The following is a 144179-nucleotide window of genomic DNA, read 5'->3' on the forward strand; positions in this document are numbered from 1 at the left end:
TTATAAACTGGCGAAGTAGGCGTGTATCAAGTTACTCGTGTCTTTTGTCCACCATGTGCGCATGTATCGATCTACGCTTGGTTTTTTTTCGTGTAACGGTAACGACGAAACGATCGAGAAAAGTAAATGCTAAAATAATGCAATGGTATTCGGGTATCGGTTCGCGTGGTGATCGGTGATGAAAATGTATTTGCCCATCGCTTCGTGTACTTCATGTGCTCGTGTGCTCTTTACGCTCGCGGGCTCCTTTCGCTCGCGGGCTCCTTGCGCTCGCGGGCTCCTTTCGCTAGCGCGATATTTGAAGAGCGAATCGGTCGCTGCGGAGCAGCCTGATTTTAAGTAAGGAGCGCGCTCAGTAAGGTGAGCGATGCGATTAAGGTAGCTCTTTCGCTCGCGACCCAACACTAGTTAGAATTTGTCAGATGGGCTTCAAATCTGTAGAATCCGTCAATTCGAATCTTTAGAATCCGTCTAGGGATCGAATCTTCGGGTCTTCCGAGTCCCGATTCTGCCAACACTAGTTTTATGTCAAACGGCAACGCAACTACTCGAGTTCTTCGTCGATAGAGGCGTTGTGCGAAAGGAACCGTTCGTCTTCGAGAGGTAGAGAAGAAAAATACCAAAATCCCTCAAAGTAATCCAGTGGAGGTCGAATTGAAACTGAATCTTTGTCCCGTAGACCACACCGTTCACGCAGTGCAGGGTAGGAAACTACGGCAAACCGTACGTCGACGTCATCTGCGCGTAAGAAAAGTGCCCCACACGAAGAAAAGGTGCTGCACGGGAAGGTGGTTGTCATTCGGCAGGAATTTTAGATCTTCCCGTAGTTCCTTCAGCCCCCGACGGGCGTTGTTGTTTTTTTTTAATTGTTTGTGTGCAGAGCTAGAAAAAGGAATCACCGTGCGGGGTGTGTTGTTGGCAGTAGCCGGAGTCGAAGCAATGTGCCACCGTGTGCAATAAATGCTGCATTACACCCCACGAGCCGAAGGGCGGGGGATTTTTGCTGGAATTATGCTCGTGAATCATAGCAGTGGCGTAGTGTAGGTGCCGCACAGTTTGCGGTTTCGCTGGCGCGTTGCGACCGACGGGTGCCTCAGACAAGCGTTGCAGCAGAAGTAGCATTTTTACAGGTGAAGAAAGCACTAAGGGAACCTCCGCACCGTTTCACCCCATGGGCTTTGCTTGGTGTGTGGTTGTGTGTGGGGTGCGACGGAGGATGAGAAAACAAAAGTGCTGAGGGGCTTTTATGGCCGGAGAGGATGATCGGTCAAGATACAACCTACAGCTTCCGGTTTTCTGATTCACTTTGCCCTGCTGCCCTAGGTGCGGATTTGTCATCGAAAACGTCAGCAGCAGGACGTCGGTGCAGTAGAATAAAAAAGAGGGAGAAAAGTAGCGGCTTGAGCGAGGGTGCGAGAAGAGGTAGAAGCTGTTGCGCACGCAAGTGTGTGGCACGAGGGCAACGGCGCAGACAAAAGAGGGATAGTATTGCCTGCCCAAACACGGTGACAGTCCTTTCCCGTAGCGACGCAACAATGATAACAACAACGCCAGTCATCAAGTGTGCTCTGCGTTTATCAATGCTTGTAGATTCGTTCGGTTTTCGGTAGCCTATAGCTACATCATCTTTGATTGTCCCTTCTAAACATTTTACTTATTATCATAGCTCCTTCGTGGCATTCGCCTAAAGTGAGTGCTCAAACATCCATCATCTTCATCCGTGTTAAAAAGCACGTCTTTCCTACAAACAGGCATCTCCGATACGTCACAAGCGGCAGTGTTGTGTATGTGCATGAGTGTTCGTGTGAAAATCGTAATGAAAATCGAAATCGGCATCGATACTACGGCGCCGTAGCCAAGGAAACGCCAAGGGCTGGTGGGGGGTTTCGTTCGGAGTTTGAAATCGGGCCTCGCGGGGAAGCAAGAGAAGTGAATCTGTATTTTAATGGTGCAGCGCGTGGCAAACCGGAAATCAGCATCCAACCGTACGCTCGTTTCCACAGTTTGAGAAAGCAGCGAAACAAAGCAAAGGCGAAGAAACGCCTCTAAAACACCCTAAGGAGTTTGCAAAGATTGTGTATGCAAAGGAAGAAAAAAAAACGCCCGGCCTACTTTTCTGGCACAAACGTCAGACGGTATCAGTGCGCGGTTTGACAGGTGCGACCGTCAAAACGCAGCCACAAAACTAGTGAAGAAATCGGAAACCAGTTTTCAGGTTTTTTAAAGAAGCCTCGTTCCCGTAAAGTGCTCTAGCGGCTCCGAAGACAAACGGAAATTGTACAAATCACATCTCTCTCGACATTCGAAGCAATCTAAGCCCCAGCCAGAATACGCCCAGCAACAACGATGAAAAAATGTAAGTATCTTCGTAAATGGCGTAACTACATTCGAGCGACAAATCCACCCTCCTGCACCTCCGTCCACGTACACACACGAGGAAGCGCGCGCGCGCGCGCGTCCGAACACTGTACTTGCCTCTACCGGCTTTTTTTATCAGGTTGGCCACTTCCGGCTGCCGAGGGCCATGTACCCGAGCTATTCTCGGTGTGCTATGCACGGTGAGAATAATAATGTGCCGCAACTGCGGATGGACACGAAAACAAACGATACTCCCAGGAACATTCCAAAGACCCTTACTCACTGTGGGGTATTTGGTTGATATAGCACACTTTAAAATGTTTATCACGGCGTACAGTACAAGGTATAGAAGAAAAATATGGGGTGCTGTGTAGAAGTATGGGGAAGAATTTGGAAGTACCATAAATATACCAAGTAAATTAAATCAAAGCTTAATATTTAGATACAATCTCTGATATGATAATTTTGAATAAAACATAGAATCAACTAAATTTTTAAATTACCAAGTGTTGAATGACCTTTAATGGAGTAATCATAGCTCGAGATGGGAAGAACAACTCTTGCCAGCAGGAGTCGATGTACATCTGAATCTCGTGAAACCTAATGCAGTGTGGTAGAGGCTTTTGTCCATCTCGTCGCATAAGTTACGCGACGGCCACGTTAGCCAGCTTTGGATCCACAAAGGCGTATTGACACGGAGAAACGTAAGATGTATCTCTTCCCATCCGATGCCCCGACGACGACTTGAGAAACATTCAGTGGGCGATTTAATAACAGTTGTTCGTTCCAAAAGCAGGCTATCGGTTTTAAAAAGTCTCCAAAAATATCGTAGCCGTCGCCGAGAAAGCAATAGCCTTTTTAGGAATGGATGCCCCCTCATTACGCCCCCATGTGGCCGATTGCACAGAAAACGAGACCAAATTAGTTTCGCAATCATTTCCCGGGCATCATGGATCCACTAACGGTTGGCCTAAGTGACCGTATTGGATGTTTTTTTTCGACTTGTTAACTGTTGTATGTCGCCGGATGGAAATGCTTTAAGGTGGGTTATCAAATTTTGCAAAAATATTATACTTCAAGTGCGAGTACGGTCTGAGCCATCTTTGCTACTCGTAGCCTAAGTCATCAATTACTCTCAATTGGCTTGACATTGATGCACCCGGACATGTGTGAAGATGCGAACAATTGGAAATCAAGGCATAATGCTTATCATATGACCTCCAATTAGAGCGACACACATTCTAGGATGCGGGATACGAATACCAGCATAAAAGTTGCGGAGGTAATATCGATGACCAAAGCAAGGTTCTGCTTTGTGAGTTCTTTCAGCACTAGCGTTTCAGTTATGTTATGTGTTTTACAAAAGATTACATATCATTACTATTTGTAACCATGTAAAAATGTACCGTTTGTCAGAATACGTATCTACCACATAATGTCTGCCCTTTTAACTTCATCTCTCTGGATGATCGGTATTGTTTTTCCCCCGGTTCCCTTGCTCAGGCATACGTTTGCCAATATGACGCGCGGTTCCTTAACAAACTGTGGGTGCATAATCAGCGCATTTTCTTCTTTTCCCCTGGGGAGAAAATATTCCTGCTGCTATTGCCGCTCTACCGACCAGCATGGTTCCCTTTTTCTGCACCCCAAAAGGGGGAAAACTTCAGGGAAGATAGCAGAGTCGCACCAATACACATGTGAAAATGCCTTTCGTGCGCCCGTTATCTTGCGTTAAGAATGCGAATAGTTGTGTGTCTGTTGGGTTTTCTTACGGTCTGCTGATAACGAGCCCTCCTCGTCCATATCACTGGACTCGAGTCGGTTATTCTTAGCACTGAAGGTCTTATAGGAAGCAAGGGAAAAGGGGCTCTTTTAGCGTATTTCACGTTGATAATTGTGTGTGCTTGTTAAAATTAAGCTACATGTGCGGTTTGCTGCTAACTGCGCTTCGAAGTTTAGTCGACTGGCCATATTTTGTTCGAATAATATGTTTTTCCCAGTCAAATGGCATAGAACACTCAGGACAGAAACCAGAAGACAAAGATGATTTCAGTATAATTTCTCTTGAACGATCTTGAATGTTTGCAGCAGATGTTAGCTCACGCTCTGCGTCGTGATCAACTCGAACCGTTCAACCGTCTTGTGGCGTCGTCAGCTTCTTGAGTTTTTCATCACCATTCCCAAAGCCCGGGAAAGAAATTGCGAGAAAAATTAAACGACAAGTGTGGTGTGGCTCACAGCTTGGCGTTTTCAAATGTTTTCGCATGTCCCATTTTGATGGAAACGACGACAACGGTGGAGTGTTTATTATTTTAAGCAATCCGCAAGAAGGGAACCCCTTTTCCGGACGTCTAATCGTCGTTAGAAACGTGAGTTTTTGTGTTTTTTTTTCTTCCTTTTTTTCGCGACCAAACTCATTCACGCGCTTCACGCAATCTTCAATTCGACCATGCAAAGATCATTATTTCGGTCTTGCTCCACACACGTCCCCAAAAAGAAGTAGCCCAGGAACGGGAAGAAAAAACTTTGCGACATTTGTGTTCCTTCGCTGGTGTTTTTCTTCTTCCGTCCGTTTTCCGAGATCGTTTCCTCAGTCACGGAATTTCGTGGCGTGGAAAAAGAATAACAATAAAAACTGAGCTGAGCTTAATCTCGCATCCAACGTAACGGTTCGTTTTTCATCACATGAGCCAAAGAGGGCACAGGGAGACGACCCCCCCTCCCCGCCAAAGGGAGATGAGAGTTATTTTGGACAACAAAAATGGGAGGGAAAAAATGCTGGCTTTCCTCTCGCGCACACTTCAACCAAAGGTGGTGGAACATTTTTTGGAACAGGAATCTCAATTCAAAACACATTCCGCGTGGCGCGCAGCGAAGGGAATTTACCCCCCAAAACTTCAATTGTTCCATCAACGCGGGAACGTAATGAGGGAAAACCGTACTTTGAAGGGTGGGTGCCCCCTTATTGAACATGGGGGAGGAAAACGCCCGGAACCACCCGAAAACTCTGGCACTCGACAAATGTGCGTCACTTTGGAGCGGTTGAGAAAACTTTTTCTCATGCACAAGCGCATTTTTCCGCCACCCAGACCGAAAGGAAATTATTGCTGCAGCGGTAATGACGATTTGCTGGGTTTCTGGTTGAAGTTCAAGCGCACAGATGGAACCGCTTTCGGCTTCGTACCATTGTGTTTCTGTCGATTGGTGGACTGTGGGAAACTGTGCTCTCATTTAGGGTGTGTTGGAAAGTCTTCTATCCAACTATTAGATTGTCTATTACCAAATTGCAGCACGCTTTAAACAGAGCATTGCTGGGAGATCGTGATAAATGTAACATTTCAGTAGCTCATATTTACTCAAATCTTCTGCTTCCTTCCGCCCCAATAGTCTGCCTTCAAGTTGTGTACGTATTGTTTACCTTTCAAAAGCAAGTTAAGTTTATCGATTAGCGACAGAATGTTAATTTCCATCCACACACTAAACAGGTAATTGGCCCGACAAACAGCAATTAAGCAAACATGGCTCGATTTTTATCACTTGCGTCCGTGTATCGTGTTGTTGAGATAAACGGCGAAGCAGCCATGTTTGATTTGCTGTTTTTTAATCAAAATCTCCTCTACCAACCATTTTACACCGAGAAACTCTTATCTCAAGCAAACGTATCGACAATTTTGTTGACGTTGCGTTGAGTCATCAAGGCGTTGTTTCTAATAGATGACTTTTTTTTTCGAAGGAGGAACCTGCAAACCTACACCAAGGAATGAATCGATCCTATTCAGTTTGAAATACGATCGCGATAGGCAAAAGCTAGCCACGGGCAGCAGATTATTGGGCGGCTCCAAAAGTAAACAAAAACTGCATCCACAAATAAATAATGCCGATCGTTCAATATCGAACGAGGCGGAAAATGAAGCATCGTGATGAATCATAAAACAAAAACTACACAGTCAAGAGTGTGCTGCTTGTTGTTTGGGCAGAGGAGGAAGGAACCAGAAGATGATGGCGGACATGGCGCAACATTTGACATGATTAAACTCATCTGGTCCCCAGACGGTTGGGCGTGTTTATTTAGATTTCCCGCGATGGTGTATGCGCTTTTCGTGTTTATGTTTTATTCTCCGGGGCGCAAGCATGATACAGACTGCTAATGTCTTAATGCCCATTCGGTAGTCCTCCGCGATGGGTGCATGATAACCGATTTTCATGTATAATTTATGGGGGTTTTCCAAATGGGTGCATGTTTTGTTTTGCCACACACGAAGCTGCATCCATTTTTAAAATTGTGGTTCGTTTTTTTTTAGAACTTGATTCATTTATAACGGAATAGCATAGATTTCGGGATCCTTATGTTTATATTAAATAATCAATATTTACAGGATAATATTTAATTTATTAACTTTTGAATATTCTTCTTAAGAAAACTGTTATATATTGTTTATTTTGATCAAACTGCAAGTACCTTTTGAGAACTATTACCCCGATGTTTAACCTAATGAATTGTATCATCAACTTGTTACATGAGCTAGCGATACCGATGTTTGTCGATAAGCAAACAGGTGTAATACTGTTCACCCCATGCGGAGTAACACGAACAACATGGAAACTGTGCTAACTGCACCGTCACAACTTCTCGAAGACCTTCGACGATACCTGCGCACCCTTTCGCTCGTTCTTGGTAACTTTTTCGAATCGGGCTGTAAAATCTCGCTTCTCTCCACGGCATTACGACCAGCTTCCCCCCTTCCACTTTATTGCCGTACACTTGACGTGTTTCAACTGTGTCACCAAGGTCTCGAGGAGCGACAGAAGGGTGGGTTATTATGTTGAAATCGGGTGGGGAATGTGAAGTGAACTGGAACGTAAACTACAATTCACAACCTTTCGTCGTTCGTGCTCCGCACTCGCCTTCCCTTTTTGCCGAAGTCAAGAACACTGCGGGCAACCTGAACGCAAGGCAAAAGGAACCCAACTTAATTCGATTGATTTAACGAATTATGCACACCGACCGAAAAAGTGGTACGGCAGCTAAAGGGCGCGGTGCATAACACGGGAACATTGGAGGTGTAAACTGCACCGGCAAAACTCCATGGCGCTGAAAGATTGTTGTTAAGTTCTTCCCACCACCATCACCACCATAATCTCTTACCAGTCAGTGCGCGTTAGCTGATAGTGTGGCTGTTCTATCTCGTCCTTCTTCCGTTCGCTTTGTGTTGGCTACCCCACTCTCGGCGGCACACGAGATCATAATTTGCGCCATCATCTGCCGCGATAATTCCGTCGTAATTTACACTCAAACCCGCCCGACACACCCGTCACCCTCGGGTCGCTTGCGCAGTTTGTTCGCTTTCGAACCCAAAGTACACATCTAAAAGCAACATTTGCATTTTAATCTCGGCGCGATCCTTGGGACGCAACGCGGCTGTGTGTTTTCTGTGTTCGCCAACAAAATGATTCCAGTTGGTTTCTTAGTGGCGCTTGTTGTAAGGTTTTTGTTTTTTTTTTTGCGACATTTTTGCCTTCGCGAGTGTGGCCGAACGTTCACTGGAAAGCGAAATAAATCCCATATTTAAGAGTTGCAGCTGAAACGCCGCAGCTAGTACGCCATTTAAGAGGCAGATTTTACGACACGGTACAAAAATAGCACACTATTGCGCGCGGAAGCCGTTTAGGGAAGAAAGCGTTGGAAATTTAAATTTCACAACTCACAAAACCGCAATGCCATCAATTGAAACAGCGTGGGATGCCAATGCCTTTCTCCGTGGGCTTTCTTCTTTCTCAGTTCAGTCTCTAATTATCCCACTTCGGGCCTGAGAAGATGCGATCCGTGGAAAGCGAATGCTCCAGTTTCGCTGCAAAACGCGGAAGCAGTTGCGAAACAATAGCCATTTAAATTCCCTTCATTTGAGCCGCGGGTTGCTTCCGTCGTCGGTCATGAAATTGTGGAAAACTGAGCGGAACGTGTGCCTTCCAAATTGAATTTCGATAGTCTCGTCTGGAGGTGTTTTTTTGTTTGTCGTGGGATCCCAAAGTGCCTTATGGGTGGATTAGTTGTTGCACACGATGTATCTTAGCGATGGAGCAATGGTTTTAAAGAAGGGGATTATTTTGTGTATTTTGCTTAGTTTGGAATCCTTACAAAATTAGTTAACACTAGAGTGAGTACATTGCTTTGGAATCTTGGTCGAATGATTTTTCATGGGTCATTTTGACCCCTTATTTTCAAAACGATATAACTTCACTGTTTTTGAAGATTATTCAAATCTGTAAACTGTTACTTTTTAGTACATTTGTTGACTATCTTTTGCTGTTTTTAAGGTTTTGATTGATGTACCACTTCATCATTCCGTCAGCTCGGTTTAAAATAAAAAAAGAGAGATGTGAATCGAATTTGAATCCTTTTCAACTTTTATTTTTTTCAAAATGTATCATGTAAATTTAGAAAAAAAGTGTGTGCTAGAAATATAATGAATAGTATAACAAATATACTAAAAAGTAACAGTTTACGGATATGAAAAACTTAAAAATAGTGAAGTTATAGAGTTTTACAAATAGGAGTTAAAATGACACTTTAAAGGTATTCTAGGGCTAGTTAAGCATTTTTGTTTTAGATTTTAAGAAAAGCCTTTTTAAAAATATTTAGCCGTTTTCGAGATATTAAAATAAAACATTGCGTTGGGGTCAAAATGACCTCAATTTTTTATTCTAGTGTTAAAATAAAAGTCCCACTAGTTGTGTCAAGCAAATAATGCGACAACATTATACGGAAAGTTACCTTCGTCAATTGTGCCGGATGCACTTTACCTTGGATTAGGTGTCCTTTACAGTACCTCACACCGGTTTTAATCTGCTCAACGAAAAGAAAACCCGTGAAGAAAAATGCCAACGCACCGCCATGTAACCTACTTAGCCAACATTATGCTGCACCTTGCTCGTACTTCGATGTTGCGTGAAAATGGGCCGTCTAGAGGTTGTGCTGACATTATCCATTGTGTTTTTTTACTCGTCTAGCGCAAACCACTCCACCTGTGTACCCGGTCTAGAACAAGCCGAAGTCGACAGCAAAACACGACGCGGTGCCCCTCTGCTTAATGGAGCATGAAATTATGTTGACAGTTTGTGTGGCCAGCGTGTTTTCCAACCTGGATCGAACGTAACGGAACGTAACCGAAAGAGCACAACGGGACGGTAAGGCGGCTAAAGATAGGGAAGAATAATAATTGATAGAACGCCACTCCATATGCAAACGAGGGCTGAACGAAAAAACACACTCTAGTAGAGAAAATCCGGCCCGGGAAACAACTATAGACCGAAATATTCGTCTTCCGGACGCAACATAATCTTGCAAAAGGTCAACTGGTGGCACACAACCACCGACCGTGCGCACTATCGTATCACATTCATTCCGTTGCCCTTAAAGATAGCGACCTGACCAGATCCTAGTACGGCACAAGCAGACACACACACACACACATACACTCACGCTAACGGTGAAGACTCCGAGCGCCGACTGCATTAGGCCGTCTGCACGAGGTCAGCTCGTAATGTGAAAAGTTTATCAAACCAAAAGCATTAACCGATGCATTAACAATGTTCCGTGTCTTTGTCCGTTCCGGGCCGTGGTTGCTCATCCATGTTGCTTTCCGCCGGCTGTAAGAAAGATTTCGACGAAAGATGCGTCAGCGATGATGTGACGATCGACGAGCAATGGAAATGAATGGAGAAATGTTGTGGAAGGAACAGACAGACAAGTGATAAAGTTGTCGATCAGTGCGCGCGCCCTCCGACCATGAAGTTGCGCCATGTGTGTTCAGTTCGGATTGGTACAGTGCTGGGCTAAAATCAGGCGCATCTTGTTTATTTCTGGGAATGAATACTATTACATATTTATACTGCAAATATTTAAAATATACACTTTTATGCGTTTGCCGATTAATTATTTTATTTGTTTCTGATTTTATATGAGCTAAATGTATCTTTTCGAAAATAAAAACAAGTGAATAATTTGTCAATTTATTTATACCTATCGCGACGAAACTGAGAGTTAAAAGAAAACTTCCCTAAAGGTGCAGGTAGCGGATAGCAACTTTCATTCATGGGAAACTTTTATTCGTCTTCATTTCAATTGACTGAAAGTTTCAGAGCTTATCACACGTATACACGACTCACCACAAATTAACGCTAACTGTCAACCAGCAACGATGAGACGGTTAACAAACTATTCAAAATTGTAAATGAGCTATATTATGGCCTGATAGGCCTGAAATTCGTTTTAATTGTGTATGCATTTTTTCCAAATTTTTGATCAAATTCATAATTACATATTCATAATTTTAAATTTAAGGTGTTCAGATGTCCGTTTAATTATCGCTTTTAAGTATCAACGATGTGTAACTAAAAGCCAAATGGTATCGACATATTGCAGTAGATATAAACTATCTTTACACTTTTATTTCATATATTTTACAAAAAAAAATTAAATGCGTGACAGTACGATAATGGTTTAAATCTTCGACGCAATGTGTTCGCGTCCAAATCTTTTGCTCACCACTGTACCCGCACCAACGGTCCAGAGCAAGACTCGTAGTGAGAAAATAGATACTTGCATGCGTCATTTAGCCCACGGTCGACATCGATGATGTGTCCATTGGTCCGTGCGATGTGTTACGCGGGGGAAGGAACTACCACTAAAACTGGTCAAGGTGTGGGTTATGGGGGAGAAGATCGTGCGTGATGCATTTTAACATTGAAAACCATTAGGCCGTTCACTCTAGATTCACTTTTAAGCCGCGTGAACTAACACACTGCCGCATTATTGGGATGGTTATGGGCGGGGTTGCGATGCGTTAAGTTGCGCCAAACATACTTTGAAATGGATGGATGGGGGAAAAATGAAAAATGGAGCACATTTTTTAAACTGAAACACATTTTGTAAGAAAGCTGGAACACATACAAAACGTTAAAACTTATCGATGCAGTTTACTTCACTCTCGATATTCTCCACACCCATGCATGGTCCTTGGAGGGTGTTACCTTTTTTTCTTTGCTATTTGGCCATCCAATTCTCAGTGGCTGTTTAAATGGACATCGAACACGCCTTCACGCTGCGAGTAACACGCGAATGAATTTTAAAAAAAAGCGGCCCTGCGATCGATAAGCTCCAGTTACCGTCAGTTACGAGTTGGCCCAATGTGCAAATTACTACAAACAAAAATGCTTTTGTGAGATAAAACGTTTACGCTACTAGAAGGAGGAAATTTATGTTCATATTTATATGCTCCAAGTTGGATTTTGTTTTCTTCTTTCCATTTAAAGTGTGAAACTAACATTTTGATAATTTTTAAACCTTTTTCATACAACTTCTCAACAAGTTTCGTTTTGAGAAGCGAAAACTGTTGCACATGATTATTGTTTCTAATTATTTTTCTCGTACATCATTGTTTTGAATCTTTAATAATTAGATTCAATAGTTATTTTTTCTCCTTATATACAGTGCAACATTTTGCACACGTTTGCACACATGAAAGCAACTGCAAAGTTATTTTTGATGGAGGAGTCAAACAGTTTAACAGCAAAATGGAGCAGATTAATAGACGCAGCAAGCCATTCAACGAACTGTTTATGTTTGTGATTCATAAATCACATGAATTGGGTGTAGATTATTTCTGTTATTAGTTATGTTATATTTGTATAAATTTTCTTGGTTTTTGTATTGGGCAAATCTCTAATAATATACCACTCTGGTAAAGTCTTCAATTAAGGATGAAATTTGCCTCGTAAAATAACTGAAGAAACGATACTTTTGTATATTTTTACATACATTCCCCATTCCTTGGTGGTCTTGGTAAGTAAACCTAATCGGTCAACAAGTGCTCCGAGGTACCATACGTTCATAGGGAGACGCACGAGCCGACGATTTGTTTACATTTATGAGGTTAGGTTATAGACCCCCCCCCCCCCCCCCCTTCCCTCTCCCGACTGCGGACTTCGTCCGTCCACGGTTTAGTGTTACAACCGTCGCGTTCGCGTATGGCGTTGCACTCCGGTGGGCTCCCGACGAACAAAGTTGCGCGACGGCGAGTTTAGGAGCAACAATTTCCATACAAAACGCCCGGGCGATGAAAGTGCTACCCCAGTGCTCCTCTCCGCGAGTCTATACTTGCAAGCGGTAGCACAACATCGCGAACAAAACACCGCGACGAAGCGATGCATCAGGAAGAATTTCCTCAGCCCACCCCTGTTCGACCCATACTTGCAGATAGAACTGCAACACGGAAAGGTTCGGACCAAGGCGCATTAAACAGGGTAGGTTTGGTAAATGTCGTTGAACTTTTCAAACCATAAAAACCCTGAAGTTGAATCGGAAAATTGATTCATATCAAAACTTAACCATGACTACGATGAAGGCACTTAAAAAATGAGTTATATTAAATACCAATGAAATCAGTTTTCTTAACTACCAGTATTTTCTTTGTATTGCTGCGTTAAACGCAGTAAAGGACTTTCTTTCGCGCTTCTCAGGCGAAATCAAACTTCGCAGGAAGTTCTTGAACTTCTTGCTTCAGCGTATATACTCGATCAATAGGTTGAAAATTAGCACTGCACTTGTTTTATCTTGAGCAGTTGAGATAACGTAACGCTATGATGTTCTTTGTGTACGGCTGGTCAACATTATTGTTTATTGATTACAGCGAATGCGAAAAACCAAGACAATCGCTATACATTTCTCATATCATGATTCATAATGTAAAGAAACAAAATATTATGTCAAAAACATGGATCTTCTATCGAGCTATTACTTTCAGTCGTAAAAGTGTAGTGGAGAATTAAAAAACACTTTTTTAAGTGACTGAAAGCGAAATAAGTGAACCAGATCCAAATATTGCGCAAAATAGAATCAATGTGTTCAGTTTTATATCAATCATCACTTCAAACACTGCTCATAATTACCAAGCAATGAAGAAAAAATTAAATATTATTTTGGCAATTAATTATGAATTAATCCAAATGTCAACAAAACAACGTAAACCAACCTACAGCTCTATAAGCCTTGGGCAGTTTTGCCTGCTGTCAGCAGAGTTGTTTTGATCTTGCCACCGCTCGCAGAGTGAACTTGCCGTTCACCAAAAATGTGAAGAAAAGAGTAATAAAGCGGCAGTTTCCGTTAATATTCGGTAAGTAAACGTTATTGAGATAGATAATAATCAGAAAGAATCCAAAACTGTGTTAATTTTTGTTCATTTTCTCTTCCAAAGTTCAACGCGAGCAGCAGCGGCGCCAGAAGCTCAAACGCGGCGTCATCGGTGGAATAAAAGTTTGGTGCAAGGAGAAGGCTGATTTTTGCGGTCCCAAGCCTGCGGCTCCAAGTGAACAAACGGTTTGTAAAGTGCTCAAATATATTTGAATAAAAAATGTTCTTTTAATATAAAATTACGTCTCGGGAATTTTTCTTTGTACATGATGACAAAATATTGAAAACATCGCCTCCATTAAAACACCGCGCATTGTATAAAAAACATCGCGTCACGCCGTTTTTGTCACGCGACCTACATATTTCGCGGGTTCCATCAGTACTCTGATGATACCATGAAAAATACTCTTTTGATAGTGCAACATGCGTATTTTTGTTACTCGGGCTGCATTGTGTGAGGTGCATCGTGTGGACATGGCTTTATTTACCGGTATGTGGTGAGAATCCCATCCCCAACATCCTTCCGCCAGAACGCTGCCTGTTCCAGCCCCAAAAAGGTTACAACGTTCCCGTGGCAGAGGATTAGATTGCAGCGATTTGTACGTTTAATTTAATACTACACGGTTCCTGCTTTCACCCTTTTCCAACTCCGGGACGAAAAGCTAGCTCCTCTGTGCCGGGTTGGAGAGTTTATTTATTGACGGGAAGGAAAAATGACAACCGATCTTCCAATTGGCTCCATTGCCTTCGCCGAGTCTGGTGTTAATTGAGTGACATTTGTGTACTCGCGCGGGCCCCACAGCGGAGGTCACCATTCCGAGGTTGATACCCCACTGGAGCACTCCGGATGTCTGGTGTTTATTTTTCGTCCAGGCCAACAACCATTTGCGGTCGAACCACACGCACTGTGTGTGTGTGTTGCAAAGAATGTGCTGAGACGTTTGGTTTCTGAAGGTGATTCGGTCGGGATTTGATAAATGGTACTTCTTTTTAAAATGACTGTACAGTTTAATTTTTTTTTGCGAATTTATGTTCCTAACCCAACACAATGTCACAATGTTTGATAAATCTCATACGATTTACATACCATGATCCTTTCTAATGGGCTATTAGCAGCGATATTTTCCTATAACTAACTAACTTCCATGGAAAAAGCCTCATGTTTGGGAGTACGCAAAGAAACGCAACACAAAACATTTTTCCGACGGATTATACGATGTTTGCCGACGCACGTCATAAATTCTTTCTCCAATTCGGCTAAAACAAATAACCATTTGTCGTGCGGTCGGTCCGATTTTACCGGTCGGATCGTAGAAAGGGCTCATTTCATAAACGTCCAACGGTGGTTGCCTGTTTACACAAGTGTGTAAATCTAAACTAATCTCTGCTCCAAGTTTTCCAGCTGAAAAGGAAACAGAAACGGGTCATGATTCATGGAATCTTTGAACACCGGAGTGGTCTTTCCTTCCAAAACCCCCTGACATTGCCTTTTCTAACGCATTACAGAAATCCCGCGCTCACTACAGATGAGTTATGTTTAGGTTCGTTTTCGCGGTACAACATGAAAGCAGGTCGCCTTTTTCCTCATTTAGCTCCGGTAGGGTGATTTCTAGCCAGGCGATGAAAAAAGAGCGCGTTACAATTTAAAATGCTTTGATCTGCTGTAGTTATGGCCGGGGAAGCACGGGAACCCCTTTTCTTCTAGCCCTGCACGGTCCTGGTTCCATACCTTGGCCAACGTTGAGCTCGTGATCGACATACATTTTTCAAAACTCAATACGGTAATATTAGATTGAGATAGCATAATGATGATGGTGCCGACAGTTATCCAATGTTGGGATCCGAACTTTGGGCCTAAAAATTGTCTTGTGAACTCAATAAGTGTAGTCCGTAGTTTGCCATAATTTTTTTTCGGCTATTTCAAATCAGTCTCAGTCCTCTCATCCTTCGATAAAAAGTGCCAAGAGTGTGCGTTATAATCCCAAAAGCACATAAATAATACAAATCGATTGAAAGTTAGGCCCAAACCCTAGCACCAAATGGAAAAAAACGTAGCAGAACCCCTCTTTAGCGAAATGCTCTGAAAGGCAAACATAATAAAGACTGGAATCAAATCATAAGACGCCGCTGGATAAATGCAGAACCCCCACTTTTAGCTTCCTTCGAGACCTCCGACCGTATCTGCCCGGTTGGCTTTTTAAAAAAAGTTGTGAAGTGAAAGGGAGGAAACCTTTCTCTTCAGACGACCCCGGCAAAAGACTGTCTTTCGGGACACACATGTACCTTCCTATCACGATCGCCCAGCTCTACGCTGGATTCTGAGTGTTTCCAGCCTCAGTGGTCGAATTGGAATTGATTTAATTTATAGGCAGCGAGTAGAGAACTGCACACGACCGACGGTACACGGTTAGGGTTACCCTTCGGCCGTCTCGAGGAGGAGGACTCTCCTTAGCGGCGCTTTAAGTTTTGCCCTTCGGCGAAGGGAGCATCGATCGCAAAAAGCAATAATCGTCTAATGTGAAAGTGGAGAAAAATGTGCAAGCTGCTTACACAACCATTTTTCCCCTCGATGAAAGGAGGGAAAAATGGATAGGAATTCTGGCGATGGAAAGAAAAATGGCATATCCATTCACGCGACGCATTCGTCCATTAATATTACCAGTATCGGATCATGCGGAAAGATAAGCATTTAAAATATATATCTAACACATTATAATATTACATGTTAGATTGTTGCCAATATCCATATTTTGTACAATAATAATACTTCCAAAAATACTGTGCGCATCTCCAGTTTGGTTGCAGTCAGCGAATATAAAAAAAGTTGCTAATCAGAACAAACAAGATACTAAAAATGATGTTAAACCTTCACTAGAGGACCCCTACAAATCGTGTTCTGGAGCTTCCTGGTGATCAGTTGACCACCCCAAATATCTCAGCAAGAGCTAAATGTTGTTATTAATACATGAATGAATTGTTTCGTAATATAGATAATTAATCACATGAACTAGTAAGTTTAACAAGTTGACTGCCAAGCGTTTTTAGCACACTTTTTTAGAACAATATTTTTTAATTTAATTTGTTTAAAACATTAATTAAACCAACCATTTTTGAAGGCTAAGCTAAAACTTAGCTTCCCAAAGAATTGATATAAAATATTAATATATTTTTTATGCTGCATTTTCATTTATTCATGGGTCAAAACTTTTTAGAACTGAGCTTTGCTGTCACCCACTTTTGGGTGACATGGCAGTCAACGTGTTGATAGTTATGAGTAGCAATAAATCGATATGTAACGTGTTAAAAAACAACAACAACCAAACCATTACTCAATCTTTGTTCATCACCTTTAAGAGATGTAAGTTATTTTCTTAGCAACGGTTATCCTGTTATGGAAAATCTCTACGCCTGTAAATATTGTAATAGAAATAAAGTTTCAATATCCTTTTTAAAAAATTGACAATTTCTCTTAACACGTTGAGTACTCACGTCACCCAAAAGTGGGGGACACAGCAGCAAATAGTTCTAAAAAGTTTGTGACCCATAAATAAATGAAAATGCAGCATAAAAACTATAGTAATATTAAAAATACGTTATCTGGGAGGCTAAGTCTTTGCTTGGCCTTCGAAAACCATCGGTTTAACAAATGTAAGAAACAAAATGTATTAAAAAATATTCCACTAAAAAAGTGTGCTAAAAACCCTTGGTACTCTACGTGAATATAAAATTTGAAAGTATGTTATCGACATTATTTACCGAAGGAATTGTTAATGGAAATAAACAAAATCAATACGATTTTCTATTGAGTAAAAAATGACTTAATGCCTCATTTAATGGAGTTGCATGATGTAGACATAAATACTTTTAAAAAAGTACATGTATTAAAAGTCGTACTTTTGTTTAATGGACAGTTTTTTTGCGGATGTTGAATATAGTTGACATTTGCTGACGCATTAATGAAATAACCAACAAGCTGTGGCGTTTCAAGTGATCAGCCAAATACGCCATAGGCCTGTAAAGTTATCTGTCGAATCTCACGCATGCATTAGAAACTACCGGTTTTTGTAAATGTTTACGACCCTTATCAGAGTTTCAGTATAATTTGCGTTTCCTAAGGGGATCAAAAGTATCCGAAGTGAGACATTACGATCCCAGCACATCTAACGACGGGTCGCGGGTTCCCTTTCATTTCCCTTTGGAGTTTCGAATCTCGGGGCGGAGTGTCTAACAGAGTAGATAAGATAAGTGGGTTCTCCGTATCTTCCAGCAGCTAGCCAACCAATGCACCACCTCACCGGCGTCTAAGCTTCTGCGAACAGGCGGATCTTATGGTAGTCGTTATGGATGCAGTCGTAAAGCTACGGTCAGCGCGCGCAGAAGCGAATCTGTTTGAGTGGATTAGCGGCACTGGCTCCACTCGATAGGGGAGTGACGAGAAAAGGCACATTTCAAAGCAAACCGACCGAGTGTCCGTGCTTGAAAGGAAAGTGGCATCAGTGGAGGAAGAAAGGGGCTTGGGTGCAGTTTCCATTGATTTACGCGGCGCAGATCGCGCAGCTGAAGGGTTCCAGTGAAGTGGCTTTTACTCCGCACTACAGAAATCATCCATTTCTTGAAAGGAGAACAAAGCACTCACGCGAAAGTAAAGATTTTTGCAGCGATGATATGATGTATTTTTACTATTCAGTAATTTTGATCAAAAATGAAAACAAGCGTAATAAATTCCTGCAGTTAGTTAAAGCTGCACTCCGGTAAAGCTAATTAAATAAATTAAGAATCCAACAGTGCGTTGGTGTAAACATTTCACATCACATTTCACATATCAAATGAACGAACTTCCTGCCGATATTGCTGCGAACGAATACTGTTCGCTGGAGAAGATCATTTTAATGACTTTCCTAGGAGTCATTAATTTCCTCGCAACCGTTGGACAGGGCGGAAGCTCAAAGAGATACTTAAGCTCGCTCGACGAGTGCGCAAAATGGCGCAGAAATGCACTTCCGTAGATTCCGATCCACTCGCGAGCGTGTGTCGGCTTCTGAAAGGGCATCCGCCAGGTCGACCCTCCGAGCGCGATCGTACGATCAGTAAGCTGCAAATATGCAAACAATTAAACATCTTTATGACATCATCGCTGGAGCAAGGGCAATCCGGACGAGTTGGATTGCGGGATGCTGATGATCGTTCGGCTGCTGCAAAACGCACATAGGAAAACACCAACACTTAACACCGTTGCACAAATAGTGACGAACCCATCCCTCCAGACTGTAACTGTTTAATGTTGTTTATTGCAAGGTGTTAAAGATGTATGTGGTAAGATGGCCGTGGAGCTATGATGAGGTAATCTTTATGATCGACTGCGAACGGAAAAGATCCCTCGCTGCTGATGCCATCGTGCTTCGTTCATGCCATTGTACCAGAGTTTCTTGCAATGTGAACACTTTAAATTTGTTCATAAACTTCACCTTTATCTTTTTATGGGATTTTATTTTATAGTGCATTTCATTGAAGATTAGTCATGGATCCGTTGTGGTCGGTATGATCGTTAACAGGCAATAAAACCCAATGGAAAACGCATTACTTATCACCGTACATTTTTGAAAATGGTCTAAATAAACACTACATAATATGTGGATTTAGAGATGTTTTTGAAGAAAATGTTATCCAGGCTATTTAGAGTTATTTAGAGGCTATTTAGAGTTATTGCGATTTATTCATGAACATTCCGAGATTCAAAGATTATTGAAGCAAATTGAACCCATGTTCTTTAGAGTTATACTTATAATTCTTTCGATTGGATTAATTTCGATTTATTCATGAACCCTCCGAGATTCAAAATTCTAGGCTCTGGACTTCTAGACATTGAATATGAATCTGTTTTACTTCGGAGCTTAGGACCTTCATTTTGCTTTGGACATTAAGGCTCTAATTGTGAAACGTTAAAAATAATTTTGGATATAGCCTTCTTCTTCTCTGCTTAAAGATCTTCCTTGCAATCCAGTACTTTCTTGTGGCATACGTAAACAGTCCGTCCTCTTGTGCAGTTTAAATTTAATTTTATATGCGGCATGCTACCCACGATTTATGCTAAAGCACACGGCTATCCCTGCTATGTTTTCTAGCCATAGCCAGAACTAGGAGTTGAGAAAGAGTCATCAACTACGGATTTTTCCACTACCAATCTTATCACCACAGATTGAATTGACTTGTCTCCCTAGATTTCTCAAAGTCCAGGGCACACGAGAAACACTTCTTTCCCCGCATCGCTCATTATTACCGAAGTATGTGGTGCTCAAAGGTGCACGATAAAACGAGATCAACTGTGTCCGAAGTCTTACCGTTCCAAACGCACGTCCGAGAGCAGAGCACCGGGGACTATGTTGCGCTGCCCGCTGGGTTCAGCAGCAGAAAGCCGGCATCACACACCACCTGGCCAATTATGTGTGGACACGAAACCCGCCCGGCGGGCATTTTCTCTAATCACGTGCATTTCCCGTGCCGTGCCATTCTATATCCAACCACTGCGCGCCTTCGCCCTTCTAATGGCTATAGCCAGCACGGGCCGCCGAGGCACGATCGATCTCTCGCCGGCTTGTTTTGCGAGCACGCCCGATTCTACCGCTCGATTCGCCCAGTCATCAGTCAGGTAACCTACTTTTGCGGATCGCATTTTCTTCGCGCAACGCATTCCGCGATATCGTCGAGCGAGAAAGATTAAAGCCACGAACGGCGGAGATAGTGGAAACGATTAATGCTACACTGCCACCGGCCCCGTTCCGTCTGATGGATGGCAGAAACCGAAGGGACTGTGCTCCGGTGGTTCGTTGGCACCGCTAGCTCGTTTGCTTCGGTCGTTAATGACACATCGGAGCAGTTAGGTTCCAGCCCGGGCCCGATTGGTCAAGTGTTAGAGGATTTGCCTCTATTTCAATTGGACAACGTCGAGAAACTTGTCTTTGTTGCGTTTAACATTTCACCACAGCGAACAACTTGGTTCATACACGTAGACGAAGTAATTAATTTCCTATTGAAATGAAAGTTTTGCCACGCCGCTGACATGGAACTGTCTCTTATCATAGCATCTGCGTGTTTAAGCCACCGGTAGCACGGAACAGGAAGTCGTCTCATCGACAGACTTATTAAATCTAAAAGGGCCTACGTTCGCGTGTGATCCATTTTCTCCACCCAATTACCGGGCGGTTGGGAGGGGGTTGGATGGTGATGATTTTACTTTATCTCCCTTGCGCTTCCGTCGCATCGATCTAGGTTGTAACTTCCTTTCCGGGCAATTTTCTACTCATCCCCATCCCTTGGGCTTTCTAATCAACACGCGCGCGGACGACGACTGTCGGCTGGCTGCCGATCGATAAGTTTGACACTGATTGACTTACCTGAGGACACGCGTTTATTTGTATGCCACATTTGTATGGACCACCTAGGAAACAACGGTGCGTATTTCTTGTGCCGTTTGTTTTCCTTTACACCATCATTCTCCCTTTTTCATTCTACAAATCTCACAAACATGAAACCATGTGTGCGCCTTCGGGTTATGGTTTTCTGTGCGATACACTTATTTTTAGAGGTAATCTTTTCTTTTTTTAAAACCCGGTGCACCCCACAAGTAGCGCTTCAAAGCGAACCCGGGTCGCGTTTAATTATGCCAAATCGCTTTGACAATTTTCGTGCTCACTCTAAAATGGTTAAATTCTTAACCAACACCACTACCAGCACAGTGGCTCAGAGTCTGGTCGTTTGGTTTGACATTTTGTAAAAACTCTCTCTAATCAGGCAAATTTATAAAAAAATAAATATTATGGAAATATTCAGAATTTTTTTTTTAAATAAATGAATTTTTTTACATAAACCACTACATAGTTTTTTTTAACTAAACGGAACTCGTTGGAACCTTATCAAAATGGCATAAATATAACATCTTGAGAAAGTATGCAGATAAAATTGACTGCGTGAACTTGGACTTTAGGAGTTATCTTTTATATATTTTAGTTTTTTTATGTAAGGAGTTTTGTGTACATTGAAAACTCGACCAATACTGAACCGTCGTTTTAGAAACTTTCCACACATTAAGTTTGAGCACTGCAGATGTTGTTGAAGGTTGATCAGTATTTTTTAATAAAGTTATCTAAATTTTACAATTGAAGCTTCCTAATATACATACAATAAGCATGTACACATAAGTCAAGGTGTATCTACCAAATTTATACAACACGGGGAACTCGATGAATAATCAACCATTTCAAATATGCCGTTATTGTGACAATTAAATTCAAAGATAACTTTCAAGTAAAGAGTTATAACCATGACTCTTTTTTCGATGCCTTCTACTCATTGTAAGCTTGTAAGCCCTGGGGTTCCTGGGTTCAACCAAAAGTTGAATCTTCATCTCTGTTTACGCCTGCAAACTAGGCGTGATACTGTACGCTAAGGAACGGTTTGTAGGCTCAGGATATTGCATGGAAATTCAAGGAAAAGTAAAAATGGTAACATATTTTATAAATATCTTCTTCTTCTTCTTGGCGTAACGACCTCTTGGTCATGCCTGCCCGTTAAGGGCTTACGAGACTTGTTTCCCTGTTGTACGTGGATAGTCAGTCCTCTCGTAAAGGGGAGGGTCCGGTCTCGGTTAGGATTCGAACCCACGCCGTCGAGGTGATGAGCCCCGGCGCTACCGCTCGGCTGTCGCGGACCTCCTTTTAGATTTTATAAATATACAATTGGTTTTAATGCATTCGACAACCAATAATCTCTTATTTTAATCGAACACAACGACACCACGAAATATTCGGACGACCGGTCCGCTCCTTTGGTTTAACCACTGTGCACGGGCCACCCGGGGGCTATAGACGTGTCAAGCGTTGGTCCAATTAACACCAACGTGTACGGCACTGCAGGCAAATTGGGATGAATGGGGTTCTAATAGAAGGTGACAATTCAAAGGACTTCGTTTCGGTAACATGTTTTTTATTTTTGGTTTTACATCTTTAATGTTCAAAATGTTTTCACATGGTTTCAATTCGAAATGTTGTGTACATGGAAACGTATCTCATCAATCTCAGACATGTTTCATATTGAACATCACAGACAACAGCTCCCGCAGCGATTTCAGCCCGTTGATCTGAACGAAGTTAATTCCCCCACTGCAAACAACCGTTCATCATCTACATATTTGTAATGCAATTTTCAAATAAACGCCCCAAGAAATGGGATGCAACCACGATGGGGCAAGGTAGGTGGGTGGGGTGCTGTGTACGACTGGTATTGTGATTTGCATGCACATTCCGTCATCGCGCAACATAAAAACGAACGGGCGGTTAGATGTTACGCTGAGCGAAACTAGACAATCGAGAAAAAAAGGGTATAACTGCCTCATGACGCCTGTATGTGTTGGTGGACGGACGTGCGGGGGGACGGATCTCGCGGATGATTGGGTTAGCTGATGGGCGAAAGGAGGATAACATTCAATTAACATAATCACCCACTTCCTCCGGGTGAGGGTGGGGTGGCATGATTTCATCCCGTTTGTGCCAACGGGTTACTGCAAACGATTGCAGAATGAGGATGTCGCCCTAAAGTGGGGAGGGAGGGACGGTGCGAGAGGAAAGGAGGTCAGCTTGGCGCGCACCTATATGATGGTACTCATTTATGTACGCCTATTTTAATCACCGAAATACATCTAAGACGCACGGACGCACTTTCCGCGATCGTTCGTGTGCCGGCTTTGATCGACGATAATCACGATCGGTACAACATCCGGAGCGATATGGAGTGTAACAATGAATTAATCGTAATAATTTAGACAGAAACCGATTTAATGAGATATGTTTAGCGCCAGTGAGATTAATGTTCCCTTTTTCTATTTTTTTCTTTCAGGTTTAAAATGTAGTTGCGTCCAACGGTGCAGGGACATGTAGAGAGTGAATCGCTAGTAGAGATCATCATCATCATCATCTTCTTCTTGTTTGCTGGTGGATTAAAGCATACTGGAAAATAGCAAAAACGTAAGCCATCGTACAGATTGCGCTTTAAAATTGCGTTTGGAGAAAGCTTCTTCCCTCCCCGGGTAACGAGCGCCCGCGCGCGCGCGTGTGTGTGTGTGGAGGCTCCATTAGGGCTCCAAGGCGCGGTGGTACACGCACGCACGCACGTCCGTTAAGTTGGGAGAAATTTATTAATTAGTTTCGCAGCGAATAGTAAAGAAACTGCAACATGCCGCTACCGAAGCGCCTGGTGCAACCGGTCTTCGTCGCACGGTCGGTGTACGTGCGCGAGGAGCTTCCGGCCGAGCTGGAGACGGTCACCAACACCACGCTGACCAATATCGTCCGTCAACTGTCGTCGCTGTCGAAACATGCGGAGGATTTGTTCGGCGAGTTGGCACGGGACGCGGGAGGGCTGGCTGAGCGGGCCAATTCGCTGCAGGCCCGTATCGACCGGCTCGCGATTAAGGTAACGCAGCTCGATAGCACCGTCGAGGAGGTGTCCCTGCAGGACATTCAGCTGAAGAAGGCGTTCAAAAGTGCCACCATGTTCGACCAGCAGATCTTCTCCCGAGCAACGATGCCGTCGGCGATGCTGGAGGTTTATAAGGTAAAGTCGATCGAAGTGGGTGATTCGAATTCAATTCCGATGCTAATGAATGTTTTTTTCCCGTTTGTAGGCTTGCGATAAACCACCTCCATTGGATAAACTGAACTGTTACCGGGACGATGGAAAGGATGGACTGAAGTTCTACACGGATCCGAACTACTTCTTCGAGCTGTGGCGGCAGGAGATGCTGAAGGACACCGAGCGTGTGATGCACGATCGTGGAAAGAAGGTGCACAAACCGCGCGCCGACGGTGGTGCGGATGGTGGTGGCGGCCGGCAGAAAAAGCGCCCTCGAGCACCGCATAATACGCGCGAAAAGCAGCGTCAGCGTGCGATCGGCCACGGCGAGACGTTGATGCCAAATAACGTTATCTATCGCACACCGAATGCGATCCCCGGCTCGAACGAGGAAGCCATCTACAACAGTGCGATGGCGGCCGCCGGTGGCAGCATGATCTACGATTCACGGTCCTCGTCGGCCATGGGAGGCAGCAGCGGCGCGGCACGGCCAAACTCGATCGAGCTGCGACGAAGCTACCAGCAACCGAACAGTGGAGAAATGGTCGATGGAAGTGGCGTCGGTTATGCGCCTCCCTCGCCGGGCGGCGGTGGCTACCATCAACAGCAGATGCCCCCTCACCTGCAAAACCAAATGGTATCGAATCAGCATCCGAACAGCATCTACCAACAGCAGCAACAACCGATCTATACCGACCAGTATGGCAACCCATCGCTGTACGGTTCCAGCTTGAACCAGAATTCGCAGGAAAGTCTCTACGCGCCGGGCACTCCGTCACGATCGAAATCGCGCCCTTCGCAACCACCACCCGCTCCGCCTTCGTCCGGTAGTGGTGGAGGTACGCCGAACGCTTCGAACGCTAACACACCCACGCGCAGCCGTAGCCTCTCGACCGGACGGGACAACTTGCCACCACCGCCACCGATCCCCGAGGGTCTTCAGTCACCCCCGCACACGATGGCCAACGGGGGCACCAGTGTGGCCGCCAAGCTGCTCCTCAACCGGTCCGGCTCGCGATCGGGCTCTCCGCAGCTGGGCATGACTGGCGGACCGGGACAAGCGCAGCAACATCAGCAACATCAGCAGCAGCAAGTGGTCGTACAGTCGATGATGGACCAGAATCAACTGGCGCTCGCCCAGCTCAACCAGCAGATCAACAATCTGAACAATCTCAACATGCAGCTGAACCAGATGTCGATGAACGACCTGCCACCACCGCCGCCAATCCCGGAACAGGTAAGTTGTATAACTGCTGTGTGCCTCACTTGCAATGCCTCGTTGCAAATTGATTGGTCGTGAGACTCGTTGCTTTTCTCTTCTAATGAGAAAGCGTCGCATGATCGTTGCAGTCCAAGGGAAACTACCACAGTTCAATTTTTCTACAACTGGTTCCCTTTTCGTCAATTGATTGAGATGGAGAACACCGAAAGCGGTCCTCCAAAATATTCAATGTCCGGTGAGTCGAATTTGTTTCAGTGTCCGTTTACTTGCACGGATCCTGTTGTCTTTTCGTTTCACATTTATGTGTTTCGCTCTGCGGAATAAAAGAAAAGTGTCTGATGAAAGTTTGTAACCTCCCAAATGAAGTGTATCATTAGGAGCTTAACGATATGTGTGTGTGTGTATTTGGGTACCGGTTTCCTTCGACATAAACTCGGCAACAAAACATTGTTCGGGTCAATAACAATGCTGTCCTTTCCTATGGGAATTCACCCAGAGATCAGACAAGTCAACCCAATTAGGTTAAGAGATAATTATCCACAACGGGTCGATATATTTTGGGAGTGTTAATATGTCTGTTTCTGCGATATTAATTGTGGGTTTAACATTTACAAACAATTAGATTCACATTTCGTTGCTTACCTGTTATTAATGGTTTGAATGATTGAAAGATCAATTCACAACTTACCGTACTTTTCCACTAAACCGAATCATTTACACTAGAGTTCAAATAGTGGTTTTTAGATCGCTACACATTTTTCGTTTTTCTTAATCTCTAAAACGGTTGAATATATTTTTAGATATTTATATTTATTTCTAAAACGTATCCGTTTACGGATTCGAATTTCTATAAAAATTACGAACATGTCATATTTTTAAAAGAGCGGCCAAAAATACCGCTATAAAGCATTCGGGCAAGATTCCAAAGCAATATACTCTAGTGTTACACGTGAAGCAAAAAGGCAAATGTTTTATTGTTTTATTCTTTTAGTGCATCATCCAACATGGATGCACGTTTCATGCACTCATAAAGCTGACAAATTTGTGATTCTAATTTATTGTTTATCATTTCTCTTCGGCATAAAAAAAACAATATTAATATTGTACTTCTTCTATGCACTCGCAGCTGTCGCCCAAACAATCGCCACCAAATGTTGCACCGCCGCCACCTCCGCCACCTCCGCCAATGCTGGATGGTCCATTGAGCCCATCGAAGCCACCGCTGGCCAACGGTGATCTGTACAACATGCCGAAGATGCATCAGCTGAAGAAAATTCCACCTCAGGAGAAGATCACATACGACGATCCACGCAGTGATCTTATGAAAGCCATCCGTGACGGTAAGTGTGTGTGCCACGCACGGTGGCCAGCGAACGTCTCCACTTTACTAATTCAATTGATTGAATTGATTTTGTTGTGTTGTAGGTATCAAACTGCGCAAGGTGGAAAAACAGAACCACGAGGCGAAAGAGAACGATCGCAACAAGGGTCTGCACGATGTCGCCTCGATCCTGGCACGGCGCGTCGCCATCGAGCTGTCCGAATCGGAGTCATCCGAGAGCGACGACGACAGCGAGGGCTGGCAGGAAACGAACGAAACGTCCGCATGACATCCGGAGAGCGTGACCGCCGGCGGTGGTGGTAAGAAGAAATGAAAACACCTGTAGCTTCCCTTTCGCTAGGAAGGGAGCACGCCCCTCTTCCCAACCGGCAGAATTCCGCCGGCCACAATATTCATCGAGGTAAGGCAGAAGAAGAGGAAGATGAAGAAGTGTGTTTTGTTTTCTCGTCAAAAGAGTAGACCACAGCCAAACGAGCAACTTTTGATAAGGAACGCGAGGAGATATAGTGTACGTTATATGCATGTATGCATTTATGTCTATGAGCTCATGGGGGGTGTGTGTATCTGTGTTGTGGAAAACAACTCTCGTCTTCTTTTTCTTCTTCTTCTTGTTTCCCAGCCAGGAGCGTTCTACAAAAAAACGGGTTTTTCTTTTGCGTTCTATAGTTGGATATATTTATTTCGTGACGCTAAGTTAGATCCGGACAGCGTGGGGAAAAAATGGATGCGAACAAATCGCATTACGCTTTGGTAATGGGGTGATGTAGCCGGAATGACGAATCGAGATTATTATTAGTTGTGTATAAAACATGCTCAACGAAAAATAAAGCATAATGTTCAGTTTTGTTAGTTTCGTTTTCGTTTTGTACAAAGATTATTTTCACTATTTATAGGCAGAGAAAAATGAAGGAAGGGGGGGGGAATGATCATCCAACGTTACCGTCGAGACAGGATCATGATGATCGTACAGTAAAAGAGGTTCACTTGTTAAGACATTCTGTATAGATTACTTGTAATTCCTTTTATCTTTCCTATTTTGTAACGACTTATATAAAACACAGATATATTTTTTACCTTGTAGGAAAAGAAAGACGAAAAGTGCGGGTACAATGGCACTTCAAACGGCTGGCGTGTTGGCAAGCCAAATGTTGGCAGCATTTGCCTAAAGTCAAAAAGGTTCTTACGGAAATCAAAAATACACTGGAACATGAAACAAAACAAGTTGCATTAGCAAAACAAACAAAAAATCTTAACCACAAGCGTAGCACAGTACTAGTTGGAGTTGCAGTTTATATGAAAACTAGTAAAACCACTCACTCACAAATAAAATTTATATTCATAGCGTTACACCAATTATGTAGCCGTATATATGAGATATATAGTGCGAAACACGAATGCCAAAAGGACGAAAAAGGAAACACGTAGGAAGCGTTTTTGAAAATGTAGCGAACAAAATAACCACAGCAAATACATGATGAAAAGTGTGTGTATGCATCACACTCTCAAATGCAACATCCATTTTCAGATAAGGGTTCGTAGAATTTTCATACAGCGAAGCAACTTTAACATGTGTATTGCAATGCATTTAAATTCATTGGTCAACTTTCGATGCCTAAAACAGCGGCTAGTGATTTTGAAGATATTTTGATAGATTGTTGCTTTCAAAAAAAAAAAATAATAATAATAAATACGCAAGGCAAACTATTCGTATCATTTACGTAAAGATGTTTTTCGTACCATGATCTGTTTAGTGGCTGTAAACAAGTACGTCATATTTTCAAGCTATTTCGAATCACACAAAATAGCTATTGATTTACCCTGAAAATATGGGTCGATTGAATCCTATCTATTCTCAACACACAACGATGCTACGCTTGTTTAGATTGAAACATACTATTTTGTTTGCGATAAAACAGTTAAGAGAAAATTTAGGCACACACATAATGGTTTGAAAGTGAGAACAAAAAAAGACATTAATAATTAGAATAACCAATGGAATGAAACATTTAAAAAAGCATGAAGCAAATAAGCATACTCGAGCCCAGCCCTTGGTAGACGTTGAAGTAACAGATGAGATAGTAACGAAATGAAAAAAAAACTGTTGCAAAAATTATATCGCTCAAAATTGCGCCAATTAGATTATTCAAAGATGAAAAACAAACAATTTGGTATGGTGTAGTGCTTTACGTAGTCTTATCGCCCTTCTGCGTGCTCTACGTCGCAAATAACTCTCTTACTCTCACCCGGTGGGAAAAGTTTGGCTTTAATAAATTTGACAAATATTTCGCTCTTTCGCAGGCTTTTTAAAATTCTATTTTGTTTGCTACAACATTGCTTACCTTTTGCTATTTATCGACCGACTTTTTAACCTATCACAAGCTTGCTCTTCTTGTACCAGTGTCTAGGATAAACTACTTTACAATGTACAACTTTTGTTTCTATGTCCCCCCTAGCTAAGCTGATAAGCATTTTTAAGCTTATCATAAACGATAGCAAATATCATGTAGTGATTACTGTCGAACCCCTTTCTTCATCCAACAGCACTAGCAAATTTAAATTAGTATGGCAAAATTTTGTTGCATTCCATGTGAAATGTGCATTCGTTGCCATGGTGATTTGAGTTCATAAGTGCTAGTTTGAGCAGCAGAAAGCATTTGACTGTGTGCGTGAAACCTGCTATCGTTTAAAATGGGCTTTTCTCTGGCAAAACTAATGCTCATGTCAACACGTTGGGAGGAAAAGGTGAAAAGACATATTACGGCAAATGAAAATAAGAAATAGTAAACCAGTCTGTATTTTTCGCGATCATTTCCATGTCGAGCACGATATAACACGAAACGCATCAAGCTGAGCCGTTGTAGGGATGCATTTAAAAAATGCTAGACCTATGGCGGTTGATAATATAAAAAAGAGAAGAAACTAACATTACTAGGAACTTATAACTGTAACCACTTCTATTGCTGTCAATAAACAGAAACAACAACAACAAACCTATAGCCAAACAGTAAAACTATGGAACAGTCAACTGTAATAGTATAACATAAATATTAAACGATAATTAAATATAGATAGTTAACCAAGTAAGAGAAACAAACCAATTTCTTCCCTTGCTGAAGCTGAAATCAGCAGAAAAAGCACACAAACACACACACACACACACACACACACATTTGATAATATTCTACCGACGTGAAATATAAACAGCAAGCAAACCAACTAGGTAAGAGAATGTAAGAAACCACGGGCACACTTTTTGGGGGTGTTGAGGCGAGGAAAGGAACTAGGATTCGTTTTCGTGTTGTTTTGGTCAGGAGGATGGGTAGCTGTCGCGCATTTTGTACAGTTTGAACTGTAGCAAACAAGCCTTTGATATTAGGGAAACGACCGTAAGGGATATGATGGATTCTATTCTGGTCAAACGAAGTAACCAAAACATGGCCGTTCGGGCGGATTAAGAAACCACAAACTTGTTGAAGGATCGGAGGAAACAGTAGGTTGTTGTAGATATTCCACGCGTAATGCGATCCCGCAGTGATGGATGGGACTTCTCCGGGAAGCTTACAAAATTCCACTAATGGAGATTTTCATGAAAACGAAGAAATGCAAGTAAGCAGCGTTTGTAGAAGAATGGCTGAACGGCTAGTCGGAAGATTTTTCTTTTACTTCCGAATGGAGCAAATTTATTTCTCTTCACCTATTCATATGCGTTAGTTTACTTTCCTCACAACATAGGAGAAAGGTATGATTATTTTATAATAATGCTATGTAAAGAAGTAAAGATCAAAAAGAGCTCGTTTTTGTGTATAATTGCCGTCAGATTTTTTCCGTTGTAACATTTAAATATTCCCTATCTATCCCCGTGCTTTCCTCAGATCCAAACTGTACATTTGCACTATGTTAAGTTCTTTAAGCGTTACGTAAAACGACTTTAAGTAAAACCCGATCCGGGACGAATGGAGAATGGAATAGGTTACATTTAATAGAAGAAAAAGAAGAAAAAACCCAATGGTGATCATATAGGAAATCACTTTGAGGTGGAAAAACAATGAACCGAAGTCGATGTGACAGTGGAAATTGCAAATAAATAACATTAATAGTTGGTCAAACAGAATAACAAAAATAAAAACCACACAACTGATCATGATTATTAGACTACTAATATCGAGGAAATAAAGTGAAACTTGCAGAAAAAAATACTTCCCATCAAGGTCTTTATCATTTTGCTTCAGACAGAAAAAGCGGTCGGAAGTTTTGATATCTTTTTGTGTGTAATTTTTACAGGCTGTCTCGAGAAAATAGACACATCGCGTCGTCGTGTGTTGGTCCTTGAGAACCTCAATTATCACACCTATCGGTATAATAGATCAAAACCCGAGTTGCAGATGAAAGACAATTGTAGTCTTAAAAAACTTGAACTTCTAGTATGCTGTTCCTTCACTTGAATACTTATTCTTTCGGTTCTTTACTAGTTCTTATGTTATGCTACAACCGCTTAGCGAAATTCCTTCTAAATTCTGTGTATCTTCAATACACTCCTAACATACAATTTAACCCATTTATTTACAATTTTCTTGTTTCTTTGTTTCCCAAATTTTGCATCTTGGATGTTTTTCTTGAAATGTTTTTTTTTAACCTCGTTTGAAATGAAGCCTTTGTTTTCCCACTCCACATTTCTCTTGTTATGTGACGTTTGGTTTTGTCAAATCGAAGGTGATGTACCCAAAATCATTGTCCTTATTCTATGTATGCAACTGAGAGGAGAGGGATGATCATATACGCCATCAATTTGCCTAAACTGCGAAAAGATGTTTTCCAGCTTATCCAGAGTTAACTGTTTTGGGCCCCTAGCTTTTTTCTTTTTTCCATAAGTGGAAACACATTCTCTTGGAATGTTATTGATGGTTTTACATGGCTCGCAAATCAGGCTTTTGACTATTAAAATTTTTCGATTAAATTCAAAATGTATTGTTTGAGCTAAATTTAAATTTTAAATATTTTGAAATAAAAAATTTAACGATGAATGCATTGCATGTTTTTGGCGCTTTGAACCTATATCTGCTTGGGGCCCCTAGAACATTTGATCCGCCTCTGCATGTACGTTTCGTTCCCGATAAGATGGACCTCGCACCCATTGAAGGGTTAAAAGGGCCAATTGGTGTGCACGCGCGGACAATGTTATATAGCGAATCTGGTGCAGCATCGGGAACGGAAGTGAAATTCCGCCGGACACGGAACGCAGCGCGTATGCATTGAGTAGGTCAGTGCATGGAACTACCGGGGGCGGGGGGAAGCTGGATGAAGGAGGAAGTAAGTGTGCTAAATATGATTTCTTATCAGTTCCGGCAGAATCTCGCGTGTGGCAGGAGCCGAGAACAACACGAAGGAGTAACCTCGCGATCTTGACACATGGAGCGGCGATTTCTGTCGTAAGCGTCATAGGGGGAAGAGATTAGCCTGTTTTGACGGGGACTAGACGGAACAAACAACGGCTAGCCCAGTTCGGTTCGTGCATACATTCACGGCCGAGCAACAAAACTGCGCAGCTTTCTGCAGAAACATCTCGAGATCGTGGTTCTCGTTTATGTTTTCGTTGCGCAGCACCAGTGGCCTAAGAAGAAAGTAAGCAAATCAACGGCTGAGGTGGTTGATTCCGTTGTTCCCCGCGAGTTACGCATTTGCACAATTATTGTTTACGTCGACGAAGTTGGTTTCCGGTTGTTTCTGCGTTTTATTCCGACCTATAATTGTTGACCAGGCATGACGACTTTGTGTGAGGGAATTTCCTACGGGTTGGGGGAATTCCATCTCTTATCCATCAAGCCCTCATTAATCCTTGACATCTTCGAACTATAACACAAGAAAATAATACACCAAACTGGTAAAACAAACTTTATTAATTATAAATAAAAAAAGATAATTTACTTGGCTCCAGAGAGGATCGAACTCACGACCTTCGCGTTATTAGCACGACGCTCTAACCAGCTGAGCTATGGAGCCGGTTGGGGTGGCCAGTGAAATAAAGCAATCGGTTGGGGTCAGATTTTTTTTTCCCTTTGTAGGGATTCTACATCACGAAATGCATGCGCAATTTTTTTTGTATTTTAGTACAGCTTATCTCTGCTATAAGCTTACTAACGTAAACCGTTCGATCGTTCGTGTTCGTCATGGTTGGGTTTTACCATGAAGATTGTTGGAGTTGTTAGTTATTTGTTACAGTTTGGTGCTTTACACGGTAAAGAGATTTGATAATTCTAGAAAGCAAACAAAACTAGGCTACATTAACCTTTGTGACTAACGGCTGGTAATGATTTTGTTTGCTTATCTCAAAGTTTTTTCAAAGTTGTTGTTAACATTTATTTAAGATAGTAAAATAAGATAAGAGATATAATTTAAGAGAGATAATTTAAGAGAATACAAATCTTCTTATTTACTCATTAAATTTTCCTGTATGCTACAAGTTCAAAAGGTTTTCTAGCTCTTATTCCCAGTGCATTTTCGCGCCATCGCCATCATCGATCACAAGTGGAGATCGTTCACGGTGGCGCACATGTATCGATTTCTAGGTGCAATACCTAGTCCCCATTAGTCCCGCTACCATGTGTGTATGATTTCAGCTTAAAGGGTTCGTCGTGCAATTGTTATCTTGGGTTCACCTCCCGGTCCATAATTATCGTCCCTCTCCGGTGGCCTTCGAAACGGGCCATTCTATGAAATTGCTACCGACTTAATTACATCTTCCCTCGTCCGGTCCAATCTCCTCACCGATCACTGGACGATCGATTACTTTTCACTTGTCGTCGTAGACCAGCACCTTACAAGGCACTCGTTCCTGTAGTTGACGTTCTAGACCGCGTAGATCGGAGATCGACGGGAGTAAAAGGAATTATCGTTCGGGGTGTCGTAAGTTTTCCGAAGGTTTTTGCTGAAAAGTTCAACCAGATGCATTATTTTTCTAGACAAAGTTCGTTAATCAGAGCTACAAAATGTATTGCGCATGCGTTGGATGACTCGCTATCTGTAAAAGGAATCCGCTGGAACTTCCCAGAAGACCGCTAATGGTGTTTCCAACATAAAAGTACGTCCCTATAAGCTTCCAGTGTCTTCCGGCAGTGTTTCTTTCCTCGAGCAAATACGCCATTGCATCGCAAGCGTCATTTTCGCCCTCCCGATTACCATAGAGGCTGCGAATGGTTGAAAAATGATGCTGCAAAACCGGCCTCGGCCAAGCACTATCAAACGAAGCATAATGATGATTTTATCTGCGATGCAAGTTGCATCATCATGATCGCCAGCGCCGGCCAACGAAGTCCACCACCCGGTTGTGAGTGCAATTTAGTTTCGCGGCGCATTGCTTAGCTATGCATGTTGGTCGCCGAGAGAATGGGCAAAGACCGATTCGGTCCAGTTCTGTCCGCGATCGTGGGCTCCGGGAAGATTGAGGCTTCAGCTGTCGCGGGGTGGTTGACAGGTTTTCGAGGAAGTATTTCATCAGCTACGGACAGAACCAGTTCAATCCGGTTGGGAAAGATTTAATTTTATGCTAGCAATTTGATTGATCTGTCGATGGAAGAGATCTTAAGCATAATTTATCGTCACATTTTTTCAAAGAACTTTGTCTTAAAATATGGTGTTCTTACTTATGTGAAGCTCATAAATACAGAAAAAGTGTTTGAGAAAAACCATTCAATAATCAATTAATTCTAAAAAAAATAATATGAATAGTTCATCCATAAAATGCCAACATTACTGGAAAATCTCATACACCAGCATGTTTAATACAAAATGAGTGTTAACCTTTTAAAAACGTTGAAGTTGAAAAACATTTTTTAAGCAAAATTTATGCTTTTAGTTTTTTTTAATATTTTGTGACATTAGGGTTAAAACTTTCTTTCCATCATCTATTCCATGCTCTTATCATTCAACGTAACGCATTATCACATCACGCAGCGCGTTGAACGAACTTACAGCTTGAGCTGATAATGCCGGGGTTGAAAACCGACGGCCTTGGCCACGCCAACAACCGCAAGAAGAAGAAGCGGAGAAAGAAAAATACGTTGCAGGGCGGCATACCTTTCCCTACCGCCGAATTGGAAAGGGTTGGTGAAGGGGACACAAAGTGATCTTTGACCGAAGGCTGCACCCGCCAACGGAGTGCACTTTTGCGCTGCACTTCGATCGGTCGTCAGTGCGTTCGGTGCAATTATGATTCCTTCCTTTCTTCCCGTTTTTTTTTTGTTTGCGATCGCTTATGCGCCGGACTTTGCTCTCCAGACGGTACGCTCCATCAGTAAAAGGGGGTTGGATTGATGGATGCGGCTTTCCACACAGCGGGTGGCGCCAACAGTTAGCGAAGAAGAAAAAGAAATGAACCGATCTCATCAGCAACCTAATCCACATTCGCATGGACCAATTGACGCTCCGCCTTTTCTAAGTAGGTAAAAGGAAACGAGGGAAAAAAGTCCCACTAACCAAGGGTTTGATTATGTCGTTAATGTGGTGTGTATTTTTTCCCCCTCGCACGCTCGTTTTTATTTCTATCATGCCATTGCGTCATCTAATGCGGAAACCGTATCACAAGGGGACGTAAGCCAATGGCGCCAGAAGTGGGGAAACGGGCAAAGAAAGTAAAAAAAAAACAAATACAAACACGCTCCCAAACCGGTGGAAAACTAACGAGCCGGGTATGAAAACTGCATGAAAATTCGCACGCACCCTCTCTTCTGGGGCTTCCTGCATTGGGGCTGCAGTTGGTGCAAATGTGCGAATGTTAAGTGCCATCTAATGGCACTTTCGAATGACCGGTGTATTTTTCCTTTCTCCTAATTCATGATGCCGTATTACCATCTCTCGAGATTGTTTAAGTTCCCCCTCATATAATTAACTTTATGAATGTTTGTTCTTAAATTAATGCTAGCATTTCTTCATTCAAAACTTTTATTTCAATACGTTGTTGATATGGTTGTCTGTAACGGACCAAAAATAATGTACAAATGAAATTATGTAAAACGTAAATAAAGTTGATTATTTATAATAATTTTTACCTACCTAAACATGAAGCTACTTTTTCTTCTTCTTCTTCTTGGCGTAACGACCTCTTGGTCATGCCTGCCCGTTAAGGGCTTACGAGACTTGTTTCCCTGTTGTACGTGGATAGTCAGTCCTCTCGTACAGGGGAGGGTCCGGTCTCGGTTGGGATTCGAACCCACGCCGTCGAGGTGGTGAGCCCCGGCGCTCATGGGCCGATGTTCTAACCGGCGCTACCGCTCGGCTGTCGCGGACCCTCTTCGCGAAAGCTACTTTTTATGAACAGCAAATAATAGAACAACTACCTATTTGCTATACCCAAAATGGTAAAAAAATATCGTCTAAGCAAAACATTAAAAAGGGAGTACTTTAAATAATTCATAGAAATAGCTCAATCTAATATTATCTAATCCTTGCTTTACTGATGTGCTTTACACATATTGATGAATCTGAGATCATTTTTAAAACACATTCAAACAAAGCTCCATCCCGTATTTATAAAGTTCACATTTGGTTCCAAATCATAGGCCACCATTAAAAGCAAAGAACACCAACTGACCGCTAATTTTTGGGCATGATCGATCGATCTGCAACAACATAACGACTTTCTCTGTGTCGATAGAAACAAATCAAACGCAAAACATAAACAAACTACAGTAAACAAACCAAACACTCTCACGCAAGCGGAGTGTCGCTGATAACATTGAAACACACATCATAACATAGAATTGCAATCACCAAGGAAGCAGGATAAGATGAACGGAAGGGCAGTGGGGAACAGTTGCGGGGCGTATGTTCCACAAATCCGCGGGTCGCCCGCAAAAGGAAACGAGTCCGGATAGGAAAGACAGCTTCTCCTCAGCTCCACCATTTCGATAACGAACACACGCTGAGACTGGGCGCGTGAGAAGATGGACAGGAGCGCGAGTGAGATGAATATCGCGAACAGTGGTGAGTACGCGGAAGCAGATCACTATAAGGCGAGAAGTTCGCGATTTTTCCACCACATTGCCCACCCAGGGCCGGGCTGGGGAGGGAAAAGTCCACCCAAGAGAGGCGGAGGAAAAAAGAAAGAGAGAGACTGTAGTGTGGTCGATTCGTGGGCACAAGAAAATCTCACCGCCAGCTCGCGATCCGTCATTGCATGATCGTTCGTCAGCGCGAAGGGACGTGTCCGTCCGATGGTCCGATGTGCTTAAGGCTTCAAACAGTGTGTTCAAACTAAAATACAACGGAAAACAATATACCGCTAAAGCTGAATCGTGAGTGTGTTTGAGTGTGTCCGATCAATTCCGTTCAGAGGACGGGTTAATTGTTTCCAACTCGCGTGCCGTGCGTGCGTTCCTTTCGTTTTCCTTTCGGTAGCTGAACGGCGAATTACGCCGGTCAGTGACGCTTCTCGTGACGGGAAAAACCGCACGGGTGTGTTTGGCTATTTCCTGCCAGTCGAGCTGTTTGTTGATTGGAGCATTTACAAACGCTTCCTTCATTGTAGATCATCGTTGACCTTGGGGAAAAATTCAAAGTCCACCGCACACACCAGTGTAGTTCGCGTCAATCGCCGCAAGTCGTGAATCAAGACTATCATTCGAATGAAAAATGATAGAGAAACGGTTAGCGATAAACGCTTTTCGTCCCCCGGGGGAAGTGCATCCTGCCCAATGACATTCAGTTATTTCCCACGTCTCGAGGCAACACGTGTCACTTGCATGTAACGCTGTTCTATTTCCGTTTAGAAGGGCTCGGAAAACACAAAAACCTTTCAGTTACTGGTGATTGGGATAGTGGAACGTGCAGTGAGGTGTCTTTTCGTATTGAAACTTTTAAAAAAATGTGTCAGCTTTGAAAACACAAACCACTCTCGGTGAACTACCGTTTTGGGAAGCCAAGGACAACGAACCCCCGCCTCGATCGACGTCAGAGGGAAAGAAAATGGCAGCACATAAAGAGATAAAACAGTTCCAATTAATGTAATCCATAAATTAAAAGTGAAACCTCCCGACCTAGTACACCCGTCGTTTAGGTGCGCCCATGTGTCTGTCTGCCGTGTATGGTTGTGTATTTGTGCACATTTGGATCCTCATCCCCGCTAAAGGGATCGATCGATGTCCACAGTTGTGTGCATTTTTTTTTCTTGCCCCATTTGCCCCACAAGTGCGTCCGTGTGCAACAGGTTTTGACGAAGGAATCATTGTTGCGTATCGAAACAATAGTCCGCGCTGTAAAGTCGTCGAGAGTGAAGTGAGAAAAGTACCGAGCGGTGCGCGGAGACGCGACGGCTCTCCTGCCAATAGAGTTTTCCGAATTTTCTCACTTTTCATCTCCCGATCGATCGCGAATGTGGACCTTGGAAAAGCGCGTTGAATCGATCATCTTCGCGGCACGCGTTTGAACGAGTGAATAATCGATAGACGTTAATTTTATGGGTGATTTTTCATTGCATGCCATTTCCAGCCGAAGTGTGTTCTTTTTCTTGTGTGTCTCGTGTCTCCTTCGTCCTTCACAGCCGTCACACAGCGCACAAACCGATCGTCGATCATGGCCTTTTTCAAGAGCATCTGGAAAAATAGCTCCAAGCACAAGAGTAAGTATTGTGGTCGCTCTGGCCAATCGTTGCTGGTTGGTTTCTATGCGGTACAGTGTTGAGCAAAAACTAATTATTTCTCGATCGATTAAACGAATTGCAAAACTAGGAGGTGAAGTGAAAACCCCACTTTTTTAAATTAATCAATCAATTAGGTTTAATCGAAATACGATAGAAAAATGAAACACTTAAGAAAATCCCCGCACATTCTCTTCGGGTTGGAAAATTATATCTAATAAAAGACCACTCAAACCGTGGCACCTAACGAGTGGCAACGGAGTTTCGAAACGCTGGAATGGTTCACTATTTGGTAACCATGCACGTATATAACCATTCTCTTTCGTAAACTGGATTCTTGTTGTTTTTTGCTTTGGTAATCGTAGGCAGAATTGTGAAACAAGGATTTTCAATGTTCTTTGGGCTGTTAAACATTAGCTCCGGTGATTCGCGATTCACAACTTAAAACAAAGTAGATCGCGCAGCCAAATTGCCGATAAATGTAATAAATGCATTAACAAGGCTATGGACGACCATTCGTTTGTTTTTTGAAGGGTGGGATTTTAAGCAACCATCATTTGTTTCGGGCGCCTTGAGATGCATAATTTTTAAAATGGTTTTTTCGGTCACATAAATCCATTTGGTTGTTTTTTTTTTGGGCAGCTTTGTCTTTTGCAAATACCTGGCGCGTAAGTGTCGCATGGAGCACGCAAATGCCGATAGTGATACATCATATTGCGATCGTCTCGATCGATCGACTCCGTTGTTTTGGGAGGAGAAATGCGATTGCATTACCACCACCCTCATCCGCAGCGCAGGTGTGCGGCGCTTTTCTCGCGAACGTAACCGCATGGCGGAACGATCGGAATGGATTTCGGGGCTTCGTAAAGCGATTATGTGCGCGATGACTGCGATATAAAGATTTCCACGAAAAGCGAAAACATCACCTCACACACGCGCGTTCGATCATTTGATCGACGTAATCGATCGTAATTTAATTGCGTTAAAGGCGGCCGAACAAAAAGCCACCAACAACGACGGGGATCGCATCCGAGATCTCGAACTAAGACGGCTGAAGTTTTCGTTCGCTTGTTGGTTTGAACTGTTGGTGCACCGACTGCCGCCGGCCATCACTCATACTCATCACGTGATGCATTAGAGAAGCGATATCCTTCAGCGAGAGAGAAAATTTATAGATGAATTATCCACCATCAAATTGGACCTCCAATTGCTGCCGGAACCGGTGGACCGCAATCCACCAGCGAAGGTCAGCGACGTGTACCGTCAAAAAAAAAAAACAACCAAAAAGCTATGGATAGGGAAGCATCAGGCGCCTCCGATGCACTTTTGGGGCGTCCATCCGTTGCACAATGACCTGCGCCGATTGCAGACCGTGTTGTCAGGGAAGTGTTCGAGAGCCGTCCCGATTACCGTTCGGGTCATAGGCTCCCGGAGCGCAACGGTGATTAAATAATCTCGCCGCTCCAGATGGAGCTCCGTGCCGCCATTCATCTCATCCCGCCCATCGTTCGATTGTGGGCGCATCAATGTGCCAATACCTGTCGCTGATGACCTTTTGTACGTGATATGTTGAAATTTAAATTTATGATGTTTTGTGAATTTTATGATGTTTTATCAATTCTATCAATAATTCTCTAATCTCAAATGTAATCTTCGGAAAAACACACATTGCAAAAAGACAAACGCCAATTAAAATCGTTAAATGTTGTCGTAAAACAAACAACTTACTTTGCTCAAATTTGAAAATTGAACGAAAAAACAAAAGTGTATAATGTTCGCTACACAATTCAAACAACTGTTCAAAAATTAACATTTAAGTCAGGGGTCGACAAAGTCCGGCCCGTGGGTCAAATTCAGCCCGCCAACTGATTTCAACCAGCCCATTTCTTCCCATGAAGATGAAACATGAAGCTTAGAATTGTTGAACGAGGTGTTCTTTTTATACCTTAAAAACAAATCAAAATTGAGCAAAAATAAGTATGAAAATGTTTTAAAAAGTGTAACGATAAAATTTCAAATATATTATCTTTTGCCACTCTATTCAAAATGGTACTACTTTGAAAACATTAAAACATCGTTTAAGGTATTCGGCCCGCGCTTTCGGATTCCTGATTTAATTGTATCTTAAAACTATACTTTTTTATTTAAAAATATACAGCTAACTCAGACACATACATAACTTCAGCTACATTAAACTTATTTTTATTGCAGTTTGTTATAAAATATACATATAAAATATTTTTGTGAAAGAGTATCGGATTTTTGGATTATTGTGGAGCTTTAAAAAGTATTTGATGATATGTTCGGTTATGTTCTCTTTGGCCATTTATATATTGGAAACAAGAATTTGTTTCAAAGTTGTTGTGCATAGAAACAACTTTATTGTATTCAACAATGATCACTAGCTAAATTACTTTTAATAAATTTAAAATTTTGAAATGAAATCACGTTTCAGTTTTCCTCTACTCTATCAAGCAATAAATTGCTCACAAATAAAATCTGTAAGCTTCTAGAAGGGCCTTCACAAGGGCAATTCACAATCCGATGGAGCAAATAAATATTCGAACAACGCTCAGCGTGTTTTAAAAAGCAATAGTATGTTTTCAAAATGAGAAATCCTATCAACGGACCAAACCATTGAAGCGAAAAAAGCTCAAACGATAGACAATTTATCTCTGTTCAACGACATGGTTTTAAAGGTGGAAATAATATTTTTTTACAAAAATCTTGAAATTATTTTTATTTTGCAAGTTATATCATTATTCAATTTACTTGTTATACTTAACAGAACTTAACAGAAACTTATACTTAACAGAACAGAAAAGGCTGTGCAACAAAGATATAAACACTGAAAACTTGTAGTGCATCAGGCTGCATCTTCATCACCTGCAACAATGTTGCTTAGTATGGAGAAGATGTTAAGTGAGAAAGAACCTCTCCAACTTGATAAATCGATCTTACCCGGCTAAGGTAGCATAATTATGCTCTCGCCAACTAGCCACCGACCACAAATTACGCAACGAAGAGTGCAAATGCGACATCCGTCACCGATTAGCCGGACTCCAAGGCAACCGAGCGGGAAAAATGACTTGAAGGAAAAGGCTCATTATGATCCCGACTAGCTTTCCCTATCCTTTCACATCGGTGCCAAGTTTGAGGTGCTATGGGCATTTAAATTTGTCCGCTTATCGATTTTCTTTGTGTTTTCATTTTCCGTCAGCCCATGCAAACCTGTCAATCAGACAGCAATTGCTCGTGATATCAGAACACGAGCCTACTGAACCTGAACTGGAGGTGCCGTGATGCAGTGAAAATGATAGGCAAAAAAAAAATTGCAACCGGACGTGATTTGCATGACCTGTTCAAACGCACGACCTGTCTGTTTAATATACAAATTATGGCCGGTGATCTACATCGGGCAGGTAGGGCACAGAAAATATGCTATTTGCAATTTATTTAGCATAAACACCTATGCGTAATGATGCAAGTGAAACGAGAGGATTTTTGCTAACTGAGAGCATAATTGCACTTAGAGTAAAAGAGATTGATGGCTTGGTATAGAGGGCAAGATAATTTTATAACTTTAAGCAAGATTGTTATAAAATTTAAAAGGACGAATATAAATAAAATATTCTTTGAGCTCTTTCTGAATGTGTATCTATTGCATTGTCCTTTATAGAATTGTGCGAGGAGCTCGCTCTGGCCAACAGCATCCGGGATTTCTCCGAGAACCACGACGAACTGGAAGATGGTTCGAACGAGGCCATCAACTACAGCGTGAAGTACCTGGGCAACACCCCTGTGCAAACGCCGAGGTCGGAAAATGCCACGGCTGAGGCGGTGAAGGCCATTATCACGGCAGCTAAAGGTAAAGGATGATCTTAGGCCAAGAGAGAACCCACTCATGGAGCTTTTTTCTTTCTGTCATCAAAAGGTAACAAAAAACTTCAACGCGTTTCGCTGGCAATTTCACCGAAAGGGATCGAAATGGTCGACACCACGACGGGCGAAACGTTGCTGCAAGTGTCCATCTACCAGATCTCGTACTGTTCCGCCGACGCCAACCACGATCACGTGTTCGCTTTCGTGGGCTGCACGCTCGGCTCCGAGGCGGAGGTGAAGGAGATGTGCTTCCGGCGCACGGCGGAAGAGATCAACCTCGAGGGGCCACTCGTGTGCCACGCGTTCCTGTGTCAGAAGCGCAAGATGGCCCAGACGGTCACGCTGACTGTAGCCCGAAGCTTCGAGCGCGCGTTCCAGATCTGGCAGAACAAGCAGTTCCACGCCGAGCGCAAGCGGAAAGACCTCGAGCAGCGTATGGAGCGCGAGCTGGGCGGCGGAAGTGGCGAGTTGGCCCAGAAGACGGCAGGATCCACGGGGTCATCGTCGAGCGCTAGCGGTGGGGAAGAGGAAGCCAGCAACACCGGCGAACCCCGAAGCTTGCTGATCGACTTCAATTCCGATCTGACGGAAATCTGCGCCAACGCGCATCATCATCGTGAACTCTTGCAAAACACTTGGGTAAGTGGTTTTGCCCTTGGAAAGCGTCGTGTAAAATAGTCTCAAAATCGCTTCTTCTCTGCTTTTTAGGTGTCATTTGAAGATGATCAAAAACCACAAGAGTTTCTCGCGGTGCCAAAATTGACCTCCAATTCCGGTTGGAGTGGGATGGCCATCTGTTCAAACTAAGTTCTCGAAGACGATACAACTAGCAACGGAATAGAATTAGAACCCATGCCAGGCTAAGCTTCATGTGGCGTTTGACGAAGTGGCGTTTGCGCACGTTTTTTGTCTAATAGGAAGTCATCCCTCGAGGGGGTTTCATTTTGTAAGGTTCTACATAAACATGGGGTTAGTCAGCCGGGTTAAATATATTTTCTTCCATTTTTAACTTCGTACCAGCATCCCTTTTTAAATGTCCCCTATTTCCCAGATAGCAGTATGTATGTGATAAAATGTTTTTATTTTAAATAAATGTTCGAATGGAATAAAGAAAAGGAGTGTTATTTTGTAAACGACGTACACGTATAGCGTGGCATTCTGTAGCTGTTGTAATACGAAACATGATGATAGTTGTTTGATACAGAATCTAAAACCACAGATAAAATGCAAATGCAATAAAATATGCGCTATTGAGAAAGAAATGTTACGATTTGACTAGTAATTAAGTAGTAGTATATATGGCTCATACAGGCTTTGGACCGTGTAGCTTCTTTCGCCTCTTAAAAGTCCAAAGTAGAATTTGGATTTTGATTAGCAGTTTTTTTAAATGCACAAATCCAAATGGTTCCACCATTGCTTGGAACTGAGCGAACCTACCGATTCCATTGTTAGGAACTAGCTGAACCTATGCTAGGTTCTCAAACTCGTTGCATCTCTAACCGCACTGGTTTACCAAACAAACTGTACAGTCGCAAAATGGATGGTAAGTGGTTCGGGCTTATGTTTTCTGTCCATCTTCCATTCACACGTTTTCCTCCGTTTTTACAGAGAATAAAGACGCCAGCCTGCTGGTCATTGTGCTGGACACCAACCCGTCCCAGCGAATAATTCGCCAGAAGCCGCACAATCTCACACAATGTCTCGACTCGATCGTGGCCTTTGCAAATGCCCATCTGATGCAGAAGGCTCAAAATAAGTTGGCCGTCTTGGCCTGCCATCATCACGCGACGTAAGTTTTCACCACCTTCCAACGTGTCTTCTAGCTTTTGCTCATCCTTCTTTCACGTTAAACTGCAGGGAATTCCTTTACCCTACACCCGGAAAACCTTTGGACATCCGGCAGGTTGATGGACAGTACGAAGTGTTTACATTGGTGGAGAAAACTATCAAGCAGAAGTTGGCCAATCTGATCAATAATGCACCGCGGCTAACGACGCCTACGGAGTCTCTGCTCGCCGGAAGCATGTCGATGGCGCTGTGCTACATTGCAAGGGTATGAATCGTAAGAATCCTTAACTTACGGTAACCACAAAGTTATGTTCTATAATGTTTGTAGATAAACCGTAACAAAGCCCCCGGTGCCAAGATCAACTCCCGTGTGCTGGTCGTTACTGGAAGTAACGAGTGTGCGTCGCAGTACATGACCTACATGAACGTGTTTTTCACTGCACAAAAGCAAGGCGTGGTCATAGACGTATGCGCCCTGGATAAAGCTCTCAGCTTGCTGCAGCAAGGATGCGATATTACCGGCGGGCAGTACCTCCGGCTGGAGCAATTGGATGGGTTTTTACAGTATCTTTTGGTATGACAAAACGTTCAACTGGTTTTAATCATATTCAACTAACCGGAAACACATGTTTTTAGTGGGTATTTCTTCCAGATCCTCAAATGCGTTGCAAACTAGTACTACCGCCACCGGTTAAGGTGGACTACCGTGCCGCATGTTTCTGCCACCGAGAACTCATCGACATTGGTTACGTGTGTTCGGTTTGTCTTTCGATTTTCTGCAAATTCAGTCCAATTTGCACCACCTGCCAGTAAGCTATGAGAAAAAAAAATCGTTGCTCACCTTAGCTTCAGCCTAATGCCTATCGTTTTGTTATTTCAGCACTGTCTTCAAGGCTCCCGCTCCGATAGCAGCTAAACCGAAGAAGAAGAAAATGAAAACCTAATCCATGGTGATATCGTTTGTTTTTCTTTATCCCTCAAATAACATGTATTTCATACTAACGTGCCGGTTTTATTACTCGTTCCGAACCATTTTGCAAATATACATCGGTCCGAAGTTGGCCGGTAAAAACGGTAACACAAGCTGCCCATACTTTAACGTAGCCGGGTTGGCAAATTTGAAGATATCGGCTAGTGGTTGCACCATTAAGCTGAGGTCCCTGCGGAAAAAACGGGGTACATGATTGGGTTATCACATGTTTTTGAAATTAAGATGATCATCTTACTTGATTGTTACCGTTAGCCCAATATCGTTGAACACATTGCTCAGTGCCATGTGGACAACTCCATCGTTCTGCACCGGACTTAAACTACACGTGGAGTAAACGAGCGTGCCACCTGGACGCAAAAGCTTTAAACAGTTGCTCAAAATCGCTGCCTGTAGCTCCGGCAGGCGTAGCCTTTCCTTCACTCGGGATGGCTTAAAAATGTTGTTATCGTTCTCCATCAGCGAGTGACGATCGTTCGTGCATGGGACGTCGACCAGCACTCTATCGTACATGGAGTACTCCTGAAGATTGCGCGCGTCCGTCTGCGTGATAAAGCAGCGCTTTTGTTTCCCCTTATCGTCGAAATCGTACAGATATTGGCGCATCAGTCGGCGGATACGATTGCAGCGGCTTTCCTGCAGATCGTTCATAACCATCGTACCGGGAAGAAGGGTTTGAAGGAGCAATAACGATTTTCCACCTGGCGCAGCACAAGCGTCCAGCACTCTGTCACCTGGTTGGACATCGAGTGCCAGCGGAGGTAAACAGGAGGCTCCATCAAAGAGAAAATGCGACAGCACACCCGTGGTACACTTCCGAGGGCTGCGAAATGTGGATACATTTGCCCGCTCGTAGGTATAAAGGTGTAGCGTCTCGGGGATACGGAACGAATCTTCCATCTCTATGTTGAGCGGAAAATCAGTGCTGTTGCTGTAATACTTGTAGTGTTCGGATTCGAATACATAATCTTCCATCCCTTTCAGTTTGGTCGCAGGAACGAACTCGTGAAGTGCCGCGGTACCTACGGCCGGATCAACCAGCCGCTGGTAGTCAATCTCAGAATCATCTTTAAGTGTTTTGTCAAGTGATTTTTTGTAATCTACAGCTTGTTCCGTTTCGTCCACCGGCGACGCCGACGAGGAGTTGCTTGACGATGCCAGAGTGTCCGGAGCCGAACCGGGATCCGCTCGGTAAATTGTGTCTGCTTCCGATTGCTGTTGAGACGCTCGGAAAGCTTCGACGGTGTCACCCATTTTGAAAACCTTTCCTCCGGTAAACAGTTGCTGGTTTTCGTTTGCCAAAGCATCCTTTCGAGCTAGGTAGATATCACGCAGATTGATCGCCCCATCCGACTGGAGTAGTTCGATAGTTTTCTCCGTATCACCGAATTGGTTTACAAGCGCCACGTATTTGTGCTCACACTGAAGGGCGATTCGGACACTTTTCCATCGGGCGCCGAACACGGAACCGTAGAAGTCGTCAAAGTTGGCAAGCGCTCGATCTTTGGGAAACTGTTTCTTTTGTTTTTCAGACTGCAGGATGGAAAGTGAACATAACCAGGGTAAGCCCTTGAATGGTGTAAATCAGTTTGGTAGCACTTTTATAATTACCCAGTGAGATTTACTATGTCGAAATCGCCGTAATACGAGCGGACACCTATTCGTGGTTCGTAGCATTTTGAACTGACAGTCTTATTATGTAAAAAGCCGGCATGTAAACAAAAACATTATGCCATCAGCACGTGCCAAACAGTGTTGCCAAGAAAAACAATATTCCAGGGCTTTCTTTATTGGTTATTTTGAAATTTTGCTCTTGGTTTTGACGCCTTATACTTATTATATACGTATACTTATTTCAGCCAGATAAAATATGAAATGAGAATTTATTCAAGTTCTAGAGAAAACAATCCGAAACTGATTCGAGGAAAATCTGGTTTGAGGCGAACTTGGTTTGGAATTCAAATTCAAGCTAAGTATTGAACGAAGCGCTTAACACGGTCTAGCGTATTCTTTCGTTAAAGTCAAATCGTTCAAAATCAATCAAAAAGATCGTTAAAGTATCGAAATACCTCGTGGCATGCGGAATGTGATAATGGCAACAGTGAAATTGCAATATGACGTCCTTTCTTCTTCTTCTTTCGGTATGCGAGTCGGGGTATATCTTCCTACGCTAAGTCGAACAATTTGTTCCCTTACTCGTAATCAGAGGCGTACCGACTTTGTCCGAACTCCTATGAAGGGTCTCGTCCTTTAGGACCGGCTATAATAGCCATATGTCCACCCGCCGTCCACGGCAGGGATAATTCCTTCCGTTCGCCAGGACACAAAACTCGTAGTCCGCTTGATTGACTCAAACACTGACTTGAGCTCCAGCTCGGCGTCACCACGAGCCCGTGCCGTAAGATAACCTTACTTTTCCGCTAACTGTTTCAGCAACCTCATGCACTGCTAACGTCCGCTCTGATGCACTGCCGAACTGGAACTTCAAATATTACGTCGAATGAGACATTCAGGTTTTCAAAACCAGAAGAATCAGAAAAAGTCCACAAATGTTACTGGAACTGTTATGAAACTCCGTGAAATTGAAATAGAAGCAAATAACAAAATCATCATAATATTTCCGCTCTATAGGTTCTCGATCTTTGGAATCGTAATGCTGTGCAGTGTTATTGAAGGATAAAAACTGCATAGAAAACGTGCGTCATTTTCAAGCTCTTTTTTCTCGTTAATCGCTGGCTGTAAACCTTGTTTTCCACCGATGGAAACTGATGGATTTTTTAATCGAGATTGGGCTTTCCAGTTATACAACATTAGACCAAACGTAAATAAAAATTTCCTAAATTAGGATAGAACAAAAGAGTTGATATGCAGGACACCATTTCGAGAAGTAGACATAACAACGACAAATCGTTGCGTCCTAGCACCGCGCAGTCGATGGTGTTGCCATGTCATTGTTTGGAATCAAAGCTCTCGTTGTAGAATCTCGCGTTACGTCTGTACGTGCAATTTGTCGACCCGTTCTTGGAAAGAACAATGGATTCGAAAGGAAATGCGTGATGGCTGCTTTGCTGTGGCTGCAGTCGACGTCGGAGTTGTCTTTCCTGCACACATATCGCCACTCGACGGACTCCTTTATTGAATTGACAAACCTACATGTTATAACGTTGTTATTCTAGTTAACGAGTACTGACCAAACTCTAAAACTCCTGTTTATTTTGGAAAATACTGCACCATTTCAAGTCTAGATTAATCGAAGACTTGGTCATTAATAGCGTCTTGTACCGTAGAAACAGCAACTCAAACCTTTCGGTGAGGTTCATGACCCCCCAAAACGGCCTTGCTAGATTTAAGTGGAACTCGAATCTAGTCAGACTCACGACTATTTTTGACCAAAGTTTCAATGGTTGAATGTCCCTTGAGCCACCATTTCCTGGTCCATCCCGATCCATACTAAAGGGGCAACCTCAGCAAAACGACCCAACTTCCAGACACGGCTTTCGGCGATCTTTCTGGACTTCAAAACTAAGTATTCAACCGCATTCTGGGAGCAAGAGTGAAAAGAGCAATGCACGGTGCCAGTGGGATGCTGCGGTAGCCTTTCTCCGGAGGAGCTTTTGATTCAGGAATCGGAGTTTGATGGTTTCCACTATGTACATTAAAATGAAATGTCTCGATGCGGTTAGAGCAGCGATGGCGACAAATATATCGTCTGAGTGAGCTGATATACTGGAATGAAGATTGCCAAGGTTTACTGCCTCACTTTTTTGCGGCAGAGGATGCTGCATGTGCTCAATCCAAAGTGTGAGAGGTTGAAAGATCCTTTATCCAGCCAGAAAAATCAAATCCTTTATCCAGCCAGATAAATTCGATACAAATGCAATCTGGTTGACGACAAACTTTACGGAATGTAATTTAAAGTTTCCCTTCTTTCGGTCAGTAATTAAATGGGAAAGACATTTTTACGAACACCAAAATCTTTGCCTTTGCTTCCAAGGAAAAACTACATCGTATTTTATTATAAGATTCTATCAGTGTGAAACTCGAAACGATATTTCACGAACATTACCAAACATTCGTCAATAAACCTCTGTAACTTCGTGGGCTTATATATCAAAATTATGGAAGCTGTTTCAACAATTTATGTGCACACCGTTAGAGTTATAATTTTATGCTGGAGCTGTTTTTTTCAGCCCAAAGGCATTTGGGAACGATTTATATCATGACTATAGCCTTTTCTTGCGTTGCTCATTTATCAATTTAATACCGACGATTTGTTGGTAGAACAGTTTTTAAAACTTTAATCTTTTAACTTTAATGAACTTTTGTTCAAATAAAAAGTTTGAACTCCAAACCTTCTGGCTACGATGCAACTCATTGTTTTCGTTAAACATGTTCTTCTCACCACCGAGTGAATTTTATCCGCTTTGCAGCCAACTCTACTTTGAAAACACATGTTGGCAGGTCTGTTGTTGGCACAAGTGCAAAAACACATTACTGAAGGTCAAGTGTACAGACACGTTACTGAATCAACAAGGTTGCCGTAAGGCAAACAACAGAGAATCCTTATTTCGTGTTATCAAACACATCGAGGACGTCTTTCGTACGGGGTGAGAACGTTTATCAGAATTATCATGGAACAAAGGATGCCATCAAAAATTGGATTGAAACAGATTGGGGTAAGCGAGATCAGAACAATATCCTCTGGTGGAACTGGTGAGAATTTTTCATTTTATTCAAGCTGTTATTTGGGCTTTTAAATTTTGTTCGATCTACGTAGAAAGTGGTAATTTAGTGAAGAAAACCAAGAAAAAAAAAAAAGAAGAAAGTAAAATTGTGGTTCAAGAAGTAAGAACGAAAGAATCGTGTGTCTTTATGGGAATGGAAGAGGTTTGCGTTTTCGTAGTTAAGTCACCTGAACTGTATCACCGGCACGTATTTACATTTCTCTGTCGAACACTTTTCATAAGATTTGACGACATCTGTAGGTGATAAAGAGATTTTGTTACAACAATTTTCTGTATTTTGTTTTCTTATTTGTGATTGAAAAGCATGTAACAATTTCACCTCTTGACATTGATCTCTCATCCTTACCCAATTGACTGTATTAATAAATTGATTCTATTAGCATCCCTTGTACATGCTTGGTTTTGCGTGCAACAATTTTCATTTCCTTCTATTTGAAAAATCAATAAATTTCGTGATTTAATTTTCTTTCTTAGTTGATGGTTCGCTTCGACATTAAAAATTTGTCGAGCATTCGTCAATGCCAATTCCACTAACTGTGCCTTCCCCTCCACAGAAGACGAAGATGTTGACGTTGAGGAATAAAAACGAAGAGATAGATGGTTGCTTCTTGAATAATTTTATTACTACACAGCGACAAGGCACAAGTACTCACTCATATAAACGCTCAAAATGAGGCCAAATAAACAAATTCCCTTCGAGCAGCACTTGTATGGGTTTTCTGTTGATCTGGAAGGATAATTGACACCAGCCTCCTTCTAGTAGCGCATTACGTTACGGAACGTTGGAATTCAACACCCCGTATCGACTGACGTTTTTGTGATAAAGTAAGACAAGGCTGTAAGTTTGAGTAGGATTTTCATCAGATACGAAGAGAAGAGGGGCGTAGTGAAAGGCTGTACATATTGTTGGGTGCACAGTTTCTCGTACAAAAGTTTTCCGTTCGGGCAAGCGGATGGTTTCATTGATAGATTGTTATCTTCCTGCCACTAAAAAGAATGAAAGCCCGGTATGAAAGAGAAACGGCTCCTAATCCCCGCAAAACTGCGCTTTTGTTTTTCTCGTCATTGGATTTGAAGGAAGTCGAACGATGCCGCAAAGCGCGTCGGCGAAAACTGATAAAGAAAAACCAACTATGAAACAGATCTATCCTCGGATACGTTCCAATGGCTTCTTGGTCCGGGAGCCCTCGTCACGGTCAGGTTAATTAAATTACACTCCAACCAGTTGGTAAACCAGACGGAGAACAGAAGCACGGTAGGGTGAAACCATTTCGTAGAGGGTTTTTTTTTTCATCTTGATAACTGGAGAATCGAGCATGTGCATTGAATATTCTGAATTGGAACTCACACATGCGTCGCATAAACTAACTTTTAAATTATGTTTTTAACTGAAAATTGTTTCACCCAGTTATGGACAGATTTCGAATTTTACCAATTGATTCTTTCCTCTCGGTAAGTAAAATACGAGCAGCTGCAATTTTATGTAAATTTGTGCAGTTCCACTGAGCACTAGAATGTTATGCGCAAATTCCTCCTCTGCGGGAAGTATGGTTTTGGATTATTTCCATCTCGAATTTCTTTTTCTTCAGCGTTTTTCTATTGTTCTTCATGTTCTCCAAACGCAACTATGTGAATTTTCACCAAATGCATTCCCGAGCGTCTATTATTCTTCGTCACCACTCCGTTGACACGAGACACTCTCGAATTGGCTTTGTACGTGTCGATCCTATTCTAAATTCCCAATTTCCATTCAACGAGCGGATGAACCCCTTGAATCAAGCTGTCGGTATTCCCGGGTTATTTGTTCAATGCATTCTCTACTCCAATGTCCTCCCAATCACGTCCATTTCATGTATTGCCATTGTGTGAATATATTGTTTTTCGCTTTAGAAAGGCACTATAAATAACGAAAGTCGCACTCAGAACTTTGAATGTGGAAAAGCATTAAAAGCCCGTTCGAAACGGAAAGGCGATTCATTTTGTTCGGTCCTCTATCGTACATTATTGTGTGCTTGGAAAATTGAACAAACTTTTTCGTACTAAATATCTCTCCGCACCAATCCAGAAACCTGATGATTTTTTTTCCCCTTTCCTGGTTTACGCTCAGTTGTTTTCCATCAAATATTTCTTTTTCGGGTATGTTAGACGGTTGTGTTTCCGCTTGGAATAGAAATCCGCTTTATTTCAGTTCAACGAGTGTTATTCTCAAGTTTAATTTTCCATCCATCAATATTAATTTTAGATTGATCAAGGTAAGCAAATTTCGCCTGAATCCAACGAGCAATTAAAAAATTTCTTTGGAAGAAAATTCAACAAAGTTTTTATTTTTATTAATTTCCCCGCGAACAGACTGAGGGATTTGATTTTTCTATGCTTAGCTATTTTACTCCGACCAGAGCCACGTCATCTGTTTCCAAATGGGTTTTAAGGTTTCGCGTGAAAATCCATTTTCCATTCTGGCTTGGTCGGCTGGCGTGATTTGTGCTCCACAGTCTGGTCCGCTTATGACTGACCTGGTTTGGAATGGGAGTTGGGTGAAGACGATAATGTTGTCGCAAACTTATCCTTCGTGTCCTCGTGTTCCTTTACTCTGGGATGATGGAGTAAAATTCAAAGTCAAGAGCACGTGCAAATTCTTGGTCTCAGTCTCGACTGGGAGATTTTAACATGAGTTTGTTTTGAAGTGGACTATAATATTCCATCCGTGGCGTTAATGTATTTGTGGCCGACGGGGATAAGTGATGCTGTCGCTCGGTTTGGTGCTCAGATTCTACGTTCTCGAAAGTGAAAACTAACTTTTTAACGATGGTAGGCAGCGACTAACACGACGTGGAAAGCGCTGCTTCCGCAGAAATCGCAGGATGTCTCGTCGTTGGCGTTAGCTAAAATGAGCTAATTTCGTGGTTCGTTATTATTTTCTGATGAGTTTTTGATGCGATTCAATTACATAATAAGTCTTATTTGGTAATCATAACATTATATATTTTGAAGTATTTTCAAGTTACCTCATTAGCTGGAAATGAATTCGTGTAGTTAAAAACTGCGTGTAGTTAAAATCTTACTTTAAAATTTTGCTTGCGTGCTATTTATTTAGGAATACTTATCACCTTTCGTGATATTCCTGGTAGTCTTCTTCTTCTGGTAGTCTCTATTATCCCAATGTTTCGAGGATTACGCTTTTTGGCGATTTCGTATGTCAGCTAGAGCTTTGTTTCTTCCGCTCGTCAACAAATTTTTTTTACGAGTCGTTCCTCCTTTTTTCGTTCATTCTTTCGCGATATTTCGTTCCTCCTTTCAGCTTTCACCGGATCCTTTCGTTGATAAGTATCCATTGCCAGCTGTTTTTTTCCTTCTTCAAATCACGACTTGCAGGTTAGTGAATGGCTTATGCTTTTGACTGTTTTTATAGTTTTGCTCTCCGGGGCGCTTGGTCGCCCTTCATGTTGGGATCAATTTTTTTTCATTTTACTATCAACTAAACATATCAATCCTGCTGGTGTGTGTGTGTGTGTGTGTGTGACTTGACAAGAAATCTTCCGGTATTCACTCTTCGCTTGCATGTTTAAGAGTCTACTCTGGTAATTCATAAGGGAAAATATGAAAGAATGCTGTGCTGGCGCACACGACGACCTTTCGTGCCCCTATAATTTTTTGATCGTACCTACCGTGAACAGATTTTGTTTAGTGCTTCCTTGTGTATTTCTGGAGCTAAAGCAGCTCGATGAAAGAGAACGAGAACGAGAACAAGGTGATTGGACATGGAAATGCACGGTGTTAACAGTATCCTGGGCAGAGAAACAAGCCAAACTAGAGACTTAGGTAGAATTGTTTCAACGGACATTGTAAAGGAAAGAAGATCTTGTCTTGTAGTATTCCATATAAATTGTGGTATATCTATTTGGTTTCTGATATGGAATGTACAGCATACCTTAAAATTGACATAAAAAATAATAGATCTGTGCATTGCACAAGAAACCATTAAATTATTTCATCTGCATATAAACTTTTTTTACAGTCGTTTCTTTTTACTTATCCACCAAGAATGTCCACTGTGCGCGTGAGCTGCCTGCTAAGGACGACAAGGACGATAAATGCTGGCGTGTCGTATGTGTCGAAACCGCATTTTACGCCAATCAAGAGATCATGTCTTATGGTAGCCGTAGCTCCTTATACGCTTCTTTTTTCCAGCCTTTATCGTTTTGTCACGATGTTATGCTTTTTTCGTTTTCGATTTTGTCTGCAAAAGTAAAAAAAAAACAAAACCGTAGCAAAAAGCCATCAGTCTGTTCTTGACTGGCTTTGGGAGGATTTTGTTATGAAATCCTTCAGCTTTATAGGTTATTGGTGAAATGTATGTATTTTATTTCTTAACTTTCATATCGTAGTAAAAAAAATGATCCCTAGAGAGCATGAATGTGTGGGTTGGTATGTCATTCAGATTTTTAGACAATTTTCTTCGAAAACTGGCAAATAAAACATGCTGCGTGTTTTATGGTTAATCGATCAGAGAAATCGGTGTCCCGCGTTGAATCGAATGAAAGTTTCTTCCACTAATGTTATTTGGAGAGTCCTTCTTTTAACTCCTGGCAATTTTTACGATACCGGAAAAGGCCACTTAAAGTGGGCTAATGTTATTTGGAGTATGTATAAAAAACAATCCGTTCGTAATAGTTTGTACCCTCTAATATATTGTCGTATGGAAAACAGAACTCAAGGTGTCAACTGTCAACAATCCCAAGAGTTATTTTTGATTGATGAAAGTTATTATTGTGGCGTACTACAGGGCTCCTGGAAAATATTTCATTTCATAAAAAAATAAATACTTTTTAAAAGCCTCATGTTCTTTTTTCCACTAACCGGCTGTGCAAATGTTTTCTATCAATGTTTAGTTGAACTTTTTTGGCTCTATATTAGTTTTGAACAACACATGTGAGCGGAGAGCGAGAAATAGAAATAAAACCAAGAGAAAGAAATAATTCGGAGAGACACGCGCTATATAAGCGAGTCGCGCTTGTCCGGCGGGGAGTCAAGTTCAGAACGTAGAGCTGATAATAAAGTTTTCTTTTATGAGCGACATATCGCGTTTTTTGTCATGACTTCACATGGGGGCTCAACCGGGATAGTTTCCCAATTGTGAGGTAATTGTGACGTTTGGAGCCAGTCCGTAAGGACAAACAACTGTGAGTCTGGGATAGTTTCCCAATTGTGAGGTAATTGTGACGTTTGGAGCCAGTCCGTAAGGACAAACAACTGTGAGTCTGGGATAGTTTCCCAATTGTGGGGTAATTGTGACGTTTGGAGCCAGTCCGTAGGGACAAAAAACTGTGCGTGTGTGACTTGTGAGCAAACCGCGTGTGCGCGAAAATTCTGCGAAGGTTGTGCGGAAACAACGTTAAAATGGCGACGGCAGTGGAACTTTGTGAGGCATTCACAAAGCTAGGATTGATCCGCGAATGCGAGCGGCTTGGCCTGGCGACTACGGGAGGAAAGGCCGAGATGGCTAACCGAATCGTTCAATACCGTGGGTTGACCACGGCGGGGGGCACCGACGGTAGCGCACAAAGTGTAATCGTGCGTGATCTAGGAAATATTGAGGACGTCAATGAAGCTTCCATGGAGGACAACGATGAGGAAGAGCCAGATGAGTGCGATGACGAGGAAGAAGACGATGGGGAGAACGAAGGGTTATTCGAAACAGCGATGCTGAACTCTACCCCAAAAAAGGAGAAAATAGCAAAGTCGGTAGTATACTCGTTCCGAGACATGGAGGAAAGTCTCGACACTTTTGGTGCGGAAGACGGCGAAGACGTGAACACGTGGATCGAGCAATTGGAGTCGGTGGCTCGGTCAGCTGGATGGAATAACGAACAAACGTTGATAATGTGCCGGAAGAAGACAACAGGAACAGCGAGACGCTTCCTATTCACCCTCCAAAGTGCAAACAATTATAGCGTTGTTAAAAAGGCACTAATACAGGAATTCGCTCCTCATGTGCGGGCGAATGATGTGCATCGAGCGCTGACCAATCGGAGAAAAAGATCTGACGAAAAGATGTTTGACTATGTGTACGAGATGCAGCGGATCGCTCGACAGATCAGACTAGATGAGCCTAGTTTGTGTGAGTACATTGTGGACGGCGTCACCGATAACGAATACCATCGTTCCACATTGTACGAGGCAACCACGATAGGGAGACTTAAAGAAAAACTGCTAGTGTTCGAAAAACTGCAAACGGCAAAGAAAAGAAGAACATCAGAGAGCCACCCAAAAGTTCACGAAAGAGCGAAGGTGGAAATACCGGAAAGGCCGAAAACATCCAGGTGTTTCAATTGCGGAGGCAAGGGGCACCTAGCGCGTGCGTGTACAAAAGCGCAAGGTGGGCCGAAGTGTTTCGTGTGCCAAGAATACGGACACAAGGCAAACGAATGTGCGCAAAGCCTAACCGCGTCTTCGTCGAAAATCCACGTCATCGAGGAATCCGCAAGCGTGATCGAAATTGGGCTGAACAACGAAACCGTGAAGGCTTTGTTTGATAGCGGCAGTCAGCGGAACCTGATGACAAAGGCGTGCCACGCGAAGGCTGGAGGAGGCAACCTAAGTAACACGCCGATGTGTTTCCGTGGTTTCGGTGGAACAAGAACAAAGGCTCTGGGAACTTGTTCAACAGACATTATCGTCGACGGGAATGTGTTCCAAGGGGTTCAGTTTTTCGTAGTACCAAATGAAAGCATGTCGTACGAAGCGGTGTTGGGAAGGGATTCACTAAGCCACTTCGAAGTAAAAATAACAACGACGGGCGTCGAATTCTACCCAGTAAGTCCAGCGAATGAAGTGTTGTCCATCATGTGCGAAAAGGAAGAAGAACTTGATGTACCTCCAAAATTTGCCAGCGAGGTGAAGAAGTTGGTTTCGGAGTACAAACCAACCGTGAATGTGAAGAGTCGTGTCGAGACGAGAATTATTTTGCACGACGAGACACCAGTGCGTTCAACACCAAGGCGTTTTGCACCGGCTGAAAAGAAAGTGCTAGACAAAACGATCGACGAGTGGTTGGCCGCAGGCATTATTAGAGAGAGTGAGAGTGAGTTTGCGAGTCCGGTAGCGTTAGCTAAAAAAAAGGACGGTACGTTGCGCGTGTGTATCGACTATCGCGAGCTTAACCGGAAGATGGTGAAAGACTGTTTCCCTATGAGAAACATTGAGGATCAGATTGATCGGTTGCAGTGCGCTCGAATTTTCACCACGCTAGACTTAAAGAACTCGTTCTTTCATGTGCCGGTCGAGAAATCAAGCCAACGATATACAGGTTTTGTGACGCATGCGGGACAATACGAGTTTCTCCGAACTCCATTTGGATTAGCGAACAGTCCCGCGAGCTTCAGTCGATTTGTGGCGGACGTTTTTCGCGAGTTAATAAAGAGTGGTCGTGTTCTCGTATACGTGGACGATTTGATCATTCCTTCGTGTGACGAGGAATCAAACTTTAAAACATTAAAGGATCTATTGGAAGTTGCGAGTGCAAACGGTATAGAATTTAGCTGGATAAAATCTCAGTTCTTAAAAAGAGAGGTAGAGTACCTCGGGTATGTGATACGTGACGGGTGTTATCGCATATCACAGAACAAATTGCGATCGGTGCAGCATTTTCCACAACCGAAAAATGTTAACCAGCTGCAAAGGTTTTTAGGCCTTACAGGCTACTTCCGCAAGTTTATCGCTGGGTACGCGACGATTTCGAAGCCTTTAACGAGATTGCTTCAGAAAGAGGCCGAATTCGTGTTTGGTGAAGAGCAGCGCTCAAGTTTCGAAGCTTTGAAACTCAGACTGGTGAGCGGTCCTGTTCTGAGAATTTACGACGAAAAGGCCGAAACGGAGCTTCATACGGACGCGTCGAAATACGGGTACGGAGCCGCACTGCTGCAGAAGGGCGATGATGAACAGTTTCATCCAATCGCGTACATGAGTCAACAAACATCGGGTGCCGAAAGGAATTACAGTGCATTCCATTTGGAAACGTTGGCCGTGATTCGTGCTGTGGAGAAGTTCAGGGTATACCTTCTGGGAATCAAGTTTAGAATCGTAACAGACTGTTCTGCTTTTAAGCAAACCCTGAGGTCGAAGGAATTGTCGGCAAGAATCGCCAGGTGGGCTCTTTTACTAGAGGAGTACGAGTATGAGGTGGTTCATCGGGCAGGAGCGGCGATGAAGCATGTGGACGCGTTAAGCAGAGCGCCTGTTATGATAGTGACGAGTGACCCAATGATTGAAGCGCTTAAAAGATCGCAATTAAGTGACGAACGAGTGAAAGCAATTGTGGAACTTTTGAAAGTTCAACCGTTCGAAGAATATACCATCAGCGACGGGTTACTAATGAAAGTGGTGAAAGGTAGAGAAGTGATAGTCGTACCATCCGAGATGCAAAATGAACTAATACGTAGAACACACGAGAAAGGTCATCTCGGAGCACGGAAGCTAGAAGACATTATTCAAAGAGAGTTTTATATACCAAACGCTGGCGAGAAGATAAAACAGACAATTGAGTGTTGTGTTAAGTGTATCCTATCGGAACGCAAGAGAGGAAAAACCGATGGACTACTAAACCCCATTCCGAAAGGTGATGTTCCGTTAGATACGTACCATGTGGACCACTTGGGTCCTATGGATACAACAGAGAAGAAATACAAGTTCTTGTTCGTGGTAGTGGACGCGTTTAGTAAATATACTTGGATTTACCCTACAAAGACGACAAATTCGTTCGAAGTGATTCAACGGTTGACAACACAAAGCGAGTTGTTTGGAAACCCGAAGCGCATCGTCAGTGACAAAGGAACGGCTTTTACCTCCAATGATTTCAAAGACTATTGTGAAAAACGGAAAATTGAGCGTGTGGAAGTTACGACGGGAGTTCCGCGTGGGAACGGACAGGTGGAGAGAGTCAATCAAGTGATTCTTGGTATGCTGCGGAAGGCGAGTGTCAATGACCCAGCAAAATGGTACAAACACGTGGCCGACATCCAGCGTTGGATTAACTCCAGTCCACACCGGAGTATCGGTGTTACCCCGTTCGAAGCGATGTTTGGTATCCCGATGCGACATGAAGAAGACCTTCGATTGGGTGAGCTGATGGAGGAAATCAGAGTTGCCCAATTCCACGATCAACGTGACCAGCTACGGGTAGGCGTCAGGGCTGCGATTGAAAAGGCGCAAGCAGTGCAACGAGATTCCTACAATCTTCGAGCGCGGTCGGCGACTGTCTACAAGAAAGGAGATCTGGTGGCGATCAAACGAACACAGTTTGTTTCAGGACGGAAGTATGCGGCAGAATACTTGGGGCCGTACAAGGTCACAGGTGTGCGAGCACCGGACCGTTACGACGTGGTGAAGATCGGCGGCGAAGGTCCAAAGGTGACAACGACGGCTGCATCGCACATGAAACCCTACCGGGTGTAGTCCTGTAATAGAGATCCTCCGGGGCGGATGGATCTGTCCAGGAAAAGCCGTGTGAGCGGAGAGCGAGAAATAGAAATAAAACCAAGAGAAAGAAATAATTCGGAGAGACACGCGCTATATAAGCGAGTCGCGCTTGTCCGGCGGGGAGTCAAGTTCAGAACGTAGAGCTGATAATAAAGTTTTCTTTTATGAGCGACATATCGCGTTTTTTGTCTTGACTTCACACACATGTTGGTTAAATTTTGACATTCAATCGTTTGTCCTTCGTCTCCACTTTTTTAATGGTGCGTATTTCTCTCTTTTCATTATATAGGTTTGTTTTTAATAATTTATTTTACCAGCATATTGTTCCGGCGTTTTTGCTTCTAGAGGTGACGGTTTAGTGTCCATTACAAAAATTCAGCAGTAATTTGCAATTCTTTTCATGAGGTATGCAGTATTTTTTCATGTATTAGCAACAAAATAGTATTTTTTCAAAGTTTCTCGTAGGCACGACCTGTTCTAATTAAATTTCGTTTAGAGATTTGAATAGGATCGTAACTAATTGTATTGTTTATTCTTGTACTGAGAAAGTTTCTGTAAGAAAGCAATAATTTTAACAGTGGTACAATTAAACTCGGCACATTTTCTAAGGACCGATTATAACCCATCACGATTTGCTTATAATGGAAAGTTTAATATCCAGGCAACATTTGATTTGATGAACGGGAATGCAGAACTTTAAATTCCAATCATAGGGTGAAATCGAAATGGAAATATGCGTGTAGGTACAGATATTTATTGTTGCTTATTGTTTTTCCGAAAAAAAAGCACAAGTTGAAGCTGTTTGTTTTCAATAGAGAAAAATCGCAGGTTGTGCGAAACACACACACCCGTTTCGTATACACGTTTTAAAACACCTGTATATCGAAAGCTCTTAAAATATCGGAAGCAATAATTCAAATGACCTTTGCTGATATGTATGTTAATGAGGCGAGGTCGTGGGAATTATTGTTTTATCTTCCGATTTTCGATTAAAATGAAATGATCATCAGCGTGGCAGAGCTTGGTTGCCGCATAAGTTTCTTTTTACTCTCCCCGGTTTAAATATAATTTAGTCCTCATTAAAATGGTTCAGGGCGTGGTAGCGCTGTGGATTGGATTTTGTTCGATGGAATATTGTTTTGGTATGGAATGAGAGCTACATCTGTTGTCATTTCAAAGCTGATAACAATCTTCCATTTTTAATTTATGCTCTCTTTTTTTTACATACCAATCGCTCCTTTAATCATCCTTAGTCGCTCCTGAGTTGTCCAAATCGGCTGAATGCACCGACTGAAATAAATGAAAAATCTTACCGGAATATGCCTCTACATTGGAATTCCGAGAAAGCAACGGCCTAATTAATTTTCTTCCTTCTTCTTGTCGAGTTCTTGTGCATCTGAATGGGATTCGAGATCCACCTGGGTATTGTATTTTTTGCCAAAACCCCAAAATTGTATTTTCTACCAAAACTACCAATTCTTACCCTCACAGTCTATTCTAAGACGGATAAGTTTTCAGCAAAATGCAAGTTAAGTTCGGATACCCTTGGGGAAGTCTTTAAGACAAGTTTCGACCTTTCTCACTTGGTGGTTCTATCAAGACTGATTGATTATTCTTATGCCTAATGCTCTCGATCTCGGCATCGCGTTTCACTGCGCATTATGTTACCGGTGGCTTACGGGCTGCCGCACGTGTAGTTGTGGTCATCGTTAGCGTGCGAGCGATGCTGATGATGCGTTTCGCAGCGCATCATGCTATTGTGCTGTGGCTTATGGGTTGCCGGTCGCGTTGTCGTCGTTGGCGTACGGTAACTTGCACTATGGTGGTGATTGTTTTCAAAAACATTTAAATCATCCTCTTTGGTGTATGCTTTTTGTTGTTCCTGGTTCCTAGTTGAAGATGTGTAGAATGACATTTTTTGGAACCTCAAATCATTATGCCTAATGAATTTTTAAAAATATAAAAATTATACAATATTTTAGAAAACATCCTCAAAAATCTTCACTGTAAATTTCAAATCGATCCGACATACAGATAAAAAGATATTTGGTCTGAGGTACAGAAAAACGGAATCTCCCGTGCAAAATATATGGGCTACCCGGGTAGGCCGGTTGTAGATTTAAAGGGTATAAATCGATAAAATGGTGTAAAAAAATAGGGTAACGGTACCAATAGTTTAGTAATTTAGTAATTAGTAATGTAACTAACAATGTGTTGTAATTTTTAACATATTGTTAAGAACATAATATTTTACATATTTGTACCAATTATGATCGAAACACGGCTTTTCTTCTGGAAAACATTTATTTTCACCATAAATCATTAAACATAGACGAAAAAATCGTATATTTCTTCCGAGTTGGTGCTCCTCTAATGATGGTATGGTTCCTATAGTTGTGGTATCGTGTTTCTAAAGTGGCGATAGTACTTGGAAATGACTGAATATACTTTAACTGTAACTTATTTTTGAGGCATATTCCAAACAGAACGACTAAATTACTTATAAACCAATGCATTGTCTTGGTTATAGACCAATGCATTGGCCACCCACAAAGGCCTCTCATAAACCAATGCATTTTGCAACCATTTATAGCCTTTAAGGAAATCATGGCATACCTGACAAATTCTTCAGAAATTCAACATATTAGTACAACGAGTTTAGAAAATATTAATTTTAGTGCCTTAATTTATTACGGAATGAGAAGATTTATCTTTTAAACTCTCCGCAGAAGATCAAATAATATTTTGTGGTGGATATACGGTATCCATAACTCGTGGTCACCATGTATCTACGAATACTGCGTGAAACCACTCGCGGTCGCGGACTTATCGAAGCGGAGGGTTTGTCATCGTGTACAACTTGAACTTACATGAAAACTCAGAAATTTTTAGTTTACTGTGCCTTTGACTATTCGGCATCGATTTATTTATACTGTTTAAGGCTACTTTACAGGTAGTTGGATAAGTGTTGGGTTTGAGGCTAACCTAGTTTACAAAATTTGTTTGACGGTTCTATGAATGCTGGTTGGATATTTTGGTGTTTTTAATTATGGTTAAGTTATTGACGTCGATCGCGCAAACGTTTTTTGCGCGCATCTTTCCCTGCTTGTTTCATAATATCCGGCCCGAAGTGGGTCATGTTTACTTGGCTCAAATGCCCGAAAATTGATTATGAAACGGAGAGTTCATTGTGCTTTCCACGCTCAGCAAAAACACGGTACTTCTGTGGTGGTGGATTTTAAGCCGTATAGCATAGGCATGCTACAATTTCATAGAAGAAAAAATATCCCCATTTTATTGATTTCGTCGTAGAGCTAGAATTTTATTACGCTACATCCACTATTGGTACTAGCACCACTATAGGAGCACTTACCTTACTTAGAATAAAAAAACTCGGTTTTCGGCAGAACGATAGCAAACATGTTGCTTGAGGCATTCCAGGAATTTCGAGTCGATACAACTGTTTAATTGCAAGTAATTGCAAAAAGGGCAAAACTTACCCAGGTAGGCGGTTGTAGATCTGAGGGTTAATGAGTAATTAGCAGTCAAAAAAAAAAAAGAAAAAGTAAAAAGCAGCCCGTACTCTGCATTCCGATTTTGAAACCAAAATCCGAATGAAAATGTTAACAAAGATCGTTAGGCTATCAACATGTCTGTCAAATCGCTTTAGTAGCATTAATGTTTTCCCTCCCCGAGCTTCGCCAGTTCTTCGAGCAAGTGTATTTATAAAAAAAAGAAATGGATTGCTAAAATGCACTACATGAGTAGCCATGCGTCTCCACTGCTTAATACTGGTTGATACATTAGGCTGTAATCGTTCCTATAACTTCCTAATGCCTATTGGCCTCAACCAGTCTCCCGCCGGAGCGGGGCACGTTTTCTAGCTTGCTTTTGTTTGGTATCCGGCATATGACCCATCCCCTTAGAGGTGGCTGTCGCATGGTAGGCCCCATGGCGAGATTACCATACAGGATGTGTCTTTCACACAAATGCTATCTCTCGGTGGTGGGGTGAATTTTGCCAATCTGATTAACATCGGTGTTGGTTCGGTTGAATACCTCGGTTTCAAGCTAATCCCCCCCCCCCCCCCCCCCACATTTCTTCCTATTATACTTGATTGGGGGAACGATCTCAGCTATTTCGTCTTAATTTTATTCATGGTGCATTCCATCTTCTATCTTATATATTAGCATTCTTTCATTCACCCTAGACGAACCTCTGCAGTATGGGTCTTCAGCCAAAAACTCGCTCAATTCAATTCTGGAAATTCCACTTGTTCCGCAATGTATTTCTGGTGCCACTTGGACCATGTTGTTTCGGGCAGTTGCGGAGAATGATCAATTGGTATTATATTATCAGCTCGCAAGTGGCTACGAGTGGCTACGAGCTCAGTGGTTCGTTGCTCAGTTGTTCTGTTCAGTCTTCTTTTCGCACTGGAAGTGTTAATATCTATGACATAGCTTGGTGGTGAAGTAAGCAGTCGAAAGTAAAAAAAGGTTTCTTATTTGAAAAGAGATTTCAATCGTTCTTATCGGTTGCTGGGAAGCAAAATGCCAGAAGGTAAATGTCATGTAACAAACCGCCGTTAGTATGTTTCTGCTAACGTTAACTTCTTGTTGTGGCACTAGGACCTTCTTCATCTGCAACGGGCGACGTGGAGAGCGGGATCACTCCGTTAATTACTCCAAATAAGAAAATAAACCTATCTAACAAAGAAATAGAGGTTGGTATAAAGCATTCAATTAATGGAATGTGAAACCACGTCATGATGATTGAGTGATGTGATAAAGATGAAAAAACAACATAATTATTTGTCGTTTAACATTTTGTAGGAGGTTCAAAAGTGCTTTAATGACGTTATCGATACCATAACGGTAGATAATAGACCCGCAAAGTTGGAAGAATTCAAGGGAATATTGGCTGACGGAAAAATAGAGATAATGGAGGCATACTATAAGCAAAACGAGAAGAATTTGCAAAACGTGATGCCCCACGTTCCTGATCAGAAAAGTTTTTTAAACCGTTTTAACCTTCAGGAAGTATTGCTGAGAATGCTCAAAGACATCGCTAAATATGCTGAATTTTTGAAATTGTTCATCAAACGTTTCAAAGCGCACAAAGAGGTAGGAATATGTTGTGATGAACAGAGCATTGTAATGCAAAATATACTTGTTTCAGCGCATCGAAGGTAAGCTCCTACTAAAGAATGACACCGAGATGAACAAGTCCAAGGAACAAAAGGACAAGACCAAGAAACAACCACGACCAAAAACCAACAACGACCCAAGAACGATGCGAGAACTGGACACACCTCTGCATTGTGCGGTAAGGCAGTTGAATGAGGATTTCATTAAATGGCTCTTGGAGGAACCTGAGACCGAGGTTAACCTACGCAATAAGCGTAGGGAAACGCCTCTGGCAATTCTATGCGTGATGTATGGCTGGAGTAAGAAGCGCGAAACAGAAATGAACGCACCAACCCATATAATGAAGCTTATAAAAAGATTGCTGGTAAAAGGAGCCGATTTTAACATCTACATGAACGAAAGCGCACTGCCCTTTGATTTCCTGCGAAAGTATGATACAGAAGCAGATGTAGTCGAGATAATCAAACTTAATGCTAAATCGAATGTTGCAATAACTGAAAATCCGCCAAAGCAGTTACATGGCGAAGGCAAGGATGTGTCCAGAAAACGAATCGTGAAGTTTTATAAGAAAACTGAAGACATGGACGTGTGTGTCACGCTAGAACTAGTTGAAATATTCATCTACTTTAAAGATTTGGAAAAGTTTAAACATTATTGGACAGATTTCCAGGTTACCAGTGCCAATGTTAAAAAAGTTATAACGCTGCTTTTACATGTGGCTGTCGAACGAAATTATACGCCTTTCGTGGGTCATATCATTAAGAAGGCATCAAAAGAAATCTTTAAGCTAGAGGAGAACAAAGCGACGCAGGAGAACAAACAAGAAGAAATCCAAATGGTTCATCGTAATGAGTTGAAAGGTCTGCTAAAAACGGTATGTCTTAATGGAAACAAGGCCTTGTTAAACATGTTTTTACAGAAGATGAACGATAGGCTGTTGGTGAATCAGAATCCTCTGTTGATTAACACGCTGAATGGAGCGTACACGATGAAACAGAAAAAGGATTCGATCTTCTTGCTGGATTGTATGGAAATCTTGATCAACAACCACAGGAAAGTTGACATGTACCGTGTGAACGTGAATGGAAACACGGCTTTGCATCTGGCACTCAGTTATGGATATGAAAACTTGGCCTTGCTCATGCTAAAACGAAGCCATGGATTAATAGGACTCATGAATAATCAATGTTTAACACCCATCGAGTACGGGAGAAGGCAGTTTTGGAATGATTATCTGGACAAATGTATCAGAGTTCAATATCGGACTGAATTAAAATTCGACGTGAATTTCCTCCAGCCGCCACCGAAAAAGGAATCAACTGAATCCAAAGCGAAGGTATCGTGCTGTGGAAACTGGTTGAGTTGTTTACCATGGTTCAAGCCAATGAACGAGTTATACAATTCCAAATACCGTTTCACTCGCACTGTGAACGACATGACCGCTTTGCGTTTGATTTCCCAGTCTAAGGATCGCAAGGAGTTCCTCATGCATCCAGTCATCATTGCGTTCATAACAATGAAGTGGGAGCGTCTTTGCCACTGAAATATCCTGAATTTTTTGCTCACGTCGATAACAATGTCCACATTTGCAATTTATACACTTTTAGAACCGGGAAGCTGCAAAAATTGGTCTATGGCGGGTACGATAATCGGAGCATTGATATTATTGGTTCGGGAAATTACGCAGTGGCGGTTGCGGCGACGGTTTTACATCACGCTAGCGAACCTAGTCGATATCATCAATCTAGTGTTGATAAGCGCAGTCTTAGGATGTGAATACGAACGTGGTGGAGTGTGTAAAGCTGTGCCAATTGTTTCTTCGTTTGTGGTAGTCAGTTTGTCCCTTCAAGCAACATTTCTACTCGGTGCATCATGGAACAAGCTGTCCATTACGCTTTACATGTTCAAAACGGTTGCGATCAGTTTTTTCAAGAGTTTTCTCTCTTTCACTCCAGTGATCGGTGCGTTCATCTATTCATTTTATCGGACGAACAACGAGCCAGCAGATTACTCCGCCACTTACTATTCCAAAAAGGACTCTCAGAACAAAAGTGCCGAAAAGAACTTCAACAATTTTCCAACGTTCTGGAATGCCATCATTAAAACATTGGTTATGACTACCGGCGAGTTTGAGGCGGCCAACATTGATTTCGATGGCGGAAAGTGGTTGCTATTCGTTGCGTTCGTATTCGTTGCGCCAATCGTTATTCTGAATCTTATGAACGGTCTTGCGGTCAGCGATATTGCTGCTATTCGTCAACAGTCGGAGTTTATTAGCATTTACAGGAAGGTTAAGTTGCTTGAACGATTCGAAAGTGCCGTGATCAACTATGGCTGTACAACATCAGGATGTCTACAACGGTTTTTCCGTGACCCGTGGTTTCCTGGTCCGTTTTTCGAGAATCATGAGAGCATTATTTACATCAAAACGAGGGAGTTGAACCAATTGAAAATTCAAAAAAAGAAAGGAATGTCTAGCGAAAAACCTAGGCCCCGCTTAATTCCTGGCTTTTTTGCTTGGCTGTTCAAGTGGAACAAAAATCGTTATTTTGGTTCAGTTGCACGTTGACAAGGCGATGGCCATTGTGAATAAACGTTTCACGATCAATTCGGAAGAAACAACTAGTCCATTTACAGCTGATACATGAAACCGAGGGAATACTTCATCTTGGCGTACGTGGATAGTCAGTGCCTTCGTACAGGTAAGGGTCCGGACTCGGTTGGGATTCGAACCCACTTCGTCGAGCTGGTGAGCCCCGGCGCTCATGGGCCAATTTTTTAATCTACGCTACCGCTTGGTTGTCGCATAGCCGCAACACACAGGGAATTATACTTTGTAAAAACTAATTTATAACAATAGTGAACTACCAGGCAGAAAAGTAATACTATCTGTTAGCACTGCGGAAGATCTACGTTACTAGACTTTTTTATGTTTTAGCTTTTGATGTGTTTGGTACATTCTTGGATTCAAATATTTTAGGTCATTTTGAGATAACGATTGCTTTGAAATAAAACTAAATAGGTTAAAACATCCTGAAGGATTGACGTTTTACAGTAGATATAATAAGACCAACATTATTATAACTTTAACTGGATGATTTCGAATAAATAATAACGTATGATTTCAATACAACCAGGCACTATGTTCCAGATTTAATTCTTAATCATCATTAAATTAATTGAAACATCTTAATCTAATGGAAACATGAGAAAAATAAAATGTTGTGCTTGTAACTCGATTTAGGCTCCACCCTGACTAAGGAAATTGATGACACTGAACCATTCTTAGTAATTCAGAAGTCTCAGTTACTTATAGTCGTTTGGTTTTTAATCAAGAATTAAGTTGCTAGATCGGTGACATGAACACTTGATTTTAAGTTCCAACACGAGTTTAAAGGCAACTTAGAAAAGAAACCCTGGAAATACGCTTCCATTCTTTCTATTAACAATTCTCATTCAATCATATCAGTCAGGAAACTATTCGGCTCCGCTGCTATTCGGCTCCCTTTCTGCACCAAGGCCTAAACCCAAGAAGCAAACGATAAAGGAAGTCAGCCTGCCGGAGGCGTATATCTTTGCGATTAATTCAGTCGTGTCGTCTTTGAAGTATGCTATTCTTGAGCCGTTGTCCACCGAAATGCGAACAATGGTGGCCCCGTGGACAGAGGCCTTTACTACTCTTTCGAACCCAGGTGGTCAAGCCAAGAGATCTACATGGCGTTATGGGCTTTCTTCCGAAGCAGTGCTCAGTTCGGCCATTCCGATCAACCAGCGGGCTCAACCGCTGGGGCCTTTCGAGGCTGTCGTAGCGAGGCCCCATGATTATGCTCGCGAAGTGGTCACCGGCTCCAGCGTGTATTCGCCGAACTTTGTTGCTTCCCACCATGCCTAGGCCTCTGTGTTTTTGGTTTCATCTTATGGTCATGTGTTGAAAAATTCTCTGTGATATCATTTGCTAGTCTAAAAAAGCCTGTTCATGCTGACTATAGAATAAGGCAAGCAATTATAACGCACACCGACCGAATTAGTGATCTAGGAGCCCTTTTAGATAATAAGTTATCCTTTTTACCAAACTATGACAGTATTTTAAAGAAAAGCAATAGGACGTTAGGGCTAGTGAGAAAAATGACGTCTGATTTTAGGGACCATCAGTGTTTAAAAACTATTTACTGCAGCGTTGTAAGATCAACATTAGAATTCGGTTCTGTAGTGTGGAGCCCAAGTGTCGCGTTCTGGACAAACCGACTTGAGGCTATCCGAAAAAGAATGACTAGGTAAGCTATAAACCTTTTACTTTAGTCCAATAGCAATGAGATCCATATTCTACACGCTGTCTGCACCTACACCCTATTGATGACACCACGGCACAACAAACAGTATGCCAGCAATGGGCCTATTTCCTCCATGGTAGTTTAAGGATCCAATTCTTTTCTGCGTTCATCGCAGCTAGTTTACCTTCATGTTTGGGCCATCTTACTGATCATAATCTGGGCATAAGCCCATCTGATACCAAGAAGTTTAAGTACGTTGCTTCTGATTAAAATTTGAGTATTTTTGTTTCATAATTTTGTTGTCTACCTTGCAACTACAAAGAACAATAGTGGCTAACCCATAAATGCGGTGCTAGAACGACATGCGGCCACTTAAAGTGCACCAAATGGCAAAGAAACCTACCTGGCCGATTTTACTTGCGTGCCCGCTTTTCGGGTCTTCGCCCACATTTTGGGCTATATCTCAGAGAAACAATAGATTTAGATTCTGTTTTCAATTTACTAACATAGTGGAAGAGTTAATGAAAAGAAATTTATACGTTGAAGGTCAATATTCGGTTCCGGGAATGCTGCAGGCTTGTGGAAAGACAGCAGACCGTCTCATTTTTCGAGCGTCCGATTTTACTTGCAGCGGACTGTATACAGTCTGACAAGAAAGTATTCGTACAGTCATCAATTTCAACTTTAAGCATAATTATCTCAGCGACTACGTGACCTAGGACAACCGTTTGAACGACATATCGTAGATAAACTTCTATTCTATCCAATGAGGTCTTAACATTTCAAAAAAGTTACTTGTAGGTCACTTTGTTCTAACGAAACCCCAAAAAAGGCTCAAAATCGATGACAAAAAAGTATCCGTACATGATGAGTATTGATGATATGCCATCCGTACATGATGTGTCAATATGATGCAATCAATGCCACTTGCTTCAAAAGTAGCCTGTAAGTGCCAAGAAATAATTTCTACCAGTTTTCTTTTCGAAAGATGCTGGAAATTTGACCCGATTCCATAATAGTTCTAAAGATGTCTACTAAGATCAGGATAATCTTCCGTTGATGGTAAATCTAGGCATCTTTCGACAAATGTTGTACAGAGATCGATTCCGGACACTTTTCGAGTAGCGTCAACACTCGTATGATCTCATAAAGTCGTCACTCTTGGAAAATACATGGCCTATTCTTAGGATCGTTATTTTACTCAGAGAGAACATTGTAGAACATCTAAACTTTTACCAAGGGTTGGCTTGTCTAAGGAACAAAATGGGCTAAGTAGACCATGTCCCACAGATGATTTATGATTAGTTCAATGTTTCCAGTTCGATTAATGGCCTCCGAGCACCATAACACATACTCTCAACTACTGTGTTTTATAGTTGGAACAACGTTGCTCGTATTGATAATTGAGTTCGACGTCAAGTCTCTATTGTTGTTCGTTTTTTTTGGCCAAAATTGCTTAATTTTGTCTGTATGAAGTCTGTATATAGTGTATAAAACACTGTGCCGACACGCCAATGGCATCAAAATACAGCGATTTGCATATCCCCAGTCTTCCGTATTCTTTCCTTAGAAACGACAAATTTGCAACGTACAATTATGCAATGTTATTGTTATTTCCAAAAAACCTTCCTAAGAGTTGTAATCCAAATCATATGATTGGTGATCTAGACACTTCGTTCGTCATGTTTGAGAACTCTAAGTATGGAGGACTTCATAGCTTTTCTAGCAATCACCCCCTCATAGCGATTGAGTAACCACGAAAGATGTCTGTTTGCAGGGTTTAGTCTAGTTATACCCTGGTTAATTCAACAAATTATAAGCTCCTGAGACTTGACATGATATTTGCCACAGGGTTCATCAACTTGCCAAGTTAGGTTCACATAAAAAAGATAGTTCTCTATCGATTGCAGCTGTTTGCCTAGTTTCACAGGCCATTGCACGTTAAATGATGATATAAAATTGTTACCACCATACTTTTAGATCCTTAATAACTTGAAATAATGGCTAGGTTGATATTTTGACTACTAGAACCGGTGTTTTTGGTCAAGAAAGTCGGGTGTACAAATACTTTTTTGTCATCGATTTTGAGCCTTTTTTGGGGTTTCGTTAGAACAAAGTGACCTACACGTAACTTTTTTTAAATGTTAAGTACTCATTGGATAGAATAGAAGTTTATCTACGATATGCCGTCCAAACGGTTGTCCTAGGTCACATAGTCGCTGAGATAACTAGGCTTAAAGTTGAAATTGGTGACTGTACGGATACTTTCTTGTCAGACTATATGTACAGTACCAGGCATTCAAAGTCGGACACTTGAAAATTGAACAATCTTTTTACTTTGAGGTAAGTTATCTTCTTCTTCAAAGCAGCTAGCGACACGAAACTGCACAGGGGACTTCTCCAACTTTTGTTCTTCGCGAATATGCAAAAAAAGAAACAAAAAACTCCAATTGCGGAAATAACGGGACACGAATGAGAAAAGTATTCTTTTCGAGCCAGGCACTAAAAGTCAGCATAAACGGCTATACGTGCCGTAGGAGGGGGTATTTAAACACACGAACAATCGTGAAGACAAAGACAGGGGATTACCATATATTGCTCTGGTAATAGTGCGTTAGGGGGGAATAGGGTGATTCTTACCTTCACAAATTGGAAACTACGTTTCCCTGGATGTCCATTTTGTACGTGATATGTATTACCAAAATGGCGACGAAGCATCGTGTGGTGGTTTGACTTTGTTGTCAATTTTGCCTGTCTCCTGCTTTTCGTCCAATATTTCCTGTAATTTTTCTATCATTTGTTAAATTGGAATGTAATTGTCTATTCAAATGGTACATACACTGTGCCAATCGGTAAGTGGGACGGTCAAAAAAAGAACACTTGTCTGACTTTGCGATCAATTTTAGGGTACTTAGAATTGATAACAATGAATTTCGCTTATCACATCTTCTTTGTCTATCTTTCTACGAAGCATGTGCAAAAAGAGAGAGTAAAAATCGGTCACCAAGCGGCGCAATGATGGAAAAAGTGCAAAAAGTCATAATTTTGCCAGCCAAACGTAAAGTTGGACACTTGCTTTTCAGGTTTAATACGTGGTTTGTTGAACTATTTCCAGAAGTTTTTGGTATTTAATTTTATTTCTGTTATAGTCTATGACTGTTTGTTGATGCTTGACAAAAGTTTTTTCTAACTTTATTGGACATTTCTGCTTAAATTTCTTCCTATTACTGTTTTGTTACCAATTTATAATATACAGTGTTTGTAACATAGGATACTGTACAATTTTACTCAAATTGGCTATTGGATTTCATACTAAAGACTCAGAAAGATTCTTCTGAACTTTGAGGCTGATTTAGAGTAGTAACTTTTGTGTTATTCGTAGCTTATAGTGAGTATAGTTAACCTGGCGGAACTCTTAATCTTGGAATAGTGAAACTATTTCAACAACATCTGTCATAATTTTCTTCATCATATGAACGTTGTGATGGGTACTTATCGTACTTTAATTAAAAACAAGTTTTTCAGTTCATTCTGATCGCATAAACACCTACAACATTAACAAATGACCTCCAAGGAATAGGAGTTAAAACAACAATTTTTTTAAAACTCGTCAGCTCCGTTTTACGTTCTAAAACTGCCTGCCTTTCTAACCAAAAGTGTATATGTTTGCTTCATATGTAAGTCATACTTACTGTGACGACAATTACCACATTAAATGAATGCATTTGAACGAGATAGGAAGAGTACCTTTCAACATAATCTAAAATCATCGTCTATATAAGGTTTTGAAAAGTAAAGGCGTTGTTTGCGGTTTCTGCGGGTATGTTCTGGAAATAGTTTGGAACCTTCTAAATGCTTTCATTATTTTATTAAATTCTTAGACATCTATAATTGAGGAAAAGTCTTCAATTCAGTTGGTTTTTTGATGAATCTCACATCATCGTCCTTTAAGTTTATTGTAAGATGACCCATTTCAAGTTCTATTTTTGACAATATGGGCTTTTTTATCGATTGTTAGTGTATCGCAAAACAGTAACTTTGGTTAAATTGATAAAACCTGATAACTTTCGGCATTTTTAATCGATTTATATGATAAAAAAGATAATATTTCATTCCTTGCAGTGGTGTAACATATTTCAACCACAAAGTGTAAATAATTTATCAAAACTCATCTTTTTTATACATATAACAATAATTTAGTATATCATAGATCATCAGAAAATGATTTTACGTGCCTAAGCTAGCTTCCATAACACTTCAGCCGCAGACATTCTTAGGAATCCTAAGTGTCCAACTTTACGTTTGGCTGACAAAATTTTGACTTTTTGTACTTTTTCGATCATTGCGCCGCTTGGTGATCGATTTTTACTCTCTCTTTTTGCACATGCTTCGTAGAAAGATAGGCAAAGAAGATGTGATAAGCGAAATTCATTGTTATCAATTCTAAGTACCCTAAAATTGATCGCAAAGTCAGACAAGTGTTCTTTTTATGACCGTCCCACTTACCGATTGGCACAGTACATTTGATGTAAAGACCTATTTGAGTGGTTTGGCTGGCAAAAGTATGACTTATTGCACTTTTTTGATCATTGCGCCGCTTGGTGCCGATTTGTAAGTCCTCTGTTTGCACATGCTTCGTAGAAAGATAGACAAAGAAGATATGATGAGCGAAAGCCATTGTTATCATTTCTAAATACTCTAAAATTCACCGCAAATTCAAACAAGTATTCTTTTTTCATTTGTCCTACTTACCGATTTGCACACGGTCACGGTCTCGGGCTACTTTGTCTCGGCAGAATCATCCGGAACCGCTTGCCGGATTCTCCAGAACTGGAAAAACGATCTTGTGCTTTGTGTTGGATCGTTTTATATGTGGTGTCCTTCGTACATTCCTGAACCGTTAGTTGCTATTGGAAAACAAAGCACACCCTTCGTTACGTCTCGTCGTACACGCGAACGTATTGCGATGATATTACTTTGCCATTTTGTTTTTGTCATTCCCGGGTTTCTTCTCTTACCTCCTAGACTGTTTTTCCGATATTCTTTTCTGCAGGCGCTATGAAAAACGATTAATTCCCGCTTTATTTTTCTCTTCCCGCCCTTTCATAACAACTAGACCTTCGCGTATCCACCGTGGCTGAACGAAAAGCATGAGGCTTGTTCTAGCGGTATCGCGAGTTCTAATGTTTTCACGCGAAATTTAATGATGGTAATTTATTCGTGTTCGTGTTCCTTTTTCGCACGAGACGTACTTTATGTGATTGAGATGGGCTTCGACATTTTCCTCTTGCTTCTGGAACTGAAGTTTATTTGAAGGCTTTCCGAAGGAGGTTGTTTTTTCCAGTTTTTTCTTCGTTTGCAGCTATATGGTTTTCCAGCCATTTGATCTAAGCTGTTTTTTGAGTAATTTAATACATTTCATCAAATTGGCATCACACCTCGTCTCAATTTATTTGTACTACTTATTGATTAGTTTATCATCTTCACGAAATCAACGGAATGCACTTCGTACTTGCTTGATTTTTATTAATTAGGATAATTCCAAAAGTTTGCTTGCCTTTCGTCTTTGCTTCACCAAAACAACTCTAAGTATAATGTCTAAATAATTGTCCAATGTCTAAGTATAAACTTATGCATATTTTATCAAACTAATGTTTCGTTCCAGGTGTTGTGCATGTATTTTTGTATTATTTTATTCTCTCCTGGGGCGTAGATTATATACGTTTCCCGCTTCACTCATGGATGGGGCACGAAAATCACTTTTTCATTAGTATGGCCGCTACCTACGCAACAGGCAGAAAGTAGACAATGGAGGGACAAAAACGACAGTTATCGTCAACAGGCGAGTAGTTTCGGGGACGTCTAATCATCTACTTCTAATTATCGTCGTAATACAATAAGCATAACATCATAACATCATCGTTAAAGGACATAGTCATTTAGGTCAGCACACTATCTAACAACAAAGGACAATCACAGGGTTGAGTTTCCCGAATGGTGGTAGAAACTGTTACTTTAATTATAGTTTTTTATGTGTAGTGTCTGGAAAGGGAGTTTGGGTAAGATTTGATACTGTTGGATGTAATATTTCTTTTTTTTTCTACCTGTCCTGTTTTACGAGTTTTGATTGTGTACGAAACCCATTACCTCCCGTTTCGCAATATTTTTTGTAAAAATAGATGTTTTCGCCTCTTTCACGAATGTAATTATTACCAATCTCTTTCAACGGTTTCTAAACGTCGTAAATATGCCTTTTTGAGACGTTGACAATGATTCTGGTATTCAGCAACCGAGGACACACTTTTTTTCTATGGTACAGTTATACTACTGCATTTGTCTAGTACACTTCATCCTTATTTATTACATACTCGTGCTGGTCGTTAAAAATAGTAGAAAAGCAGTAATGAGTATGAAAACCCAGACAGCGTTAACGGCGTTAGTTCATTTCATAAAATGTCCAGGAGTCATAAATTTCTTCTGCCATTAGCGGCAGTAAATGGGGGGAAATCGCAGGGTTACTCCTGGCGCCAGGGTCTTGTGGGGTTGCGCTGTTTCGTTTCCGTGCGTGGAACGGAATTAGCTTGAGCTGTTTGATTGAAAGGACATTGTGATTCAAAATGTATCGGGTTAAGATTGTGCGTAGCGTATGCTACAATAGAACGCAAGGTGCATCATCAGGTGTTTGCAATATTACTTAAAATATAAAATGAAAAAATAATCTGACCATCAAAGCCTTAGTATACTTTAACTTAAAGGCTTTGTTTTTTTTAATTTACTTTTTTATAGGAAATTTACAGGCCTTCGAACTAAACAGGGTTAAAATTACAGGCTTATAAGCCTATTAAGCTCTTCTTTGAAAAACCATCTTCGAAATATTATAGCATTCAAACTTAGGCAACATGCAGAGAGAAACAATATTATTCCAGAAGTTCAGTTTGGCTTTCAACCCGCAATGTCTACTACTCACCAGTTAAACAGGCTAATGTATGTATTAACCCCTTCACAGTTTTGCCCGAGTCTGACCCGGGCCAGCGGATGGGATTATCATTACTTGTAGAAAGTTCATACAAAGAGTGTGTAGTACAAGTTCAAATAAACTATGAAACGAGTTTTCAAACGGTTTCACTTAGGAAATCCAGTTCCAACGTAAATAAAATGTGTTACTGCTATTAGGGTTAGGATAGGTTAGCAAAAATAGTTTATAATATCAACAAGCATACATTTTCCTTGCATTTAAGAAGGTTTTTCTCCAACAAGTTTTTCTCTTTTGATGTAGACCCTTCACAGTCTCGCTACGTCGACAAAATGGAACAAACAATTGTGTTAGATTTTCTTTAATTGAGCCTGGCTCGGCCAAAACTGTGAAGGAATTTAAATTCGCCGCAAGGTAAATACAAAGTTAAGGTTCGAAAAGCTAGAATAACATTTAGAAGCAATGAGGATAGGGAATGCCGTACCCGTTAATATTTCAATTTGACTGTAAGTTTGCAAAAATGTGTATTCAACATATGAAATAAAAAATGTATACTACTACTAAGCTGTTTTCTATAAACAATAAGAAGTATCTGTTCTCTACATGTCGTGGAAGTAGTACGAATTTATCCCAAAAAGGAAATTTCCTTGCAAGTTTGGAACATATTTAACAGCATGATGCAACACTTCAAGGTAGCTTATCTCGGATGAATCAGGGTTTGTAAGATTTGCGTAAGGGAGATTTTTCACTTCGTGTGAAGCTATCAAATTATGTGGTTTTGATCGAATTATAAACAAATTTCATTGCATTACTTGAAATTCATCATTTGTTTTCGTTTAATATTTATTTCGGTCATGTTTAGGTAACTGCATCTGTAAACTTTTTGTATTTATATTTTGTAGATTATTTTAAATTAGGTTAATAAAATAAATTCGTGCTGTTGTAGCGAGCGCTTTCATTCACAATACATTGAAACTTGAGTTTCGTTCTGTATTCCATATTCACCGAGCTTTTTGACTGGTACTTATTCATTTTTTACACTTATACACTCTACAAGTTGTTGCAAAATAATTTAATTAAACAAACGAAAATTTTAATTTGACAATTGGAATACTAGCAAAATTCAACAAACTTATAGTCAAGGTCCTTGTTTGTGAAATGGCAAATGATTAAATTCGTCTTAGCTATTATTAATAATCGTTTTCTTAAACTAATTTCTTTCGCTGCGAGCGGTGGCATTTAAATAGACCGTTTATTTGAATTCTGTGTATTATTTAAGATTCGATAATCTATGTGGCCTACATTAAGTAGACAAAGACGTAAACGTAAGACTACAACATTGATGGAGCTGGCTCATGCAAATCTGGTTTTTCCTGTTACTGGCTTTGTTACTGTACATACAATTTATACTTTGTTGCAGAAAACATGCAGACTAGCTTCCTCGTAACCAGCGTTCGTCGGGTTTCGTACGGATCGTTCAATTTGCATCAAACATGGAATGTACATTGATTATTTGTGGAACAGACAGTCATATTGACGTGTGATACAATGTTCTGTTATGGCCGAGATCCTGCGTCAGCGTTATGATATGCTAATGCACACAACTTACAGTTTAATTTAAGTGGGTCTGCGGTATTCATCATGAATTAATTATTTGACTCTTGATTGGTATAATACATCGCACATAACTTGTCTTCATCTTCTGAGCATTTTACAAGATCACAGATGTTGCTTAAACGACATATGATGTCTGCGTATTCTATTAACAACTACAAGATCAGCTTAACACACGAACCACTTACACTTGTATGTACCAAAGGTGTAAATTTTTAGTTATTTCCAGAAACGTTCGTTTAACCGATTCCGGCAAAGTTCTTGGACATTTTTTTTTCTGACGCCTCGTTTGTGTGTACCTTTTTCATTCCCCTAGAGGAAATACGGTAAAAGAGTAAATGAGGCCCCGGCCGCCATGTTTTCGATCGTGGCTACACCTCTTGTGGACGTTTAAACTGAATGTATGCAATTGGTGATACATTAATTCGTTAAATTCATCCTACGAGTATTTGAATCGTAGTGTGTACCGTTAATTTCGGCTACGCAATCAACCTAGGGGTGCGGTATGAGGGGGGCCCACGGGCCCCTATTATTATTTCTCAAAACTATAACAAACTCTCTTTTTCGGTAGACCTAGCGCAGTCCGCTCGCTTCGCTCGCTGCGGGCGCGCCGCCGTTTCCAAATCATTTCTTCGGCTAAACTCATTGTTTCATGCTGTCCATCATGTGTGGTATAGTTTAGTTACTAGTAACTTACAGTAACTTAACATGTAAAAGTATATTTACTCGCATTCAACCTCCACTGCGTGATTAGTTTGAACCGTTATGTTCTTTTAAGCGAACCGTTAGCGATCAAATATTTGAAAAGTATGCATGCGTCGCGCTTTGCATAGCTTCAGGCGCTTAATGTGAACCAGTAGGAAGAGGAGAATCTAGCCCGGGGCCTCATTTACTCTTTTACCGGAAATACTATACCTTTTGCACCCGACCAGCCTATGCGTAAAATTTTCGCTAACAGGCAGTTACGTGAAGTATCTTCTCGAGGGGTAACCAAGGCAGCAGATGGGTTGCTGTCAATTTTCCTTTAGCCACAGGTTCAACAGATACAACTTTGCGCTAGCCTGACTCTAGGTGGATATTGTTTCATTCGGGAGTTGGTGGAAAATTTACCATTTCTATGACCCCGTTAAGAATGAAACATAAAACCCACGTTTCGGTCGAATGTTCTCGAAAATTCCTGGGAATGGTTTAACACATCAAACATGCGCTGCAAAACTACTATCCTGCACACAAGTACTACCTTATTTTCTAACCTGCTCTGCTTTCAGCTGCGGAGGAACCAGTACAGAGGACTATAAAATGGTGACATGGTAGGGTTTATCCTATTCCGCTATCGTAAATCGCAAATAACTTTAAATCCCAGGAGAACCAAATATCAGATTATTTTTGGATTTGTTCAACGAATCTAACCCTGAAACAAAAGGAAGGTAAACATTCTTCATAGTATGATGAATAAACATAGAATAGGAGGAACCTGGATAGGAACTATTTTCTTTTAGTTGAATATTTTACTTTTCAATAAAATATTTGTAGAAAATCAAGTGAATACTTGTAGATTGACAAGAAAAATCATACACGTAGTAGCAGGCTCTAACAGATTCCAGGAAGTGCTTAGTCAGTAGGGCCACCATCTTTTTAACATCATCACATCAGTTGACATCAGTTGCTTGAACAATGCGCGTGATTCGGATTTGTTTAATTATCCCTACGGGGTGGGCGGTGCCACGAGCGACAAAATAGTTCCATGATTATGGTGACGATTTTGATAACCATGTTCATAGATGATGCTGGGTCATTTGCCGCTTACAAATTCATTAAATTAGTGTGAAAATTTACTCTTCCAGCTCTTGATGATTTGACTTTTTTATTAGTATTGAAGGTAACAAAAACATACTTTTTGTAATATTTGTTTTCATTTATTACACAAGTCATGCAACGGATTTTCCTGTCAATTATCTCATAAATCATATGAGTAAATTGTTATTCATTAGACCACCTCCGGCGGGTCTTGATGGTTCAAGGATTGCGATCGATCTGTCCAGCATTCATTTATTTTCCTTCGCTTTCGCTCAATACCACGTACCAGTTAATCCCTCCAGTGCTTGTAGTATTCCCTCAAACTATCTGTACTCTTCCATCGTTCCCGTTGCTTTCGCGAACCAAGAAGAAGCTTGTGGTATTCGTGGAAGATGGATGAGTAGATACAAGATGTTCATCTATTTTATCTTCGCACTCCTGTCCGACCGGTACGTAGGAGGTTAGAAAACACTATCTTACAGTAGGCTTTCGAAGTTCGTCGAGAGAGACCATTTTTCCACCGATCGAAGAGGTTTTACCCATCTTGCCATTGAACCAAACTGGCAATCTCTAGCGAAAAGGAGCTCTTTCGATTTGTTACGATTATGTTCTCTAGCCAGGGTATCTCATTATGGTTGAGGTGAAGGTTTACCACAGCATCGTTTTGTTTCGCCAGATTTTTGCTGGTTGCCGTGGGTGTCGGAATGGATGGGAGGGACGGAATCGCTAAATGGCCTGTCGGTCTTGGGGAAAAATCCCATCAACCATCGTACCGAAGGTGCAAAACATTAGTAAACATTATCGTAGCTACGGATTCTGGTAGCAGGGGAAATCGATAGGTTTCTGAATCAAACCGGATAAAAATACGGAATAAGTCTCGGGTGAGAAGTTTGTTGATGTTTGGAACACATCGTCTATTTCACTTTGCACGACGGATTAACATTAAATTTTGTCGCCAAATTCAAACCAACTGCAGTGGTATGATTACTTTTGTTGCTTATTTTTCGCTGATAAAGATTAATAAACACTAAATTTACTATAAAAAAAGTCGCTCCAGAAAATCCCAGCCGAATAAATCGCACAGCGGCTACATGGCTAGGTTACATTTCAACTCAGAGGTCGAAGGGCAATGAGAACAATTATGCTGACCACATTTCATTTCGGCCTGTCCTTGAAGCAGGTACAATCGAGAAACAACAGCTTGTGTGGCCAGTGAAGCAAACGAAGGAAATAAACATCCTTTTAGTAGAGTTTAACCATAAATCTTCATCGACACCATATAGTGCAGTATTTCGACCGCCAATGGAGATAGTAAAGTATTGACGCCGTCAACTTGACGGTAATATTAAATTTATGCCGTTTGGTTAGAAATTGCTTACAGAATGTCATGAAGTAATAATGCTGTGCTGGAAATTTCTTACTATGCGACAGGAAACATCAATTGCTTGGATCGATGGAGCTATAATAACTTCTGGATATTACATGTATGTCGTTATGATAAACCTGCAGATATATTCATTTCAGCACTGTGATCGAAAAGGAGCTCTAGCTACCGTTGCCTCTTCTCGAATGACATTTTGGTTGTTTTAGTTTATGAGGATTTCCATTCGTTCAACCTTTGTCGGTGCCTATTTACACTCAGATAGACATTGCATTTTTTACCTAGTAGCAATTGTTTGGTATGATGCAGCTATACTGGATCGGCAATTGGTAGTTTTAAAATGGAAAGCTGTGGTTGATAACCCATTGAATCTGTTTTTTTGTTAAACTTGTCCACCTATACGCCAGATTCACTCTCTGGCATTTTTATCACCCTCTGGCAGAACTTGTTTTTTGAATATATTTTCAATCACTTCCAGTTCTGACTTAAATATCTATAAGTGTATCTTTATCTCTAATTTTGTAGTAAAATTATTATTATTTGAATTTATCCAATAGTTCCAACTCTTTACTAATTATTTTTAAAGGTTGGGCAAAGCTTAAGGAGGGAGATTGATTTGAAATTCACCTTGTACGTGTAGAGCACGGACTATGATCGAAATCCGTTCGACGGTCGGTAAAAATGAACTCTGTGCGTTTATACCTTATATGTTCAAAGGTTCCTATGAAACCTCCAGCTTCGTTTATACCTAAGGCGCTTAAGTGTTTCCATGAAGTAATGTTATTATGTGGCGCTACAGCCGCTGAGCGGTCTTGGCCTGACGAAGCTCCATCCGAAACCGCTCACGGTTGCTCTCCACCTTCCACCTTCGTCTACGCCATCCTTCCACCTCAATTTAGGCCTACCACGCCTCCTCTGTCCTTGGGGACAGCCTAAAAGGACTTTACGGGCTGGGTCGTCCGGTGCCATTCTCTTGACATGACCAGCCCACCGGAGCCTGGCGAGTCTAATTCGCTGTACGACAGTGCGGTCTCCGTACAGCTCGTAGAGCTCGTCATTATATCGGCTCCTCCATTGTCTCTCCTTACATACGGGGCCAAAAATCCTCCTGAGCATCTTCCTCTCGAACACGGCTAAGAGGGTTTCGTCAGATTTGGACAGAGTCCATGTCTCGGAGGCGTATGTGAGCGACAGCTTCGACTGTCTTGACAGGTATCGTGAGTGGAAGAGATTTCTCAGACTGTATATGACCGGTTGGCTGCCAGCACCCTAGCGCGAATTTCATCTTCAATGTTGTTGTCGGTGCTGACCTTTGACCAAATTTTAGACGACTTCAGAAGTGCGTTCACCTACTTGCACGTCATCCCGCGTAGGCTTTCGGCAATTGTTGGCAGGGCCGCTGATGGTGCCACCATCATCTTGGTTTTTCCCTCGTTTATCTGCAGTCCGAGGTTATTCGCCGCTTGCTCGATCCTTTGGTATGCTTCTGCTACAAAGGAGAGTCTTCTACCAATAATATCAATATCATCAGCGTATGCCAGGATCTGGATTGACTTATAGAAGATGGTCCCCGAAGTTTCCACCTCTGAGTCTCGGATGGCCCTCTCTAGCGCTAGATTGAAGAGTATGCAGGCAAGCCCATCCCCTTGGCGAAGTCTTTTGGTGGTAGCAAAGGAACTTGAAAGTTTTCCATCCACCTTCACCTGACAAGTGACGTTAAACATGGTCATTCTTACAAGTCTGATTATTTTAGCCGGGATTCCAAATGAGCTCATGGTTTGATACAGTTTTACCCTGGCTATGCTATCATATGCGGCTTTAAAGTCAATGAAGAGATGGAAAGTATTTTGTTGGTACTCTGCCATCTTCTCCAAGACTTGCCGCATGGTGAAGATCTGATCAGTGGTTGATCTCCCTCTTCGGAATCCCCTCTGATAGTTTCCTACTATCTCTTCAGCGTATGGGTCAACATTTTTTTCAACACCGTAATCAACACCGTAATACCCCTGTAGTTACCCAACCAAATATTTTCGGCGATAGTGAACCAAAAATATAGCCTTTCGCTCTTACAAATGTTGTGTTCTCTTCTGGAGTTTTTCTCTTCTGTAGTGAGCAAGTTTTTTCTCACTTCACTGGCTATCACCGAAAGTGAACTGTATCTCGCTGGTGTTTTCGGGTTGGCTTCGCCAACGAATCACCCCCGAGAATATCAGCGAGAAAAAGCGTGGTGTCTCCTTGGGTAGTGCAGTCAAACTTATCTCCCTTTTTGTTCTCTAAATTTGCGCCTCCATTTTTGATCAGTTTGGCTGTTATTCCGTCCGTGCCAGGCGTCTTATTGGTCTTGAGGCGTCGGATAGCCTTTCGTTTTTCTTCAATGCTAGGTGGCTGAAGCATGATTTCATCTGCTGGTGGAGCCTCCAGCTGCTCGTTAAACTGATCATTTAGTGATTCATCGAAGTACTGAGCCCTCCGTGAGAAGACCTCTGGCTGGTTGCTGACCAGATCTCCATCCTTGCTGCGACAGCAGGTCACCTTCGGAGTAAAGGTGCTTCGGTGGCCTGCTATCGCTCGGCAAAAATGTCTTCTGGGTTTGTAACGCACTGTGGTTTCCTCGAGTTTTCGCATTTTAGTGTCCTCCCATAATTGCTTTTTTTGCTTGAAAACTCGTTTCTCTTCTCGTCTCGTTTCTCGAACCGGTGGTATTCTTCTGCGCATGCCCGTGTTCTTTGCTTCTGCTGCATTGTTCAGTATGCGCAGTTTTTACGTTCATTTTCAAGTCTACACTCCTACAATCGTTGTTTTTAGAGCATCCCATCTCCCGCTCGTATCTGTTTCTCCTTGTTGCAGTAGTCTCATCTATGGCTCCGTGGTAGGAGAGTTGGACTCGACTCTCCTTAAGAGAGTCCGTGTTGTATCGTGTTTGCGTGTTGTTTCTAGCCACATTGGCTCGATGGGCAGGCGATCCTGCATCTTATAACTCAGCCAACCAAGTAATGATCAGAATCGACGTTGGCCCCTCTATAAATTCTGACGTTTAACAGACTCGATTGATGGCGGTGATTTATCAACACGTGGTCAATCTGGTTGGAAGTGGCTCCATCCGGGGACACCCACGTGATTTTGTGGATGTCCCGTCGCGCAAACTTGGTACTTCCGACGACCAGACTGGACCAATCTACTACCGTTTTCGTTGACTGTGCTCGATGTACTGGCGGTACATCGACTCCCTACCGACTTTTGCATTGCAGTCCCCCAGGATTATTTTGACGTCATACCTGGGGCAACTTTCATAGAGTTTCGCGAGGCGGCCGTAAAACAGGTCCTTGTCCTCTTCATCTTTGTCTTCGGTAGGGGCATGAACGTTAATGAGGCTTATGTTATAAAATTTGCCTCGCATGCGCAGGTAGCATAGCCTATCGTTTATAGCCTTGAAATCAATGATTGCGGACTTCGCGAGTTGACCTGCAGCAAAGCCCGTGCCAAGCATGTGGTGGCGGTCGTGGCAGCTTTATTAGATGTCGTAGCTGCTGCCACGCCTGTTCTGCACACCACTACCTAGCCAGCTTATCTCTTGTAGTGCGACGAGGTCCATGTTTAGCTTGGATAGTTCATCGTCCAATTGATTCAAGGCTCCGCGGAGCTCCGGTTCTATACATTGTGCGTACATTCCATGAGCACATTTTAATCGTTGTCCTGGGGCGTTACATAGGTCCGTTATCGTCGAATCCGTTCCATATATATATTCGTAGTTCCGTAGTCGATGTTACCGGGGGCGGGTGACTGGCCCTGCGACCCAGTTGCAGCTTTGGTTGAGCCTGGTTGCCCCCCAGGCGTTCAAGCAGCCCGGCAAACCGAACTGCTCACCCCCCTTCTGCCTTAGCCATGCCACCCCATCCTCCCAAGGGGGTGAGATTGGACCCGTTTACCCAAGCTCGGATAAGCGGGGCTACATGTACACGGACTGTATGGCTTGGACATACCAGAATAGGAGTTGGGTAGGAGAGCCTATGTAGCTTTCAGGAGGCGTCGGATCCTACCCCATAACACAGACCGAGAGGATTTCATGAAGTGGATGATTGTTTCTTTTCAAACGAAGTTGTTGGTAATCATTTGAATTATTACACAATACAAGCTGACCCAACGAACTTCGTCTCGTCCAATAATAATAATACACTAATATTGAAAAAAAAACAAAGCATTACAGTTCAAGGGAAGCCCCATTGATTTGTTGTCTGAAGATATCGACTCATAACAATAACAGATCCATCTTCAAGTCGCGGCATATCAGACAAAGAATGTTTTAAAACTCCAGTGAACGATTCACGGCTTCTTTTTCATTTTCAATACGATTAATCAATTTATATGAAGGCAATGGTCCAGCTGAAGTCATTAGCATAAGTTTTTTAAGCAGCAAAAATTGTACGTGCACTCAACCAATCTTAGTTTCGATACTATGGTGCATTCACATAAACATTTGTGATAAATCATTTTTAGTTTAAGCGAATTGGCAAATAGCGGGTAGCAAGCCCACGATACTATTCACCAAGCAGAACATTTTAAATTCAACGATCGGTGCTGGCATTTGAATTTCAGTCAATAGAATGCTACTCGTAAACAAACTCCCATTTTCAATCAACACCAATGCTTCATTGAAGATCAATGATTTTTTTATTCAAAATTTCCCTTTCAAAAGTGATGTGAAATATCTTCGGCGATGTCATTTTTATACGTATCTCACAATCAACAGGACTTTTTATGGCTTCATCGAAATAATCTTAATATTAAGTATAGACACTATAGTTATTGCTGTTCATTCATAGATTCCAGTGATTATCATGTTTCAGCAAGTGTAATTGTGTTCTCGTAAAGTTGCACATCATACTCAACGCTGTCCGCAATGGCTCAAACAAATCGAAGGTATTCGTTTTCGATGGATTGTGTAAATTTGTTGAAAAATTTATTTATTAATTTATTTATTTTATTTAAATTTTTTTTTTGCTAAAGCAAAATTAAAACACACCTCTACGTCCATGTATCGGACACCCTTGCTTTTGCATAATCATTTCTCCGATGCATTTAATTTATATGTGAAGTAACTGCGAATCAAGCAATAATCTCGGAATAGAATCGCTGCTGCAAGTTGGAATCTTGTTTCTTATGTTTTTTTTGCTTGCTGTACTCCTGCCTCAAGAGTTCTTGGTGTCAAAAACCGGCCTATCTCTTCCGGCGACGTTCTTGCAAAATTGTTTGATAGTTTTCCCTGAACTTAAATACTCAACATTCATATGTATTTAGCAACAAAGCTCTTTTCTAGCACTCAACAAAATACATTCAACTCCTATCAGAATCAAATATACGTGATACGCTTGTTGATTAACCGAGATGAAATTATTCGATGATCTGTGAATTCGCACTCAGGATTTGTCACAATTTTAATCGGTATGAGTAAGAAGGAAAAAAGTCATCCCAGAACTTCGTTAAGATTGGCCAAGCAGTTTCTTAGTTTAGTTATACATCGTATATTTGATTTGATTGTATGGAAATCTGCAATTTTTACAAATCTTTCCATTTTCCGGCTTTTCGTTAGGGAACGTTAAAGTTGTCTTTTCTTTAAACTTGCCATGAATAAAACCGAACAAATAATCTGATATTGTCAAGAATGGCTCAGCCGATTTTGAATTTTAGCTTTAAAAACAAACAAACACTCATTTTTATAAGTTTCATTTTTTTGGGAAAAAACATTTATCGAGTTTTCTGGATTTCTGGCTTTTCCTAAGGATTTTTCTAACTTTCATTGTTTTTATTGGGCCAAAAGAAACAAATCATCAGAAGACTTCGTTGGGATAAGTCCTACCGTTTTCGTTAGAGAAGATAAATAAATTTTTTTTATATGGAAAAACAGCCGTTTTTACCGAATTTTCAAATTTTCCGACTGTTCCATGGGAATTTTCAAATTCTCTTTTTTCCTAAACCTTTGTTGAGTAATAAGGAACAAATCATACGAAGACGTCATCAAGATTGGTCCAGCCGATTTTGAGTTTTAGCGAACATACAAACATTCATTTTTATAGATATAGAGAAGAAGAAGAAGATATAGAGAAGAGATAGAGAAGAGAAGAGATAGAGAAGAAGAAGAGATGATAATAAATTCATGAAAACTACAAATTGGATCCCAAGAATAGCAATTAACACACTTTTTTAAAAGCAGAACCCTCAAATGTACGAATTCGTTGAGAAACCGCGGCTTAAAACTTAGAGGATTTCTTCCCATACAAACGGGAACGACCGGATTTGCGAAAAGAGTTCATTTCGTTCATATTCAAAATGGCAGGTAAAATGAACATATTTAAGGGGAGTTGAGTAAAATTTTTGGCCGCCTTTTTTCACTTGACTGACCTTTGACAACTCGATTAGAACGAATATTTTTCCGTTCTCTACGCGATATACAACACCCAGCTAATGTTGACAACATGGATGAATAGGTCTCTCTAATAGTAGGTGCATAACTCCTTGATAGAAATTTATTGATTGGGTCATTGAGCCACTCATTCACCGGGAACTTCACAGTTCCTTTGCTCGTTGGGGAACCAAGACAACAAAATTAAAACGTGTCTAACGTACATGAACTAAAGTCAATGAACATTTTGAAAAAATATTCTAAAAGAAATCGGAAAGGATCGAACAAGTCAAACAAACTAGAGGGAAAGCAATAAAAGTTACAAACTAAACCAAACTCCCAATTATTTCGCACTTTCTTTAGTACAATGATATTGTTTATGGGTAACCAAAACACCTTTTGTTCGGCGATTTAAATGTTTATTTAACTTGCATGTTTTTAAACTCATCTACGCATTTACATTTCCATTTAAATTGTTTACATTTACATGGTTAAATTACAAAGTTATTACATTTTACAAAATAATCGAACAATACAATAATCAATCGAACTACATCTAGCTACAAGAAAATAAAATAATTAATCCTGCCAAAAACTGATCCATCCTTCGTTGAATTTTTTTCCTTTGGGGCGTCGATTTCGGTATTCTTTTTTTCCTCCAGGTCATCTTCATCTTCGGAAAACATTTCCCCCTCTTCTTCTTCAATGTCTCCTAGCGAAGGTTTCCAGCCCTGGAAATGAGAGAAAACATGTTAATGTATAGTTTTACTACACATAAGATTTTATTTTTCTCTTACTCACCAATACTTCTTCTTTTCTTGTCAGCCTCAGGTAGCAGACGCCGTAATCCTCGTCTGCTACTTCTTCGTTTCCTTCATCCTCGTTTGCTTCATCCTCGTTGACTACTTCCTCGTCTACTACTTCCTCGTATGCTTCATCGTCGTCTGCTGCATCCTTCCCTGCTACTTCCTCGTCTGCTTTATCTTCGTCTAATTCATCCTCGTCTGCTACTTCCTTGTATGCTTCATCATGATCTGCTGCATCCTTGCCTGCTATTTCCTCGTCTGCTTCAACCTCGTTTGCTACTTCCTCGTCTGCTTCATCCTCGTCTGCTTCAACCTCGTCTGCTACTTTTCCATCTGCTGCATCCTCGTCTGCCACATCCTCCTCAATCCGGGTGTTGTTAAGTGGATCCAAGTCTTTATTTTCTTCTATGAAGCTGCAAATCACTAATTCATCCTCATTCGGCTCGAGCTTGACCCTGAAACAACAAAAGAAATCCATAATACCCATATCGCAAATTTTGAGCATCCGTACTCAATCGTTACAAATGCTCAAATAACAACATATGTATGCTGCGATTGATTTATAGCCTGTTTCGAGGGCAGCAAATTGCATTTAATAGTCTACTAGATGCATTCGGTTTGATTTAAAATTTTGGCAATTTCTATTTAGATCTCAGTTGACTGAGCCTTTACATTTTCGCAATTTCTATATAGATCTCAGTGCACACTGAGCTCTCAGTTAGCACCAGCGTTCAACATGGTAAAACATCGAATGTGTATATTTACTCCGTGTAAGATTTTATATTTTATCTTACTTACCAAAAGTTATTACAGTTTTCTTGCCCTGTGGCTATTGAATTTGTTGCTTTTGACTCAGTTTGTTAGTGAACTGTTGGCGGTACGTAAATATTAATCAAGAACAGAATTAACGAAGACTTCGTTGAGAAAATACTAAAAGCTGTCAACAACAATACAAAATGAGTCGAGCCCAGAAGCAGCAGTGAAAACATTGGAATGACTTTGTGCTGAGTGACCGAAACACGATGGAGGACACTTCAAGAATTTGGCATAATTGGTGAAAAAAAAAAAATTGAGCCCGAAAAATTCCGATGAATTTAATGCAATACCTTACTCCAGTTTTAGTTTTGAATTTTTGCCCAAATACCGCCAAGTACTTTTCGAATTGTCCTTTTCTTGCGATACATCCGACTGCACTCCTTTGAAATTGACGTGGGTGACGGTGCAAGTAGGAACCCAACGAACCTTTGATAATTTATTCAGCTAGGTCCGGCTTTGTGTTTACGGACCTCTTGCATCCGTGCAGTGATGTGTCTGTTGTTAATAAGTTTTACTGTTTCAAATTACTTTGAAAGATTTTATTTTCATTAGTTCTCCGTAGCGGAGTGGAGTGTAATCAACATCGGCAGGACCACCGATATCCTTGATGTTTCAAATAGTTCAACCCGATCGGCAAACTCCTTGCTGGTGCTTCCAAGGTATATACAACACCTAGCTAATGTTGACAACATGGATGAATAGGTCTCTCTAATAGTAGGTGCATAACTACTTGATAGAAATTTATTGATTGGGTCATTGATCCACTCATTCACCGGGATCTTCACAGTTCCTTTGCTCGTTGGGGAGCAAAGAAAACAAAATTAAAACGTGTCTAACGAACATGAACTAAAGTCAATGAACATTTTGAAAATATATTCTAAAAGAAATCGGAAAGGATCGAACACGTCAAACCATCTAGAGGGAAAGCAATAAAAGTTACAAACTAAACCAAACTCCCAATTATTTCGCACTTTCTTTAGTACAATGATATTGTTTATGGGTAACCAAAACACCTTTTGTTCAGCGATTTAAATGTTTATTTATCTTGCATGTTTTTAAACTCATCAACGCATTTACATTTCCATTTACATTGTTTACATTTACATGGTTAAATTACAAAGTTAATACATTTTACAAAATAATCAAACAATACAATAATCAATCTAACTACATCTAGCTACAAGAAAATAAAATAATTAATCCTGCCGAAAACTGATCCATCCTTCTTTGAATTTTTTTCCTTTGGGGCATCGATTTCGGTATTCTTTTTTTCCTCCAGGTCATCTTCATCTTCGGAAAACATTTCCCCCTCTTCTTCTTCAATGTCTCCTAGCGAAGGTTTCCAGCCCTGGAAATGAGAAAAAACATGTTAATGTATAGTTTTACTACACATAAGATTTTATTTTTCTCTTACTCACCAATACTTCTTCTTTTTTTGTCAGCCTCAGGTAGCAGACGCCGTAATCCTCGTCTGCTACTTCTTCGTTTCCTTCATCCTCGTTTGCTTCATCCTCGTCGGCTACTTCCTCGTCTACTACTTCCTCGTATGCTTCATCCTTGTCTGCTGCATCCTTCCCTGCTACTTCCTCGTTCGCCACTTCCTCGTCTGCCTTTTCTTCGTCTACTTCATCCTCGTGTGCTACTTCCTCGTCTGCTTCAACCTCGTTTGCTACTTCCTCGTCTGCTTCATCTTCGTCTGCTTCAACCTCGTCTGCTACTTTTTCATCTACTGCATCCTCGTCTGCCACATCCTCCTTAATCCGGGGGTTGTTAAGTGGATCCAAGTCTTTATTTTCTTCTATGAAGCTGCAAATCACTAATTCATCCTCATTCGGCTCGAGCTTGACCCTGAAACAACAAAAGAAATCCATAATACCCATATCGCAAATTTTGAGCATCCGTACTCAATCGTTACAAATGCTCAAATAACAACATATGTATGCTGCGATTGATTTATAGCCTGTTTCGAGGGCAGCAAATTGCATTTAATAGTCTACTAGATGCATTCGGTTTGATTTAAAATTTTGGCAATTTCTATTTAGATCTCAGTTGACTGAGCCTTTACATTTTCGCAATTTCTATATCGATCTCAGTGCACACTTAGCTCTCAGTTAGCACCAGCGTTCAACATGGTAAAACATCGAATGTGTATATTTACTCCGTGTAAGATTTTATGTTTTATCTTACTTACCAAAAGGTATTATATTTTTCTTGCCCTGTGGCTATTGAATTTGTTGCTTTTGACTCAGTTTGTTAGTGAACTGTTAGCGGTATGTAAATATCAATCAAGAACAGATTTAACCAAGTCTTTGTTGAAAAAATACTAAAAGCTGTCAACAACAATACAAAATGAGTCGAGCCCAGAAGCAGCAGTGAAAACATTGGAATGACTTTGTGCTGAGTGACCGAAACACGATGGAGGACACTTCAAGAATTTGACATAATTGGTGAGAAAAAAACATTGGGCCCGGAAAATTCTGATGAATTTAATGCAATACCTTACTCCAGTTTTAGTTTTGAATGTTTGCCCAAATACCGCATATAAATTAATTAATATTAATATTCAATATCCAGAAGCAGTCTACGAACTGTTTCTTCGTCATCTCTTGAATAAAGCTGCGTAGTTCCGATGAAAGCCGATCGTAAAAATGTTAAGTTTGTTGCCTTTGGCGGCAATTTAAGGTTTCAAATCATTATTTACGGAGAACTGAAAACGTAACCATTCTACACCGTTGCACTACACCCAAGTAGACATGCTGTCACAATTATAACTGCAGCATGTGATTATTTTTTCCACCATCGTGACATCATTAAGAAAAGATAAAGCATAAGTTAGTATGGTTGTTAGGATGGTTGTTAGTAGTGCAATTATGCAACCTGAAGGTTTCCCCATAAAACGAGAAACGTTTGCAACCATTGCATTAGCATTGTATGCCATGTTATCCAATTACAAACGGCTCGGAACGGATGAAGGAAAATGTGAACGTATTTCTTAAGGGGACGGGAAACGAAGCGTAATCGCTAGCGTAATCGTGTTATTCTGCTGGTCCATCTGTCAAAAAGAATTTTGGCTCACCTACCCTATAATCGCATGCGTAATCTTGTCAGTACGTAAACAAACGAATCAATAGTTCATTCATCGTAATTATTTATCAAATTTATATGATTATTTAGCGCAGTTTTTGTATTTTTAACAATAAACAACAAAATAATAGCAGTAGCTTCAAGAAATGTTGCCATTTTTACAAAATTGCAAAACATAAACAAAGCAAAGATGACGCTTGGCCTGAATATCGACGATACACGAGAGACCAGCGATTACGCTTCGTTTACCGTGCCCTTTAGAAATTTCTGTCCGTATCTCGTTAGGAATGCATCTGTATCTTTTTAGCGGTGCCATTCGCTTTTTTGCTTGAACTCAAGGACCAAAGAGCGTACAGCATTACTTTTAAGATGTTTTTTTCCTAGCATATTTTTAGCCTGTTTGCTGCAGAAAGCAGTTATAATCCTGTATCAACTGTTTAGTCAGTATGGTATGGTCGTAACAACAAATGGAGTTATTAAATTTACCTTTGGAAACTTCTTTCCTCTTCGAGAGTGAAAGAAACCATACAAAAATGTCCTCCTCCTCGGTCCTAAATCTTCTGGATTACTCCATATTTTCAACAAAACAATTCCCCATGGTCGCCGAGATGACCTAGGTTCCTGCTTTTAGTAACAGATCTCTGCATTTGACACGTACCAATTCAGTACCATCGTCCAAATTGTACGAAACAGCCCAAAGTGGGTTCTGTATTCCTTGGTCGCGATGTCCGGTTGTGAAAGAGTGCCATCTGTAACGAACCGACTGTCCGGTCAAGCACGAAGGTTTCCTCGACCGAGTGCGTCATCGTTCTTGACGCGAGAATCTTCACCGGGATTCGGAGGTCCGTCGGTTTCGGTGTCAACGTGTTCGGTCCGGGCCGTGACTTGCCGACGCTGGAGAAAACTACATTTGATACCTCAACCTGAAGTTAAGGTAAATCGGGAACCCCGCACACAACACATATGCATGTAAATCGAATATCAACTTGAAATAATCGTACTTCTATGCAATATGATTGAATCGTAAATGATGCTAAAATAATGCCTATACGTACAAAAGTGGAGGCGCTAACCGTACATTGTTCAAAATGTATATGTTTAGTCGTATATTTTCTAAGTCGGCATCATATACGACTTACGATATACATCAGCCGTACATTGTTCGTATATCTATACGTATGCATAAAGAAAATCGTATTACATTCTTAATCGGCATCATATGCAATTCCGATTCGAAATATACTAATATGAGATTCAATTTATTCAACTTAATACGACTTCGTGTTGTGTGGGCCCGTCCGCAGCGTGACGTGCCGCTAACGGAGAGGAATTCCAGCGAGTTTTCTTTAACTCTTCTCGGACGAGGAGTTTGGGAGCGCTCCGGTCCGCGCCGTGACTATGCCGACAACGGAGGGGACCACGCAGAAAGCTAGAGTTCCGCAGTGTGACGTGCCGCTGACGGAGAAGAGTCAAGCGTAGGGTGAAGTAGGGTGTTCGGAAATTTTCGAATTGGTTTTCGGATATTGGAGTCGGACTTTCCTCACAAGTGTTCTGGTGAAAATATCTGCTTTATTCACTTATGTACTAAAAAACTCCTTATCTTCTAATGAACGTAAGCGAGATAGAGGATCTCGATTTTACACGCAAGATTTTCATGCGCAATGTTCGGTCCTTGCTACACGATCGTCCCTTTTACTCTTTCCTCGTGGAAAACGCGACCGTACATGGGCATCTGGATCTTATCTTTGCCTGAGTTTTCCTTGCATTTTTCGATACCCAAATTTTACGACCCTAGCATAATCTCGCTTTCGTTCGTCCGCATCGTTGTGTGGGTCCTATCTTGCGTTTTGTTTCCTACGCATTTACATTTGCGAAACGCCTGCGCACATGCGTTGGAGCGCCTGCGATCCCACGCATCGCCTAAACCTCTTGGTACCGACGCGTCGTGTCCCTTCCTTTTTATGTTTATTTAGGATCACGATCGTGACTGTACCGAGAAGTTACATGTAAATTCTAAGAACGTCGCGTTGGTACCGCGATAGCGGTTATCGCCGCCTATACCTATTCTCGTGTCCTTCGCAAAGGAGGCGTAATGTTTACAATCGCGTTCCTTCTCGATATGCGCGTCTGGATGTTCTGAATTTTTTTAATTTGTTTCGATCATGTTTCCGTTGTGACTTTTTCTGTATCTTCCTAATCTCGTTGGTCTTTAAAGGAGGTATTCGACCTACGTCTTTCCCTATTTTCTCTCCTCCATAATTCGGTTAAAGTGAAAACCCTATCACGAACGAAACTATATCGTCTGTTCGTAACACCGCCTTACGAGGGGCGCGTACATTAAGATTTAAGCAATTGTATAGGACGATGTTTCCCTATAAAAGTGTTATTCCTTGCTAAGCAACTTCACTCGCGACATTGTAATTATCTTTCTGTCATTATGATATTTTGGTTGGGCAATGTTAGTATTATGCCTTACTCAATTTGGGATTGATCCTCGCTTCGATTCGTACGTCCTCTGCTTCCATGCAGCGTAGTCGGATGCCTTCGTTCTGCTACAGACGTCGCTACGTTGCAAACCTTTGAGCTATTGGTCAGGTGCGTCAGGTTATTTAAACTTGGTGCTCGATGAATTAATTCTATAAAGCTGGTCAATCGTGATTCTCTGCTACTTGCCATTTGTTGTCGAGATGTAGCAGTCGATGCGTACTTTGGTTGCAGCCGAATATAGCAATTCCATGTTGCGCTGACAAGTCTAATCGTCTACTTTACTGTTTGTGTTTCGAAGATGTGGACGGAGACGTGATGTTTGTCTCCTACGCATGGTGATACAGATGCTTGATGCGTTTCTTAGTCGGACGCTGGTGACTATGTTTAACGACGATTGATTGTTCTACGATCGAAGATGACTGTACGTTATTGCCTCAATCGTTCTTGGACGCCGATTGTCTTGTTGCCTTGCTGCCGTCGATGTAAATCTGTCACTGAGCTAGTTGAAGCCACTAGTTTGCTGATGCATGATTCCAAGGGATGCTCCCGCCGAGACCGGATATATTGTACGGTTCACCGGAAGATTACGGAGAGGGTAGCGAATCTAAGTCGCCAAGCATGCTCGATATCGGTTCGTAGGTTAGTTGCATCCATAATGCGGATGTGCTTCTGCTCATATTTGTCGGGATCAGCGACATAGACATTATTAGCGGATGGTTCATCTCCTGTTGATCGTAGCAACGCCAATATCGTCATGGCATTGCCCTTGCATAATTTGACGCACTGTCTGCTGCATACGGTTCTCGAATATGTCTCGATGGCAACTTCTTTTCGATCTATTATTTCTGGTAATTGTGAACGTTGATGTGTTTTGAACGCATCTACGGTTGTAGGTTCCTCGAAACCTCCTGCTGAAGTATCGTGTGGCCACCACGTCCTTAACTGCGTTGGATCATTTCTCCGATGATAGCGTGCTGCGTCATTTAGTGAGCAACTTTCTGGTATCAAATTCCTGCTGAGATGATGTTTCTCAGCATACAGCTTCTCGCTCCTTCTGAATCACTTGTTGTTCAAGACCTGACGCAAAGGTTGACCGTTGAGCGTTGCTGCAAGTCGCCAGTTGACATCAGCGTCACCGTTATCCAGGATGTCCGATGGTAGTACATGCTGTTGATGCGGCCCTCGTCGTCCAATGAGTAACTCGATATGATGAACTCCTTATTCGCACAATCGTGAGCAATCAATCCCTTTAAACTACTTTCAAGAATTGTTTGTAATGCCCTTTATATTTTGACATATTACTATCGTATGATCTTCCTATCGTATGATCTTCTGACATTTCTTCGATGTTTTTTCTTTACCTTTAATCATTTCGAAGATTAATTGTACATGGATTAATTTTTCTTTGTGAGCATGTTTTTTTACTACATTTTTTACTGTAAGTGAACTACCTGTTTTGATTAGTTATACTGTTTTAGTTTTGTTTGAAATTCCTTTCTAAACTGCTTGGCAAGAATGTTTAGCACGGGCAGGTATTTTACCGGTTAAGCCGGAGCTGGTTTCTCAATCCTGACTGATTGAGCTTGTTTATACTTGCATGTTATTCGACCTTCCCCTTCCTTTATGCCGGTTGCCTTGACCACTCTTACCTTTACCTTTACCGGCTCGGAATTGTACTTCATGGTCGATTGTAGCTACTTGTAGTTGCACTAGAGGTGTGTTCCTGGAATTAAATCTCTTGAAAGCAGATTCTATTAGTTTATTTACTTTGAACCATGTATAATTTTCATAAATCTTATTTCATGTCCTCGTGCCGAAACCCGAGTCACCAATTTTATTTTGTATGCGGAACGCTACTCGCATCAACGAGTAGCTGGTAATGCTGATATCATTGCTAGCACAATCTTCTTCTTCTTCTTCTTGGCGTGAACGACCTTGTTGGTGATGCCTGCCCGTTAAGGGCTTGCGAGACTAGTTTCCCAGTTGTACGTGGACAGCCAGTCCTCTCATACAGGGGAGGGTCCGGTCTCGGGTGGGATTCGAACCCACGCCGTCGAGATGGTGAGCCCCGGCGCTCATGGGCCGATTTTCTAACCAGCGCTACCGCCCCGCTGTCAATTTTTTATATTAAATAAACATGAAAAGGAAAAGGACACGACGCGTCGGTACCAAGAGTCTAAGGCGATGCGTGGGATGAATAAACATTACGCAACGGCCGACGCATGTGCGCATGCGTTGCGTAATCGTAGCGCAAGGAACGCACCCCGTTAGGACTCACGCAACGACGCGAACGCAACGAAAGCGAGGATAGGATAAGACCGTAAAATTCAGGACTCGCGAGATAACAAACTAAGCACAAAATTCTCGCGTGTTAGAACGGGATCCTCCATCTCGCTTACGTTCATTAGAGGATAAGAAGCGTTTTAGTATATAAGCGCTTGAAACTTTTAATAAATGAGTCATTTTTCAACCGACACTTGTGGACGAAAGAATTTTATTTCGACGCCCCAATAATCCGAAACTAGGCTCCTCATTTCCAACCTCCTTACGCTTGATCACTTCTCCGTTAGCGGCATGTTGCGCTGCGAACCGGTATCTTCGTAAGTTTTCCAAGACTTAGAAAATTTTCGAAGGCTTCTCTCCGACGTCGGCCAGTCACGGCTCGGACGGAACTTCAAAATTTGACAAGTCCCCTTCCCCGATCGAACTTAGAAAAATTTCGAAGGTTTCTCTCCGACGTCGGCCAGTCACGGCTCGGACGGAACTTCGAAACTTCGACAAGTTCGATCCCTCCAATCGTCCAGAAGGTTAAGGAAAATCCGTTGGAATTCCTCTCCGTCAGCGGCGTGTCGCGCTGCGGGTTCCCGATTTGCCTTAACTTGAAGGTTTCGTCATCAAGCGTGGTTTTCTCCGGTGTCGGCCAGTCACGGCCCGGACGGAACCCGTAGATTCCGAAACCATCGGACAACCAAGTGTCCTGTTGGGGAATACTCGTGTGACAGACGACGACGCACTCGGTCGGGTTCACCTTCGCGCCCGCTCGGACAACCGCCTCGTTAAATGGTGGCTCCAGAGAGGATACAACACGGTTGTATTCTATAACGAATTCACAAAAAGGTGTGCTGTCGCCTGAAGAACAGCAAGTGTACGGTGTGCTATCAGCTAAAGAATAGCAAAGTGTAAAGGTGTGCTGTCGCCTCAAGAACAGCAAAGAGTTAAAGGTGTGCTGTCACCTAAAGAACAGCAAAAAGTTTAAAAGTGTAAGGCGTGCTATCGCCTAGAGAATAGCAATCGTGAGGCGTTTAAACGCCTATGAAATACGTGCCCGTTTCAATAAGAAACATTTAATCAACCAAAACGACGTAGCCAAGGAAAGCCGTCGTAGGTTAGAAAGGCCGTATAGTGTGGTGAAAGTTCACTGAATTCCAAATGGAACTAATCTTCTGAAAGTGTAGTGAAAGGTTTAACTTACGGTGAAAAGTTTACTGGTTTCCAATTGGAAGAACTTTCAAACAGTGTAGTGAAAACACGTGTGAAGTGTCACTCACTCAATAAGGAGGACAAAAGGTTATCCTCATAAGTGAAATCGTGAAGTGTTCAGTTAAGTGAGTAAGAGTAAAAATTCTCAGAAGAGAACTCTTACAGGTGTTTGCGTCATCGGACGGACGCAAAGAGAAGAAAATTCTCCGGTTATCGAACCGCACCATCGCCAAATTGGCAACAAAGGCGGATGTTTGCAATCAAATAGACAAAAGTGTGACAGTTCTTCTCCTCGGAATTAGAAAATAACTCCTAATTCATATCGAGAGTGCGAACTAGTAACCTCTTCAGGGTGATTATAATCACCGATGCCAAATAATTATTTTATTATTATAAAATAATCATTTGGAAGACGCCAGTTGATACTCGATAGTATCAACAAATAGGGTTACGGATATCGTACCCTAAGAACGATCAAAAAGACCTTTTGATCGTAGAAATCTTTCAATCGAAAGATTTGTGACGCTAATAAGCGCCACTTCGCGCGGACTTCCTGCCAAAAGAGGCTTGTGTGATCAGTGTGTTACAAGGCCGATTCGCTCGGTACGAATCAAAAGTGTGGTACCAGCGGTCATAAAGTGCGTTCACCGAACGTGCTAACGAACTTAAGGTGCAGTCGATCCGGAAAATAATAAGCTGATAACTGGATCAACAACAAGGGCCGATCTGCAAAGGAGGTCAACGAGAACGCACCGAAAGAGAGTAAGATAACTTCAAATTCATCGGAATTTGAGTGGCAGGTAAGTGAAGGTATTTCTGTCAACACTGTCAAGGGAAACGAACGAGGGATCCTAAACAAATAATTGTAGGGTAGATTCATTGTAGCTGGGACGTAAAGGTAAAAGAATAATCATGCCTTTTACAGCTTTCGGGATCAACCCGAATGGCCATTGTCGCCTCTGCCAACATGCAGATAGCGAAATTAATACAATGATAGTTTGTTCCGAGTGTGACAGAATGTTCCATTTGACTTGTGTCAAAAGGACTCGGCAACTAGCGGAGGGAGAGAAATGGGAATGCGCGAAATGCTCTACGAATAGATACGAAAAGACAAGGCTTTCGGATCAAAACGTAGAATTGCTAGCGGCCGTTAAAGCCCTTACGAAACAAAGGGAAAAAGATGGAGGCTCTTCAAAAGGGGAATTGCCCCAGGGAGAGTCATCCAAGGGAGAATCCTCCAAGGGAGGTTCACCCCAGGAAGATTCGTTCAGTGGAGAGTCATCCAAGGGAGACTCATCCATTGGAGAATCATCCAAAGGAAGTATTAAGATTGAAGAACCTGCCGTGGTCAGGGATAGGGTTGTGGCTCAACCGATGATAGCCCAACCAGTAATAGCCCAACCAATAGAACCGATGGAGGCCATGCTACGAAGACAATCATTGGCACAATTACCTAAATTCGGTGGTAACCCGAAGGAATGGCCAGTCTTCAAGCGTACCTTTGATGACACGACTAGGGAAGGAGCTTTCTCCGATTTAGAAAACTTGAATAGATTGAATCAAGCTTTATACGGAGCAGCTCAAAGATGTGTCTACCAGTTAATGCTGGATTTCCACAATGTGCCGGAAATTATCAGCGTACTGGAAACGAACTTCGGAGATCCGGAAACAATTTACATGGAATTCCTTGCTGACGTTCAAAAACTCAAAAAGGATTCCCGTAATATTGTAGCGGAAATGAATGTAGCAGTGGGAAATTTAATTAGAAACATTCACTTGATGGGCAAACCAGAGTATCTAAGCGATCATCGCCTAGTAAGGGAACTGATTACAAAGTTACCTAACGACCTTCAGATGAAGAGAGCGGAATATATTAGAGTTACCTTAGCAGCTAATGCTGGGGCGAATATTTTCTCACTTGAAGGCTTTATGAACTGGCTAAAGCCAATTGCTGAAACTCAACGTATTTACAAGAAGTTTCACACTATGCATAAGGGAGACGTAAACGTTCTTGATAACCCGGTAATCAAGAAACCGGAAGAACGTTTGCCCGTAGCGAAACCACAGGTAAAGAAAATCCCGCAACGTAAGCCCGGTGATCAATCCTGTTTGTTGTGTAAGCAGTCTCATCATATTACGAAATGCGCCGTCTTCCAAAAACAAACACCCGCTGAAAGGAACGCGGCTGTTGCGGGAAAGGGGCTTTGCTACTAGTGCCTGGCAAGGGGGCACCTTATTAAATTTTGCAAGGACAAAAATAAATGCAACATCAATGGATGTTACGGAAAGCATCATCAAATGCTACACGTGGAAAACAATGCACGCCCGGAGATGCAAATTGCACCCGTTAATAATCACTCGGTGATATCGTCCAAAAGGACATATTATCAAATGTTACCGGCGACGTTCATTAACGGCAAGCATAAAGTTAAAACATATGCATTCCTGGATACAGGCTCATGTTTGACCTTATTAGAAGAATCAATTGCAAAACAGTTGAATTTAAAAGGAAAGAACGTTCCGCTAAGCTTAAAGTGGACGCAAGACTTCACAGCAGAAAATGAAGAGAGCTGTGAAGTTTCTTTGAAGATACAAGGTTCTTACAAGAAATCTTACAAATTGAAAGACGTAAGAACCGTAAAAAACTTAAGTTTGCCTCGCCAAGCCCTAGATTATGAAACCTTATCCGAAGAATACAAACATCTCCAAGGGCTGCCAATTAAAGACTTCGGAGAAATTCGTCCCACATTATTGATCGGAGTTGATCATAATCAACTATTAATGGGACACGAACATAGGATTGGTAGAAACGGTGAACCGATTGCTATGAAAACCAAGTTAGGATGGGTAATATATGGCAAACTCGACGTTAACAAAAAAAATGATGAATATACAATGGTAATCCAGGAAGATGAACAACTCAACAAACTAATGACTAACTACTTCACGGTAGAAGATTTCGGAGTGAAACATGTGGCCAAACTACCGGAATCAGAAAATGATAAACGAGCAAACAAAATTTTAAAGGAAACGTTAAAATTTGTTGATGGGAATTATGAAGTCGGCTTATTATGGAAGCACGACAATCATCAATTTCCGGAAAGCCTTTTTTATAACATAAAAAGGCTTGAAAATTTGAAGGATAAACTCCGCAGAGATCCGGAATTAATGAAATGGGCCAACGATACTGTGAAGAGTTATGTTGAGAAGGGGTACGCAAGAAAATTGTCTCCCGTGGAGGTCATAAGAGATTGTAAACAACTATTTTACCTTCCAACCTTCATAGTCATCAATAAAAATAAAGACCCGCCAAAACCGAGATTAGTTTTTGACGCCGCGGCGAAAATTAAGGGACAATCCCTTAATGATGCGCTGCTGTCCGGTCCGGATAGCACCACAACTTTGGTTATGATTCTTCTCAAGTTCAGAGAAGGGCAGTACGCCGTTTGCGGGGATATCAAAGAGATGTTTCATCAAGTAAGAATCAGGAAAGAAGATCAAAACGCCCAAAGATTTATTTGGAAAAATTGCGAGAAACGCTTTCCGGATATGTACGTCATGCAGGTAATGACGTTTGGCTCTACCTGCTCTCCGTCGTGTGCCCAGGCTGCGAAAAATGCAACTGCAGAACGCCTTAAAGATAAATACCCGTTAGCGCTTTCACCTATAATCGATCAACACTATGTTGACGACTATAACGATAGTTTTCATGATTTAAACCATGCGAAACAAGTCGTTGATCAAGTAATAAAGGCACACGACAAAGGTGGATTCTTTATTACGAAATTTTGCTCAAATAATAAAGAATTGCTAGCCTCAATTCCATCCGACAGGATAGATCCCGAAAAAATTAAAATGATAGAGGATAAAATCGAACAATCATTGAAAATACTGGGAGTATACTGGAATACCCAAAAGGATACGATCGGGTTCCAAGTTAAACTCGACAGATTGCCAGTTGAGGTGTACAATAAAATTAGACCCCCAACTAAACGTGAAGGAGCATCCTTCGTCATGAGTATCTTCGATCCGCTGGGATTAATATCCCATAAAACAATTCATGGAAAAATTCTTCTGCAGGAGATGCATAAAGAAACGAACGAATGGGACCACCCCGTGTCAAACGAACTATTTAAACCATGGAATAGTTGGCTAGAAATGCTAAAACTGGTCAAATATATTAAAATACCCCGCTGGGTATTGAAGAACAACGACCCTATGGTCGAATTACACGTTTTCGTGGACGCTTCGGATAGGGCATTCGCAGCAGTCATTTACGCTAGAAGCAATTTTGATGACCCGCACGTTCAAGTGCTTATTGCGAAAGCCAGGGTAGCGCCAACGAAAATGTTGTCTATTCCACGATTAGAACTACAAGCCGCCTTGTTAGGAGTTCGTTTGTTAAACAAGGTTCTAGAAGGGACCAGATTAAAGGTCGTTCGATCTATACTTTGGAGCGACTCGAAAACGGTATTAGCGTGGATAAATTCCACACAAAGAAAATACAAACAGTTCGTCGCTCACCGTATAGGTGAAATCTTAGAAACAACATCAATGAATCAATGGAGGTGGGTACCATCCGAACAAAACCCAGCGGACGAAGCGACGAAGGTTACTACGAAACCTTCGAAATGGGTACCAGGACCAGAATTTCTAAAAACTCAAGAAAAAGAATGGCCATTATTAGAACCAAAAGAAGTAGCGGGAACATCTGAAGAAGTATTTCTTGTTTCAGAAGAACAACAAGAAAACTTCATTATGGAAGATCAATTCTCCAATTGGTGGAAATTAATAAAACGAATGTGTCTAATGATGAAGATTATCGAATTCGGTTTAAAGAAAAATTTCGATAATAGTTACACGGTGCATGACCGGGCAAGAGCCGAGAATATATTGTTTAGAAAAGCTCAAAGGGATATTTACCCGGATGAAATAATCGATCTACGTGAGAATAATCAATTAACAACGATCGGTCCATTGTCAAAACTTACCCCGTTCCTTGATAAACACGGGGTCATGCGCTTCAGAAGCAGATTAGAATTTGCAACAAATCTACCAATGAACGCCAGAACCCCGATAATATTACCGCAAAATCATCAAATTACTCGTTTGATAATTCAGTGGTATCATGAAATATACAATCACCAATCCGATAAGGTTGTATTGGCCGCAATCAAACAAAGATTCCATGTAATTAAACTAAACGTGGCCTTCAGATACGTCAAGGCAAGATGTCAATACTGCAAAAACATGAAGGTGAAACCAATTCCGCCAATTATGGCTCCGTTGCCAGAATGTAGAACCGACACTTTCGTTTTTCCGTTCACGCACACCGGAATAGATTATTTCGGTCCGTTTGATGTAGCGGTTAAACGCTCAACGGAAAAACGCTGGGGGGTAATATTTACATGTATGTCTTCTCGAGCGGTTCATCTCGAACTCGCTGAAAAGCTAGATACCGACTCGTTTTTGCTATGTTTCATGAACTTTCAGGCCAAACGAGGAGCGGTATCGCATGTCTACAGTGACAACGGAACCAACTTTGTCGGAGCTAATAACGAGTTAAAGGAATTAGTTAAACAGATTAACTCAAAAATGAATTCGGGAATAGCAATGAAAATGAACATAGCATGGCACTTCAACCCACCGAAGGCACCGCACTTCGGAGGTGCCTGGGAAAGATTGATTCGAATAATCAAATCAAACTTAAAGGCTATGATTGATTCCCGGGAACATAATCCGTCAGTAGAAGTCCTGAGAGGTGCGTTATCCCAAGCAGAATTCATATTAAATTCAAGACCGCTTACGGATATTCCATTAGACCAGGAGGACGACGAACCGTTAACGCCGTTCCACCTTCTAATTGGTAGAGCAGGTAGTTATTCACTGCCACTCGAATTCGAAGCGCACAAGTTAGAACGCAAACATTGGCGACTAGCGGTGTGCTATGGCCAATACTTTTGGCGGCGATGGGAAAAGGAGTACCTACCCCTGATCGCTCAACGCCAAAAATGGAATAAACAAACTAGACCGATACAGATTGATGATATTGTCGTCATTAGCGATTCAAATAATAATCGCAACGAATGGTTGAAGGGTCGCGTTGTCGAAACTGTAAGAGGCAAAGACGACCAGATAAGGGCAGTAAAAATTAAAACCATTCAAGGGATATACCATCGTCCGGTAACATCAGTAGCGGTACTCGATGTTTATAGCAAGGGTGTTTTGGAGGAAGACCAGACGAAGGAAAACAAGAAAGACTTGAATAGTAAGGAAAACATGAATGAAAAAAGAGGCGCAAACGCACAAAATAATGACCCGAAAACTATCAAAAAGAAAACAAAGGTAGACCTTAACGCTGAAAGTCAAAACTTTGTTGCCCTTCACTTGGAGTCTGGTAAAGAATCCAACCCTAAATCCCAAAAAAGGAAGCGACCTAAGAAAAAACTAGCCATCAATCCTTGCACTTGGGGTACGGATGAAATGCAGGCTAAAACAAAACACGCTACGGCTACGAAACGTAAAGCGGATCCTTTGAATATCCGTTACGAATCAAGTAGCGGTGTTAACAAACCAAATGAAATGTTTTGTAAACATGGCGGGGTCAAAAGAAACCGTCATAAAGCCGTGCACCTAGGATAATAAAGAAAATCACAGAACAAATTGTTGATTCGGGTGTTCGGCACGAGGGAATGGATAAAGTTTATGAAAATTCACACACAGCCCATACTGGGTAAACTAATGAAATCTGCTTTCAAGAAATTTAATTGCAGGAACACACCTCCAGTATAACTACAAGAAACTACGATTGACCATGATGTAACAATTCCAAGCCGGTAAAGGTAAAGTAAAAGCTGAGACGCAGCATGGTCAAAGCAACCGGCATAAGGGACGAGTGGTTAAAGATCATGCAAGTATAAACAAGCTCGATCGGACAAGATTGAGAACACGGCACCGGCTTAACCGGTAAAATACCTGCCTCCCAAAGGTTCTTGATAAGAAGTTTAGAGAAGATTTCAAACAAACAAAATAAAGAGGTAATTCTTGCAAATGTATTCAATAAAAGAACATTAAGGTAATACGAGATATGTTCACAGGGAAAGTTAATCCAAATACTTCATACAAATTGATCTTCAAAAATGATTAAAGCCAAGACAAATAAGAAAGAAAAAGTTAGGAGGATCATATGATACGAATATGTCTAAAAATGAAAAGCATTAGAAACGATTCTTGAAAGTAGTTTTAAGGGATTGATTGCTCACGATTGTACGAATCCAAAGGAGTTCATCATATCATCGAGTTACTCATTGGACGACGAGGGCCGCATCAACAGCATGTACTACCATCAAACATCCTGGACACTGGCAACGCTGAAGTCAACTGGCGACTTGCAGCAACACTCAACGATCAACCTTTGCGTCAGGTCTTTAATAACAAAGTGATTCGAAAGGAGCAAGAAGAAGGAACAAGAAGCCGCATGCTGGGAAACATCATCTCAGCAGGAATTTGGTACCAGAAAGTCGCTCACTAGATAATCGATAATCAATAATCGTGCATAACAGACAGCGCGCCAAATCTGCAAGACAATAACGACATTGGTATTACATACAATCGACAAGAGATGAACCGACCGTTATTAATGTTCATCTCGCTGATCCTGATGACTATGAGCAAGCACATCCGCATCCTTCATTATGGATGCAACTCACCTACGAATCGATCGTCGACTTCACTTCGCTATCCGCGTCATAATCATCCGGTACATCGTTTAATATGGCCGGTCTCGGCGGTAACATCCTCTGGAATTTGCAAAAGCATCTGCATACATACTGGTATCAGCTAGCACAACAAAGATTTGCGTCGACGGCGACAAGGCAAGATATACTCAATCGACGACCAAAATTGATTGAGGCAATCTAGGACATTCACTCTCAATCCTAGAACAATTAACCAATGTAAACATAGTCACTAGCGTCAGACTAAGAAACTCATCAAGCATCTGTATCGACACGCGGAAGAGACAAACGTCACGTCTCTGTCCGGCATCTTCGAACACAAAAAGTAAAATAGACTATTAGACCTGTCAACGGCAACATGGAAGTGCAATATTCAACTGCAACGAACTACGCATCGACCGCATCATCCGGCAACAAATTACAAGTAGCAGAGAATCACGATCCACCAACTACATACAGTTAATTCATCGATTAAATGACCTGACGCAGCAGCTCAAAATTACAACGTAGCGACGTCTTTAGCAGAACGAAGACAACATCATAAATAGAGGTATATTTAGAACACCACGTGTGAGGTTAATTGACAAAGTATTTTTTTAAAGGGTGACATCGTCCTTACAGTTGCGTAAAACTTAATATACGCGTTTTACGAGGGGCGGTGTAACGAACGGACGATGTGTTTCGCTCGTTCGTCTCGACCGAACGAAGGAAGATAGGAAAAAGGAAAACCATACGGTTTTTGAAGGTCAGGACGAAACGGAACATTCGTACCGGATGCATATTTTTTATAGTTTATGATGCCAGAAAGGAGCAAAGATTAGCTTAAACTTACACGCTAAAAGAATTTGGGTCAAGTACGAACGAGATCGTACTTGCGACGCTTGTTAGTTTAGGATGAAGCGAAACACGCGAGAATAGAAGAAAACGGCGATTACCGCTGTTGCGCGCCCATGAGCCCACCCAAGAAAGGCAAAGAACAGATTTACATGTAAACTTTCGGTAACGACCGCGATCGTGGTCCTAAATAAACATAAAAAGGAAAGGACACGACGCGTCGGTACCGAGAGTCTAAGGCAATGCGTGGGATGAATAAACATTACGCAACGACCGACGCATGTGCGCATGCGTTGCGTAATCGTAGCGCAAGGAACGCACCCCGTTAGGACCCGCGCAACGACGCGAACGCAACGAAAGCGAGGATAGGATAAGATCGTAAAATTCAGGACTCGCAAGATAACAAACTATTGAGGGTATTATGATTGGGAGCGCGGAAACGATAAACTTCTCGACGCTGGCCCATACAAAAGGTAAACAACTCTTTGAAAAAAGCGAAAAAATGGCTGGGCGTCTCGACGATCCAAAACGACGCCACCTGCGTGTCGAGACGATGCGCGGATACGAAACGACGCGCGTCGTTATCGTCGAGCAGTTTCAAGCACCTCCTGGTCGATGGATCTCTATAGACCGTATGTGTCCGAAGCATATGTGGGTTCTATGGATCTTGGTATTTACCAAGAACATGATAATTCAGGATGCACTTTTCATATCAACGTTGTGTTTAGACAAGTCACTTTGATTTATTTAGCCATTTAGCCATAGTATAAAACACACCAATAACTCGATCGTTTTGAAAATTGATTAAAAATCAAAGAGCTCGAAACTTGTTAAAAACTATATATTTATATACCTTGAAATACTTGTATAAATACCCAGGTTGCTATTCGAGCAAATATGCGGAAACTTTCGAGCAATAACGCGGAACTGGATCATAATACCCTCATATGTAGGAACGCGTTTTCCATAAGGAAAAACAGAGAAGAAAACTGCGTAACAAGGATCGAGCATTAAGCACAAAATTCTCGCGTGTTAGAATGAGATCATTGTGCGTGTTAGAAAACCCATTCCGCCAATAATGGCTCCGTTGCCAGACTGTAGGACCGAAACCTTCGTTTTTCCGTTCACTCACACCGGAGTAGACTACTTCGGTCCGTTCGACGTAGCTGTCAAGCGTTCAACTGAAAAAACGAAGGGGGGTAATATTCACGTGCATGTCATCTCGGGCGGTTCATCTCGAACTCGCCGAGGAACTAGATACCGACTCGTTTTTGCTATGTTTCATGAACTTTCAAGCAAAACGAAGTTGCTAAAAATGAATTAGAGGAATTGGTTCAAATCAGTTCAAGAATAGAATTGGGAGTAGCCATGAAGCTAAACATCGCTTGTCACTTCAACCCGCCAAGGGCACCACATTTCGGGGGCGCATGGGAAAGGTTGATTCGAATTATCAAATCAAACCTTAAAGCTATGATCGATTCACGGAACCATAATCCGTCAGTAGTAGTTTTGAGAGGAGCATTATCACACAGCATTCACGACCTCTCGACAAGAGGACGACGAACCGTTGACACCGTTCCACCTACTGATCGGAAGAGCAAGTAGCACTCGCTATCTTTAGAATTCGAAGCTCACAAAATGGACCGTAAACACTGGAAATTAGCAGTATGCTATGGCCAATCCTTCTGGCGGCGCTGGGAAAAGGAACACCTACCTCTGATCACTCAACGTTCCAAATAAAAATCGATGACATCGTTGTAATTAGCGATTCAAACAAAAATAGCAACTCATGGTCAAAGGTACGCGTGGCCAAAATATCAAGGGTTAAAGACGACCAAGTAAGAGCGGTAAAAAAAGGCCATTAACAGATAAGCACATCAATGACAGCCTTATTGGGCGTCCCCTTGGCGCAACGGCAAACTTATTGTTCCACTTGAAACTACGGACACTTCTGTTCTCTAGGCGACAGAAACCTTTCACAACTGTTCTTAATTAGGCGACAGTACACCTTCACAAACTGTTCTTTAGGCGACAGTACACCTTTTTCGAGCTGTTCTTTAAGGCGACAGTACACCTTTTTCGAGCTGTTCTTTAAGGCGACAGTACACCTTTTCACATGAACTCGTTCTCCGAGTATGACCCGCGCGATGTTGTACTCCTCTGTGGAGCCACCATATAACGATCCGATTGTCACTAGAATCTTCACCGGGATTCGGAGGTCCGTCGGTTTCAGTATCAACGTGTTCGGTCCAGGCCGTGACTTGCCGACGCCGGAGAAAACTACGTTTGATACCTCAACCTGAAGTTAAGGTAAATCGGGAACCCGGTCCGCAGCGTGACGTGCCGCTAACGGAGAGGAATTCCAGCGAGTTTTCCTTAACTCTTTTCGGATCAGGAGTTTGGGAGCGCTTTGTGTAGTGTGACCGATCCGTGCTGTGACTATGCCGACAACGGAGAGGACCACGCAGAAAGCTAGAACTTGTTGAATTTCCCAAAGTTCCGTCCGAGCCGTGACGTGCCGACGTCGGAGAGAAGCCTTTAGGATTTTCGCTAAGTTCGCTAAGGGAAAACTTACGTTGAAACCGGTCCGCAGCGTGACGTGCCGCTGACGGAGAAGAGTCAAGCGTAAGGTGGAGTAGGGTGTTCGGAAGTTTTCGGATTGGTTTTCGGATATTTGAAAAAGGATTTCGGGTCCTTTCCTCACAAGTGTCCTGGTGAAAATATCTGCTTTATTCAATGTTTCGAGCTCTTATATACTAAAACACTCCTTATCTTCTAATGAACGTAAGCGAGATAGAGGATCTCGTTCTAACACGCAAGATTTTCATGCGCAATGTTCGGTCCTTGCTACACGATCGTTCCTTTTACTCTTTCCTCTTGGAAAACGCGACCCTACATGGGCATCTGGATCTTATCGTTGCCTGAGTTTTCCTTGCATCTTTCGAGACCCAAATTTTACGACCCTAGCCTGATCTCGCTTTCGTTCGTCTGCGTCGTTGTGTGGGTCCTATCTTGCGTTTTGTTTCCTACGCATTTACATTTGCGAAACGCCTGCGCACATGCGTTGGCCGTAGCGCAATGTTTGTCGATCCCACGCATCGCCTAAACCTCTTGGTACCGACGCGTCGTGTCCCTTCCTTTTTATGTTTATTTAGGATCACGATCGTGACTGTACCGAGAATTTACATGTAAATTCTAAGCCTAGCGAGATTTACGAGAGCGTCGCGTTGGTACCGCGATATCGGTTATCGCCGCCTATACCTATTCTCGTTTCCTGTGCAAAGGAGGCGTAATGTTTACAATCGCGTTCCTTCTCGATATGAGCGTCTGGATGTTCTCAATTTTTATGATTTGCTTCGATCATGAAAGAAAAAATATGTTTCCGTTGCGACCTTTTCGGTATCTTCCTGATCTCGTTGCACTTTAAAGGGGGTATTCGACTTACGTCTTTCCCTATTTTCTCTCCCCCATAATTCGGTCAAAGTGCCCTATCACGAACGAAACATATCGTCCGTTCGTAACACCACCTGTGAACAGAACTGCGTGCAAAGGCCTGTACCTTCCACAGAATGTGAGTGTCAGTGCAAGCGGGAGACAATTAATTTATTTCTTTTCATGTCCCACATCTTTCGGAGCTCGTAGTGGAAAATGGAAAATCTTGTCTTTTTTTTGTCTTAGTACAGTGTAACTGGAAGCTTTTGCAATTGATTGTAAACAACTTCTTGGCGTGCTATTTTAAGCCGGTGTTTCCAGACTAGTACTTTGTCGTTTTGTTTATCTGCTTTCAGCATCTTTGCTAAACAAAAATTCCCACTGATGCCAGGCTACGATTGTATGTGTGTGCTTTGCTTAAAATTTGTTATCAAATCAAATGGCAGCAAGCAGAACTTTGTGAAAAGTACAGATTTGACGTAGCAGCAGTTTTTTACACGCCAAACGATCGACTTTAGTGAGAGAAGTTAATAGTTGTTTCTGTTTTTCTATCCGCTTTCCAACCATCTTGCTGAGCTGTCGATGATTTGATCCTAATCTAGATTATAATAACTTCATCCAAATTATTTTGGTGTTAACTACAATATTTTTTGGATTAAATATTTTATTGTATTGTTTAGTTGCTTGTACAATTTAAAATGATTTGATAATATTTCTTTTTCGTTATCTTTTCTTTTTTCGTATCTTTTCTCTATCGAATTTTCGATATAAAATAAAACGCTAACATTTTTCTTAGTAGGTTAAGCCAAATCTTAAAGATGGGTAAAAAGTTTATATATTTAAGCCATAATGACGATAATTCCATAATACTCTTTAGTTTGTGAAATACCCCGAGACCGGACCCTCCCCTATACGGGAGGGCTGACTACCCACGTACACATAGGGAAAAAGTCTCGTAAGCCCTTAACGGGCAGGCATGACCAACACGGTCGTTACGCCAAGAAAAAGATCCTTTTCATAGATTCCGCCGTTAATTATCTTACTTTGGATAAAGTCGACGCTTTTGCTCACATGGGTTTCTTGAACTTTTACGTTCAATGAGCATACAATAATGATTACCTCCAATAAGAGAAAATGCATTGTCTATGTGCCGTTGCACGCTTGAAATGTGTATATGAAATGGCTTATATTGATGAAGAACACTTTTTCAATTGAAAATGAACTCGTATACTCGAATCTCGTACGTACTCATTGTAATTTGAACCCGAATGAGAAAGAAGACGTACTTGATGTCACGTAATATATTCTATGGAATACACTTTACTGTTGAAAAAAAACACAATTCATTGATTTTTATTTGTTTAGCCTCAGTAAAATAAAGTGCATTGAATGCAACGTTGCCGGAAGTGAAACTAGCTCTTCGCTAGAGTTTTTGGCCCGTGGTTAAATGTTTTCAGCTGGAAAACTCTTGCTATAACAACGCGCTGAAAGTGACATTATTTTAAAAAAAAACTCCCAATTGTTACTGTGCTGCGGCATTTTTGTTTTCCTCTTTACCGAGTCATTGTGAAGTTTCGATTTTCTTTTCTTCTGCCAAGAGTGGTATGTTAGGTAAGAGCACACTTCCCCTGATGTATTGTACCCGCGATGAAACGGATAAAGGAAATAGATAATGTTTATCTTACCGTTCCAGTTCTCTGCTTGAGAAAGAATATTTTTTTCTCATTTCTTTGTTTACTAAAACCACGATCCTTCGCGCTTGGTAGAAAGTAGTTGCAAGGAAAAGAGAATCAGTGTATGGCTTTGATGTACCTAGGTAAACGTTAGCTCAAAGCTCTCTTTCCCTTTTCTCTGTAGGCTTGATGTCTGCTCCGTGTGCATGCAAGCACCGGATCGTTGAGCAATGCAATTTAGCTTGAATAGAAGAAAAAGCATCTGCACTCACGTGACTTTGAACACTGGAGCACTATTTTTCTTAAACAAACTTTCAAAATCGTCCGAACTTTCCCCAAGAATTCCCGTTCGGTAAAATAAGTTATTCAGACTATGGTAACATCTCCCTTCTCTCTTATAACCTTCGTCTGCAGCAAATGGAGACGGTAGTTGGTCTGGTCTCGTCTGTCTTTCCACGTGAGAGCAAGAGGATACTTTTGACAGGAGGTATTTTCCATTTTAATCTAACCTTTGAAAGATTTTCGCACGGCACATTTCCAAGTGATGTTTATTCTTTCGTCGCCTAAGGAAAACAAACCCGAACCATTCCATCTCTAACCTCCTATATAACCTCACTATTTTGCATTCCCCGTACCATATCACATTAAAAGTAGTGCAACTTGTAATGATTTGTTGCAGAAAATTTACCGGTAACCTGGAGACTAGCAGTTCAAAATATGATTTTTATATCGATGGTGTAGATAAAGCTGTTTCGAAAACTCATTATTTAAATGCCAAAACAACAAGTTATACTGGAAATAGTTATCTAAAACACCCTTCTCAATCTGACGTAGAAATGGTGCATGGTCGATAGCATTGTACTTTGGTCCATTTTTATTTGTTTTGAATTCAAGCGCGGAATTACAGATAAAGAATTGGACTACGCAGAGGTAATACGAAAAAGTAGTATGAAGTATTGTACATATTTGTTAATGCAATCTTTCAAACAAATATGGTCTTATCCTTTATCTATCTATGGTCAAGGTGACTTTAATATCCCCGTTCGCTTCAGGGACAGGTTTTAAATATCACTACTTCACTTCACACGCTTACTGCAATTCGATCAATCCTTTCCGGTTAAGACGTTTTTCTGTAAAGGTGAAAATGATCAGATTTATTTCTTTGCTACACTATACACTTCCTGTATCAGCTACGTGCTACGGCATTGAAAGGACGCTTAAGAGCAGTCGGCTGAAAAATGCGAATGCATATTTATCACCAACGGATCGAATATCTTCTGCTACATTGCATACACCATTTGTTGCATTTCCGAATACACAGTGGTCGAATGATTACAAAGAAGCTGGCTGTCTGTGTTTGGTGGAGGAAAGAAGTAAACATTGCGGACTATAATCGTTGGTACAAGAGTATGGTGTTATCCTTGAGAAAAATCCCCGCCTCAAAACCAAGTCCATTATTTTCCGAGACTCTGTGTTCTTCCTAGTGGAACGTCGTCTGGGAATGGAAGCAGCAGGAGCAAACCTTCGTAACAATGACAATTCTCTTCGGAGCGACTAATACAGCTTTCTTAGAGTTGGTACGAAGAAACGATTTCTTTGTTATATTTTCTGTCATCAAGCAAACTTCACTATTATTATTATTTAGTTTAGTAAGTGACACTAACCTGAATCTGCAAGGAACTCTTTGTGTTCCCTTTTAGAACGGGTTTGGAATTACGTATGCAATTTTTTGTTTAAATTTCTTACCATATGCTCACATTCTAAACATACAAAAAACATGCAGATATTAGGACTTTACAGTTGGCTCTATTACATACATATATCTATAATACAGATCGTAACATAACCGTTGGAGATTTGTTATGACATTGGCATTGATGAATTCATAAAAATGATTGAAAATCAAAGTGGCTTCAAACTATAACATCATTTTAATGGAAAACAGAGGAGTTTTTCTTTAGTTGCATAAGTCAATTTGAACAGTTTACTTCTTTATCTTTTTGAGATAAAGTGTATTCCATAGGTTAGTAAGCCTTTAGGGCTTCGAATTGGCAAAATAATTAACACTTAATACCTGAACTCACAGGACGACTTAAACGACTGGAAAATAAAAACTTAAATCGAAAATGGAAACATTTACAACACTCTCCTTAACGGTAAACATATCTCAAAGATAAATTAACGCTTCACTGTTTAGTTGAGAATTACGTATAGTATTGCTCAACAAATGCCAAAAGCTAGTAAAATAACGTCAGAAACAATCACTCAACATGTATTTCACTTTTTTTTTAGGAAGAAATGTACTTCAATCATTCGTACACGGTTATACCCACGGGAGGAATTGACTGACGGTTTTAAAATTACAAAATTCCCCACTTAGTTGGAAGTAGTGTTGGGTCAAGTAACACTTTTTGATGTGCCGTACTGTGGTACCACACACAATTTACTGTGCTGTTCATTTGTGGTAGCACAGTAAAGTGTCATACGGTCATATAACGTCTCTATTTATTCAGCAACACCTATTCGATTCAAAATGGTTAGTGTGTTCAAAGTGTTCTATTCAACAAGTGTATGCAGAGTGTTGGAACTCTGCGTGCAAAAAAAACACACACACACACACATGGATGCAAAAGTAACCCAGAATTAAACGATACAAAATTGGAACACAGTTTCTAAGGAACAACATGGATAAGGTGCATAATTTTGGTTGATATTATGTTTGCTAGATTTTAGCCCTTCACACTTCCATTCAACACTTATATATTAAAGTATATTATATTAGTATATAATATTCAATTCGAGCCAGTGTTTAAAATTTGTTCCTTACAGGAAATCATTAGTCGGTAATAGCTAATCTATTCAAAAAACGTTGCATTTTTATTTCAAGAACATGCGTTATATTTGAATTGCGTAGGGGAATTGCTTTTCTTCTTGGATTTGTTCCTATCGCGCATCAATCATAGCCTTTTTTCATATGGCAGTTTTCAAAATAATAATGTAAAGATTATGTAATAAAGATGTTCAAAATGCCTAAAACTGGTTTATACTTTTTATTCCTACACTATGGTAGCTATGGTATTGGTAAGGAACCACAGAACAGTTCTTACAATTTGTTGGTACAACGGTATGAAACTTTACTGTGGTAACGCATTTTTTGTCGAATGTCGTGTGTGGTGCCACACTTTACTGTGCTGAGTGTGTTGGGTAGCACAGTAGCACACGATCCAACACTAGTTGGAAGCATAAAGGACACGAAAGGAACTGCGGCTTCCGTGCCAATTTTTGCCATCCGTCTTCCTCATAAACTGAATCCGTTCTGTTCTCTTTCCATTTTTTGCGACACCGTCACTTCACCACTGTTTTGAAACATTGTACGTCACTTAGATTTAAGATATTGCAGAGTGTGAAGCCTGAGCAGACACCGATTAGATTCCAAATACAAATACGAATTTTGCAAGGTGCCCTGTTAAATTTTGTAAAAAAATGTTCGGATAGATTACATTAGATAACTTCTTCTTCTTGGCGTAACGACCTCTTGGTCATGCCTGCCCGTAAAGGGCTTACAAGACTTGTTTCCCTTAGACATTACATTAGATAACTAATTGGTGAATTAAAAAAATGTTAAAGGTTTCTAGTTTCATGACAATTTATAGAAAATTGAATTTTACATAACGACTGAAAGTTTCTGAAAATTACACCTATAAGTACCGCTTCATGTTGTGGTTATCTAAACTATCGATGTCTGCAGCGGCTCATGCGTCGGAAAATCAATTGTAAAACATGGTCACTATACAGAAACACCCACCTCATCAACTTGTCCTCTGCTTCGCACCTTATGTCATCTTTGATAAGGTTGTCTGTTTCAAGTAGGTTTTGTTGCCTTTACTAGGAACGGATCACATGCATCATAAGTGTGTTCTATCGAAAGGTTTGTGAAAAAATACGGTGGAAAATAGAAAAGCGTGACATAATTTTTGAATGACCCAGAATACCTTGAATGCGACCGAAAAGAAGGAAAATATTCTTTTGCTCTCCCCCTCCCCACTCCCTCCCCACCACAACACGTTAAAAAAAACTTTATAGTATAAAAATATGGATAGATGGCTTCTCCATGGCCTCAGGAAGGAGCGTTTGTAAGAAATAAAATCAAGGGATATTCATATCGCACAAATTGAGTTCGTTCGCTTTGGGAGGACAGAAAAAAGGATGGGTTAAAAATATCTCAAAATATATAATTTATTTTCCTCCACAGCAAAACGTTTTTCCGAACTGAAACTCGCACTACCATTTGACAATTTATATTTCACTTACTTGTGCCCAATTCGCTGCTGCGGCTCGGTTTCGAGATTGTATTTTTTGGATGACGTAAAAATGGTGGAACGCTTCGGAGGGAATTCATACCGCGCTCTTCAATTTTTGTCGTTCTTTTATCCTTTCCCTGTGTCAGTATCGGATGATTGAGTAATTTTATACAATATTTGAACAAAAATCGCATCTGACGGATAGCGCATACATGCAACATGAGTGGAGTTAGGGCAATTGGCTCTGTCGCTTGGGGGTGCTAGGAAACGTTGGAAATATTGATGTGATGAACCGCAATTGGATGTTGAGCTGATGGTAGGACACCGAGCCGACAGGATTATATTCATCCATCGTAGGAGTTGGTCCTTCGAGTTTGATTTGATAAGGTGTTGTTTATTTTCTTTGTCCGAGAGTACAACCAAAGCCCATGCCGCAGGAATGTTCCTACTCCGACTCAATCGAATGTTCATTTGATTTATTTGTCGTTTATCGATAGTTGTGTGGAGGTCGAAATTGAGAATTGGACATCTCGGTTAACATGCGTTGTTTGGTTTTTCGATGGAAAGTCCACAATTTTTATTCCACTAACGAACGTCGCAAAAACTTTTAATCTCATTTATCGCATCAATTCTTCTCCAATTCCTTTCAAAGTTTGCCTTATTAAGTTAGCTAGAACAATTTTGCGCACAACCTTGTTGTTACATTGTAGGCTTCTCGCAGTATTTTGTTGAAACGCTTTCCTGTTTCCGTGTACCTCGAGGGAAATTCAATTCATGAACCGAAAGCGGCAAATAAACAAATCGATATAGAACAGATTTTAAATAACGAGCCATCGTTCGGTGGTTCCATGGTATATTTAGAAACGGCATGTGATGTGACATGTGGTGCATTTTTCTCAACATCGAGATTGTGTTTCAAGCATTTCACTGTCAATTGTTTGTGTGCGCTCTTTATCAACGCAGCAGTGTTGCTTCTCCGAGGAACCATTATGTTGTTGATCGGAAAGCAAGTTTTCCTTCGTTTCTAAAAGGTGTTCTGTTGGATTCTCCTCTCGCCGGAAGTTGAGGTAAAAATGGAAGGTAAATACGAACGCTGTCCGAACGATTTAAGCGCTCACATACTTTCGAAGTGTACGGTCCGGACGATGGTAGAAAATCCCCCCGGAAATGGAATGGCAACCAACCTGGAGGATTTTTTTATACCTTGCTGTACGTATGTCGGACAGTTCGGTTGCACGTTGCGTGTCTGGGAAGGATTTAAATTAGAAACGGTTTCCAATCAATCGCACTGGGACCTGCTAGTTGACCGGCGGGCATGCAAGCAGCAGCATAGGTGGCCGATTCTTAATCCATACCGGCACTGGAGCTGTCCAGTGCGTTCCATTTTGGTTCATCGAACCATGGCAATTGCAGTTTGATCAGAGGTTAATGGAATATTCATAGCGTTACACTCGTGGTGAATTATTCACTGGAAACACCGGGTTGTCCCTCTTTTAACCCTCTTGTTTAGGATGGATGAAATATCCTACAAAGAGCATAAAATTCGTCAACCTTTCTATACACGAAAGCTATCATGTTTTGATTGAGCTAACTTATTACAAAGTGCACACTACATTGTATCTTACGTTTCATACACGACAGAATTTTAAACTGCTTCATATGTTTATGCAATGAAGAACGATCATATTTTATTGAAAATCATATTTTTCAAGAAATAAAACTGGGCATTCTGCGAACGTGTCTGAAATGTGTCCGTATTGTCAACCCTGAAAGGGTGCGTGTGGCATAAAATTCCATTTGTTATAATGTATCGCCCCAGGTTGTTCCAACAGGAAAATAAATTAAATGAAAAAATAAATTTTCAAAACAAATTTTTTTCCCTAAACGTACTAAAAAATAAAAAATAATGTATGTTAAATGACATATGTATTTATGTATCAATTTTTCGTTTTTATCGTTATTCGCATTACATCGATATTGGTCTCAGTTCGATCGCCATCTACTATGCTATGCGAATAACGACAAAAAAGAAAAACTGATACAAAAATCCTTGCTTCAATACAATTTTTCACTTTCTGGCATCAGTTGAAGATGTACCTATTTTGCATTAAAGTTTATATATTTGGGAGAGAACGCACATAAAAATGCCTGCCTATATGTCTGCAATTCCAGATAGTAATTGATTTTTTTTAGAAGAATTTGTTGTAAATAAATTGTTGATGAAAAGGCAATAATACGATGATGAGCATTTATTTGTATTGACGCATGATTGCATTTATTTGTATTATTGATATCAGGTAGTGTTAACGATCAAGTAAGTTTATATTCAATTTTATGAAACTAACATACTTCTTCATTATTTTCCTGTTGGGTTTCTTCATGTTTTGAAAGCTTTGATTTCATTGTCATTGGTAAATGATTAAATATTCTACACGTCTAATTCCACCAGCACTTACTAGCAGCAAATGCAGGCAATATAACAATTAATACTATTTATTCAATTGATGGTGCCGTATGATACCGAAGGTTCCGTCCGGACACTGCCGCGGTTTATGCGGTCAAAAACGTTTGGCGGATTCCGCATCATTTTTTGAAATTCTTGTCATTGCATATTGACAAGGTGGGGATTTTTTTCTCTTTTTAAAAATGGTATACCACCCACAGTCTAGCTACGTGGCAAGTACTTATCTAGCGAATTTTACACTACTGCAGGAATAGATAGAGAACATTGGTGATCTACAATTTTGTTAGCTTCGTTGCATTGTGGTTTGTTTTCACGACCTACACCATTCGGGATCCTCCACTTTATTGCACCTCTTGTTAGTCGATATTACAGGTTTGTTCTTCCTGTCATTCTGGCGGAGAGTGTCATCCCTCAAGGGTTCCACTTACAGTACCCCGTAATATTACACACTGTTTCTGTTGATTCTTCGAACCTAGAATAACAGGGGCAAGCTCAAGGAACCGAATGTTTATTGAGCTGCTTTCGAAATGGGTCTATTGATCGTTCCTGGTCCTGCTTCTTTCCATTATCCTGCAGCATACTAAATTAAACTCTCAGTCCTTGTAGATTAGGTTCCGGTCCGTGTTCTACAACATCCTCCGTATCATTTTTCCTGGCTTTTTCAATTACTTTACTGCGGCTGCTGCAGACTAAATTCTTCTCATCATGTTTGTTCACTGCTTCCTTCGTCGGCCTTTTCACTGCTTCCTTCGTCGATGGTTTCTGAGGATTTAAGGCAAAGTTTCTTGCGTGACGAACAAAGTCTGTTTCGTGGCCGTGCATGCATACTGAAGTGTTTACCTTATTTTTTCGTAAGGAGGATTTGTGTATTTCTTTTTATTGTTTTTGCTGTATTTTTTTTTCGACTTCCAGCATGTGAAAAAGAAAAACTGACTTACAAAAGTAAGTTATTAAGGATGATAGAGAGAACAGACATATTTTCGATTCTGGAGCTGTTGATAGAGACAGGGTTATTAAGAAATGCAAAATCTTAACAACGCGAAGCTAACATTTGTTGCTTTATTATATAATGCTAATGGTTTTAACCCGAGGTCAGTGCTTCCTTACTTTTCATAGAATAAGATGATCTCGTCTCGTTCTTAATCCAACTAAATACATTGCATTAATGTATGTATCAATGTATTTTTAAATGTTCAATCACCCTCGGATGAATTCTATGCGATAAGAACCAGTAGATTCCGGACCCTGTTCGCATCGTTCATTTTCTTTTCAATCTAATAATCTCATAATGACTTTCAACAGCAGAATGTTGATAAATGGGGGTACGCTGTAATTCTGTCGCTGTAAAAAAGATTCTATGCCGCGTTCAAAATTTAATGGCTTATCATTGGCTTAGGAAAAATTAGTTAAGGATCAAATGAAACAGGGTGGATTCTTTCAATTAACGCATAACAGTGTAGCATGTCCAAGCATTACCCTTTGGTTCCACACAATCCTCTTAACCGATTTACGATTACGTCATAACTTCATGGAAGTTTTAAAATCGAATCGAATGCAACCAGCTATACTAATAGTTTTGTACCGAATTAGAAAAGTTTTTATTTGCCTTGTTTGAAGTGATTTTTAAGCACTGAAACCAAAATTAGTTATCTTGCTAGTTCCTGCTAGTTGGCTGATGTGGGTATTTTCATACAGCCAAACCTGTAATACACAAATGCATGGAAAACGGAAATCGTGTCTGTTGAACATCAGTTGGTTAGAAATAAAAAGGCAAATGGATGTTGTTAGGATTCGTCCTAACGAGCGCGAATAAAAAAAGGGCTAAAGGATTAATGGTGATGATTACTGGAGCGATTGACCAAAAATCCAAAAATGGACCTTCCATTTCCACTTAATTTTTTATCGCGACTGACTGATTTTTGCTCGCTCTACCCTTTTTATACATTTGACCCGAACACGATGGCCGACCGTCAGGGGTCATCGATCAGCGACCAGTCAACTGGGCTATCCTTTTCCTGCTGAATTGACGGCTGGCCAAGGAAGGGTTAGGAACAAAAGGGTTTCTAACAGATGTGAACAACAAACATAACAAACCCCCCCTCCCCCCCCTCTCCCCTTCCTCCCCCATTCAATCGTGTCGTTTATCTCTATCATTATGATAATGAAAATTTTAAAAGTCAGTACCCTCTTCCGGCTTGAGGTTTACGAATCATTACTCACCTCTAATAGTCTTATCACTGATCACCAATGGCGCTTTTTCGCAGCCACTGAACGGACGACCAATAGCTGCAAATCTTAGATAGTCTGTGAATTATTTCCCTCGTGCTTTCGTGTCCTGTGCTATTTCAACCGGCCGGTTTTCGATTGGTTTAATTCATCCGTGCCGCAGATATATGGAACCGGTTGGTCTTGGGAAGGTACGTCTGCTCTTTTCCGAAAAAGAAACCCAGTGCCAAAGTTGTTGAGGTAGTACGCAAAATAAGATACAGATGGTATGGCACTACCGGTCGGCATGGGTCTGTTTGTGTGTGTATGTGGAACGTTCGTTCGTGGTTAGCCATTTGCTGCGGTTTGACGTTTTGGCGACCAATTTACATATTTTTACTGCTTTAATCTTAAAATGATGCAAAAAAATAATAAAGAAGTGGTCTGACCAGTTCTGCTCGTCGTCCATTTTCACCTTCGCGGTTCAAGATTTTCAGTCCGTACATATTTTCAAACGCCATTTAAATCATGTATAAACAAACCCCCAAACAAACGAAATTGTTTATAAAATAGGTGGCTTTGAGCTTTTTAGGGACATGGAATAGTATGAGAGCGGTGAATGCTCCCTGGACTGGAGTGGAATCTTAAGAGCAATAAGCCGACCGCTGAAACCAGTTTTGCCAGTTGAACATTCCACAATGTGGCAAGATTAGTAGAATCTTTATAACGCTCAAATCAAGGCTACATCAGTCGTGTGTTTGATTTCAACCAGTTCAGTGTTTGATGGTACAGAAGAGTGCAGACATTGGAAAAAAATGTCAAGTTTGAAAAGATCACTATCCAGAAAAATAAAATTTCAAAAATCTGTTGTTTTTTGGATGCAGTTTATGAGTTTCTTCCTTTCATCTAAATCGCAAGCTCATGGTGATACCGTTCCACTTATTCATAATGGCGTGGAGGCTAGACCGGGGCAATGGCCATGGCATGCCACGTTATTCATCGGAGGTGAACTTTGCGGGGGAGCTTTCGTTGACAGCAGCACAGTTCTTACTGGTAAACATATTTTTACACTTTCAGCCTATTTATCGTCTCAAAACTGTTTTTATTTTTCAGCTGCTAGTTGTGCTGTTATTGGTGTCAGACCCGAAAATGGTATACATGTGTCCGGTGGCCGTAAATATAGAGATGCATCAACTAAAGAGCTACAAGAGTTGAATGTGACGAAAGTTATTATCCATCCGGAATATGACCACTTGAGTCTGGCGAATAATATTGCAATTGTGAAATTAACGTCTGATATTCACATAACAAACTTTGTACGACCAGTGTCCATTTGGAATGCTGATAGTGATGAAAATCAAATATTTGGATCACAAGGAACAGTGATTGGATTTGGTTTGGACGAAGATGATGAATTAACTGATACACTTCACCAGGCAACGATACCTGTACTGGACACACAAACATGTGTTGCATATGATAATGAAACGTATGGAAACCGCTTAACAACTAAAATGTACTGTGCTGGTGGAAAAGACAATGGCAGTGCTTGTAACGGGGATTGCGGAGGTGGTATGTTTTTTAACCTTAATGATACGTGGTACTTGCGAGGATTAGTGTCATTCAGCCCAATAAGACCGAACGTGGAGGAAAATCTTTGTGACAGTTCCAAACCTACGGTGTTTACAGACGTTTCCAAGTATCGACAATGGATTATGCGGTATACAAACACGACAAAGTGGATAAAGGATCTAAAACCATGCGATGATAGGATTGAAAAAGACACTGAATGCAACGCTGCGACTCGTTTTGAAAATGATTTGTTGTTTTGGGTACTAGCTTCAGAGAAAAGTGTGAGCATTAGGCGCTTTTTATTAAATGATGATACAACTGTCAACGATCGGGAAGTCCTGGTTGCAAAAAATATTAACCGACTCGATAAAGATTGCACTGAAGGCCGTCTCTACTGGACGGAACGTGAAACACAATCAATTTACAGTGCAAAGTATGATGGAACTGATAAGAAAGCGTTTATCACGAAGGGAGTCGATCCATTAAATATTGCTGTGGACTGGATCGCACGTCGTCTATACTGGGTTGATTATGTAAAGGAAACCATCGAGGTAGCTAGCATGGACAACCCAGACTTGCGGACAACGGTGGTCTTCAATGTCGATGGTAATGATAGAATCGCTGTTGATCCGGTGCATGGTAAATTATTCAGAACGGTTGGAAAACGCGGAATTGGATGTTCCAATCTCGATGGATCTGAACCAGAACTGTTGTCAGATACTCGAGGGATCAAAGATATAACGGTTTCCATCGCTACTGGAGAACTCTGTTACGTAAACGAAGACACATCAAAGATCGACTGTATGGATAGTCGTAGTAAGCAGATCCGCACGATTGTCAGCGATGTTACCGACACTTATTATTTAGCCGCAACCAATGAGATAATTTTTTGGTCGAACTACGGCAGGTTAGCATTACTCTTATTTGTGTACATTGATGATGAACGTTTATACATTGTTCTTTCAATTTTATAGTGACACGATCGAAAGTATTAACCAGGATGGGGTGCGTCGAAAAGCTTTATCAAAACCGAATAATGCAACGGAATATGAAAGCTCCCAGTTAATCCCCGTGGCCGATGTCTGTCCGTTGTTCTACAGTCCGTGTGCCGTGGAAAATGGTGGATGTCCAGAAAACTCAATCTGCCTTCCCAATCCGCGTGCCCAATCTGGCAAAATCTGTAAAAGCACCATTTCCTAATTCTCTGACCAAACGGATCCATCGACAAAAAAAAAACGAAAATAAATTGGTGAAGGTAAACAAAGAAAATGGCCATGGCATGTTACAATTTATAGTACGCTGATTAATAATTTGTGCGGTGGACCCATCCTTAACAGAAACACTGTTGTTACTGGTAACTATTTTATACTCAACAGAATGACCCAAGTCTACTATTTATTTTCTTGTTTTATTTTCAGCTGCTCATTGTTCTTATTATAATACCACTGTGGGATATCGCGTCACACGTGAAAATAAGTGTGTTGAATGTGGCTCATATTATACTCTATTCCCAATATATTCACTCTAGCTTTGCCAACGAAGTCGCAATTATACAATTATCAACTGATATGAATAGTTCTAACTTCTTGCGACCTGCAACTGTTTGGAATGCAGAAACAGATATAACTAGTTGGTACGAACGGAACCGTGATGGAATTCAGTTTTTACGAAGACGGTGAGCTATCGGACCAACTTAAACGTAATTGATACGCAAACATGCCTTGAAAACGATAATGCAACGTACGAAACCCGTTTATCAAGCCAGTTGTATTGTGCATATGGAAGTAATAGTAATACTATTTGTAACGGAGGCGGTGGAGGAGGCATGCATTTTAACATAAAAGCCACACAGTACTTGGTTGTGCTATTAACTACGGCGATTGCCTATTGCACACGCTTTGCCTGCGAAACCCAAGCGTCGCATAGAGCAAGATCTTTTGAAATGATGTATCGTTTTATTTTTTCAATGATATACAATATACACCAACGAAGGTTAAATGGTGCCACATGTATCACACTAGCATAGCATAGAAATATCTTTAGGTTTTACACCGTTTTCGAGCCCAGGTAAGCATCGTTCAACTGCTTCTGTATCACTGTTCAACCGTAAGTAAACATATGACGTCCAACTGAAATACTGTTGCCTATCTGTGCATGATCCAAACGTAAATGAATAAAGTTCAATCTCAACGAAACATTTGATGCCTCCAATGTCAATGCAGGTTTATATCGCCCGGATTTGTTTTTTGTCCCATTATCGCTTTTTACCATCGTTGGAAAACAATCATTGAGTGGGAAATATTATGCTAAATAATTAGCTGCGGAGCACAATGAGCTTTTTTGATCGTTCAAGTGGATTATTTACGAACATGACACACATAAATAATGAAAAAAAGCTATCCTGTAATCTACGTAAACTTACAACAACTATGAACTACGAAAACGACTTCCTATGAAGATCAAGAATTTTTTACGCCGAATGTAGTTTATCATTAAATTTTAATGTCTAAACCTTAAACCCTGTCCATTTGCTATAAGACTTACTATATGTTAAAAAATGCGTTCGCTCTCGATTACGTTTTGGTAAAAACCCAATAAATGTACTTAAAAAAGTTCCGAAATTCGCAGTATATGATAACATTCAAATTATCTTCTAATAAAATGTTGCATGGAAGTCCATGCAATGATTGTGCAGTTAATGCAATGATTGTGCAGCGTTACAGCTCGGGTGTGCGGTGGCCCGGATCACCTTCCCATGCAACCCTTGGCATCTTAAAGTGCGAATGGATTTATGCATATTTTTTTTTGCTTTTAGTTGCTCGTTTGACGTGTTGCATATGTATGTCCATTTTTTTCAACACTGGGACATGAGTAGCCCGGGATTCCCTCTTTTCTGCTCATAGATTTCTGAAAATTGCTTTTTCATCAGTAGCCGATTGGGAATAAAAACAATTAACATCAAAAGGTGAGCAGATTCGAGGACATTCAACTATCAGTATTCCATTATCATCGTAATACAATCTCCCTAACATCATAACATCATCGTAAAAGGACATATCAACAGTGGTGATTTTTCCGAATGCTGGAAGGAACTGTTGCTTTTAATGTGATTACTTGTTATGTTAAGGTTAAGGTTATAAGGTTACACCTTATGAGTAGTGTCTTGGATGTGAATTAGGATAAAATAATGTTGGTTTTTCCTAAGATTTTTTTTATCTTGATTGTGATTCGATAGTTAAGAATATATTCAAGTAAAATAAGAATTATGAATCATACTTTGACTAGAATTGGTCATACTAATATAGTATTGAACAAGAAAATTTTCAAACAGTTTTTCAATAATGTTTTTTCTGCACGGTGATATTTTTACAATATTGCACGATCAATTCCTTCCACGAAATCTGAAAAATCACTTTTCGCAACAATTTTGGTAATAAAAGGTGTTGCTATCTCTTCCGCGAATGCCATTATTACCAATCTCGTTCAACGGTTTCTATACGTCTATAAGCTGGCTTTTTGAGACGTTGATAACGATCCCGGTACTTTCGCTATCGTTTGCTCTGGCAAATGTTTGTTGGTTCTACATTTTTCTTGTACACTTCATCCTTATTTATGACATAAGGGTGGCTGGGGTAGTATGCACTGCTGAAGCAAAACGTACATTTTCCTATTTCTTTTTATTTACGCGTTTTGGTCGCGAATAAAGTAGTCACCCTGTAAGAGAGAGCTAAAACATGGTCACCATGTGTATTTGATGGCGCTACATCAACAGAAACGCGAAATGACAAGAATATCATCGGTTCCGACAGGTTCTGATTTAATTTTGCTGACAACTGCTATAAGGAATTCTGTGCGAAATTCAATGTTTTTATACGTGGCATACATAGTTCTGTTAATTAGAATCACGGCTTCAAACTACATATAAAATTCTCAGTAAGTATGCAGATTTACTTATTTTTAAACTAGTTTTTTGGAGGCCAGGTACCTGGCCCGTCGGTAACTCCTGGATCCCCTTCCGCCCCATGGAAGGTTTCATGTCGTCCGCGTTACTTTTGCTAGTTCTTTCTGTAGAAGGTCTTTTGTGTCAAATGGTGGTAAGCGGGTTAAAATACAAATTCGAATTGTGGAATCAAAAATTAGATGCGAATCTTTCTGGACCTCTTCCTGGTCCAGGTCGAAGCCCCGCAGTATCAGCTCGAAACCCGGAACACTGTGACGCATGTTATCCCCCACCTTCTGTGTTTCTCGGAAGGATGTATCTCCCTTATCCCGCCTTGTTCGTTCCAATTAACTGACCACGTTGCTACCAAAGTCGGCCAGCGCACGGTTGTTCCCGTTCCCCCTCTTATGCTGCCCCTCTCACGCCCCCACCCCCTCACTCCTCATTCTCTCTCTCTCACGCCTCCCCCTCTCTCCCTCACTCTATCTCACTCGCTTCCCACCCCTCTCTTCTCTCTCTCTCTCTCTCTCTCTCTCTCTCTCTCTTTCTCTCTCTCTCTCTCTCTCTCTCTCTCTCTCTCTCTCTCTCTCTCTCTCTTCTCTATTTCTCTTCCATTCCTGCTTCCCCAGTCTATCTGACTTCCTCCTCCCTCTGCTCGTTCTTCTCTGTCATGTCTCTATTTCACTTTTTTTTGGCTTTCGAGCCCAAGGTATATATATATAGAAGGTGACATTACGTCGCTGTGGCAGGTGTGCCATAATTTGACTATTGGTTTTGTCATAAGCTCAAACCTTGTCCAATATTCACTCGAAACTCACAACAATACCAACAGCAGTGTTACGTCAAGTCATGAAATGCCATTTTACTCTGGACGACTTCACTTTCTAATATATACACCTTTGTCTCCAGCCCTCCTCAAAGGTGTCAAAACTGTTGCATCAAGATGTCAAAATTATGACAAAAAATTAAATCACCTTGCAATTCCATTTTTTTATTGAAAAACCCATGATGATATTCCATTATCTCTATTTCATATGCCGGTGTACACCTTGGGTTTGCACGAAGATCAGTTTTCACATGCCCATTATATTTACATGAAATAAGAAAGTAAAACCGATTGCTATCGTGTTTCTGCTGATTGTTGTTCGCATAAACATTTTTTTTACGGAACGCATCACATCTTTTTGAAAACAAAAAAATGTGCTTATACAAAGATACCTTACAACTCTATACACACCTTGGGCCCACCAATGGATAACCAAATTACTGATTTTATCATAAAGTCTCCTTAAATTTTTGAATGCTCCTTGTACCTTGCGTGGACAAAGTTGTTTTCATAAAATTAACAGCGTTAGGATAGTCGGAGTATCTTTATTTTTCGAAAATAAAAGCATCATTGTATGTTCATCAAATCAAAATATGAAAACCACGCTTCTTCAGTTTATAGTTTGCTAAACTAAAAATCCTGACATTTTTAGAACACATTGATCACAAAAACTATTGATTTTATAATAAAGTTACCTTGAAACATTATATATACCTTGTGCCTTGCCTGAAATTGACATTTGCATCAAATAACCAAGGTTGGGACAGCTGACGTATCTATTATTTTTCGATGATAAAAGAATCTCCATATGATCGATGAAAAAAATAAAGCAAACAGTTTTTTTAAGCACTAAAGGTGCAATAAAAGCATTTTTTTTATCTATTTTGATAACAAAACATGTTGATTTAAAAAATAGGTTACCTTGAAACGATGTACATACCTTGGCCCTGTCAGTGTCTTGAAAAAATATCATTTTCATGAAACTGGCTTACATTACCCCAAGGTGTATAAATATAGAAGGTGACTTTATGTCGCTTTTGAAGGGGTGCCATATTTGAGAAGAGTTATGTCAAAAGCCCAATCCTTTTCCGATACCCCCCCCCTCAAAACCCATATGAATACCCCAGAAGTGTTATGTCAAGTCATGAAATGTCATTTTACACTGGACGACTTCACCTTCTAATTTATACACCTTGACATTACCCTACCTTTACAAAGGAAATCAAAGCAAGCTGTCAATGCAGTTCCAACTTGTTCATTCGTACGTGTGGAGGTTTTGTTTACAAAAGTTTTTTCTAAAATACATTAAAACTTGTGCTTAAGTGAAGATGAAAACTTTATCGTTCAAGACACAGATGTTTTGTGTTATGCTGTAGTGATTTTGCTCTCGATGTTTTGCTGAAAACGATTCAGATAGAGAGTGTTTCCATCGCATGTTTGGTTTGAGCTGTGGCGGGCGCGACGGTCGAAAAACGCATGGTCGAAAAAACGCGTCAAACGAAAAAAAACGCTAAGCAACGCTCAAAACTATTTTAAGTATAAGGACTAGTTTTTTGGAGGCCAGGTACCTGGCCCGTCGGTAACTCCTGGATCCCCTTCCGCCCCATGGAAGGTTTCATGTCGTCCGCGTTACTTTTGCTAGTTCTTTCTGTAGAAGGTCTTTTGTGTCAAATGGTGGTAAGCGGGTTAAAATACAAATTCGAATTGTGGAATCAAAAATTAGATGCGAATCTTTCTGGACCTCTTCCTGGTCCAGGTCGAAGCCCCGCAGTATCAGCTCGAAACCCGGAACACTGTGACGCATGTTATCCCCCACCTTCTGTGTTTCTCGGAAGGATGTATCTCCCTTATCCTGCCTTGTTCGTTCCAATTAACTGACCACGTTGCTACCAAAGTCGGCCAGCGCACGGTTGTTCCCGTTCCCCCTCTTATGCTGCCCCTCTCACGCCCCCACCCCCTCACTCCTCATTCTCTCTCTCTCACGCCTCCCCCTCTCTCCCTCACTCTATCTCACTCGCTTCCCACCCCTTCTCACTCTCTCTCTCTCTCTCTCTCTCTTAACTCTCTCTCTCTCTCTCTCTCTCTCTCTCTCTCTCTCTCTCTCTCTCTCTCTCTCTCTCTCTCTCTCTCTCTCTCTCTCTCTCTCTCTCTCTTTCTCTATTTCTCTTCCATTCCTGCTTCCCCAGTCTATCTGACTTCCTCTCCCTCTTGCTCGTTCTTCTCTGTCATGTCTCTATTTCACTTTTTTTTGGCTTTCGAGCCCAAGGTATATATATATAGAAGGTGACATTACGTCGCTGTGGCAGGTGTGCCATATTTGACTATTGGTTTGTCATAAGCTCAAACCTTGTCCAATACTCACTCGAAACTCACAACAATACCAACAGCAGTGTTACGTCAAGTCATGAAATGTCATTTTACTCTGGACGACTTCACTTTCTAATATATACACCTTGTCTCCAGCCCTCCTCAAAGGTGTCAAAACTGTTGCATCAAGATGTCAAAATTATGACAAAAAATTAAATCACCTTGCAATTCCATTTTTTTATTGAAAACCCATGATGATATTCCATTATCTCTATTTCATATGCCGTGTACACCTTGGGTTTGCACAAGATCAGTTTCACATGCCCATTATATTTACATGAAATAGAAAGTAAAACCGATTGCTATCGTGTTTCTGCTGATTGTTGTTCGCATAAACATTTTTTTTACGGAACGCATCACATCTTTTTGAAAACAAAAAAATGTGCTTATACAAAGATACCTTACAACTCTATACACACCTTGGGCCCACCAATGGATAACCAAATTACTGATTTTATCATAAAGTCTCCTTAAATTTTTGAATGCTCCTTGTACCTTGCGTGGACAAAGTTGTTTTCATAAAATTAACAGCGTTAGGATAGTCGGAGTATCTTTATTTTTCGAAAATAAAAGCATCATTGTATGTTCATCAAATCAAAATATGAAAACCACGCTTCTTCAGTTTATAGTTTGCTAAACTAAAAATCCTGACATTTTTAGAACACATTGATCACAAAAACTATTGATTTTATAATAAAGTTACCTTGAAACATTATATATACCTTGTGCCTTGCCTGAAATTGACATTTGCATCAAATAACCAAGGTTGGGACAGCTGACGTATCTATTATTTTTCGATGATAAAAGAATCTCCATATGATCGATGAACAAAAATAAAGCAAACAGTTTTTTTAAGCACTAAAGGTGCAATAAAAGCATTTTTTTATCTATTTTGATAACAAAACATGTTGATTTAAAAAATAGGTTACCTTGAAACGATGTACATACCTTGGCCCTGTCAGTGTCTTGAAAAAATATCATTTTCATGAAACTGGCTTACATTACCCCAAGGTGTATAAATATAGAAGGTGACTTTATGTCGCTTTTGAAGGGGTGCCATATTTGAGAAGAGTTATGTCAAAAGCCCAATCCTTTTCCGATACCCCCCCCCTCAAAACCCATATGAATACCCCAGAAGTGTTATGTCAAGTCATGAAATGTCATTTTACACTGGACGACTTCACCTTCTAATTTATACACCTTGACATTACCCTACCTTTACAAAGGAAATCAAAGCAAGCTGTCAATGCAGTTCCAACTTGTTCATTCGTACGTGTGGAGGTTTTGTTTACAAAAGTTTTTTCTAAAATACATTAAAACTTGTGCTTAAGTGAAGATGAAAACTTTATCGTTCAAGACACAGATGTTTTGTGTTATGCTGTAGTGATTTTGCTCTCGATGTTTTGCTGAAAACGATTCAGATAGAGAGTGTTTCCATCGCATGTTTGGTTTGAGCTGTGGCGGGCGCGACGGTCGAAAAACGCATGGTCGAAAAAACGCGTCAAACGAAAAAAACGCTAAGCAACGCTCAAAACTATTTTAAGTATAAGGATAAAAAATATGTTCAACTATGAACGGTTGCATAATGAACCCTGTAGGTAAGGGCAAAAAGCATCAGTTTGTAACCAAACTAACACGAATTCTATCGTTTTATATAAAAATATCTAATAATAAAAGAATTCCTGGTGTGCAAAATCATCGTTCCATCTTGTTCTGTAAACAACGAAACGAGATAGCATAACGATTTTGCAGGCTGGGTTGAATCCTTTAATTTCGTTTATTTTCGATCAAATTACAGGAAATTGTTGAGCTATTTAATTGATCCACAATTGTTTATTCGAGGAGTGCTGCATTTTTCCTTACTGTTATGGTGCATTTTACCTCTTTGTTTCGACGCGTTCTGCCACTTTGTTATGGATGCAGATCTAACAAAATTCTTTGTTTCGAAAAGTGGAAAATTCATAATTTTTAGCAAAAAACGACAAAAAATCCTCAACAGTTCATTGAAAATTTAATAGTTTTCCTTAAGGTGAACGTATTACCTCAGGAACCCCTGCTCGTGCACGTTGTTAAAAATAGTAGGAAGGCGGTAATGGGAACAAAACTCATACAGCGTTAACGACGTTAGTTGAATGCATAAACTGTCCCGGGGTCATAAATTTCTTCTGCCATTAGCGACTGTAAACGAGGGGAAATTGGGAGGTTTTCACGTTGCAACGTTACGTCTCACTTCCTGTTTACTCGTGGAAAATTTAACGTCATAGAAATTGCTGGCCCAATATTCGTCCCTATCATTGTCGTATACGTTTTTGAAACATTTTTTCTCTCTCTTATATACGGTGATTTGGCATTGTGGGTTTCCTTATATGGATGTCGTAGCTTCTGACTGTGTGGCATTGGTTGAAGTTATAGGCAATCTTATTTTATTCCTCAATCCTTATCCGTAATATGCACTGTCGTGAAATATAAAAAGGTTGATTTACCTCATTTCAATACTACAATAGTTTAAAAACAACCTTATTTTTAATAAATTGTATACATCTAACATGTTCTATTTATTTGAAGAACATGTAGTTTCTCGGTTCACATGACGCTATACACTCATCCGGCACTAGCTTAATCTCTGTGGATAAGAAACGAGCCTGAATTCGAGAGGCAGGAAAAGCAAATCGGTCGCGTGTCCCGTTTAGCAAGACGACACAATCATTGATTGAGTTAGAAGAGTAATTTCAATTTCTTCCTCCCAATGCCTCCATTCTTGGAGGAGATGATCATACATTTTCCAGAGAAGCCGAGAGAAAAGAAGCGTGAAATCATTGTAAAGAAACTTCAATTAAATGGAAAGACGTCTTAAAGGTAATCGATGTAATTCAGAAGGGAAACGATCTTTGAATCTGAAACGAGTGCAATATCGTGTTTGAAAGGACGCGTCCAAGGTTTTGAAGAAACTATCTTGCGAAAAAACTTTAATGCTTGATTCAAGGTAAAGGGAGTTTCAGGGGAGCAAAGCTGTGAGTTATGGATGACGAAAAGCACTCCAGTCCTAAAATCGGTTCCTGAATCTATTTTTCACAGCCAGCCAGCCATTTTCGTCTATTTGGCGAAGTCCCATTTTACCTAATTGTGACTATAATCGCGGAGATTCTGAGAAATATCGTCAAGCGAAACAGTACTTTAAAAAAAGGCTGCCGTGTGTTTGAAATGATTCAATTCTGACTAATTTGTTAAATCTTTCAGACAGACCTAACGAGTTTTATACATTTGCCTCTTTCCATAAGCGAAAACTTAAGTCATCTAGTCTAGTTTCTTCGAGCTGAATCTTTTATGATACATAAATTTCAAATCAATTATAAATACCGATATTTTTCTCACTTATCCGGCAAGTCCCTTAAAATGAAAACTTCACATAATCTCCCATGATATATTTCTTTTTTTTTTGTTTTTGGCGTAACGACCTCTTTTGGTCATGCCTGCCCGTTAAGGACTTACGAGACTTACGAGTTGTACGTGGATAGTCAGTCCTCTCGTACAGGGGACTGTCCGGTCTCGGTTGGGATTCGAACCCACGCCGTCGAGGTGGTGAGCCCCGGCGCTCATAGGCCGATTTTCATGATATTACATTATTGATTGTCTTTCAACCTCTCTCAAGTGCAGAATGAAGCATAGACTCAAAAGATCACTATTTTCAAAATAAAGAATCTCTTAATCTCTTAAAAAATTTCTATTGCCATGTTGATTGTCTGCCGCACTATGTTCGTAGTGAAATACCATGTCAAAAATCGTTGGTCTAGTGGGAAAATAAATGTGTTGACAATTTTCCCATTATCGCAAAGGCCACGGCTGGCGGTTTGGGGGAAGGGGAAAGTCAAAACGAAAACATAATTAAAGAATTACAATTTCTTTTGTTGCTCTAGCTTTAGCCGATTGGCCCTGGTTAACTACATGTGCCCGGGAAAAGTTCATATCTGCGATATTTGGATCGGAAAGCAATAAATCCAACGATGAAACTTTTTTTACTAGTATGCGTCTGCTTTGCTGGGCTCAAAACAGAGTTTGTTTGGGAAGATATACAGTCTGCTGCAAGTAAAATCGGACGCTTGAAAAATGAGACGGTCTGCTGTCTTTCCACAAGCCTACAGCATTCCCGGAACCGAATATTGACCTTCAACGTATACAGTTCTATTCATTAACTCTTTCACTATGTAAGTAAATTGAAAACGAAATCAAAATCTATTGTTTTACTGAGATACGGCTCAAAATATGCGCGAAGATCCGAAAAGCGGACACGCAAGTAAAATCGGACAGCTAGGTTTCTTTGCCGGTTGGTGCACTTCAAGTGGTCGCATGTCGTTGTACCTGCACATTTATTTGTTGGCCACTATTGTTCTTTGTACTTGATTTATAGGTACCCAAATTATCATACAAAAAACCCATAAAAAATAACGATAAGCTGACAAGAATGCAAACAAAGATTGTTACTATTTCACTGTGGATTATTTGTAATGTTTTAGTTAAAATTTAGCTAAAAATGATTTTTTATCATAAGTTTCTAACACAATTCACTTTATGCAATGCAAATAATCAAAACAGGTGTTTGAAATTCAGCATTTTCTCAAGTTTTCACTTGTAGCTAAAAAAAACTTGTAGCCGTTTTGGCGTGCTTCCAACTTATTTTTCGTAATTTTCTTTACATAAACTCTTTAGTTTACGTCTTTCAATTATCACAAGAAGTTTTAAATTGGTTTGTAGTCGTACAACCACCACCATAAGTTCCTACAAGTGCTTTGTTACCCACAAGTGTATTGTTATTGGATGACGGTAGTGAGCAGTTTGGGCAGTTGAATAATACCCATAATCTAGTGTCCAGCAATGTGTGTTTTGGATTATAATCTTGATAGAATACAAAATATTACTTCAAATGTTAGTTATTAGGTGCTAGGTTTTGACTTAATTTTGAAAATATTGATGTAATACACCTTGTTCATGATGCCGTGTATGACATGCAGCTTCCCAGGAACTTCGACGGAGTTACGATACCATATGATTGATCAATCATGTCCAAACTTCAAGATTTTTTTAACTGATATGAAAGCTAATGGTTAATACCTTTGACTGTGTTAATATATATGATGAATTTTCTTCATTTAACCATTGTTTTCTTACTTTAAGAACTCTTCTTCCCACGTTTCCAAGTGGGTTACTGGGTTATGCTTCATTGATCTCGTTAAACTCAGGGCTTCAGTAATGAAATTAACAAACTTTCATTTCACAAGATTATCCAATCCTATTCTGGTTTCCTCGTAAGTAGTTTCCCTTCATGTTTTGATCATCTTACTGACCATAATCTGGGCCATAATCCCATCTGATACTAACAAGTATAAGTTTGTTGCTTCTGTGAAAAATTTGAGTATTTTTGTTTCTTCACTTTGTTGTCTACCTTGCAACTACAAAGAACAATAGTGGCCAACTCATATTTGTGGTACTAGAACGACCTAAAGTCACTTGCAGTGCGCCAAACGGCAAAGAAACCTAGCTGTCCGATTTTACTTGCGTGTCCGATTTTCGGGTCTTCGCGCACATTTTGCGCCGAATCTCAGTAAAACAATCGATTTTGATTTTGTTTTCATTTTTCTTACGTAGTGAAAGAGTTAACGAAAAGAATTGTATACGTTGAAGGTCAATATTCGGTTCCGGGAATGCTGTAGGCTTGCGGAAAGACAGCAGACCTTCTCATTTTTTGAGTGTCCGATTTTACTTGCAGCAGACTGTAATATACAAGGAGGATACAGACTCGAGTGAATGTTTTCTTGTTGGATGCAAATATATTCATATAGAAATGCTTTCTTCTAATCCCAAGGGAGTTCTTCAGCGAATGAAAACTTTATTTTATTTATGATGAAAAGTTATATTACTACAAGTTGGATGTTGCGCCTACTAGTCTTTCTTGGAAATTATCCTTAACAGTCAGTTATACTTCACACATTGTATATTACTTTAAAAATCTCACGCTATGTGACATCACGAACTCTGTGTTGTTAAAAAATGAGAAACAGAAGAGATCTTGTCAAAACTGTGTTCGTCATAGCATATATCATTTATGGCACCCGTCCAGCATGAGCATCCGCAAATTTAATCCCACATTTGGTGTTCTCTAATGTGATCCGAAGACGTACCAAAAAAGTTCTGCAATGGCTGAAGAAAAGGTCTAATATGGCCCAAAATGTGTTACAAATAGTTGCAATGAATGTCCATAAATTATGTAGTTAGTTCCTCTTCGAGAAGTTGAAATTTTCGTAATGCTCCATTGAGTTATTGTTGATTGATATCTTTTCGATCCTGACTTTGCCGCACTGATTGTTACACACAAACGCTATCAGTTTGTATCATCATGATACCAAAATATTTTTGTCATTTTGCACGCGATGATAAATAAGATTAAATATAGCAATAACGTTTCCTTCGTTCGAGCAACCATTATAATAATTCAATGGCTCGAAATAAATTTTCCGACAGTGACATAAATTTTACACCTCTTAGATGTTGTTTTACGAGTATATTGTTCCAAAGCACCAACCCACTCTTTGCTCTTTTGTTGAGTTCTCTAGAGCTTGAAATTCTTTTAATAATAGCTCCCGGGGAAAGCCAAAAAGAGCATCAAATTGCGGAAAAGTTCATTCTGACATCTTGCGACACATTGACATAAAATGCTGATTCAGCCAGTTTTGCTCGCCTTGTGAATTTGCTGGGAAACAAGAGTCTTCCGGGTGTAAAATGTTTGAAAGGAAGGATATGGTAGCTTGTTAGCGTTGCGATGAAAACTGGAAGAAGAGGTTTCTTGAAAAAAGAGAAAAGCATGAAACACGTCGTAGCACCATTTTGACATGTGATACGTCTCCGGTGCGATCATGTTTCTTGTTCTGTTTCATAACCACCAAACCCCGTCGGTAATAAAGGCTTATATACCTTAGTATTATAACCTAGCAAAGTATATAACTGATCAAATAAAATAAACAATTATACTTTGAAAGGGTGTTATTTACAACATTTGGTAAGATAACTATATTAGTGTCTGGTGTTTCTCGACTTAATTGATGCTTTTTGTTACGTTAAGCAGTATAACCTTTGACCTGCCAGCATTAAAAATCCAATAGTTTCCAACATGCTTTTCCTTCGTTTCAGCAAAATTATGACCCTCCTTCTACAATAAGAAGGATATGAAAATTCACATAATACTGCGACAGTTGCAATCTCGAGCAGTGGTGTCAAATATGGATAAAAACATAGCTAGTGCACTCTTGACCTGGTGGCTACTCTTATAAGTCACTGACTAAGAAGAAACGTTGACTAAGCACATCGCCATTGTTGAGCATCCCAGCTCTAACTTGTGAAATGGACATTATGACGCATTCAGTATTTTTTTTTACCCACTCGTGTGTGCGCTTGTGTTTGGTGCTGCAAATGAATTCTTCTCGGTTTGTGCACAAATTGTGCCATCCCAATTGCACTACGACCCAAAGTTTTGTAGAACGCCAGCAAGGAATGTTCGCGCATTATAATGTGTTCCCTTTTTAAGTTAGAGTTACATTTCTTTTTTTTAAGCTGTAATGACAATTTTATGAATCGATCTCTAATATCTTTATATCGCTTTACAATGGCGCAAAAAATTCCAGGGTGCAAAAAATTCAACGTCTTCAATCACGCGAAGCGTTGCGCATCATTTCCCATTGTTCTTGAATATGAAAAACTGAATACGTGGAAGTTAGCATGGAAGAACATCGAATGGCATCCTGCCTGCATGGGCGTGGGTTTGTATAAAATTATTTGATTTGAAGTCTTCAGCTTTGTCTTCAGCTTTGTAAGAACCGAGAATCAGAGCTGTTGGTTTTGAATGATCATTTCTTCCCGGAACAACTTGACTGTCAATTCCGCTACATTTTGAATGATTTCCCAATTTGCTGGGGGCATTGGAGATGTTCAAGTTCGTTTTTGCACCCCGTATCGATTTCCTTTGTAAAGATTCCCAAACGGTTGATTTTTACGATGAAGGTCGAAAAAGATCAAACATCATTATTCCATACCTTGTTTTTCAGGGCAAAAACAAAACATCTGTTCTCTTTTTGCTAAAGGAAATCGTATAATGTTTCGTCCAAAAGAGCAATTTCGACTGCCTCGCCTAAAACAGCTCAAACCAACAACCTGTCGGAAACGCTCTTTGCCTGAAACAGTTACCGTAGAAGCACCATACTTGGCGCGGGTCCAAACTTGGCGCTTTTTCTAATATTTTCTTCGAAATTAGACTATTTCCAAAACATTTCAGCCTAAAATATGCAGTCAAATATTTGTTTATGTTTGTACAATACATCCGCATCAAAACATGTTATTGGTTTTTAGTTATTGAATGTATATATAATTAAATGAAAAATTCCATCTCACGAGTGCGCCATTTTTTACCCGCGTTAGCTAGGTAAAAAAAAAACGCTGCTAAGGAGTGGGCGAAACGAAACGAAAATATTTTGCCCTAAGTTTGGCTCACAGTGTTCCTAATTATTCTCCGTGGAGAATATGACTGTTTGCATTGCTAGATATTTTTGAATCATAGAAGGCTTTGATGAATGAGATTATAAAAGTTAGCGATGAGATAGTTTTATTTCCACGGGAGAAGCCAAAGTGCGTTGCAAAAAAAGCTATATTGTTTTTTTAATTGCTGTTGGAAAGTGTTTCTATTGTTTTAAGTTGACTTTTGAATAAAGCTGTTGAATTCAATGAACTACATCCATTTTGTTTTAAGTGCGCCAAGTAAGGAACACATCGCGCCAAGTAAGGAACATTGCAAAAACCATGCGTCAAGTTAGGAACATAATGTGCCACACAAAGAGTTTCTGAAACTTGAAGAAATATCAATTTAAGAGTTTCTCACTTATTTTTTTTATATTCTATGGTAGTTAGGCTAGCACTGTGCAATAAATGGTATGATTTGACCGAACATTGATTTTGTTATCCAACTTTTTATGTAGAATTTCATTAACATCTGTACATCTACGGTACAGCGTTCAAGAACTAAATCACTACACAATCACTTTTTCATCTTCAATTAATCATAAGTTGGAACTGCATGTAAAGTTGCTTGCTTTACTTTTCTTTGTAAAGCAAGAAACTGGCGGACCTAAAGCAAATACAGTGATACAAGGTAACTTTATTTAAAATCAATATTTTTTGCTATCCTAAAAGACAAGGATTAACTTTATTGCACATTTAATGTAAAAAAAACTGTGTATGCGAGCAACAAAACGTAGAAGAATTATTGCTCTGATTCCATTCTATAAGAATACAATGATCCTTTTATTATCGGAAAATAATAGATACGCCAATTGTCTTAACCTCGGTTATTTCATTCGCTCAATTTTACGACCGACTGTGAATTATTGCTTTTACTAGCATATCCCTACATTTGTCTGGTACCAATTCACGAAGACAATTAATCAATTGTTTTCCACTTCCCACGCGCTATCACGCGGAAACTTAGGCAGAGTAAGCTTCGGTGAGGTATATCCGACGGTTTAGGCAAGCGACGACGGAGTTAGTGTACTTATTTAATTAACTGCCGCCAACGTTGAAGAAGAGAGAACCGCTCCACAACGAACGAATCCTATCGAATATTATATATTAAGGATATTGAGTTACAGTTCCCATGGCCTCCGATCGAGCGAATGGACGGCACGCTCGGTACTCTGGTTATCTGCCAGTAAGTGTCTTCTAATTTCAAATGCGATTTCTTTAAATAACCTTTTTCCATACCGCAGAAAGTAAAGTTTTTCCATCATGATCGAAAAAATAACTGGTCTGAATGGAATGAAAAATTTACGAATTCTCGCCCTTGGACGGAATTACATCAAATCGTTTAACGGTCTTGTAAGTGTTGCTCTTTGGTTTGTTCCAACTTTTACCGAGCTCTAGAAGGTTTATAGTTCATGCTTTAAAATACTGCTCAAACTTTATCAAAACAAGGAAGCAGTAGGAGACACTCTGGAAGAACTCTGGGTCAGCTACAATCAGATCGATAAGCTAAAGGGTGTGGAAAGCCTACGCAAGCTAAAGGTTCTCTACATGGCGAACAACGCCGTACGCGACTGGACCAAGCTGGCAAGGCTGCAGGCTATCTCGGGGATGCTGGAGGATCTAGTGTTCGCCGGTAACCCGCTCGTGGAAAACCTTGACGAAGCGGTGTATTTCCGGGAGGTTACCAAACGGTTGCCTACGCTCGATGGCATTCCCATGCTGACGGACGAATAACACGATGTGGGCGCAGGTCTTATTTCGTCTGCTTTGGGACGAACTTGATGGTCGGGCTACGAAGTTTGCACATAAACCCGAGATGAAGTTATACTGCTTCTGAAAAAGGCAAACACGAGCACGATTTTTGGAAGTCTGGAATGCGGGTCTTTTTCAGCTTCTAGCGGAAATTGGAAACTTTACTTAGTTCACTGCAAATGAAAGTGTTTGAAATTGATTGTAAACAACTTTCGAGCGTGCAAACTGCAGTTTTATGCCAGTGTTTCAAGAGTAACACTTTGTGTCGTTTCACTTCCCAGCTTTTAGCACTTTCAACGCGTAAGAGGTTTTCACTGTAGTTTTCACCGACCATCCTTTTTTCTTTCTGAAACAATAATGCCAACGGATACCAGATTGCGTCTATGGTGTGTGCGTGTGTCTTGGTCGCAGAGTGTTATCAGATGCAGTTCTGTGGGCAGCGAGCAGTGTTGACACAATACCGGACACGAGAAAATAAATATTTGTAAAACCTATTTTGGCTTCTACATTCCCATTTTATAACCTTACTGTTTTGTCAAGCATTACTATATTTTTTGATAATTGAATCGTTTTTCGTTCATTTATTCATATTATAACTAATAATGTTGTGTATTCTCTTTTCTTTACATACTTTTCGATTTAAAATAAATCGCTACATTTGATCTATGTAAGCCGAATCAAAATACAAGCGTGCATGTAATATCCACATCCTTAAGGGACGCTTATCCGAAAATCTGTAAGATAGTAAGTGTGGGAACGACTTTTTCGCACCTAGATTATGCTTTTAAATACTATTATTTGGAATGAAATCGATGTCAGAGTGGGATGTCCTTAATTACCATACAATAAAGATCACGTCCAAAGAGAGTCAATGAATTCTCTTCAGTACGTAGCGCACTAAAAATGTGTTGGCGTATATTGAGTTTAAAATTAGATAGCATAGAAGAACACTGCTGTAGAGCTAAAACACTAAATCGTCTTCATTAGTGCCGAGCTGCGTGCCTGGTCGTTCGAACTCGGGATAATCTGTTCCTTTTTTCCATTCGTTTCCATTTATTGTACAGTATCGCTTATACACAGTGCAACAAAAGACGGAAGCCTAATGAGAATGAGGTCGTACTTGATGTTACGGAATATCATCTTTGTAATACACTTTTCATTCGAAAGAAGAATGAATTGGATTTAATGCAATGTTGGAATTGAGACTAGCTCTTCGCTATTTCTTTAGGTCGGTGTTTCAATTTGTTTCCGTAGTTTACTACTCCTGACATCGCTGTACAAATGACACAGTTTTGTCCTTGTCCTACACCTGCTACGACTGCACCGGAAGTTTTGCTTTTAACTTGGCAGAAAAAGCATCGGCATAATAAAGTTTGAGTATTTAAAAACTTCTAACAAAGCCTAATGTATACAGAATTTTGTTCTTTAGTCTTCTACTTCATTTTTTACTATTTTGACCTTTATTATTTCCGACCTTTACTGTTCTAATTAAAAGCTATTGCCAGTGATTAAGGAAATATTTGTATCATAAGTTGTAATCCATGAGATTGAAACTTGCTAGCGACACCAATCACAACTATTTCGGCTGTCCACTCCTGAGCTTGATTTTCGGCAGTGGTCTGGTTTCGTCTGGAAAGTTTTCATTTCTTTGTTGTCTGTCAAGGAGAGAGTAAGAAGGTAATTTCGGCGGAAGTTTTTTTCGTTTTATCTCTGAAACCCACCTTTAATTTCTTTACGAAGGTAGCATTTGCCAGTAATGCTTAATCTTTTGTCGAAATGAAAACAGGATTCCATCAGAAGCTTCGAGATTTCCGTTTCTTTTATGCAGCTTTTTCGATTGTTGAAAATAACCGCAGTACGTTTTATGTTCTGCTGCGGTAAATTTGCATCACGTTGGAGATCTGCATGTCCCGGACTTTGTGCTTGAAACCCAAATGAGACCTTGTTCCACAATTTATGTTACGAACGGACGATATGTTTCGTTCGTGGTGCCAACGGGTAGAAAATTTCATACCTGACCGCGAATAGAGAATAAACAATGTATGAAAAGCAAGGAAAGCGGGAAAAAGACATGGGATAAAATTTTCCCTTCTTAAGATGAGAAAGGTTAGGGCAAGAAAGTCGTAACAAAGAAAGAAGGTACGAGAATAACGCAATCGAGGAAAATCCAAATATTTTATGTTTTCCAGATGGAAAACTATGCGTGCATAGCGATGTAGGAATACAATCGTGAGCATTGACGCCACATTTTTACGAATAAGCGACAATGCATGATGTCGCAAGAGAACGAGCATGCATGCGCTCGAAAGACCAAAAAAGGTCAATTATTAACCACAATGTTTCCTACGACGGATAAACTTACGAACCCCGGATTCCCACGTCAACGTGACGATAACCAGACGCCCACGCTCGAAATTTTGAATAAACCAGATATTTTCATCAGGACACTTGCGAGTAAAGAAACCCGAAATTCTTCTTTCCAATCATCCAAAATCCAAAAATTCCGAACACCCTTCCACCTTACGCTTATTTCTTCTCTGTTCAGCGGCACGTCACGCTGCAGACCGGTTTCACGTAAGTCCTTTCCCGAAATTAGCGAAAATTTTAAAGGCTTCTCTCCGACGTCGGCATGTCACGGCTCGGACGGAACTTTGGAAAATTCAATAAGTTTCCAGCTTTCTGCGTGGTATTTGCGCTTTATCAAATTTCCTGTCTTTTTGCCGATTGCCCAATCGTCATATTGACATTGTACATATTTGCTAATTTGCTTTAAAAAAAACACGTGTCGCTGCAATTCTGGCGAAAATTACAGATTTATTTCCCTGCTACACTCTACGGTTCACTTTTGCCATGCAATATCAGCTACGTGCAACAAGCACCGAAAGGACGTTCAAGAGCAGAGAACCCGAACGGACAGGGACCAGAGAGGCTCCGTTTCAAAATTGGACTGAAAAATGCAGATCCTGATTGATCGCCAGATCGAATATCCTCTGCTTCATTGTATTCACCATTTGTTGCATTTTCGAACCCACGGTGGTAGAATGATTGAAGAGAAGCTGGCTGTCTGTGTTTGGCGGAGGAAAAAAGTAAATTTTGCAGACTGTAATCGTTGGTACGAGAGTATGGTGTCATCCTTGAGAAAAATCTCCACTTCAAGATGAAGTGCATTATTTCCCAAAACATATTTCGAGCAGCAGAAACAAACCTATGCAACAATGACAATTCCCTTTGGAGCGACTAATACAGCTATCTTTCAGATGGCCACCATTTTTTTTTGCTTTATTTTCTACCATCGAACAGACGTAATTATTAAAGTTGCTTAGTTTAGTAAGTGGCACTTATCTGAATCTAAAAGAAATACCTTTCTGTGTTCCCTTTTAGACCGGGGTTTTGAGTTACGCGTACAAGTTTCTTTTGATTTCTTATGTTGTTATAAAATATGACTAGATGAAATACAAAACGTATAACATGTATGTTCTCTTAATAGATCGAGCACATAGGAAATATTTTATAAAGTTGTTCATCAACCATTCCATTTCCATAGATTAACTTCATCCCAAGTAATTAATCTTGAATGGGTAAATTATTTCTATAATCTAAAATTGGATGAATTGTTAACTTGTAACTTATTTATGAAAAGCTTTCACTGCTTTGATAACTAAGGAAATATCACCTAACTGAATTTTTATTTTGGCTGAACTGCCTCATCCATTTTTTTGTTTTTGATACCCCGTTTTGTATGGAGGAAATTTGTTAGTAAATCTTATGTAGATAATTTTCATATGTCCTCATCATTTCACCGGTTTCATAATTCTTTTCGATATTGGTTCATTGTAGCATCCTACGCATTTCACTCAACGGCTTACGAGGCGTAAAAGTATACGGTGCTTTCGGTGTTGCCAACCGTTCCTGTGTAATTCATTCCGTTTCATTTGACTGAACACATTCCGAGCAATAATATGTCGAACAGCGAGGAGAAACTCTTACAACGAGCTGTACGTTCGGTTTACATTTTGTCAGCTTCGATGGCTTGAGCCAGCACCTATTCTCGGTCTGGTAAAATTACAAGTGTTTTTCACGCATCAACATTACACGATTCCACACAACGCTATCATGCCCTTGATTGATGTTACATAAAATATCATCTATTTATATATGTGGGATGATTATGTTGACCAATCCAGAAAAGATGCCTTCAGGATAAAAAATGGCATACGAATGCTATGATAAGTACAAAAAAGAGGTAAACTCATTAACATTCGACGTGTGCTTAAGAACCACTTTACATTTTAATGATGCTCGTTTTCACATGATTTGTGTTTTCGATGCGAATGAATTATCAACGCATGCAACGCGAATAATGTTACATGTTCTCGTGCAATTTATGATTTCCAGGTTATTCTAGGTTTATAATATTCTGCACAGAATGAATGCCTGCTTGATGGCAAATTGCTGGTCATGCTTCTTCTCCTATTGCATAATTTTACCGTTTAAAAAGATTAGGGATTGCCAGCTGCCCTTTTGTTTCAAATCATCGTTCAATAAACATGAAAAAATCTATAGCCAATTTGAGCGTATCCAACTGTCCTCCATCAAGCTTAAGTATTCATTCGGGAAATTTTTCATTGCTGTTTTTGGAAACGAAAAGAAAAGCTCGAGGAGGAATCTGAAGGCATCCATTCATCCGAAACAGATTACGCTTCAGATACAAATGAATATTAATAAACGGTATTTTATGAGTACAGCGAGAGTAAGCCACAGGGAAGATTGGATATGAATTAAGGATTTTAAAGTTAAAATATTTCCACCTTAGATGGAAGGTAGAAGCAAAAGAAAATAAAGTATACATTTTTCAAGGGACGAAACAACATGGCGACATTTTAGATTGATGGTACGTTGCTTGGGTTTTGCAATCATGAAAAGGTTCTGGTTCCATTTGAATGCCTTTTTGAACGATGATATTTTGCGAAGAACGCAATCATGGAAAATTTAATCGTAGAATTATTAGTAAATTCTTAATTGTGATTTTTTG

The 144179-nt window shown here is 40.8% G+C and overlaps 7 protein-coding genes, 1 non-coding gene and 1 pseudogene across 16 annotated transcripts; 6 read left to right on the forward strand and 3 right to left on the reverse strand.

The window, feature by feature from the left end:
* The first annotated feature begins 564 nt into the window (after window positions 1–564).
* On the forward strand, window positions 565–28868 carry LOC131266296 (actin-binding protein WASF3). Of its 9 annotated transcripts, none has more exons than XM_058268750.1 (6): window positions 565–603; window positions 1667–2356; window positions 23435–24151; window positions 24222–25406; window positions 26518–26731; window positions 26817–28868. In XM_058268750.1, the coding sequence occupies exons 3-6, from the start codon at window positions 23771–23773 to the stop codon at window positions 26999–27001; spliced, it is 1965 nt and encodes a 654-aa protein (XP_058124733.1). In that variant the 5' UTR covers window positions 565–603; window positions 1667–2356; window positions 23435–23770; the 3' UTR covers window positions 27002–28868. The 9 variants fall into 9 exon arrangements, with proteins under 9 accessions (XP_058124733.1, XP_058124734.1, XP_058124728.1 ...); XM_058268751.1 differs by having other exon boundaries at window positions 568–703; window positions 1752–2356; XM_058268745.1 differs by having other exon boundaries at window positions 574–788.
* Window positions 28869–32656: 3788 nt separating this feature from the next.
* Trnai-aau (transfer RNA isoleucine (anticodon AAU)) lies at window positions 32657–32730 on the reverse strand. The gene has a single exon. It is a non-coding gene; the product is annotated as a tRNA-Ile (tRNA).
* Window positions 32731–38289: 5559 nt separating this feature from the next.
* LOC131266299 (low density lipoprotein receptor adapter protein 1-A-like) lies at window positions 38290–43349 on the forward strand. The gene is made up of 4 exons (XM_058268754.1): window positions 38290–38341; window positions 42039–42227; window positions 42294–42880; window positions 42950–43349. Exons 1-4 carry the CDS (start codon window positions 38296–38298, stop codon window positions 43046–43048), a joined length of 921 nt encoding a protein of 306 aa, XP_058124737.1. The 5' UTR covers window positions 38290–38295; the 3' UTR covers window positions 43049–43349.
* A 428-nt stretch (window positions 43350–43777) lies between these two features.
* Window positions 43778–45039, forward strand: LOC131266300 (general transcription factor IIH subunit 3). Its single transcript, XM_058268756.1, has 6 exons — window positions 43778–43784; window positions 43850–44030; window positions 44099–44294; window positions 44358–44603; window positions 44666–44838; window positions 44910–45039. The coding sequence occupies exons 1-6, from the start codon at window positions 43778–43780 to the stop codon at window positions 44971–44973; spliced, it is 867 nt and encodes a 288-aa protein (XP_058124739.1). The 3' UTR covers window positions 44974–45039.
* LOC131266298 (5-methylcytosine rRNA methyltransferase NSUN4) lies at window positions 44814–46700 on the reverse strand. The gene is made up of 4 exons (XM_058268753.1): window positions 46629–46700; window positions 45256–46550; window positions 45033–45189; window positions 44814–44941 (listed from the first exon to the last, which is right to left on the reverse strand). The coding sequence occupies exons 1-3, from the start codon at window positions 46692–46694 to the stop codon at window positions 45045–45047; spliced, it is 1506 nt and encodes a 501-aa protein (XP_058124736.1). The 5' UTR covers window positions 46695–46700; the 3' UTR covers window positions 44814–44941; window positions 45033–45044.
* Window positions 46701–64176: 17476 nt separating this feature from the next.
* On the forward strand, window positions 64177–81171 carry LOC131264423 (transient receptor potential cation channel protein painless-like). Its single transcript, XM_058266725.1, is given in 3 exon segments — window positions 64177–64359; window positions 64415–66719; window positions 81137–81171. Coding segments are annotated over 3 exon segments (2523 nt in total).
* Window positions 81172–87518: 6347 nt separating this feature from the next.
* Window positions 87519–92194, reverse strand: LOC131264424 (mitotic apparatus protein p62-like). The gene is made up of 5 exons (XM_058266726.1): window positions 92181–92194; window positions 89857–90286; window positions 89620–89786; window positions 87614–88077; window positions 87519–87547 (listed from the first exon to the last, which is right to left on the reverse strand). The coding sequence occupies exons 1-5, from the start codon at window positions 92192–92194 to the stop codon at window positions 87519–87521; spliced, it is 1104 nt and encodes a 367-aa protein (XP_058122709.1).
* A 30165-nt stretch (window positions 92195–122359) lies between these two features.
* On the forward strand, window positions 122360–122930 carry LOC131266047 (nidogen-like). The gene is made up of 2 exons (XM_058268394.1): window positions 122360–122613; window positions 122681–122930. Exons 1-2 carry the CDS (start codon window positions 122510–122512, stop codon window positions 122904–122906), a joined length of 330 nt encoding a protein of 109 aa, XP_058124377.1. The 5' UTR covers window positions 122360–122509; the 3' UTR covers window positions 122907–122930.
* Window positions 122931–130409: 7479 nt separating this feature from the next.
* On the forward strand, window positions 130410–139129 carry LOC131264425 (dynein axonemal light chain 1-like; annotated as a pseudogene).
* The last annotated feature ends 5050 nt before the right edge of the window (window positions 139130–144179 follow it).

Source organism: Anopheles coustani, chromosome 2 (assembly GCF_943734705.1).
Source record: "Anopheles coustani chromosome 2, idAnoCousDA_361_x.2, whole genome shotgun sequence".
Classification (NCBI taxonomy): Eukaryota; Metazoa; Arthropoda; class Insecta; order Diptera; family Culicidae; genus Anopheles; species Anopheles coustani.

Bases quoted from the DNA above. Each gene is read 5' to 3' on its own strand.
- LOC131266300 (XM_058268756.1), top strand. The intron at 44,295-44,357 runs GTATGAATCGTA...TAATGTTTGTAG, and splicing joins CGCTGTGCTACATTGCAAGG to ATAAACCGTAACAAAGCCCC. The intron at 44,839-44,909 runs GTAAGCTATGAG...TTGTTATTTCAG, and splicing joins CCAATTTGCACCACCTGCCA to CACTGTCTTCAAGGCTCCCG.
- LOC131266296 (XM_058268750.1), top strand. From the start codon at position 23,771: ATGCCGCTACCGAAGCGCCTGGTGCAACCGGTCTTCGTCGCACGGTCG. The intron at 25,407-26,517 runs GTAAGTTGTATA...ATGCACTCGCAG, and splicing joins CGCCGCCAATCCCGGAACAG to CTGTCGCCCAAACAATCGCC. The intron at 26,732-26,816 runs GTAAGTGTGTGT...GTTGTGTTGTAG, and splicing joins TATGAAAGCCATCCGTGACG to GTATCAAACTGCGCAAGGTG.
- LOC131266047 (XM_058268394.1), top strand. From the start codon at position 122,510: ATGGATAGTCGTAGTAAGCAGATCCGCACGATTGTCAGCGATGTTACC. The intron at 122,614-122,680 runs GTTAGCATTACT...TCAATTTTATAG, and splicing joins TTTTGGTCGAACTACGGCAG to TGACACGATCGAAAGTATTA.
- LOC131264424 (XM_058266726.1), bottom strand. The intron at 89,787-89,856 runs GTGAGTAAGAGA...TCTCATTTCCAG, and splicing joins CAAAAAAAGAAGAAGTATTG to GGCTGGAAACCTTCGCTAGG. The intron at 88,078-89,619 runs GTAGCTAGATGT...TTGTTGTTTCAG, and splicing joins ATTAATTATTTTATTTTCTT to GGTCAAGCTCGAGCCGAATG.
- LOC131266299 (XM_058268754.1), top strand. From the start codon at position 38,296: ATGGCCTTTTTCAAGAGCATCTGGAAAAATAGCTCCAAGCACAAGA. The intron at 42,228-42,293 runs GTAAAGGATGAT...TGTCATCAAAAG, and splicing joins CATTATCACGGCAGCTAAAG to GTAACAAAAAACTTCAACGC. The intron at 42,881-42,949 runs GTAAGTGGTTTT...TCTGCTTTTTAG, and splicing joins AACTCTTGCAAAACACTTGG to GTGTCATTTGAAGATGATCA.
- LOC131266298 (XM_058268753.1), bottom strand. From the start codon at position 46,694: ATGCTACGAACCACGAATAGGTGTCCGCTCGTATTACGGCGATTTCGA. The intron at 46,551-46,628 runs GTAATTATAAAA...TCCATCCTGCAG, and splicing joins GACATAGTAAATCTCACTGG to TCTGAAAAACAAAAGAAACA. The intron at 45,190-45,255 runs GTAAGATGATCA...TTTTTTCCGCAG, and splicing joins GGGCTAACGGTAACAATCAA to GGACCTCAGCTTAATGGTGC.